We start from the raw sequence: 102,500 nt of genomic DNA, 5'->3' as shown, positions 1-102,500 counted from the left end.
AGATTGTTTTATGTAGATTTCTGTACACAAAATTGAGATTTGATCCATCTAATAATTTGAAGGTTTATCTAAAAGTACTATTTTACATTCTCCCTTGTAGCCAAGTCGCACACATATGCAGACACACATATCAAACTCACAAACACACACACAAACACACACACACACACACACACACAAACACACACACACACACACACACACACACACCCACACACACACACACACACACACACACACACACAGTAATCTAGTTGTCATGTTAAAATATTGGAATGAATGTTCATCTTTTCAAGGAAGTCCTCTGTCTAGAAGAACACTATAGAGTATTGTATTCAGAGTGTACTGTATAGAATTCCATTAGTAGAGGCCACGAAGGAAACTCATTTCCATTGTCTTTGATATCCTCATGCAGTGGCATTTTAAATGGGCTACTTTTGTAGAAGACGGGTTAGGCAAGCAGTGAGACAAAGGAGCCCACCATCAAACACACATAATTAAAAAGTTCAAGTTTTAACTGGCAAGGTCAGTGGAATGACTACAGCGATGTCAAAGTTGTCATTTATTATATAAGGACATTACCGAGTCAGAAGTAACACTTTATATACAGATTTAGTCATACCTCAGCATATCCATGTCTGGAACCACATGTTTGAATCAAACAAATAATGCCTTTATAATTTTTATTTTTGTAAGCTTTTAGTAAGTAGGCTATCTTTCCATATCCGACCAGTATTTAAAGATTTTTAAAGTATTTAAACAGCTTGAAGTCCAAGTTCTGTACATGAAAATATGGCACATAACTATACATAGCTTCTGGACCAAAATAAATTGCTGTCCATGGTTCTGAAAGGTTCCGAAACAATGTCAGGAAACCTCAGAAAAGTCATCACATGTAAAATGTCTGTATTTATCTGTTAGAGATTATAACGACATGCTTTTGTGGAAGGGATATGTGTGATATGGGTCGTTCTTAGTGATATTTATAACCTATTCCGTTGCTAAGGTTGGATATCACGTTGCCTAATGCAAACAAGACAATGCAGGCATAAATTAACCCGAACATTTAAATAATTGACAATGAATAATACATTATGGTAGGAATAGTACAAGCGGGTTAGATAGAGGGTCCAATTGGCACTGCCTAGTGTCGTGGGACTCAGAGGGGGTGGAAGGCTGTGTGATATTCTGCCCCTGAATCCTCCATGCTTAAGATGGGCGGAGGATAAAAGCTTTGCATGTTAATTTTTATTTTCGCCGCTTCTCTTCGCTAATGCGTTTCGCAGCAGCATCTGATAACAGTCGTGCTAGAATCAGCCGTGGGACCGAACAACGTATGGGATTGTCGAGGATCAGCATATGAGTCATGTTCCGGTCACTGCGGCGTAATTAAAACATTATCTCGTTCTCGCGCCCACTCTCAAAAATGACAGCACCCGATCATGTTCGCTATCAAGATCTGCCCTGTGTCTAGCTTTTACCGGCCGGATATGAGTCTTATCAATTTGGAAACTAATTATGTAGCTCCATATGAGATTTCTCTGAACATTCTTTTAGATTTGAAGGTTATAGTCTGTCAGATTAATCAGGTTAGGTAGGTCAACAGGTCAGTTGTTCAGGTCACACCAACCATTGCAACATAGCCTCCACTAAAGCATTGTTTCTCCCCTAAGCTTTAATGATGAAATGTATCAGGGACTGGGTATGACAAAGGCCAAAACAAAGTAGGCCTATTGGGAATCTTTGTTGCTAAGAATCCATTATTTATTCAGAAAGTTGCCAAAATGGCTAATCATGATGGAGAGAATAATAATAAACTAACAATAATAGAGAATAATTAACTCAATCAAAAAGAATGTGTGTGTGTTGGGCAACTATACAAATTAAATGGATTAAAAGCTAATGATGGCTGAAATAGAAGAATGGCTTGGTTTTAGTAGCAGGTATTCTATTAGATATTACATATCTATGATATTATTAGACTGCAGCAAAATAAAATCCCCAACTCCTAAAATAAACCATTGTGTCTTCCAGTGTGCCAGGACAAATCCGATCATTGATTTTCTTCCATCAAATAGAATAATACAATAAAATAAGATAATGAATAACACTACTGAACCATGAATGTTGTGAGCTGAGATTGAGTTGCTTATTAGACACCTGTGGTGGAAATAAAGCAATACTTATGCAAGATACTGAGATAATATACTAACATAATGAGATTTTGACTTACCTACTTACTATAAAAGGGCAAGTGTTTTTATTAGTTCTTTCTAGAAGTGTACCAAATGCATCATATAATACCCCGGAAAATCACGATGTTCTACATTTATCAGGACCTGCAGATAAGTCATAACATTAGCTGAAAGTGTAAAATATCATCTGGTAATTGGTTAGGTAATCATTCAAATTATTAATGTTGCCACATTCCATTTATATTTCACGCATATATCTGTGAAATGCAATTTCCTAAGAATGTTTATTGTAAACACACTAAACCTGTTTACTCATGAATCAACCACAGCAGTGAATTAAGCGCACCTTATAACGTCGGAATTAACAACTTTCAGCTTTTTGCAAAGAGAAAGGCAAAGTAAGACAAAGGAAGGAAACTCAACAGCCAACTAATGAGACCCCACCAGAATTGGATTTGAATATCAACGAAAGGCCCATCACTTTGGCTGACATTGATTGCCACCTATTAGATTAGCTCTCGCCGCTGCCTGCGTTTCACAATAATCACAGCCATTTAGAGATTCGAGCGTAAAGAGGGGACATGATGCACAATGCAATGTGCTCTTCAGCAGGAATATCGTAGAAAAGATGCTGACGATGACTTTTGAGTGGGTTTGAGTCTAAAAATATCAGATTTTCCCGGACAATAGACAAATTATTATAAAACATATATTATAAATGTATATATGTGGTGTGTGCATGGTCGTTTTAGAAAAGATGGGATGAGAGACGCACACACACTGGTATAGATTGCAAAGAACCAGGGCTGGTAATGCGAATACACTGTCAGGTTCAATTTTTTTCATTCCATGATCACCGTAAACAAAACGATTGTCTCCATCTGTCTTTTTTAGTCACCCAAACACACACTTTGCCTCTAATTCCTATTCCCCTGCCCTCTGTATGAGCAAATGATTCAATAGAGCCCTGGCGAGTGTAATCTTCTTTTAATTAAGACCTGCTGCTGGCAGCGGCCTCACACTGATGGTGACATTATACCCCCTTCCTCTCCTCCCCGCCAACTCCTCTCCATCATCCCTCTACGCTTCGTGCCGCCTCCATCCAGCTCCTCCCCACCCTTTTCTCATCAGTTATTCCCCCGGTCGGCTTAGCTCAGGAGGTAGAGCAGTTGCCTTGTAACTGAAAGGTTGCTGGTTCGACCCCCAGCTCCTCCTAGCTGAGTGTCGATGTGTCCCTGAGCAAGACACTTAACCCTAATTGCTCCTGACGAGCTGGCTGTCGCCTTGCATGGTTGACTCCTTGCATGGTTGACCCTATTAACCGATGTAAATCGCTTTGGATAAAAGCGTCTTGTAATTGTAATTGTAATTATTTTACCCATTTCTAAATCTCCTCCCCAACCCCCCCCCCCATTGATCACCTCTAGCCCACTGTTGTTGTCTCTATTTTATTGCTGTTTTGTTCCAATACTCAATGTCTGATTCACATTTAGAATGAATTTAGAAATTAGAATTTAGTTATTATAAATATTACTTATCTTATTATATTTAATTCACCAATTTATTTTACACTTTTGTCAGAGACAAACGAAATTTCAGTTCTTCTCATTGTCTTGTACATTCTTTGTAATTGACAATAAACCTGACTTTGACTTTGACACTGATATGATCCTCATTCGCTGTGCTTCATGTGAAGACCCAGCACCACGAGGAGGAGAACAGGGTGCTGAGTCGCGAGGTCCTCGTCCTGAACAACCACCTCATGGAGGCCAAGATCACTCTGGAGAAGCTCCGAAAGGACAACGTGAGTCACTCGTGCAACAAGTACAAGCCGTTTTGAAAGTCTGCCTCTTCTGACATCACTAGTGGGCGTGTCCACCTAGATGTGTGACGCATACATTTGTAACGTTGGCTACAGTCCCCTGGGTAGGCTGTTAGACTGATCCATCCAGCGCACATCTAGGTGGACACGTCCCACCCTTCGTGATGTCAGAACGAGGCCGATTTCAACAGTCCTTGCTAACGGCGTAACTCACACTCACACCTGGTGGTCATAATATGTCACCTTTAGGGTTGAAATTGACTTTGTGACATTACGTAGCCTCCATGGGTCTCTGCGCTGCTGCTGCTTGCATTTATGGTTCTTCGTAACAATGTGTACCTACCTCTGCCTCTCAGGACTTGTACAGAAAGGACTGCAACCTGGCGGCTCAGCTGCTGCAGTGCTCCACGTCCCACCACAGAGCTCACAAGATGTCTGAGGTAGGACCTTAACAAATCCTTAATCTATTACACACATAGACCCCCAACATGATGGCGGAGATAGTCGCTCACAAGTCATTCATCAATAACATACGACACATAGACCTCACAAGGATGTGTGTGGACGGTCCTCCACTGAATCCACAATCAATGGCACACATAGACCCGCAAACTATGTGGGAGAGAGAAGCTCACAAGTCATCAATCGGTAACATACGACACACATACCCCATTGGGAATCTTTGTATGCTAAGAACCCATTATTTATTCACAAAGTTGCCAAAAATGGCTAATCATGATGGAGCGCAAAGACTAACAATAATAGAGAATAATAAACTAACTCAAAAATAATGTGTGTGTTGCTGGGCAACTATACAAATTAAATGGATAAAAAGCTACTAACTATTTTTGCTGCAACAGAAGAATGGCTTGGTTTTAGTGGCAGCTTATTTTATCTTTCATTTCTTTGATTTTATTAGACTTACATTATTAGAAGAAAAACTCCCCTGACAGAGTCGACACTTAAAGAAACCACTGTGTCTTCCAGTGTGCCAGGACCAATCTGATCTTTAATTTTCTTCCAGCAAATATCATGATATAATAAACTAAGATAATACATAACAATGCTGAACCATGAACGCAGTGAGCTGAGATTGAGTTGCTTATTAGACACCTGTGGTGGAAATAAAGCAAAACTTATGCAAGATACTGAGATAATATACTAACATAATGAGATTTAATCATACTGTAAAACGATCGATTTAGACTTTGCTACTTACGATAAAAAGGGCACGTGTTTTTATTAGAGATAGAAGCTGACAAGTCATCAATCGATAACATACGACACACAGAACCCAGAAGGATGTCTGTAGTAGGTCCTCACAAGTAATTGATCAATAGCATACAACACAATAGACCTCAAAAAATATCGGAGGTGGGTTCACGCAAGTCATCAGCCAATAAATCAATCGATGTCTGAGGTTTGTCCTTACAAGAGAGTCACTGTCATGACTCAAATTGAAAAAAAAATATATATAATAACTGAAAATGGGGGAATTCATTCATTCATACTCAGCCAAGCATTTGTCTCCAGTAATAAACAAAGGGATTATCACATGGATTGTGGCTGCAGTCTGTGTAACCTTTAATTAAGATTAATTTTGGATAACAGTAAGGTACTGAGCTACCTAATAAGGACCACAGTTAGCCCAGCACGTTAGCCCTGTAGCCTTACCTACTTTTAAATTCAGAGAGAGAACCTCTCCGGGAGAGAGGACGCGGGTGCTAAAAATAGATCAGACTTCAAACATGCTGGTGATGTTATTCGGCGGCGCGCCTCCAATTCATAACACAGCCAAGTCTGTATTTTATCTTCCCCTTTCAATTCCCTGCTGGAGACCGTCCGGGAGCGGTGGTTTAATGTGAGTCTAAATCCCGGTGGGCGCCATGTGTGTTTGATGGTGGTGTACAGGTAGAGAACGATGCGGTTAGAGAGATGAAGAGGAAAGGTGTGCAGAGTAAAGACAAGTGAAAGACAAATGAAGGCATACTGGTCACAGAAAAAAATAAAGCAGGTTGGAGGATTCAATTATTAGGGGAAAAGATCATGTAGAATAATATATAATATAAATAAATAAATAGGATTTTCCTTCCGGACCCTCTACTGCCATTAATAGACAAGGATATCAAGTATTTCGTTGACAGGTCTTTCTTTCAGACATTTTTGTCTAGAGATGGCGTAAAATGAGGAACTGCTTTCTTTCCATCAACCTGAAGCAATCTGCCACTAAAATGCAAGACAGGACAGAAGAAAAAGGAGTTACAGGAAATATAATTATTGTTCGCTGTAAATGACAAGTTCATTGCTGGCTAGTAAAAGACCCTCAAGGTCACGGGCTGAAAGAGGATTTCTAAACGACAACGGATGACATCGGAACAGCAGCACGAACATTGCAACCAGAGCAGAAGGCGGCAGAGTGAAACGGCTGATGCCGAAGAGATACAAACAAAGGGGTTTTACTGACAAAAACCTGGAAATAAATTCCAACCCAGCAACTCCATTCTTGTTCCACCTCTGGCAATTTCCGTCTGTATTCTCTGATTGACACAAAGCCATTCTTCCATCTGTTAAAAACGGTTGAAAATTTCTTGATACAATCTTCTTGTCCCCTCTTTGTGTGTCTTTTCCTACTTCCTTTCCCATCAGCTGCCCTTGGAATTCCAAGAACGCATCGGCTCCCACTTTGAGGAGCTGGGCCGTGGTGGGGGAGCGCCTGCCGGCATGTGTCAGTCTCCGTATTCCGACTCCGTCCCCACCTCGGTGATCGCGAAAATCCTGGAAAAGCCCGAACCGGGCAGCAGCTGCCCGGCGACTCGCTCCCCCAGCCCCCAAATTCCGGACGGCGACTTCCTGTCGGGAACGGGCAGCAGCGACCGACTAGACCGCCGCCTCTCGTACAAGACCTCGGACCTGTACTGCAGCGACACGGCCCTGTACTGCCCCGAGCGCTGGCCGGACGCCGAGAGACGCCAGAGCGTGGACCTCAACGGCACCCGGTTGTTCCAGCTCCACGCCCAGACCTCGGCCGACAGCAACCCCGACGAAGAGGCCTTCCACTCGGGCAGCTTCTCCCCGGAGGAGACCCCGTCCCCGGCCTTCCGTCCCCGCGACAAGTTCGGCACAGGCTCCCTGCCCGCCTCCAGCTCCTACTCCAGCTTCAGCCTCGCGTCGGACGACAAGGGAGCCGTCGTCGGGGTGGAAGGGGGCTGCGGGCGCGCGGGCAGCGGCACGCTGTCCGCCTCCCACCAGGTCCTCTACGTGGACTGGCGGGACGGCGGCGGCGGCGGCGGGGAGTACGAGCACGTGAAGGGCCTGTCCTCCCGCAAGAAGGACTCTGCTAGCTTTCACAAGTCCCAGAGCATCCAGCACATGGCGCCGCCGAGGAGCCCGCGGCAGGGCGTCTCCCCGGCGTACACGCGGACGGCGTCCTGCTTCAGCGAGCCGTACCACTCCAGCAGCCCACGGCTGACCTCCTCCCACAGCATGGGGTCCGCCTTGGCGTTGGCTCACGCCTGCGGCGGCGGCGGCGGCGGCGGAGGTCGTGGAGGCGGGGCAGATCGCGCGGCCGACGTTCACGTCTTGGAGGACGAGCTGAGCAGCCGCTGGCGGCAGATGAGCGTGGACGACGTGAACGCCTTCTCGTCCTCCTATCACGACCTCACGGGGGGGCGCGCCTCCCCGTACAGCTTCTCCGAGCGCCACTTCGCCGTGGGCCCGTCCGGTAAGTCCCAAAGTGGGGCCGCTCTACAGCAGCTTCCGGGAAGGGGACGACGTCTTCCACAGCCTCCTGCTGGACCAGTGCTTCGACGAGGGCTCCCCGTCGCCCGGCCGAGGCGCGGCCAGCGGGTCGAAGCGGCCGCTCTCGGAGCACCGCAAGCAGGAGAAGAGCTCCGTGCTGAGGACACAGGAGAGCCAGGACTCCGAGTGCAGTCTCTTCCTGAGCTCAGGGAGCGCCAAAGAGAAGGAGAACGGCGGGAGAGCGGGAGCGGCAGCCGTCGGCAAAAGCAGGGATTACGTCAACCTGAGTGCGCACAGCTCGCCCGAGTCCCTGCGTCTGAGCTCCCTGGAGGCGTCGAGCCTCCAACACTTCCCCTGCCCCAGGCCCAGCTCCCGGCCCCGGCCCAGCTCCAGCTCGGCCCTCAGCATCGGCCCCAAGCTCCCAAAGAAAACCTCTCCCAGGTACCAGAAGTTTGGTAGCACGGGACTGATGAGGAAGGACAGTCTCACCAAGGCACAGCTGTATGGTACATTACTGAATTAAGTCGGAGGGAACGACCCCACGACCCCGACCACCAAAAAAAAATGTCCCTGTTTTCTGCATGACATTGATTATGATCCGTAGTGTGCTGTATTGTATGTTTCCCTGTGGGAAAGACACAACGCTGTGAGGAAATGTGTGGTAAGAAGTCGATCTATGTTTCTCAAGCCAAGGCACGTTTAATTCAGTGTGTGGTGCGTGTGTGTGTGTGTGTGTGTGTGTGTGTGTGGTGGTGTGTGTGTTGCAACAGAAGTGTTATTTTTTAAATGGAGATATTTATGTTATGATAGTGTAAGGTATCAAAAAGACCAGCCTGTTCTATGTTCTTTGTATTGCGATGATTTTGACTTTGTACTCCAGCCAAGTGTAACTGGAAGCAAAGAAATCCACATTGTGCGAAAGAAGGACGGCAATGATGGGAATTATAGATCCAAAAATACAGTATGCTATCGTTTTCTTCCTTTTCTGGGTTTTGTCAGTTAAACCTGCAACAGTAACTGTATTACTACTCTGATATATACAATAGAGATAAGGGCGATGTATAATTGCAAGCAGGTTCCTTTGCTGCCTCCCTCACTAAGAGCTAATTAACACGATGTTTGGAGAAAGGGGGAGGTTATCTATTATGCATAGAGTACCCTGCAGACTAGAATTTCCATTCCTTAGTTTTTCCTCAAACTAAATGCATGCTGCGTAATGCATATATGAATAAACTGGAGAAAGTATATTTCTCGCAAAGATGTTTCACAAGGGACCATGAACATAACGGGTAGGTAGAATTTGTGACCGCTGATTAGCATAGAACAACTTCCACAATGATTAATCAAAAATAATCATTTTTTTCTTTTCATAGAATCAGTGAACTACTGAGAGATTACATAAAGAGCCAAGGGTTGAAGACTTCTTTCATCTGTCAATTTAAACATAAGTTACATTACACTTTGCATTTATTTTCACTGCAATCTACTGTACTTTTGATTCTCTTGGTGAGTACATATGTTTTGAAGAGTTCATTTGATTGATTGGTCCTGATCTTAATCGTTGGATGATTTTAAACCGTTATTATGGTGGCAAAGGTTTGTAACACGTTTGCTCCTCGTGGATATTCTGTTTAAAATCAACTCTATGTTATTTTACACTCTTGCATTTGTGTCACAATGTAATCAATATATTGTGCTTATTGATCAGATAGGCACAGTGTTTATTGATCAAAGAAATTGACATTGGTAGAACATTTTTCACACCACTGAAAAAGAAGCTGGCTTCTCATTTTCAGCTAAGAGAAGGGGAGGACAATTTGTAAAGTCTAAGAGTAAATGGAAGGCCATTCACTAATCAGACTATCTGTCTTATACCGTAGTATTCTTTCATACCATAATGACAAAAATTCATGTCGGACTCCTTTTCTACACACAAAAATCAGTACAGAGCATGAAACCTATGTCTGTATTTTACGATATACTGTAATAGTTAACTTTATACCAGTAAACTCTGCCTTATTGCGGTTTAGTGAATGGAATGTTTATCCACTCACACAAGGGTGTACATGCTGTATAGACAAAAGTGTCTGTCTGTGTGTTAGTAAGATGTATGTTAAGTGCTGTTCCTTCTTTTTTTCTTGTCTGAGGATTTTATCACAAACCAAATATTCAACCTGATATAAACTGTATAACGTTGGCACTAGCTAGCCACCAGGCTGTGACAACAGAAAAACAAATCTGTTTCATTAGACATTGAAGTGGGCAACGGTTGAGAAGCAATCTGTCAATACTCAAATTTAATCACATTAGTGTGAGCACAAGGTCACAACTTGGATATGAGTAGGGGCGATTTGATGAAAAAGCATGCGAATCCTTACTCCTTTTTAATATCATGGAATCAAATTCATTACCAGACTGTGATGAATAGCCTAGCAAACTGACTCCTGCCCTGTCATACGATCAATGCTCAAAACCTGTCCTGCTGAATGAATAAAACACTCTTCTTTCTCACGAGGTGGCCTACTGGTCTCTCCCTCCTGTTAGGTGAACGTAGTGCTAGCACAAGTGTTTCGGTTTGGACCGTCTTGAGATAGCCTGGAGTATCTGCTGCTGTTGTTGCTGTTGCTGCTGTTGTTGTTGCTGCTAGAGCACAGCAGTGGATGACATTGGGGGCATTGCGCTTCTACTTTAAGTATAGTGTTATAGCTTAGTCACTGCACAGAGGTATAGCTCTGACTGTAGGTCCTAGGAGATTGTGGATATGGGAATTGGAATATAAAGTAGCAACACTTTTCCCCCCTACATTTTATTTTGGTTAATATTTCATGCTTCTACTTTTCGTATTGACATCCCTTTCACTGGAAAGAGTAAAGTGGGACAGAATCAAAATAGGTAGCGACGTTCAGCGATCTTTTGCGCTGCCAGTCGTTACTATGGTACGACATCCCAACTGCGTACCCAACATATGGGTGCAACCACCATGGATTAACCATTCCACACACAGTTGAGTTGTTAGCGCTGTAACACCCCACGATTCATCCATACGTACAGTACACGGAAATTGAATCATTAGGGAAAATATGACAATATCTAAATGGACAAAGAAGAGGCTGTGTATACCTGCATGGTCCCAGGGTGTGAACGGGTAGTTTAATACCAGGTCACGTGGATGGGATATCAACACCGTACTTTGTTGAAACAAACTCATAACCTATGTTTGCTCTACTGCTCACCATGCCAAACACGCCAATGGTTCACTTTGGCAACAATCATATTGAAAGGCGCTCTAAGCGAGGTCATCTTTTTGGCTAACTTGGGTCTTGCATGACTCCCGTGTCTTTCTCCTGGCAGCCCTCTTTTCGTGTATCTTTCCTTCAGTGAAAGATGTATGGAAATATTTATATTTTTTTAGTGTGGGAAGTTTTTCAAGTGTAATACTTCTATCCTGCTATTGATATTTATATATAAGCATGGAATCAAAGCCGCCAGAGTTTGTCTCTGTTACTTTTGGAGGTCGTTTTTTTTTATAAAGAATTGTATCTCTTCATTCAATGCTATGTTTATGAAAGTGATGTGGCCATACTAATTACATTTTTTCAATTTTCATGTGCAGGGGATTAAGCATAGCTGGAATTCAAAACTCTAATTTATGAACAACATTTATAGAATAGTGTCACAGAAAAACACTTAGCTTTATTACTAGCAACATACATGTAATATAACATGTTTCGACAAAGTGAGTATTGACAAACATGGATATGGAAGTATGGTTGCGGAGGCAATATAATTTGTATAGACTTCCATCGTTATAACATTTGACATGACATCTTTTCTGTTTTCTGTAGCGTTTATATTGGTTGTTTTATGTTGTTAGTTCAAGTGACTAAGGTTAAGGAAGTGACTGAGCAAAGCAGAACCGTGTTCGATTCTCTCTTGTTCTACCTCCAAAATGGTTCAACAAGCCACAGGGCCCAGCCATTGTCTATCCTCTGCTCTCTGTCCACAAGCGTGTCAGTCTGATATGCATGAGTATATTAATTTGTTGCTGTATGTTGATTGTTGATTTTACTTAATAAAAAAGTACAAGGCATGAGGCGACACATCTTGGATGTGAAATTTTTTCCTTTCTTATTATAACTTTTTTGTAATGTGTTGCCATATGTTCAATAATATATTTTTACCTTACGTGAGCATCGTGGCAATCCTCTCCACCCGTCATCCTGAGAGATACTAGGTGATAGCCTACGTTTAAATTGGAGAGAACGTAGGCTATCACCTAGAGAACGTGTCACTCCTGCTTTATTTATATTAGCCGTAGTCTGAGTCATATCTAGATAACATGTATATGGCCGGCCCTTCATAATGAAAATGCTGCAGAAAGAAATCACGACAAATCCCGTCAAGAGGGGTGGTGAATTTCCGTGCGTTTCCGAATTGGATAGCAGTTAGGTCAGACAGTGTGGCGGAAAAGACTTGGATGCCTTCAGCCCATTACTTTAAAAAGCACAACAACACTAACATTGCTCTCTTTGAAATGTTAATTAGGAGGAAACATTCTTTTGATCCCCGAAAACGAAGCGCCGGGACTCAACCGACCCGGATTATGGGATGTCAAAACAATGCAAGCAGAAGATAAAGAAAATGTAGGCGACACACTTTAGAGAATAAAGTTAAGCAATAGACTTTATAATCCACGCCTGAAGCCACTGGCCATGAAAAGCCATGTCTAGAATGAAATGATACTGTGGGCGGCTTTCAGTTAAAGTAGATGTTCTAAAGTTTGAATTTTTCCATTTTTCATTTTAGCAGATGCTTTGAGGAAACTTATAGTCCATTATTTTGGGATACATGTTATTAAGGAGGAGGCCAATGCGAGAAGGGTGATAGTCGCCGACAAGTTTTGGAGTTTTTAAGAAACAAAATGAGATATTTGGTGGTCCGTTGAAGCTTTTTTATCTTTTTATGGGGCCGTGTCACGCTATCTAACCTGCACCCCAATCTGAATCGCATAGTATGACGCGCTAGTGACGTGCCTTTGACCCGAAGTAATGTCAAAAGGACTGCTGGTAGAATACGGAAGACTAACGTACTCACCTGGGAAAATAATTCTGCTCTGTTTTTCCGAATTGGCGAGTTCTCAATCTCAGAAAGCAGAGAAAGAGAAGTTTTGCCATGAAAACTGTTTTTTCTGTTAATGCAGAAAAAACAGCTGAATTTAATTCTCAATTGAAAATTATACCACTTCTCTAGCAATAAAACATGCTAAGTAAGCGCCATGTTTATTTTATTGCATTTTCTTTTTAATTATAATTTTTTGTGGCTGTACAATTATTAGGAGTAACACTCGAGTAAATAACCCTCAACTCCAGACCATCCAGCCCGAAGAATCATCAAGCGGACTCACAAAAACCAGCCAAAACTTGTTTAAAATTTTCCTCTGCATTTATTCATGTACGAAAACAAGCCGCAATCAAATCCAGTGCAAAATAAATCATTCCTATCCACTTCCTGGTCCTTGCCGCTCGGTTGAAACCCATTGAGCCAATCGGCCGTGGCGGCGTGTTCTCAGTGCCACACCTTGACCTCGCCGCCCCAGTCGCAGGTGGCGGCGGTGGACGGCAGCACAGGGTGCTGGGCCACCCGCAGGCAGGGCTGTCTGTGGGCGCACAGCGTGTGCACCATGCGGGTGCTCTGGTAGTCGTAGAAGTGGGCGGAGCCTGAGGAGCTGCCGGTGGCGAGGACGGTTCCGTCCGCAGAGAGCTCGCACTGCACGGCGTAGCCCTCTACCTGGGGGGGGGGTCCGAGGCGGACAGAGTGAGGGGGGGGTGCATTCTACCTACTGTGATGATTCACCACCATGTGACCAATCACGTGGTAGGAATCCACACAATACACTGAAAGTGTTCGTACAATATTTGTCGCATAGAACTTTATTTTATTTATTTTTACTTATATTTATATTTTTTTCGGTTGCTGTTCAATTTGAGAAGTCGAAACGCAGCGAATCACACGCACGCACGCACACACACACACACACACACACACGCACACGCTGGTTACCTTGTGTCCTTCATAGCGCCGCCTCTTGTTCATCCTATAGGGCCTCTGGGAGGAGAAAACGGCCATGTAATTCCCATTGGTCTGGGCCAAGAAGCAGTCCCCTGTAGGATGGAGAGCCAGGCCTGGGCAGGTGTACCTCTCCTGAGAACCAGATGGCCACCGGGACCCAGGGAGGAACCGAGAAAGACAGGCGCTTCAATTTCACTTGTAATTCACATTGACAGCGGGAGATATTGAGTGTGTTTACCCAGCAGCATGGTAGCAGTGTGAACCTTCTGACACGACCACAGCATAATGGCCCTCTGTTCATATTAATGAGGGAAACGCCCAAACACCGATCATGAATTTCCCCTTCGGATCAATAAAGTATACCTCTCTCTCTCTCTCTCTCTCTCTCTCTCTCTCTCTCTCTCTCTCTCTCTCTCTCTCTCTCTCTCTCTCTCTCTCTCTCTCTCTCTCTCTCTCTCTCTCTCTCTCTCTCCTCCTCTCCTCTCTCTCTCTCTCTCTCTCTCTCTCTCTCTCTCAGTTTGAATCTAATTTAATTTAATTTTAATACGTTCTTGTTGGAAAATGTTGAAAACAGTAACCTTTAACCTTTCCAAAGTTGTGTGCGTTATTTGATTGGGTTGTTCTACATGGAGTAGTGCTTCCTGGCTCTTTCTCTGCTGCAATATCACAGTTGGCCGCCAGGCCTACGTGGAAGTCAGCCTGGAGGCCTGGGCCCTGGCCCACAGAGCTTCCCAGAGGCACACAGAGCCATCTACTTACGTGGAAGATTTGGTTGGACAGCCGGGCCGTCGTCTGGTAGTCCCAGGCGATCAGGGTGCGCTCAGCCGAGTCCCGGCTCACAGAGTCCGTGCTGGTGATGAACTCGCGCCCGCCCTTCAGGAACAAGATGGCCAAGGTCTGCTGGATGCTCGCACTGTACAACTTCACCGCCTGAACCACAATGGAAAAGAACGGACTGGCTTTTACGAAAGATACACAGTTAGTCACATAGAATACATTATGGGAAATGGGTTTTATATGATACATTTTCCACAACGATATGCCGCCCACCAAAATAACCAAATTCATATGTAAAGACACATACATTACATTTTATTTTAATTTAACATTATTTTATATATATTTATGTTTTGCACACATTGTTGAATCAATGAATATAAGTAAATAATAAAGAGTTAAAAATGGAGAGTTTAGATTGTTAGAAACCTGGACACCATTTACAAAACTTTCGGCATACTCTATTCAAAACAACCTCAGCCATTGAACCGGGGTCAGCTTAAATGATAAATCCGCCTGCACTTAATTTCCATAAAACACGATTTTGGCTGAAATGGTCTTCTTGCTAATGTTCTCTGTCGCTAATGTACGAACTAACTCTAACACATACGCTTAAAGGGCCAACACGCTAAGGTCAACACCGATTACTACTAAATGTGTGGGTTAGCCTCCGCCTAAAGAACCCTCTACCACAGCAAGTCGAGCCCAGTACAGCAGAGCAGTGAGGAGGGGGTAAAGAGCGTGACCTTGGACACGCGAGCGTCCCAGGCCTTGACGACGGGACTGTAGCCTCCACACAGGAACACGTGCTCATCGCTGGGCTGGAGCGCCACACACATCACCTTGAACTGGTTGTCCACCTTCACCAGCTGCTGCCCTGCAGGGGTCGCCACGGAAACAACGACACGTCGGTCAACAGAGAGAAAGATCGTCGGAATGGTCGCTCAGTCATCACCAATTCACTTTCGGCTTTATTTGAATTGGACGATGTGCAATTAAAACAGAAATGTGACCATTTGATGCATCGCACCAGAGTTAGCTTTAGGCTCATTTGCATCTGCAGTCCCTAGGTACAAGTAGATACAACATATATAATACATCAAACATCATAAAAAGATCAAACATCGAAAGCACAAAAAAATGCCTAATTTTGCATGGATGGTAAAACCTGAATCCTAAATACTTCAACATTAACCCTTTCGCTTAGAATAAAAGTTTATGTTTCTGCGTTCATCACAAGAGTGGGATTTATATGAATGACCGTGTCGTATGTCTAGGAAGTGGACGACAGGTGTGCGATCTAAAAGAAGCAGCCAAAGTCACGAAAGTCAAGAAACTATTGTTTTTTAAGTATAAGGTTGTTCAAAAAGAACAGTGAGATTAACGGTAGATTATCCTTGGACTGCAGCCGTGTCATCAAAACATCACAGAAGAAACGTTTTGGCGGGACCCTCTGAAGAAACAACTTCCCCTCGCGATGAGAAAGATAATGCGAGCTGACAAGAGGGTAATGAACTAGAGAAAAGTGGAAGAAGACGAAGAAAAAATAAATCAGCAGAACCAATGTTATGGCTCAGGGCTGTATACCCTTCATCTGAACGACTTAAAAAGCATGGAGCGCCTCATCACACAGAAAAAATGAAATATGAAAAGAGAAGAGGAGGGTACATGCATGGCCTGTCGGGAACCAAGCCAGAATGGGAGCCAGGGACTTGTATAGAAAATGTATAGAAAATAACCCCTGGGTTCAGTGGCTGCTTGCCATTTAGACTTGCAAACAACACAGTCCTCCATCCAGGCCAACTTGGTTTACACACATTTCAAGTTCATGGCTGTGTTAAATAAATCCCTTCACAGAAGACAACTTTGGATAGTCCCGCGGCTGATGAACAGAAACTAAAAAACTGGAAATTCTTTCAACAGAAGGGCTGAGCAAGTGTGGTGCCCTGTTTGTTCCCCATCGATCCAAAGTTGAAAAAACATCTATGACGTTATCCTTGTGTTGGCCCGGCACGGAATCACCATCTTAATTGGCTTAATCCTTAGCCAAGTCGAGGGAAACAACACACTGTTATCTAGCTGTTCGAGATTGAGGGGGATTTAAGGAAGATAGCAAATCAACGTCGCTCGCCTTAATAAACAGACAGCCAGTGTCATGTTTTAATTAGCAAAGTACTGTTAGCGTCGCTAGCGAAACATAGATAAGGGTTTTAGAGGAACTGGTCGTCAAGCTTCCCCTACGGGCAGACGTGCTTTTTCGGCCGACGACACAGCTATCTTTTTCTTTTCGTGGCCGACTGGCCGTATGCAGACAGAGTGGAGCAAATGTGCTGCACACGCTCAACCCTAACCCACCCAAAAATACACGCCCTTGCGACAGATGCAGCCATAATGGCCCAACTGGATGAGATATTTGCTGCACAAACTTCAGGCCATTAGTGCGGTTAAAATAAACAGGTGTGCGCGCAGGAAACATTGAGGTGGGCCTTTCTAGGCCAAAATGCCAGGGCCCCATTTTTTATGCAGTCCAGCCCTGACAGCTACTATAGACCAACAAATGTGTTGTTTGGGGAGGACTACGTCATCTAGAGACAATGTGGGGAGGAGAAAATGGATCGGCTTTAATCAGGGTAGGGTATTGGTGACCAGATCGGATATAAAAATCAGCCTCAAAAGACACAATCAGATTATATCACTCTAAACCTTTTTTTGCGTCAGTTCACGAAGATAACAATGAGTGGGTGATTACTCTTTGCTCGTGGGAAATCTTCATGAACGCTAGTCGACACTTTGCAGTTAATACATTAGCAGTCTAGGGGTCATTTTTTGATGAAACCTGAACCTTTACAATACTCTCAGCACAATCAGTTTCCCGAATAATATTGTAGGAAATCTACAAGTGTTTTTTCTGATTTGCATTTATCCATCACATAATAAATAAATGATTGGATCCCGAATGCAAAATGTTTGTTGGAAACGGTAATGTGACACACGCATGCACCCACACACACACACCCACACCCACACCCACACACACACACACGTTATGTCAGCGTGTCAATCAAGTCTGCTTGACTTGATTGACAGTGGTCAATCAAGGTAAGGTAAGCTTTGAAAGAAACCTGGTTGGAGAAGGAACTTTCCTAAATTCCAATTCGACAAGTATATTTAGTTCATTAAAGCACTCTCTCTCCCCCTCCTCCATCCCTTCCTCTCTTCTTCCCTTTGTGCCCCATGTGTTATGAGTCTCTGGGCCCTATTTTAACGGTCTGAAACGCAAGTGAGAAGCGCGGGACGTAAGTAGCTTTGTGGGCGGAACTCTGGCGCTGTTGGTATTATACCAGCGGATAATTGACTCTTGCGCCCGACGCAAATCTAATATGGGTTGGTCTGAATACCCGTAGGTGTGTTTTGGGCGTAACATGCATTAAACCAATGAGAGCGCCATCTCCCATGAGCGCATTGGAACCTGACGGGTTGATATTTTGACAGCGCGTTTTCACTCTCTGCTGAGACAGATGCATATACTTCAAATGGCTCAGTTTACGGCCAAATTATACAGCCTAACTCAAAAATGGAATAGCGTTTTCTTCTACAACTTCAGGAAAACTGAGTCGTCAAGTAAATTCTGGCAAAGAGAACTTAACACATATATGATACGCAGTCCTGTGGCCGCAACTGTGGCTTTATTTAATGATATGCTGCAATACATTAACAAACATAATTTCTTACAAGTATTGTATACATTATTGTTATCGACTTGTGTTCATAATATGCATGTGTCCCCCCCTTAAATGTACATTGCCATGGACTGTATCATGGGTTACATGTTTAGTTTACGTGTGTTTGAACAGATGAGTGCACACACACACGCGCCCGCATTCATTCATTCTTTTAAACACTCACTCGCAGTAAAACAATGTTTCTCATCAATCCTAAAAGTTATGGGCTTGTACACGACGTCGGTGTCAGAAAATATGTGTTTGCTGTACGGTGTTTGCAGATGCAATCAAAAGTTTTCAAAGTACAACTTACTGTTGCATCAGCTGTTCTTTCCCAAATAATTTAACCAACGTTATAACTTACCCTAAAACAAGATTTTGTTTTGTTTTGGAAGGCTGGGATATAACCTACTTTGCTCGAGTTTATTATTGTTATTATTATTTTAACGCATGGCATAGCCTACTACAGTGTTCATTCATGCAGCCCCTATAGAAAAAAAAAAGAATCCACAATGCACATCATCATCATCATAATATTTCAATTAGGCTAATCGTTTTAATATTTGTGAAGTGTATAGCCTACGTGTGTGTAACTATCTGTTGCTATTACGAACTGCCATGGTACGTCAAAATAGCAAGCAACACGGACTGCGCTATCCGCTATTGCACTTTTTCGGTCAGTTGCGCAACTGCTTTATTGATCTGAAAGATAGCACCATGTATCATTTGCGCCAGAACACGCCTCTGCTTTTCGCCGACACGCCTCTCAGGGCGCAAGTTTAGTGGCACGAGTTTGCTGTGGGGGGAAATCAGCTTTGTGCCTGTTGCAAACTAGCAACAATACATGCGTCGGTGTAGAAAGTTAATTGCGCTAGGTGCAAGATAGGGCCCTCTGATTGTATTCTTCCTCTTTTCAGAATCCCTCCCTTGCAGTCTTCTCCCATCCCTCCCTCCGTCTATCACCCATTCTCTGCATTAACCGTTGTCAACCTGAGTCTATCACTCTGTTTTCTTTGGGACACGCTGATGATTGCTATTCAACAGTGACAGTCTGCTCGAGGGCCGATGGATGGGTATAGCATTCCAAGAATTAGGATGACAGGCAGATGGAGAAAACCCTTAAGATGGCCAGGGAAAAAATGGCCACACCATAGGCATTCATAGCATTTCCCTATAGAAGACGGTTCATTCCTGCATCCATGCCACCCCCCTCCCACCGAAACAATAGAGCGTGCACAATGATGCAATGATAGCAGTTGTGCTCATGTGACAAGAGAGGTCAGAGGTCATGAGTTGAGGATCTTTTCCTCAGCATTTATACTGATCTGCTTTGGGAACCTTGCAAGGTAGAATGTTGCTGGCTCAATCACCCGATATAAAAAAAAAAGCATTTATACGTTTATGTTCCTAGTGCAGGACGTGCCAACATAAGGTCATGCAGCTTCATCCCGTGGTGACAGATTTATTATTGATGCCCTTTCTGTAGCCGCTTCTCTGTATTTGTATGTGTTTGTGGGTCAGTGGTCCATGTGTGTGTGTGTGTGTGTGTGTGTGTGTGTGTGTGTGTGTGTGTGTGTGTGTGTGTGTGTGTGTGTGTGTGTGTGTGTGTGTGTGTGTGTGTGTGTGTGTGTGTGTGTGTAATCGGCTGCCGAAGTCATTAGCTGTAGGCCTAATTGGCAAAATCGACAGGCCCGCTGAGAGGGAAGTGACAACTGAAGAAGGGCATCATGGGAATTATGGTGACCTCAGAGTGGGAAATGATGTGGGTTTCAAAAGAAAGTGGCTATTGATTAGAATAACATTATGTGAAAAGCGAGTTTAACTTCGTGTAATTCCAGTTGAAATTCCAATAAGAGTACGCATTCACTGAAGCCCTCCTTAGTCAAGCATTCGGAGAATGTACAGCAATCACATTCTCCCGGATATCCCACCGTTGCTCATCATTACCTGTCACAGCAGAGCTCCGTTTAGTATCAGTTAATCTCGTTCCCGACGGTACTATTCCAGAGGGATCGAGATTTCCGTCATTAAGTTGCAATAAATGGACACAAAACGGGCTGGCATCACCTTGAAAATGTGTTGTTGTTTAAAAACAGCAATCACATTCGTGTGACAGTAGCTCAGGAGATAGCTATGCCTAACTGAGTGAGGCACCTAACCTAACCCTTACTGCTCCCGACGAGCTGGCTGTCGCCTTGCATGGCCGACACTGCCGTCGGTGTGTGTGTATGTGTGCACGAATGGGTGAATGTTAATCAATATTGTAATGCGCTTTGGATAAAAGCGCTATATATATGCAGTCCATTTACCATTCCATTTACATTTTGTGCGACTATAAACCGTAAAATAAGCTGCTGAAACAATAAGGAGAGTAACGGGTAGGCCTACCACTCACCTGTCTCCACATCCGTGATGGCCGCCTTGTTGTCGAAGGAGCCCGAGAGGAAGCGGCGCCCGCAGGGGGTCCAGCAAGCGTCCCGCACCGCCTCGGCGTGGCACGGATACACCCCAAGACACTGGCCGCTCTCCACTGCATCCCAAACCTGCCAGGAAGAGAGCCCCGGATGACTCCATACATTACAGCCAGCACACTCATTCGAACCTCGAGGTGTTCAGAAGAGCTCCTGTCGTCTGCTAGACGTTTCAGCGTAGTAGCGCTGTAGTGGTGGTCCAGGTGTTTGACTCCCACTCAAAGGCTGACTGACAAAGGGATGAAAGTTCAAAAGTCTCTGTAATCACTTTCACCGTGAATGGTAACACACAGTTCCTAATTATATAGTCACTCACCCTTCGCTAATAGTTATTTAGCATTATCCGAGATTACGCTAAACCACAGTGTAAAAACACACACACACACAAACATATGTGTGTGTGTCTGTTATATGTCAACTAAATGACTAGGTCAGGCTGCTCTGCTCCCAGACAGGCTAAGTAATTTACAAATCTATGCAGTTATCTGTGAATATCTAGCACTACACCAATATTAAATTTGAAAGCCTGAGAGAGAAAGAGAGAGAGAGAGAGAGAGAGAGAAAGATAAAGAGAGTGACGGATAGAGAGAGAGAGTGAGAGAGAGAGAGTGACGGATAGAGAGAGAGAGTGACGGATAGAGAGAGAGTGAGAGTGAGAGTGAGAGAGAGAATAACAACCCATTATTCAGCAAATGTGGCACTTTTGCTGACAGAAAATGTTTTTTCTTTCGTCATATTTCATATTTTTTTTATTAAGAAATGGCTTCTGAACTCTGAAACTCAGATACTGTGTGGTCAGGCCAGGTGCCTAGTCAGGTAAACTTTTAAAAGATTAAAAATATATTTGGTTGCGTCCAACTCAGCAACACCAGGTATAGCACCAGAAACTGACAATAAGGAGAAAAATGTCGATTTCATCATTATCTTTTCACAAATAAACTGCTCCACACAGCATGAAAATGCATCGAGAAGCACCTTAGAGAAGTACCGTAACTTCTCCGACACATTGTATAGCGCCACGGTGCATGCCGCTTTGCATGTACAACATCTTATTATAACGCTCCTACACAGAGACACTACTAAAAAGTAATCACAAATGGGTGTAAGTTATGGCGATAAAACGGCCTCCTCCTTCCTACATATCTTAGCCCAAAAACATGTTTTTCCAACACTCTTTCTAGAGCTTTTTTGGAGTTCTTTGGTTCTGGGCTACTGTAGAAACACTGCGGTGCAACATGGCGGACTAGGTGGAGGAGGATCCACTCCCTATGTAGATATTAAGTGCTCATTCTAAATCAATGACACTTATTTTCATGCCATTATACAAAACAAACAAAGATATTATATTTCTGCCAAGTCCCTTTCGCACTTGCCACTTAATTCAACACTAATCAGTCAATATAAATCCATGCATAAAATGAATATGATTCAATGTATATTGTTACAATTCTAAGTATATTGTATACACCAAGACAAACTCCATCCTAGTTTTCTAAGTGTTTAGGGTAGAGAAACACTGCCCTCTCAAGGAATAAGGAAATTGTGTTAATCATTTCAGCAAAAAGGCCAGCATAGCTGTGTTTATTCTAGAAAAAAAAGGTGTCAAGGTGTGATAAATCCAACACAACCAACTAGTGCTTTCACCTAATGCCTAATTTGAATGATAGCATTAATGAAATTAATCTTAATAGAAATCCTCGTAAAACGGATTGAATTCAATTCAACTGGCTATTTACTACAGGCAGTAGTGACTACCAGCGTAATCCTCCTCCTAAATGATTGTCTTTAATAAAAGATTAATTGTAATTCGTGTTACCACCTTCAAAGAAACCTCACTACCTGCTTTAGCCATGGTTACATAGCTGCAAAACTACTTGGAATTATACTCTGACAACGCCTTAGGAACTGGCATACAGAACGAGGGAGCATAAATACTGGAGCGAGAGAAAGTTAATTTAGAAAGACCGCCTCGCCCAAAGAAATGCATAATTCTTGCTTTTCATTAAAGAGTGCATGTCTTTTATATGGGCACGTTGACATGCAGTGCAGGCCATGAAGAGCTAGCATTGCACAGAAGGGACCAGAGTAGAATAGAATCCTATAGAAGAGACCTCATCATGATTACTGGTTACTGATGTCAATATCTGTATTTAGTTCTGAGGGGGTATTCTGGACATTAAAAAGGTTTTCGGGCTAAATAAAATTACTAATTCAAAAATATGTTTAATAATCAAGTCTGAGGTTATCCTATTTAGTTTCAGTGAGAAAAAAAAAAATGTCTGTCTCCTCATAAGGGAAGAGAAAATAACTTGCGCACTCCTTCTCCACTTCTCCCATAATTAACTCTGTAGCCTACGCTCTCGGTCGCTCCTCCAAGAGCCAATGGATGTTGCAGGGCTATCGTTGGCCCTTGTCTGATTATGCAAAACCATTCCGGAATCCTTCAATATTGATTATCCTAGTCCTCCTTGACTGAACTCATCCAGTGAATCACTGTAGCACTGAGGAGAAAGTGGTTGAAATCAGGGCTGAAGGTTTTGGGGAAATAATTGAATTGCGATTATTTCAACCAATTTTATGATTGCTATTCGGTACGCGATTTTTCTTTTTAAAGTTCCTTATGTTCTGTACTATTCACTAAAGCAATATATCCTCTATAGAATCACCAACACAACATTGTAATCAGTCAATATATAAACAGCTCTTTCCTTTAGGCCAGGCCTATGTGTTGAGATGAATTGATGCACTATTGAATTGTAAAATAAAAATAAATACAAATCTTACCGATCTCCAGTCAGTAACTAACAGTCAGCAAATCCTAATAAAAAATTAAGATGACATTGCGTTCTATTACATCGCGATGTCGGTTTGAATGAGATTAATAGTTCAGCCATAGCAATCTCTTTAAGTTGGATCACGGCGGTCCTATTCAGCCATTGCTTGCCACCTGCATGGCTAGACCTTCACAGCGATGAGAATGAGGGATTGTCTACTTAGTTTGTGGAGGGAAAATAAGAGGCCAAATCGTGTTAGAGTGCAAGAGGGAACACGTGTGTGTGTGTGTGTGTGTGTGTGTGTGTGTGTGTGTGTGTGTGTGTGTGTGTGTGTGTGTGTGTCGGAGCGAAGCCCCAAGGGCCATGACACACATTCGACTGACAGTGACAGATTGGGTCTCGGAGCATGTGTTGGTGGCATGGTACATATATAGAGAATGTAAGGGTGCAGGGCAGATAGATTCTCGGTGACAATTACAGACACTAGCACTGCACTCAGCCAGCAGGTTGGTCACTTGGTTACCTGGTGGAGAGTGGAGGGTGATGGGGGACTGCACAGGTTTCTCAAATGTGTGTATTTTTAAACATCGTATATAGGGCTCTCACCTGTTTGGGGCATGACAAAAATGCATCAAAATGTAAAAACAACAACTAGAAGTGATTGAAATATATACAAAGTATACAGTTTATAAGACGATGCTTTCTTTTCTGTTTCTTTTGTTTTTGTAGTCAAGCTTTTCCATTGGTGTGTAAGCTAAGAAAGGCTACTTTTCTAAGCTGTCATTACCTTCACTTTCTTGTCCATGGAGGCAGACAGGAGCAGGTGACTGAGCTGGGCCACTGGACACCAGTGGACTGTGTTCACCGGGCCCTCGTGACCCTCCAGACCCCTCAGGAGCCTCCTTGGGATGCCCGCAGCTCCCGGCTTTTCAAGAAGGTACGGTTTGACCCTCTCACACACCTCTGAAAGCCTCAGGACACATCTGGTCTGTTTCGTGGAGGCCTCCTCGACAGACTGCTTTGAGGACATATCCCCGGATGCAGAGGTAGGCCCAAGTCTCTGTCGCTTTGAGATGTAGGGCCGGATCCCAGAGGACACATGCTGGGGTCTTTTAACAGTGTCTGAGGATTTGTGTCTGATGATTTGGGATGGCCCAGAGGAGGTTTGTTGTGAGGTCGTCTTTTCAAGGGGATCTGGCGAAGCAATGGCTACTCTAGAAGAAATGTTCAGTAATGGTTTATCCGTGTAAGAAGGGGTATATTGTCTATCCCAGCCAATGTCGCCCTCAGGCAGTGCAGGTAGGCCTTCTGTAGAGATGTGACTTTTAACTAGGGCTGAACCCAAATCCGTCTGTACTGAGGGAATTCTGCCATGTCTTGATGTCCAATGAATATTCTCAGGGTGTGATTCGGTGGGTTTAAGCCCAAGGGGACGCGAAACCGTCATGTCCTGATTTTCTTTCAATTGTCTGCTACAGCCCAGTGTGATAGAAGACTCGCAATCCGAGTCGGAATCCTCATAATCCACCAGTGACTCCATTTCCCAAAGAAAATCAGTTTGGAAAATGCTTTGAATAGTACGCCTGAACTAATCCTGCTCCTATTGGGTACTTTGTTTTGAAACTAGAGAGCGACGCCCGCTGTTCGCTTTGAGTATTGCATTGCAGTAATATTTTACTGGACCTTGCTACTTCGTTTATATTATACATCCATGGTAGTTTGCAGCTTTAGACTGAACTGTGGGTTATCTACCACCTACACCCATGGTATATTACGAGTGATAGCATTAGGTATTCTATCTATTACCTTGGATATGAAACGACAACCAACCTTTACCCATTGTAGGAAGTGGATTTTTACGATGGGTTGTAATCTATTAATTTAATATCCATTAATATCCAATAGAAGGACGAACATATGCCTGCAACCATAAATGCATGTTATCGATCTAGGGTGACAAATTATTGCAGAGAAGTTTGGATTCCACAAACCAATATAGATCCCACTCCGCCATGTCTGACTAGTAACTTCTCAACGAGGAGCCGAAATGAAAGATACAATAAGCAAAGATACGCAGAGAAAGACAGTGCACCTAAAAAACACTGCGTCGTTGTTATAAATGTAACACGCAAGACCGATGCGCAAAGATAACCCTCTCCACATGTGATAGATTGTTTTCAAAGTAAAGGTTATCCCCAGTTATCATTATGGAACGTACTACGTCTGCAAAATGAACTTTTATTTTGACAGTTGAAATATAATGGCTTCCGCTTTTCCATTCTTTGTGCATTAAATTACAACAATGTGTAATTCGTGTATATAATTGTACTGAGCTTAATGCATATACTCAAGGATCAATACACACACTTGACTAGAAATGTCAAAAGAGCTTATATTTAAAATGCGAATGCAGGGCGGAACCATAAAACTCACATGTTTGCGGGGAAACAGTTTGAAGTGAACAACCCACTGGACTTGCTGATGAAACCTATTTCGATTATACTGAGCTGATGCAGGTTGAATGAGCTGACAGCTGTTTAAATACATACGATCGGTAGGCTCTCTTCGTTTAACAGTAAACTTCATACAACGTTCACATTGTATGTTAAACGATATATATGTATACGGATGCCCTAATCATATTGTAGAAGCCGAGCCTCATGTAATATCGTATTGCCTGCTTACTTAGTAGCTAAACTTAGCCATGTCTATAATATGTACCTTATTGCATATAGTTAATGACCGAAATGTTATACACTTTCTTGATGTTGCAGTGCACTTCTTTTCTAATTATGATTGCATGGAAGTAGTCCTAGGCATTTTTCAATCAAATCTTACTATTTGTAACGTTTGCTGTGCTATTTGACTTTTGTTTTATGGGGCAGAAGGGGACACATTTTAAAGGAGAAGGTGTTGGGGGCGCGACCACGATGGAGCTCTATGAACAACTAACGGCCCAAGGGGACAAAGTCAGATCCTTGAAAACCGCTAAGGCTGACAAAGTAAGCATTATGATTCCTCCATATTGACAATAGGTTGTGTAAATAAACATCAAATGTTTGAATGCCATTTCAATGTAATACCTTCGCCCGTATCTTCATGTAAAGGCAGATGTTGACGCAGCCATCCAGCTGTTACTGAAGTTGAAAGTGGACTACAAAGAGGTAACCGGTCAGGACTACAAAGCAGGGTGTCCGCCCTCAGGAGCGGCTGTTAGTAACGACAGGCAATCAGAAAATGGTGGTGAGGAGGATACTGTGGATCCCTGGAACGTCGCCACCAATAGTGCCAAAGGAGTGGACTACGATAAACTCATAGGTAATTGGCATCTTTACATTCACGTAAAAAATATCTAACACAATTGACGTGGTTCTAAAACGTTATCCTTCTCATTTGGTGTGGTTTCTATCAGTGAGATTTGGCAGCAGTAAGATTGACCAGGAACTGGTGGACAGAATCGAGAAGGTGTCGGGACAGAAACCCCACCGCTTCCTACGAAGGGGGATCTTCTTTTCCCACAGGTTCGTAGAAGTAGCCACCTTCTCACGACCCTATAACTCGTGTTTGATACTGTCCTAATTTCTTAATGTCCTCAGTGATTCACTAGTCTCCATCACGTGATGTCAAAATATTTTAATCATGTAAAATTGATAAATACTGAATGACAATCAAGTGTAATGGTTGTGTTTTGTGTTGTTGTGGGTATTCCATCTGGCAGAGATATGAATCTGGTCCTGGACGCCTACGAGAAGCAGAAGTCCTTCTACCTGTACACCGGTAGAGGCCCCTCGTCACAGGCCATGCATGTAGGACACCTGATTCCCTTCGTTTTCACCAAGTGAGAATCCTAAATATACCAGTACCTTTGAAATATTCAAGCAGAGACTGTTATTGTTATTACATAATATCATTACATTATACTAGGAGAGTATTACATTATACAAAGGCTGATATTCCAATAAACAACTATATTGATGGGGCAGAAGTTAGGGTGATTGGATCTCAGCTGAAAGGTTCTGGGTTTCGAACCCCGAGTTCTGCAGTCTACCGGTAGGCATACGGGGCAAGACAAACTAACCCCTACTACTTGTTAATTATCTCAAATAAATCACTGCAAATTACTTTGGAGTGTCTGCTAAACCTCTCAAGAGTAACGCCCTATCATGGTAATCATGTTTTTAAAACATTTTTGATTTTTCTCCTACTCCAAGATGGCTACAGGATGTGTTCGACATCCCTCTGGTGATCCAGTTAACGGACGATGAGAAGTACCTGTGGAAGGATCTCTCGCTAGAGGACTGCCACCGCTTCGCCGAGGAGAATGCCAAGGACATCATCGCGTGCGGCTTCGACGTGAACAAGACCTTCATCTTCTCCGACCTCGACTACATGGGGTAACTTGAACCCTAGTGGCTATATGCACCTGAGTGCCCGATTTGTTTTGACAGATTTCTGATATTATAATGATTGTCTCTCCTCCCCAGTTCATCCCCAGAGTTTTATAGAAATGTGGTTAAGGTTCAGAAGCATGTTACCTTCAATCAAGTCAAAGGCATCTTTGGATTTTCTGACAGTGACTGCATCGGTAAGAAGAATCTTATACCAGAGCAAAACTTCCATCTATCTAAATGGAAAGGAGTCCCTAATGGGTTCCATTGTCTTTTTTTAAAGGGAAAATCAGCTTCCCAGCCATCCAGGCCGCACCGGCCTTCAGTAGTTCTTTCCCACAAATCTTCAAAGGACGGAAGGATGTTCAATGTCTCATCCCGTGTGCCATTGACCAGGTGAGAACCATCACAGATGCTTACCACCACAACGCTCAACAGTACCAGATGGCCCATTAAAGGGCCCATGACATGCCACCAGGTGTGGTGTGATTAGCCATTACGACATCACAGGTGGGCGTGACCACCTAGATGTGTGCTGGATAGATCAGTCTACCAGCCTACTCATTGGACTGTAGCAAACGTTGCTCATCTATCCGGCACACATCTAGGTGGACACGCCCACATGTGATGTCATGAGGGGCAGATTTCCAAAACGGCTTGGAACGGCTAATCACACTCACACCTGGTGGCATGTCATGGGACCTTTAACACTCACATGACTGAACCTGTCTCTTCTCTCACTACCAGGACCCCTACTTCAGGATGACCCGTGACGTGGCCCCCCGGATTGGCTATCCTAAACCCGCCCTATTGCATTCCACTTTCTTCCCCGCCCTGCAAGGGGCCCAGACCAAGATGAGCGCCAGTGACGCCAACTCCTCCATCTTCCTCACAGACACCCCAAAGCAGATCAAAAATAAGGTAGTGCCATGATCACAGGGGACCCAACACCGTAACACATGATTGTTGGAAATGATAACAATTATATACCTATACCTTCACTATGTACGTTTTCCATTTAGCAATGTCTAGTGGCTTGCGTCGATACAGTTATAGCCATGTCCTTTTCTCATCTTCAGATCTTGTAGTTTAAAAAACAACTATAGCACCAGAAACGGCAAGTGAACTATTATTGTCTAACCTGGCCTTTTGGTTCCTGTTGCTAGGTAAACAAGCACGCATTCTCTGGAGGAAAAGACACAATCGAGGAACACAGGGAGCAAGGTGGTAACCCAGACATTGATGTCGCCTTCATGTACCTCACCTTCTTCATGGAGGATGACGAACAGCTGGAGAAGATCAGACAGGTAGATCGACAGATTCCTCTTTTAAAGAAAATATTTAGAAGTCAATGTTTCTATTATTGTAATCATTTTCCTAAATCTTAAAGGTGCAGTGTGTAGAATTTAGTCGCATCTCGCAGATTGGACTTGGCATGAATAGAATATAGTATTCATGAGTGTTTTTACTAGTGTATGAAGAGTCGGAGCAATTCATATAACGCTCTGTAGCCTTAAAGTTAGCGTACACATGACGGAATGTATTTAAGACCACATAAAAAAAACAAAATGTGCATTGTACCTTCTTACCTTTTAAAGGAAAAAAAAACGTGTGTAATAGGCTTTTTATATTATATATATATTTATCAAATAATTTAATCTATGCCTTCCCTCTCTCTCTTTCTACAGGACTACACCAGTGGTACTTTGTTGACAGGAGAGTTGAAGAAGATGTTGATTGAGACGCTCCAGCCAATGATCACAGCCCATCAAGAGAACCGCAAAAATGTCACGGACGAAATGGTCAAACAATTTATGACCCCCAGACCGTTAAATTTTAACTTTTAGCCCCGAGAACACTATTCCCTGCTGTTGAAGGTAGCATGGCATTGCAAACGCTTACGATCTAGCAACCACGACGTGTCACCTCAATGTTTGTATGGCTGTGATCAGTGTACGACGAAGGTAGGAGTGTTACCCTGTCTTAAGTAAAGTGATATCCCTCACACTGAGTATGTCTTTACTATTGGTAAACACTCAAATTTGCAGAAGACAGTACCTTTGAAATCGTTTTCCAAATGTCAGTCTGGGACTAATACACCTTACACTGAAAGATCACCAAGGGTCAACCCAGGATGAAATATGACGCCTCAAATAAGACCATTATGATAGACAATACACGAAACAGCCTAATTTCCATTCAAACATGAAGGGACAAGAACAGTTAAAATTGATTAATTGGTTATGGATAACAAACGTTTTGATGTCAAAGCTGTGTAGTTAAACATCCCAACACAATTGTGTTTCATTTTTCTTGCATAGCTTATCAGTCATTACAGAAAAGGATCATTCTTAACACTGTCAATATTTATTGACATCATTTGTAGCCTTGAGAAGCGTCATGGTTTCCCTTGTTGACTCCTTCCTACATTCTTTTCATGCCAGTCAGTTTTGGTTGCTGTGTTATCTCCCTCCAGACATGTAGGCTACATATTATCTTTCAGGAGAACTGGAGGATTAGAATTGGACTGCATTCAAAAAACCAAATCAAATGTACAGTACACTGAGCACATATTACATCCTTTATTAATAATTACTGAACAGATGTCATTTCACTGTCTAAAAATATGTTAAAATTTTTTTAAAGACCACAGTATTTTAAACAAATCTGTTATCATCCATGAATAAATTAGTGTAGTAGTATTAACGATGTTTAAATATAGCTCTATACTTAAATATGATGTACACATTGAATAGAGGTAGATTGCAGTGTTTTCTACAACTTCAAGCCACAACAATTGTGTCATCAGCTGCCTTACAAACACATACATAATCGCAGCTTGTGAAAATGATATTAATGAAGATATTTAATACAATTCAAGTCATAGTTAATGGCCTAATGATGGGCTGGAGGTTGGAATATTGTCACGCGCAAACAGTTTCAAGTATGGCTACAATTAGAGCTACGTGAATATGTTACTGAATTCCCAGACAGCTATTCTATTGGATTTCACAGCAAAATGTGCATATGTTTAGAGTATGCATGTACATGGGCCAAAAGAGCTCATGGGAAATGTGGTTTTGTGTCCAGAACTCCTCATAGAGGCATTCATATTTGAGCAACAATTATGTTTGGCATCAGAAAATTGAAATGGCGATGTGTATGAAGTACCATCTCTTAAGATCTAAACATTAAAAGCTAATTCAATAAAAATTGTAAGTATTAAAGAAATATGCAAGAATGTTAATATTTTACTTACATTTAAAATGCCCTTTTTTAAGTTTTGAGAAAAACTTGATTATGATACGTAGGCCTACATCAGAAAAAAAATAATACATACAGACCAAGAAAATGATCCCATCCTAATATACATACATATGTATGTAAAGATAAAAATAAGCCAATTCCCAAAGCGTGATCAATTTAGGCCGAATCCCATTTCTACCCCTTACCCCTTCAAAACAAGGGGGAGGGGTAAGGGGTAGAAATGGGACTGGCCCTTACAGTCATGGGAAACCGAGGTAGAACTGAACAGCTCTGGAACCGCTAGGTTGAGGGTCTGAGCAGGCGGATCACTACTTCATACATGGCAAACACCGACATGTTGACCGGAAAGGCCCGCACGCAGTTGATCGCCAGCCCCTTGTAGAGCACACCCGGCCCCTCTGTGCGTACGCTGTCCGTGATGCAGTGGAAGAAGCCCTTGTACTTCCTCTCCCCCATCCAGTCCATCTGGAGACGGGCCTTGATCACGTCCATGGGAGTGCCGACAAACCAGCCACATGTGCCCGATAGACCCCCGGCCAGCAGGACCACCTTCCACTCTGTAGAGAGGAAAGCGTTGTTGGAGGTATCGGTGCAATACAAGGTATACTTTGAACTATGAAATCAAAGCCATCTTGCAATGCGCTACTTATTCACTAGCTGGGTGAGCTTTGGTGAGAGGTTAGCCATCTCTGACACATACATGTCACTCGTTCCTCATGTTATCTTCATTTCTCACGTATTCTAAAAGGGATAACGTAATTCTTTCATAATTTATGTACCAACAGAAGCCTATAAGATTCCCAAAACCAAGAAGAGAGTTTTTCTTAAAAAGGTTCCCTATTCTTTTGAACAACAAATTGACGTAATCTAAATTCCTTTTAGATTAAGGCTCTGACTTAAACTGTTACATATAACGTAATGCATACAACATAAAAAGGAAAAAGCAAATGGGGACAAAGTGCAGCAGTCTGAATACGTTCAGAATGCAGTGCACAGTACATATAGGGGTATACAGGATACAAACATAACCAGTGCTTAAGGCCCAATCCCATTCCTACCCCTTACCCCTCCCCCTTACCCCTTCAAAATAAGGGTAAGGGGCAAGGGGCAGAAATGGGATTGGGCCTAAGGCCCAATCCCATTTCTACCCCTTACCCCTTCTCCTTACCCCTTCAAAACAAGGGGGAAGAAATGGGATTGGGCCTAAGGCCCAATCCCATTTCTACCCCTTACCCCTTCTCCTTACCCCTTCAAAACAAGGGGGAGGGGTAAGGGGTAGAAATGGGATTGGGCCTTATTGTACCTGGCCTGGTCTGCCCCGGGGGGGACAGCTTCTCACAGATGACATTGTAGGTGGTGAAGTAGGTGGCGAAGGCAGGGCCATCTCTCAGAGCGAGTGCCTGGGCCCCCTTGTACAGCCCCAGAACCCCCTCCTCCCGGGCGATGGTCAGCAGGCAGTGCACTGGTCCCCGGTACTTGGGCCTCGGCGACCCGGCAGCGTGCCCCTGCATGGGAACCCCCTGACATTGCAGACGCACCTTCACAATGTCCGCCGGGGACATCACAGACACCTGAGGAGTTAAAAGGCATAGAGTACAGACGGTGAAGGATGTACGTAATATCAACCGACTAAGGTCAGTAGTGTAAAAGTGCAGCCGTCATTCATTCTTATTCTCTAATTAAACATTAATTAAACATATGCAAATGAATTCGTGATTTTGTTTTAGAATAGTTATTCTACTAATTATTAGTCATTTTAGAAGAACTGTTCTCCTTAATTATAATGTTCCCAACACAGCTATTGAAATTGGTTATTTAGCAATGCCTGTGCCATCTGGTGTTGTGGGTTTAAATGCTAAAAGGGTTCATATATATATATGTAAACAGCTTACAGCCGACTGGCACCTGCTGCATCAAGTCAAATTAGGGCCAACCGAATCTGGTTCCATACCTGCGCAACCCCTCCAGCAAGCCCAGAGAGGAAGATATCCAGCTTGGCCGGCCGAGCATCCACACTCCTATGTCGTAGCTGACCCAGGATTTGGAGGATATTCCTGTAGGTCCCAAACACCACAGAAGAGCTCAGGGAAACGGTGGTGACTGGCATGGACATGCCTTTGTAGAAACCCTTCGCCTAAGGTTCAAAAGGGGAACCCAATGGGCAGAGCATTTAGATAATTAGAAAGTGTCATATTGATTTTAAATGGAAAGACAGGATCAGAGATGTGCTCCAAAAAGATGGCCAAGAGTTGCATAACTGACCCCTTCATTCTTGCATGTAGAGCGAATACAATGCCAAACTCCCGTGTACTGGTGTTGCGTTTGAATCCTCACCTATATCATCAAAGGAACAGAGGTTTGGCTCAATATTGCCTTCATGTGTTTCTCATATACTTCTACTGCTTATAGGGGGGGTTCAAATATACCTTGACTGTATCTAAAGGGTACCCAACTGCAACACCAAAGGCCCCTGTTAAGACAACGTTCAAGGTTATTTTAACTCGCGATATTAATGTGAATCCAACTCACAATGAAGACAAATCTCTGCCATGGTCGTTAGAGGTGAAGATCGACGCTGAAAAGTAGGCATTAAACTGCTGTGCTCCCCATAGAAAATGATATAACTTACCTCCAACAGAACCAGCGAGAAAGTCGGCGCAATGCATTGTCTTCCTATTCTTTATAAAACAGAAAGATGAACAAGGCTCGGTTGGAAGCTAGCCTAAGCTAGCGATCAGGCAAACTAGCAAAAGTGATTTGACCGTTCATTTTTTAAACGTAGAAACGTTACGTTGGCCATTATGATTCAAGACAACCTCAAGCGGGATGCGTTTGTGGTTTTACACTGAAATCGGCAACGAATACTGTCCTAAGAGGCTGAATGGATCATGAGAACATGACTCGGCTGATCTGCGGCGTAGTGCCTCTCACTCTGACGTCAGCTGTCAAACATTACAAACGTGGAATGTGAAAGCCAATGTATGGCAATCCATCTAGGACAACTTGGACCACTTCAAAAATGAACGCGTTTAAAAAAGTATTTTTGCTAGACCTGATACAAATTGCAGATAACTGTAATTGAATGATTCCTTGTCAAACACACCTACATACAAAAGAGAGTATATAAAGAGCGTACTCAAAAATGTCCTTTTAAAAATGTAATTCTGTATTGTACCCGTCCAGTATGTGGGCGCCCAGGAACCAAACATCTGTTGTTAGGGATTTGCAGATTGGATTGTATGAAACATGTATCACCATCTATCATGTAGTTCCCTGTAGTTCCTCAGAGGACGCTTATTGGTCCAAATCAATGCGGTCAGCCACAAGCGCTGTAGCTAAGTCAAACAAACCCTGCGTTCCAATACCCATTTCTACCATACTATTTAGTATGCCAGAATTGTTTAGTATATGTCCAAATACATGATTTTTAAAACGCAGTAGCCTATGCCGAAAACACCAGGATGTTGCACTACATTCGGTCGAACTTGTATGCAAGCCAGCATGCTTTTTGGGCTATTCTGCCCCACAATCCCATACGTCATCTCGACTGAGCCCGCGAACATCGATGGGTGGCACAGCTTTGCTCATCAGTTAAATCCCCTGTTGTATGTAACAATTGTATGCATACTGTGTTCAGCTGTTGCACACAGTATGCAGTGCACCCAATTGGTACTAGTACGTACTTTGTAACAGTAGCTGCAGTTCAAATTACAAGTTAGGAATGGAAGTCATTTAAGTTAGTGGCTGGCTAAATATTACACTTTTAACATTTCTATCATGATCCATGAGATTCATAACTGTATAGTTTTGCATTGCTATTGTCATTGCAGAACGACTAAAGAATGATTGTGTATTATTCATCCTATTTAAAATGACATAAAAAGTCACGATGCTCTAGAAAAAATGATTGTTATTAATTGTTTTACTGTCTGCGTAAGGAGCCAGATCCAATAACCTTCAGCTTTCCCCGAGTCCTGTTTCTTCTGGTTTAGCTCATAGCAAGTGTGCAGTGTCCTGAATGCAGTAATTCATTCACATTGCAATACGTACAAAGCTACCATGACAGGCAATGCCTTTGTAAACATGAACCTTCTCCGACATACGCATCCCCAAAATCAACAAATAGACTCTATGTTGTGTATCTAGATTTTCGATTGATAGTATTTAGTCAACCAAATTAACCACGCACATGGAAGATAATCACACTTACTGCGATTAACCCATTACTTTTCTAACGTTTCCGTCCTAATACAGTCTAGATACAATTGAACAGGCCTTTGGATGTCTTTATCACAATGACATGCATATTTTTTTTTTAATCTAAGATGTTATTTAAAGAGAAGCATGCAAATTGCTGATTTCCTATAGCGCTGCATTTAAAAAGTGAAAATAGAGAAAATAAATCATTGTTCTAGGCTTGGCCACCATCCACATGTTTAGCCCGTGGTAATATATCAATGTTTTGAGTTTTGTCACCAGACGTTAATGTCACCAGATCAATATAAGAATATATTGCGGGGTTAAAGCGTCCAGAGACACGTCGGGACAGCGGTATGTGCAGCAGCCAATGACTGAGAGGGGTGGACAGGACCAGCTGGGGGAGTTGTCCAGTCCAGAGGGATGCGATTGGGCTTCCTCAAAAAGGACAGGCACACGTTTTGACTCTGTATTCCCCCCGCCTCCTCCCACCACAGAAATAGAAAGGCCGTGTCTGTGGAAGTTGAGTTAAGTAGCCGGACCATCTACAGCCGACAGGAAGGGGAGAGTAGTTTTTTATATTAACAGAAGGTTTTTAATCTGCCCCCGTTTAAATCCATCCGCGATTATACCCAGAATACCGTGTGGCCCAAATCAGAGCGTGCAAGGAAGAGAAGTTTGGAGGGTTTTTTCATCAACAAACTTTGAAAACCCCAATCACATGCTGGTTGGATTATCAGGGGCTAGTTTACTTATTCCCAAATTGGGATTTTAAATTGTATTAAGCAAAACACCTCCATACACAACCTTATAAGTAAATAGTAAGGAGTTGTGGGTCATTCATTTTCTGCTTCGCTAGTTAGCTTGACCAATATAAAGCTGCTAACGTTCAGAGAGGGATATGGACTTCGCCGCGGGTTGCTTTGGAGGTAAGTATTCTTTGCAACCAATGCATCCTACATTTATAACTCATACATACTTCACCACCATGATCAGATGCAGAGGACGAGAGCTCCATTCAGTTAGCTTCATGCAGGTAGCATTTTGAAAGGAAGAAGTTAGCACTGCTGCGTTTAAGTGTGTGCCAACGTGCTTTCAGTTTTATGAGTATGCATCAGGTCGATGCCACGTTATTGAAGAAAAAAGACCCCTCATCTGGGGGTGTACACACAACGTTCCTTACTTGAGTTCAGACTAGGGGGGGGGGACGACGCTGTTGTACCGGGTTTGTGGACTACAATTGGGTAATGGTGTCTGCAATGCATAAATTGAGGTGGTATGTGGCATTAGCAGTCCATCACTACAGTTACAGTTGCGACCATAGCGTTAGTGTGTGACTCGGGGAATGGGTCAGTTAATCTGTCAAAGGGAGATTGAATGATAATGGTATTGTAACCTCCAGCGCCACGATATTCTTTGTGATTAATAATTAAATTTTTCTAACAAATAACACTGGTATCTACTCGTTTGCATCATACACAACTGATGAATGAAACAAAATTGACTATTGTAATTTGTCTGTGGAGATTGTTAATGTAGGCAAGCCTTTAAGCATTATGTCTGTGTTAAACATGCATAGTAATATTACTTATAATAAATGAAGTTGTAGTCTGCAAAATGTTACACTCAATAGTCCTTAATAGAGTCTCTAAGCACACATCAATACGATTTGAAGCAGGTTTTTATCATGCTCCATCCTGTGAAGAGTGCTGTACTTTGGTAAATGTCTATGTTTATGTGGGGACTGATTGTTAAATCTTTGTGTTCTATTATCTCCCAGGCGCTGCTGGTGTTTTGGTTGGACATCCTTTTGATACAGTAAAGGTGGGTCACTGTTATGTCACCGTACTCTTTGATCTTGTATAGCAAACGAAGAAGGCTCTAGTGCCCTTGTAAAATAAAAAAAAAGTGTGTTGGCTCTCTGTTTTTAAAGCCATGCTATCCAGGAAACCATTGCATAAGTTTTTTTTTGTTAACGATTTACACCCAAGTATAGGGCATTTACTTATTTAGTCAAATATAATATAGTGATTAAATGGATTGAAAAATCCAAATCCAAAGTTGCACTGGGTAATTTAACTAGGCTTCTCAGCACAGACAGATGGGAAAAGGACGGTGTCATGCACAAACGTGAAACTTAAGTGCATCGTCTGTGTGGAATGCATCAGAAAATACAGTAGTTGATTTACCAGTGGGGGGGCCATAGGTTATTGTTATTTACTTTGATGACAGAACTCAAAGATAGAATAGAATGACAAGATCCAATGAGTCATAACGAATTGACATGAATACAAAGCAAGGGTACTACCACCGGCAAATGTTGCATGTCTTTTGTCATTATCCCTAAAAATGATTCCTACAGTTAAAATGCTGCTCATATCTCCCCATGGCCATGACCTAATAATTTGAATCAATCACAGTAGTTTAAACTAATACGAGGGACACATTTGTGAAACGGTCTCCAGGAAATTACACTTGTTTTTGGGTTTGTTGGGTGGTAATCAACGTGTGCACTAAAGATAGATTGATGTTCTGAATGCCTATGAGTTTGTGTGTGTGTGTGTGTGTTGTGGGACGGAGGGTGGCTGTCTTTAACAACAACGGTGTTACTGTGTTGTAAATGATGAAGAGACGGACAGCCTTTCCAAGGAAATGTAACCTCGTATGTCCAAGGCCTTCTTGTTTTCTCAAACCAAGTTCCCTCTTGAGTTATCAGTGGTAGAGGAAAAAACGGAGGCAGAGACGTTGTTCCGTCTATTGGAAAGTACTGATATGTGACGATTTTCTTTAAAGCAGTATTTCCTGATGAGTGTTACAATTAGCCGTCGCATGAAGATCCTATGTAGCGTTTGATGTGCAGCGTGCCCCTGGTCTTTTATACTCTGCCCTTTACGCGTTGGCCTTGCGTAACAGGTGAGGCTCCAAATTCAGAGTGTGGATAAACCCCTCTACAGGGGGACCTATCACTGCTTCCAGTCCATCATACGCCAGGAGTCGGTGAGTAAACTCAACATCTGGTTCTACTGTACAACCAGAACTGTGTTCTCTTCTTTTCTGTATACAATGACACTTTACATTGTTAAAGGTGACACATTATACCACCAGGTGTGTGTATGATTAGCCGTAACAAGCCGTTTTGAAATTCTGCTTTTCTGACGTCACAAGTGGGCGTGTAACGGCTTATCACACTCACACCTGGTGGTATAATATGTCACTTATAAAAATTATGGTCAGGACAATAATGTAGGATATATAATGTACTCTGCTTATACCCTGAAAGGAGCAGCTGTCCACAGCTGGCTATTGTCTTTCATAGTCACCCGCTCTTGCTAGTCTACAAACCCACAAGTAGGGATGCAGTGATTAACCGATTTCACTATTAACCGCTTTTAAAATGTCACAGTTTGGTGACCCTACAGAGTTTCGGGTCTCAGAAATATTATTTCTCTGTCCCTTCACTTGCAGTAGTTGTTTAAATGTGAAACCGATTTTTCCTTCAACCATAATAACATATATATAGGCTTCCACGAAAGAGAGAACGAAGAGCTAGATCCTTCTTAGAAAGAAGAGGTATCTCCCAGCAAGCCAAGTGGGGGATCCATTACTGGCCCAGACATTTTATTTACTAACCTCCTCTGTGATTCCTATAGCTAGGAATCTTTTTTTTCTATGAACCTTTTATGCTTTGATTGATATCAGAAGGTGTAAAATTGAATTCAATGGCCTAATCGGACGACATGATGGTGGGTGTCGGGTTACAGCTCTAGTTATTATGCACCGCTGCCTCTATTGGCAACATCCACCCAGAGCATGGATCTTATCGCCAGTGGGGAAGTCAAAGAGCATATCAGCTAGCTGTGGTCAGCCAGGGCCTTATTTCTGTAAAGGCTAAATTAAGCCTTTGTACACGTTGGCATCGGAGGCCTGGGGGAGTGTGTCTGTATGGTCTATCAGCGTATGGTTTACTTCTGGGATTTCAGCGTAAGACAGAGACAGCATGGTTGTGGTCGCAGATTTTAACACTAACATTAATATATATGCAAATAGATACATTTTGTAGTAAGCAACATTTTCAACAGTTATATTTTAAAGAAGTGCAGAAACCCTAACGTCATGATCAACATGAAGCGTATAAGATAATATCATACTTTATTGATCCCAGGCGGGAAATTCCGGTGTTAACATATTTAGCGATAGAGCTTTTTTTCCTCCTCATTGACAGCCATAGAGAAGGTGTAGATGAAAGTGTAATCATCTACTCTGTTTGTCCCATTCATCTGACTAAAACACGCTCACACCCTCATCTTCCGCAGATGCTGGGCCTGTACAAGGGCATCGGCTCTCCCATGATGGGGCTGACATTCATCAACGCCATCGTGTTCGGCGTCCAGGGCAACGCCATGCGCTACCTGGGCCGTGACACGCCGGCCAACCAGTTCCTGGCGGGCGCGTCGGCGGGCCTCATCCAGTGCGTCATCTGCTGTCCCATGGAGCTGGCCAAGACGCGCATGCAGATGCAGGGCACGGGCGAGAAGAAGAAGTCCTCGCGGAAGCTGTACAAGAACTCCCTGGACTGCCTGGTGCGGATCTACCGCCGGGAGGGCATCCGGGGCATCAACCGCGGCATGGTCACCACCGTCATCCGCGAGACGCCGGGCTTCGGCATCTACTTCCTGGCGTACGACGTGCTGACGCGGCGCCTGGGCTGCGAGCCCGACGACCCCTACATGATCCCCAAGCTGCTGTTCGCCGGCGGCATGTCGGGCATCGCCTCCTGGCTCTCCACCTACCCCGTGGACGTGATCAAGTCGCGCCTCCAGGCGGACGGGATGGGCGGGGTCCACCAGTACAACGGCATCGCCGACTGCGTGCGGCAGAGCCTGAAGAAGGAGGGCTGGCGGGTGTTCACGCGCGGCCTCACGTCCACGCTGCTGCGCGCCTTCCCAGTCAACGCCACCACCTTCGCCAGCGTGACGCTCTTCCTGATGTACATGCGCCAGGGCGATGGCTCCGCCCTCCAGGACTGTGAGACACAGGCTGTTTCGGTGGAGCCCACCAGCATGTAACTCCAAGCCCTCCCTGACCCACCAGGGACGGGGGGGGGGGGGGGGGGGGGGGGGGGGTAGTGTGCTGGTCCAGAGCTGAAGCATACCCACGCATCAGCACAGTTTGCATCTTTCTTTGCTTCTCAGGGCCTTCGACCATCGACCATCGTCGGGAGACACAGCAGGGAAACCGCAGCTTGGAGAGGATCTGTGGAACCGGGTTGGTTTGTTGCCACAGTGTTGGAACGTTTTTTCTGAACAGATTTTTTTCTAGAGAAGCATCTATTCCAAGGGAACTTGACTCCTTGGAGCACCTTGACAAGTGACCACTTCTTGTGTATTTTAAGATTACAACTGTACTTGTAAATACGAACATCCTTGGTTTTTAGTAAAGAGTCGATTGTTTTAATATTCGTTATTTAGGTGACTTTATGTAGCCTCGTGAGGCCATCCAGATATCGCAGTTTGCGTTTCGCAAGGAATATCAGTGTGGCCTTGGCTGGGTAGATCCGTATTGACCCGAATATGAGGCTAGTTTTTTTTGACTGAAACATTGGGGTCGTCTTATATACGGGGTCTAGACTTTTAAATCACAATATACATTCACAACTTCCTGGTAATTATACCATTCATTTTACTAACTCCCTTCTGGTTCTATGCTCCTTTCACCATAAAAACTGGGTGTTTCGGAGAATGACAAAACCCGCGCCAACCCCTCCACGTCTCTCCTCTGGAATTTTATGGACAGTAGAGCGTCCTGGGTGTTCTTATCCTTACGGGATTGTGTTTTAATCATGATTTTCAAATAAAATTATTCTTTTAAATAAAACTGATTTCATCTGAAAAAAAAAAGAGGGGGTGGATGTTACATCTACATTTAAGGCATTTAGCAGACGCTTTTATCCAAAGCGACTTACAATAAGTACATTTGTCATAAGAAGTGCAACAATATATCGCTGTCGGTACAGAAAGTATGTTCATAGAACCAAGTGTACAACAAGTACAACAATCGCTAGGCTAACCAATTCCCCGTGTTACAGCAATGATAGCAGCTACTGCAATTGCTACACAGTTAAGTACTAAGATACAATACAATACAATGTACAATGGCGGCCAGAAGGGGGAGGGATGTCTTGCATTCTCCAGTGAATAAGAGTGAGAAAAACCTTCCTTGCAGATTTGTTAATATTTTAGCATTGTCATTCAGTCTATTTAATCATGAACTGTAACTCTTTCCCCCTCTAGATGAACGATCCTATTAATGTTCAATTGTAAATCCCCAGACTTAACTGCAGAGAGTAACTAAATGAACTCACCAGACCAGGATGGCCTCTCAAGATGCTTGACTTTATGGGTTACATTGCCACTTAACATAGCAGTGTGTTACATGTGGTGAGTTTAATGTGGACAACATAGGAAATTGTTTAGGTCAAAGCAACACTTGTTTTTTTCATTTCGTCTTCTGCGAGTATTCATTCAGTACTCTGGTTGAAATGCATCTGAATGAAAAGTAATTTTGTTCCAAATGGTTATTTTAAAAAGAAGAGTGATTACTTTGCCTTTTTGCAAAACTACTACATGATGCTAAAAAGCTTTTGGATTCATACACTGATTGTTAAACTCTCCTTGTTTTTAGTTAATTCATTTCATGTTAAATTTGAGGCTCAACCAAGAGTACAATTTTGAAATTGGTCAAATAAAGCAAGAATGGAATTGGGACACAAGACATGGCCTTTTCAGTTTACAATTGACCAGCAGACCACGTCCAAATCCTGTTACACATTAAAAGGTAGCCATACATGTACACTACATACTTTTGGATACTATATTTATATGTATTTAAGGATCTTTATACAGTTCCAGAAGATCCAAACTTTCCTATGAAAAGTCATGTTACTGTAGAGTCTGTGGGACTTTGTCAAGTGGAAGATTCTATGCTGATTATATGGATGGGAATCTGAGCAATACGTTTGTTTCAATCCAGTGGACAATATTAATTCATTTTAAATGTTCCTCTTGGTTTTCTTTGGCAACGGTTTGGAAATACACCAACAAAGATCATTTTAGCCGAAAGAGAAGCTCTTATTTGAAATAAACTATCTTTGTTAACTCTAAACTACGATCTTTTCAGATTGAATGAAGCCAAACTAGTTAATCAGATTAAGTTATTTTCTACTGTACCTCCATTTTGTTTTGAGAAACTGCTGTATCATAAATATGAGGTGTATATGGGGTTAAAAAAACAATCGCACAATGACAAGGGGATTATCTGTGAGTTTGGTTCTGCAATGTGTAGACCATTTTTCAGTATTCTAGTACTTTATATATTTTTAGCTGTTCCATGTTACATTAAAATCGTCCAATCCTGGGCCATGCCATTTGACTGATGAATGTGATCGCTGGCCTTGTAAAATGTTCACCACTGTTGCCTGTGTTATGTACATCTGTGAATGTTGAATCTGCCATTTGTCATTTTTTTTAATGAATGACTGAATAAACCAGTTACAACATTTATTTTATAGTCTTAGTGGTAAGAGGTAGACATTGCAGAGCAGTTGACATAATTTATAACAGGTAAATGTAATACTTAAATTATACTTTATTGAATCACAAAGAGGATCGACCCATTTTATCTTACGTCACCTGAAAAGGAACATCCAAGTGAACCAATTATTTATATAAATTAATACTTGCACACAAATACAAGTGGCACAACAAAATACCATATTTAATCTAGGGCATCCACATTTTTATGAAAAACTCCTGAGTACAACCAAGATTTCTACACTATGCGAGCAGCAATAAATAATGATAAACTTAAGGTCCAATATGGTCCGGTACAAAATAATAGGTACAAATTATTGCATTGTATTGCAAAGGAAAATGTGACATGATTAGAGTGCAAAGGATGAGAAAAAAACAAAATTGAGCGGTAGTGATTTAGTGGTTTGTAGCTTTAGCCTGCTACCTTTTCTTCTTGGCTGAGGAGGTATTTAGCAGGAAGGAGTCGCAGGAGTAACGTATGCAGCGGTAGGTGTCCTCGGCTCGGCTACGGCTCATCCCCCCTCCCTTCTGGATGGCCTCTACGGAGCTGTTAGGGCAGGCAGACCACGGTGGTAGGGAAGATTAAAGGGTGCATCCCAAAGCTATTTCCTGCATTCTCTTTCCAATTACTCCTTCACTCTATGCTTGTGGAAATGAGCAGCAGCAGTTTGGGGATCTGGCAGGCACCAGAGAAGGGAGCGTTCAATTAATTATAAAAGATATAAGTTCAATTCAATTCGATTTGTATAGCCCTTATCACTGGTACAGTCTCAAAGGGCTTAACAGGCCATATATTTATGACGTGTCCATTTAGGACACACACAAAGCCAACGTAAAGTAGAGACGACCTTCGCATTGTTTTTTGGAAGCTTATAGACCATAGAGAAAACAGTTTCTCGTCATAAAAATGACGACACTGTAATGTTTGACACTGGATCTGATTCTCAGACACTGTCCGGTTTTTTTCAACAAGAGATGAAACACACATGTCCTCACCTGGTGATGAACTGGGCCACGGAGACGAAGTTGTGGACCATGTGGAGCGCGTGCACGTAGCCGACGCCCGGCAGCGCCAGGTAGAACTGCAGGGCCTGCTGCCGGTGCTGACCTCTGACCTCCAGGGGCACGCTGATGGCCTGGCCCTTCCTCTGCTCCAGCTGCGCCAGGTCGGCCAGCAGGCGGGCGCTGTCCCGCACGCCGTCGCTCCACAGCAGACGCACGCCGGCCTGCACCAGCGACGCCAGCGTGCCCTCGAAGAAGAGCGTCCGCTGGAACGAACGCCCCACCTCGCCTGAGGTAGACGGACGGACACAGAGAGAGAGAGAGAGACCGAGAGAGAGAGGGACAGACAGACAGACAGACAGACAGACAGACAGACAGACAGACAGACAGACAGACAGACAGACAGACAGACAGACAGACAGACAGACAGACAGACAGACAGACAGACAGACAGACAGACAGAGAGACAGACAGACAGACAGACAGACAGACAGACAGACAGACAGACAGACAGACAGACAGACAGACACAGACAGACAGAGAGACAGACAGACAGACAGACAGACAGACAGAGAGACAGAGAAAGAGAGAGAGGGACAGACAGACAGACGGACAGAGAGAGAGAGAAAGAGTGAGAGACAGAGAGACAGACAGAGAAAGAGAGAGAGGGACAGACAGACGGACAAAGAGAGAGAGAGAGACACACAGAGACAGAAAGAGACCGACAGAGACAGAGACAGAGACAGAGACAGACAGACAGACAGACAGACAGACAGACAGACAGGCAGGCAGGCAGGCAGGCAGGCAGGCAGGCAGGCAGGCAGGCAGGCAGGCAGACAGACAGACAGACAGACAGACAGACAGGCAGGCAGGCAGACAGACAGACAGACAGACAGACAGACAGACAGACAGACAGACAGACAGACAGACAGACAGACGAAAGTAAGCCAAAGGAAAAGTATAGCGTAATGGTTCTCCATTATATCCTCTCCATGATGATATTGACTCAAATCCCTGTTGACCGTAGAGGCCACACCGCCCACCTGGCTTGGTGGGGTCCTTCTCCACGATGAAGCAGGCGCGCTCGAACAGGCCCTGCAGGCCGTTCACCCTCGTGACCAGCCGTTTCCGGTTCTGAACGCCGGCCAGCTCCGACAGGGTGTGTCGCTCCGCCGCCATGCGGTTGCTGAGCACAAAGTAGTTGCTGTCCAGCGAGCACACGTGCACGTTGACCGAGTGGTGCTGCCGCAGGCCGCTCACCAGGTCCGCACTGCTGCTGATGCAGCGGCTGTCCACCAGGATGCAGACGGTGGCAGGGGTGGTGGTAGTGTTGGTGGGGGTGGTGGTAGTGTTGGTGGGGGTGGTGATGGTTGTGGCAGGGGAAAGCAAGGAGGGCTTGTCCGTCGATAAAGCATGACCGAAAGGCTTGTAGGGCTGGGGATTCGACGACAGGGTGGATGTGGTCGTCTGGGGAAGGAAACATCATATCACATCATATGGATCAGTTTGTTTTGTGGTACATCGAAGGAGCTGTTCGTAACACCACGTCCATTATCGACTTGATCTAATGAAGAAACATGCGTTATGTCATATAACGTACACATTCACATACTAACGTAAGGCTTGCTGTTTCATGCAGGTTTAAATGGAAACGGAAAAACAACTAAACCCTGGTTTAACCATTTTAACCGAGCCAGTAAAACAAGTCAGCCGTGATATGCCCATTCTCATTTACATAAAACCAATCAGCTCGTAACTGAAATTCAGCAACTGGTGAAATAGACACACAGCTATCCAAAATACACCATTCTTGTTTTTCTTTAGGGAGTTATTGGTTGACTCTCCAGACTGGTGAGGCTACCTTTGGTGGTTTCCGCGGGGCTAACATGGACTCAGACTCCTCAAAGTCGAGCTCCTCAGACAACCGGGCCTGGTTTTCTAACCTCTGGCGACACCTGCTGGTAGAAGTAAAGCATGTCAGTCTGCATAAGTCCATTAGTCTGCTACCGTAAAGGATGGCTAGAAAAAGAAGGACAGAATACCTTTCTCTCAACAAGTCCGTACTGGAAGGTTGGGGCGTCTTCCTGCTTAGGGAGGAGATCTTCGATGCTATACTGGAGGAGGAGGAGGAGGAGGAGGAGGAGGAGGAGGAGGAGGAAGAGAAGGAGGAAGCATTTTGTCGTTGTGGAGGTTTGTCCAGGGTCGCATCATTTAGTACTGCAGATGGCTTGAAGAGGGTGGCGGCGTTGGAGTTAACAACAGCGACCGCCTCTCCCTCCTTCTCCTCCTCCTCCTCCTCTTCACTGGAGTCCTGAATCTTCACGATGCGTGACCGCTTGCCGGTCTCATCCGGCTTCGGCGGGACGCCCGTGTGCCCCGCCCCACGGCGGCCGGAAGAACCCGCCTTGGACCTCATGTGGTGCAGCAGCACCTGGCGCCTGGTGGTGTACTGCTTCCTCCCGTCCACGTACGAGACCTCTGGGAGAGCCACCACCTCATCCTCAGTGCCTCCCTCCTCCTCCTCCTCCACCACCTCCTCCTCCTCCTCCTCCTGACTGCCCACCACAAAGCTGTCCTCTGCATAGGTCTCGTCCATCTCGGGAACCTGGGGAGAGTGAGAGGAGAAGAGAGGGGATTCAGGAAAGGCGGGCGTTGCAGGATAGTCGAGTGGTCAGGTTGGGTTCCGGGTTCAAACCCCAATGATTGCAGTACAGCTGTAGGCTGAGGAAGACGAATAACCCCCGCCTTCTCTTTAAGGACATGCCTCTATAAATGAAAGTCACTAGGTTGGCTCGGATAAAAGCATCTGTAAATTGAATCGTTCGCTAATTATCAACGCATTGTTCTGGCTTTGTCTTTGTACTTAAACGGCCCCTATTTTACCTCCAGGTGTGACTGCCCATAGTGATGTCACCAGTGGGAGTGTCCACCTAGATGTATGATGCATTAATAAGCCTTCAAGCCTCCAATGGTAGGCTTACTCATCCACCATGCATCCGTGTAAAATAGATGACATCGCAAAGGAGGATATATGTAGGTTCCGAAAGTTAGTAGCCGGCCATGTTTCCGAGTCCCCTTTTTAAGGTTGGAGTGTGGTTCAGCACCTGAGAGAAGATGTCCATGTTGTGGGAGGGTTTGTAGACCATCTTGAACCTGTGCCCGGCGGCCACTGGGCTTCTCAGGGACTTCAGATACATCCCGTGCATCTCAGATTCTAGAAGAGACAAAAGGTGTTATGCATACGTTATGCATTGTTTACTGCTTGTTTACCTATTGGTACTTTTTTACACTCCACGCATTGAATGTGATTGAGTGGAGATGTGTCAGTCACACAACATAACATTAGTGAATCCGTGAAATAAGGGGTTCTTAATCATTGCTCATAGAATTAAATAACATTCGACAAATTCAAATCAATCAGTAATATGTAAGCACTTCACATAATACTGTTACTTTGACCATTAACAGGGTCTAGTTAAGCTAATCAGCTAACCGTTGAGCCCCTGGGAAAGGTTTGAGTTGTCCACGACGAAGCCTTCCAGAGACCGGTTGAGGTGGTAACCGTCCTCTTCGTCAGAAGATACCCCCTCCCCCTCCTCCTCTGAGAGCGCCGCCTCCTCGTCCAGAAAGAGACGGCCCCCCCGTTGTCGCTTGGTCTTCTGATAAAGGGAACCATGGGAACCAAGACACACAAAACAATAAGGTCATGTTTCATGGAAGCAGCGACTGACAAAGTGAATAACAAATTAAGAGGTTTAAAAAATATTTTCCTCATCAATCATCGACTAGACTATCCAGATGTTGTTTTGGTCGGTTTTTTATAGTGACAGTTGAAATTATAGGCAGACTAACAACAACGAACATGCCCACCAAGCCAGAGCCATGACGACGCGCATAACTCCAACATGCTTGATGTTATGATGGGAGTCGATGTCTCGAGTGAAGTACGAGCAAAGTGTCTGATAGGCTGCTGTTTATTCAATAGACAGACCTGAGTTTTTCCCTGCTGTTGGATTGGCCCGGTGGGTCTTGAGGGGCGGGGCTTGTGCGAGAACGTCGAGTCGTTCTGGAAGTCATCGTCGGACATGGCTCCCTCTGGCGCCTCCTCGGACTGAACACACAGGAGAAGTTCAACACTGACTGAAACTAATAAAACTAAAGGTGCATCATATAGATAAGAGAGTACAGATATAACATATTCATTATATTAAATGATTTGACCATAAGGTATAGAATAAAGCTGTAGTATAATGCAAAAAACTTACATAACACTAAGGCAAAGGAAGTCTAACTTTATTCAGCAATGCAGCATTTTTCTTTATCACGATAACAGGATTTTCCCCAAATCACTAAATATATTAGACTAGAAGGAGCACACAGCGACACAAGATACATGGTCAATTTTTACTATTTTGATCAGTATTATTTACATCAGCACAGACAAACCATATTCATCAAATTTTATTCAGTGATTTGAATAAATGTTTTAATCAAATTGAATGTTAAACAAATAAATACCAATACAATATAACATCAAATCTTACTATGTTCAGAGGTGCAGCCTTCTTCCTCTTCACCATAACGGGGGAATCCACGTGGCTAAACATCTTGGACTGCAGCAGCAGCATACAGAGACACAAGATACAAACGTAAACACACGCATAACATTTTACCCTTTTGTTTTCTTTCTCGAACATCCAATGTCCATCTGAAAGGAGGACCTAATTGTTTTGTGTTGTAACACTGGTATCGGCTGGCCAGATAAGACCCTCGGCTCCTGTTGCCAAGCCAAGTGTACTTTCTGGCACCTAGATACAGGATATGGAAGTGAATTGAAAAGCCCAAGTAGTCATCAGATAGCCACAGTTGTTATATAATTGTCTATCACTTAAAACCTATTCTGTAATGGATGGATTGACCACCTGGTTGACAGCCATACCGGGTTTCTAAATGGGGGAGTACCGTTGTGTTTCTGTGTCCGTTGAATGCATTGACCAGGAGTGGTTTGGTAACATCATAAAGGCAAATGTGACCTATATATATAAGCATCAGGCCATGCCAGCTTCAACACTGCTCCATACATTCACAGTGACTTTCCTGTCGATAATAGCGTCCGTCGGGAATGGGCGATTGATTTGTCCTATCGATTCAGTATCATAGCAGGACATTCGACTCTGGTCTACTGTGTTTGACTCACATCCAAAAGTCTACCTGTAAGTATCATTTAGCAAGATGCCTATACCCCTTTCTGAAATCCACAGTGCGTTGCTTTGAGTAAAACGGTCTGCTACATTCATCCACAGCAAATCACTTGTTTGATCCTAAACGTGTCGACATAGATATTAGAAGTGTGCGACAGCACACTGAACAAATGTATGTAACAAACCAATTGCATGTCGGTGAATGTTAGCAGATTGTGCGTTTGTTTACAAGTCAAGCATGTGTACTTTATCTGACAGTGCTAGTGTGCATCAAAAGCAATGGCCCACCTCATTTGGTGAGGACAGCGGGTTAGCCCTGGCCTGCGGTCTTCTCCTGTTGATCTGGACCTCCTCCTCGCTGTCGGACAGACCTGGACAGAACAGGGCAGCACAATAGTGGTCTTTACCGCCTGGTCTCAAAGGGATGTGTCAAAATATCTGTGAATTGCCATTTTCCTGTCTTACCCAGATCACAGCACCGAAAATGGTGTTGAATAGCTTCTGTGTTTGTAGACAAACGACAATCTTGTTGTGTTGTAACAGGCACCGATTTTTCCGAACATATTGGGAAATCTTTGGAAAGTGTAATTGCCCTTACATGAACAGGAGCTATGCTACTGTAACCCTTAAGGTCAATGAAAGTGGCTGACGGAAAATCAAATGCTCACCCAGCGAACTACCGTTTTAGATGCACAATGGTGAATTTAGAACCAAACAACTCTGGATCTGGGTAAAACAGGCAAAAGGCAATTGACAGATATCTTGCAAGATCCTTTAAACAAGGTAAACTACATTGTGCTCCAACATTCATCCATTTTAAACAAAGTGCTCTCAAAAAAACGTTTTCCACCAAGCACTTTGTATTCTATACAGAGCATAATAAAAAGTTTTTCCAGACACAAGAACTCTTAACGAATCTTCATGAAACTCAAAGGCTACACTGGGTATCCAAGAGACTGACCCACTCGCACACATCAGATCACATCAAACATGAGAGGAAGCAAGAACTATTTGCAAGGGTAAACCCACCTGGATCAGCAGGCTGGCTGGGCAAAGGCTTGGCTCCCCTGCTGTCCTCCATGCCGAATGCTCCCGCCCGGCTTGTGTTGGGCCTCTTGGCCTCGCTGCTGGGGCCCTCCCCCTCCTCCTGCTGCTGTTTCCTCTTTAGACCGCCCGGCGGGCAGAGCGAAGGACCAGGGAGGAGAGTCCGCCTCAGTGTCCCCCATGCGCTGGGGGACGCGAGAGGCCCGCCCTGAGAGGACAACGGTGTGGCCAGGATGTGACTGATTGCCCCCTCTCGGCGGGGGGCCGAATGAGATATGGGGGTTGGTAGTCCGCGCCCAAAGGACCCCGGTCCGATTGGTCTGCGGTGGCCGTGGAGAGGGGTGGAAGAGCCGGGGATGGGTGGCAGGGCCACCGCTGGACACACCTCACCTAGTTCCTGCTCCTTCCAGTGGGGTGAGGCCTTCATGACAGATGCAATAACCACACCCTCATCCTCCTCCTGCACAGCTTCCTCCTCCGAGTCATCCAGAGAATATCCAAGGTCAAAGTTCACCGGGAACAAATTACAGGAGCCGTCTAACGAATCCACGTTCGGTTGTTCTGTGGTAGAAGCATCGTCGATGCAACCTAGCCCGGCATGTGAAATAAGCGCTTCTGCTCCGTGGCCACTTGATGCCGCGTTGTGTGAGTCTGGAGACGTTTCCGACGCGGTAGGCGGTGTCTTGTCGTGACCGCGTCGTGGTGTTTTTACGACTCTGTGTGTGGGTGGCAGGCTGTGGGTCGCTGGGGTCGCCATGGGCTTCGTACCAGAGAAAGATGACATCTCCGAGCAGTTTGCCCGTCGTCTACGCACACTTTCGGTTAAGTCTATAGTGTCACATGCACTCACCACCGCAAAATGCGAGATGTTTGGTTCGGTGTGTTTCACGGCATCAGCGAGGTGTTTGGGATGCGGCGATGCGTCTGCCGCGAAGCTTTCCTCCGGTGTGGATAACTCCGGGATAGTCATTCGCAGGAATGCCTCGTCATCGCTAAACAGATCCATGCTCTCGTCCAAGACGGTTGCATAACTCGGCCCGGCCACTCGACACAGGGCTTGCTGCTCAACGAGCAACGGTCCTGCTGTCATTTTCCCAGTGTTCACATCCCCATCCCGGCGTCTGACCGCTTCTTCAGTCCTTCTCCCCGTACACTTTGCTGCTTTGCCACGATCATCCACCTGCTGATTGAAATCCTGGTTGCCCAGTTCATCATCAACAAAAACCTCATCTCTTGGTCCATTGTGGTCCAGTTCATAACCAAACACCTCGTCCCAGCTCGGGCTGTCGGCTACACTTTCAATTTCAGGTTCCAGAGGATTAAGGATAGGCTTGGAGGTACCGGGAACATCACACACATCGTCGGCAGAAGGGTCGTCATTCTTCATCATGACATCCCCACAATCGATGACATCATCGTCATCATCATCATCATCATCATCATCTAAATCGAGGTCAAAGTTGACCTGGATGAGGGGCTGATGTTGCTCTTCCTGTTCGCTCAGCACCTGTTCAGGGGAAGGAGGTAGTGAGGTAGGGATTGGGGGGTCAGGTGACCCAATCTCCAACATGTCCTCCTCTATGACAAAGTCTAAGGGTAACGGTGGGGGAGACCTGGACAGCAGCTCCGCCACGTTGGCCAATAACACCCTCAGACGCTCCGATTTCTGTTCCTCTGGGAGGGATTTGAGAGAGGAAGAAACCACGGGAACTCCTCTGGGTAGGTAAAACGTGGCCTGGAATTCAATGTTTTCCTCGAGCCCTGGGTCATTGTCGTGGTCGCCGATGCTGGGAGGTGGTTCACCCACAAGATCCCAGCGGGACGAAAGATTATTATTCTCGGAAATGTTGTCGTCCTCGGGTTCAACGATGCAGTCATGCCGCGTCTCTGGAATCCTTCCGGGGTCGTGGTTTGACCGTTCTTCATCTCTGAAACCCATGAAATCTGGGTCGTCTTCCATCAGAGGCTTACCCCGGACGGTGGTCGATGGCGAGAATGACCTGATCCCTCTGCCGTGATCCCTGTCCTCCTCCTCCTCCTCCTCCTCCTCACCGATACCCTCCAGTTCGCTGGCAGACCGGCTGGAGCTCTTGCTTTTGCTCTTGGTGCTGCAGGCCTTGGGGTTCATCTTGGTTGGTCTCTTGGAGGGTTTCTCTGCCTGTCCATCCTGGAGGAGGCCGATGACATCCCCCTTGTGGAGGTGAGGGAGAAGCTCCTTTGCATAACTGCATCCTCCCTGAGCAAGACACATTCGATGCATAGTTCATTTCATTTTATGTCAAACCTTTATTTACACTCATAGGGCATTGAGGTTTCCCTCATTTACAATGACAAATAAACAAAATAAATAAAATAAATATAAATAAAAAAAACTAAATTATAGATTGATTGATTATAGATTTTGTTGGTACGATTAGTCGGCGGGATGCCATGGTTTGACAGTTTCACGATTAACACTATGGATGTAGAAAATAACAGCTTCTTTGCAAAGTGGCCTAACCTGAAACTTGCATAAAAAAGTAATTTTAAGCTGCTTTCGATAAAAATACTGCTAAATGACTAAGTAAGCAGCTATGTCATTGTTTTATAATATAGCATTGTGTGTGTGTGTGTGTGTGTGTCTGTGATTTTATTGTGTATTGCATCAGACAACTCTCTTGTCCATGCTCCAAAAATCGCTGCCTTCACATGCCACTCAGCTGACTCCTTCGAGACTTCTCTTTCACTGTTCATTCTTAGTTTTTTCATTGAAAGATTAATGTAAAAAGTTGAATAGTTTAGACAGTGAGCGCTAAGTCTTAAGCTCCTGGTTGTTTGATCTTAAGCCAGTGAAGGCCAGAATGCTTCTCAAAGAACATCTATTTAAATGATTTCTGAACAATGAGTTTGTCACCGCTGCTGTCGTGGTCCTCACCTCAGGGCTCTCTTCTCGCAGGCGGTCTATGAGCTCCATCACCTGGATGAAGTGACGACAGCGGGAGGAGTGGTCCACCGAGTAGGTGGGCAGGGCGCGGTTCTGCCAGTGCCTCCACTCCCATAAGGACAACTCTCTGGCCCCAGGGCCCCTCCCAGGGGAGTCTGTCGCCCTGGGGGTCTTCAGATAACAAGAGGGGGAGGAAGGAGGCCATTTTAAAAGACACTACAGTACACCATTATATGATTCTTTAGGATGAAATATTCAGACAGGGGAATGGAAGGAAGAACGAAAGAAAGAACGAAAGAACGAAAGAACGAAAGAACGAAAGAACGAAAGAAAGAAAGAAAGAAAGAAAGAAAGAAAGAAAGAAAGAAAGAAAGAAAGAAAGAAAGAAAGAAAGAAAGAAAGAAAGAAAGAAAGAAAGAAAGAAAGAAAGAAAGAACGAAAGAAAGAGAGAGAGAGAGAGAGAGAAAGAAAGAAAGAAAGAACCAACGATTAAAGAAAGAACCAACGATTAAAGAAAGAACCAACGATTAAAGAAAGAAAAATAAAGAAACTAAAGTGAGGAATAGAGAATGGAAGACAGCTCACAGTGGGTGTGTGAGTGCACGGCAGGGACAGGAAATGCGATGTCCTCAGGGTCGGCTGAGCCTCGTCCTCCTTCAGCCTCATGGTGGAGGCCCACAGGGAATACTCTGCCGGGCTCAGGAACCCATCCGACCTCACGCTGCTCTGACACACCGCTACAACGCACACACATCATGTATCAGAGCACGCATCAAAGAACACGCACGCACACACACGTACACACACACACACAGACACAAATACACACACACACAAACCAAAATATAACGAAACATACACATGTCCAGGAAACATCCAGGGAAAGTGAAAAATATGTTTCTGTGTTATGCCTTAAAGTGCATCAATAGTGCATTCTCAAGTGTGCACGGGAAACCAGAAAAAATGTCCACTCTGCAAACTTGGTCCCCAATTCAGTTGAAGCACACAGAAAACCCAATGATGACAGGTGTCTCCCTTCAGAAGCGAGGGAAGTGGATGTGAGAGGGGTCGGTCACACCGACCTAGGTTCTGGGGGTGGATCAGGGGGGTCTGGCCCTCTGAGCGGGCTCTCCGCCCTCCCGAGTCCCGCCTGCCACCACCGCCGCCGCTGCTGTCGCCGTGGTCGAACTGGCCGCAGGTGATGTGCATCTTATGCAGCGTCGGCGTCACTCCCTCGGGCAGCATGCGGGGGTTGTGGGGGTACATGTGGAAGCTGTTCTGGTTGCCCACGATGGACCTGTCCACGCTGTTCTTGTTGATTTGGCTCTGGTTGAAGGTCTGTTGAGGAAAATATTCAGAATAGACTGTTTCACTTTTTTGAGCTCAATGTCATTGAAAATGTAAAAAAATAAAATGACCATGATTTGCGACAAAGGTTATTCAAGAAAGTCGATATTAAATAAATAAATGACATGCGTGACACAGACATGATAGCTTGCCTATTCAAATATAGAACATTTGTGATCGCTGGCTTTATTGAAAAGGCGTGGGCAAAGAGGAATACGTTCATCCGGTGCCGGATGTGTTGTATATTGTATTGTATAGTGTATGTATTTTGATTGAGTATGTACTACATAAAAATATGTACTACACTCTTTGTGCAGTTATAGCGGTGTCTTGTAATCCTGTGTGGGACGGTCCCCTTGTGTGGTATGACACGGAAATAACCATCATAACTTCCACATTATTCTTTTGGGAGGGAAGAAAACGTTTGGTCCTCGTCGTCAGCCTCTCACGACGCAGACGCTCACCCTCTCCTCGCGCCCCTCGGCCAGGATGGCCACGATTCGGCCCTGCCGCTTGCGCCCCGTGCGGCCCATGCGCTGCACCAGGCGGATGGGGCTCTTTTGGGCGTCGAAGCACACGATGAGGTCCACCTCGCCGATGTCCAGCCCCTCCTCCCCGACGCACGTCGACACCAGCGTGTTGAAGCCCCCCTGGCGGAAACCACGCACCACCTAGGAGATTGAGGGAGCGGTGTCTGAATGAAAGGTGTGAGGGATGTCTGTTGGTTAATCTTTTTTTAAACTGTTACAGATTTGTTGTTCTATATAGGGCTGTTTGTTTTAATTGTGATTTTATTTCTTATTTTTATTCTATTGGTCACCTTATTTTAATATTTTGAATGCTGCACAATCTCTGCAGGCACTGCCACTTTTGATTTCACGGCATATCTTGTATATGTATGTGACCAATACAATTCTTGAGTCTTGAAGCCTTGCTACTATTGCAATGGATTTGAAAACGGCAAAAAATACTAAATCAAATTAACTGAAACCATTTTCTAAATGAGGTGTAAAGGTGTGAGGTAGAAGGAGATTGGACTCAAAGCTAACTTTTTACGTTGTATGTGGGATGGTAAATTTGCCAGCATGTGAAACATCGGTAAGAAAGAAAGGTTTCCTACAGTTAATATCAAGGAATATGGCAATATATACAAGAATAAATAATTAATAAATCTGTGATAGCAGACCTGCAGTGAGCCAGGAGATTTTTAAAATACACATATTTAGCAATCCCAATACTAGGGTGGGACACGAGTACAAGGATACCAGATAAATCCCACATCCAGAGTTACAGCAGAGAATGAGGTGTGGATTTGTATTTTCATGCTGTCTATTAAAAATGCCCCGTTGGAAGTCTGCCATGTTTTGGTCAAAACACTGAGCAATAAGAACAAGATGAACACGCGGAATGTGAAGAGATTGAGGATAGCAAGGCCCTCATATTGACACACAAGCTCCTTCTTTGTGAGCTACATCAACAGTCAAACCCTGGGGCCACTCCAAGGAAGAAACAACCCTTTCTACAAATGGTTTTCATTTACTTAGTAAATTCAAGTTTGACATTTGTGTTAGGAAAATAAACTTTAATAAAGTCCTTGTTGGAAAGTATCGGAATAGGATAGCCATTAAACCTGCAGAGTCACCTTGTAGGCTTCACTCATCTTCTTCTTCCAAAAGTAAATTAACTGAAACATTAAAACGTTTACATTACATTTAGGTGATTTTGCTGACGTTTTTCATTCACACATTCACACACCGACGGCGGAGTCAACCACACGGCGAGACAGCCAGCTAGTCAGGAGCAGTTAGGGTTAGGTGTCTTGCTCAGGGACACCTCGACACTCGCTAGTAGGAGCCGGGGTTCAAACTAGCAACCTTCAGGTTACCAGTCAACCCGCTCTACTTCCTGAGCTACGGTCGCCCCGACAGTAGCTAAAACCCATCCATACATGTCCTAATCATCTAAGGAAATATTTTCCCTCTCAAATTTGCCATTTGTTTGGTGGAGAATAAGGGCCAGATAAACTCTGGTTCACAACGGTGATGGATTCAGTGAGAAATGCACACAGTGCAGCACAGGCCAGCAACAGGCTTTGAAAAACGGGCTTTGCTTTCCTCCATACCTCCAACTGCTCCTTCTGGGTGAATCCTTTGACCCCCTTACCCGCCGAGGCCTGGCCCATAAAGGTCATGACCCTGATCAGCGGTGCGTGCTGGTTCAACATGGAAGCAATCTCCTGCACACTCTCGCGGAAAGACGAGAAGATCATGACACGGGTGCTCACTCCTCCTTCTGCAGAACCCGACGTGGTCTCTGGAGAGACACACACAGAGAGATAGCGAGACAGACAAAAGGAGAAACAGAGAGAGAGAGAGAGAGAGAGAGAGAGAGAGAGAGAGAGAGAGAGAGAGAGAGAGAGAGAGAGAGAGAGAGAGAGAGAGAAATAAGGCTTGACTTTGGATTTCGATTCAACAGCTACAAGTATCAGCTCAAATCTAAATGTGAACCCCCTAAAATATATATTGTTTTAACTGAAACAATGTTGTACTACTGTCGTAGGTCCTCATAAAACTGGTGCCACAGAAGATTCACCAGTCTTGTTGGCGGAGTTCTCTGCCCATAGTCTGAAGTGCTGCAGGACAACCTCCTCCAGCTTCTTCAGTTTGGGATGACTGTAAATGAACGGCTGGCCAGGATCTACAAGTCATATCAAAAAGGTATGTGCGGAGCAGATATATGTAACAGGTTGAATGTTTAAACATGAGATACAAAAAAGAAATGAGTCTTGCAGCACGTCATGCAATCCACAATGCGTAGACACGTCATCAAAAAAGGTCAGTTGATATTCTATAAGAGTGTTCTCATTTGAAGGCCACCGATTAGGGGCAAAACACTTACCAGCAGGAGACTTCATAAACATAGCTTCCATCTCCTTGTAAAGGTCCATGAAGACTGGAGTTCTCTGCAACTCATTTCGTGCCCTCGCCATCTCTAGCAACACACGCACGCACGCACGCACGCACGCACGCACGCACGCACGCACACGCACACGCACACGCACACGCACACACACACACACACACACACACACACACACACACACACACACGTTATACAGCAGATGTGAGTGAGGCATTGCCAAGCCTAGCAAGACAAGAAGGATAGTAAGCATCATTAAGGATTTGTTTTTGTTTGACATGCGGGAGACCTACCTTTGGAGCCGTCCATGATGCCCTGGACGAAGAAGAAGAGGGAGCGGAGGCCCATCTGCATCAGCAGCTCGTAGCCATGGCAGAGGCTGATGGTCAGGGCGAAGTCCCCCTCCATCGCACCCTGCTGGGGTTCCTGAGGACGGCCGAGAGACGGAGAGAGCAGAGCAGCCTTCAGCACCAGCAGAAAGGAAATGGAGAAGAACTGGATCCTCGTGAAGGGAACAGAACTCGGACAGTGTTTTTGGAGCTGCTGTTTCGGCGTTTTATGATATTAGCAAGGCCAACTACTACTGAATGAATGATGATGTATACTGAGGCGCCAGTATTTAGCGTTTGTTATTGATCGTTGATTTCAATAAGGGGTTATATTGGTCATGTACGAGTATAATACAACTGCAAATGCATACATGGAGCTGCATTTTTTTGAAGATAGAGAACTAGTTCTCCTGATACTACAAAATATGGAACGCAAAGGTGATTGCTCACGAAAAACCATAAAAAAAAAAGAAAGCAAAACACATCTTTAAATCTTAAAATCCATTTGAGATTGAAATGCACAACACCAAAGGCTAAATACAATAACAGAATATGATGGAATTACCTTAATATGTGGCGGGGGGTTCTTCCTGAACTGCTCCCTGGCCAGGATGATCTGGTACTTGGTGAGAGAGTGCAGTTGCTTGTGGCTCATCACTTGGTTCTGGGTCAGGCGGGCGGTAAACTTCTCCAACACCTAGGTGCCCCACACACAAAACCCACCATATCGTATTCAAAAACCATATAAAAAGTATTTACAAATCCATATTGATATCCAAATGCTGTAAGTCTCTTAGTAAATAAAAATAAATAAAAACAAAATGGGTCACAACTTTTGTTACAAGCCAGATTCTTGCCGATAAGTGCATCAGAGCAGAATGGGAACACAGGGGATGGTTGTTTTTTGTCAAAGAAAAGTTTTAAGAGAAAATAATTCTCCATTTTGACTTTCAAATGTGAACAATAATATTTTATACTTTTAGACAAAGTGAACAAGGCTGTGTATTAGCATGTGTTCTGGGACTTGGTCGTTCCTACTGAACATCTCTGAAGTATGAAATAATGATTAAAATAGAGTATAAATTCAGTCTACAATATGTATTGCATGGATTAAACCAAAGACAAGATGTATGTGTTGCCTTCCAATTTACCAATTCACAGATACACTATGCTTTTATTTGACATTTAATTGCCCATTAAAACAAATACTTTGGAATAGCCAGTAGGGCTTCCGGCCACCATTCTCCATCCCTGCTTGTTAGCTGGCAATCCGCCAGTGAAAGAGATTGCCTACAGCAGGAGATCCTCCAAGAGTCAAAAGAACAGGGTTAGATTTCCGCTTTTAATTTGGCGGACCTTTCTGAAAGCATCAACAGAGCTATGCCACCGATGCCTTAAGTGGTGTCACAACAATGTAGGTAGGATAGTATTGTGGCTTCTTCACCATCTGCCTTGGATTGACTGGTGTCATTAGGCCTTCTGTGTCGGAGACACAGATCTATGGTGACTGTGATAAGCAGAAAGTTGTCCTGATCAACAAGACCTTGTTTTTAAACTTCAAAATTGTAATTGTGATTCAGTGTACTCTCTTAGATGGAGTAATTGGGTTATTCTCATTGTTTTACACACATTTCTATTGTAGTATATATGTTATTTCCTTTTATTATTTCCTTTAGGCAATGTAAATTGCTGATTGTGTGCCGAGTCCTCTAAAGCATGTTCCAAATAATGCCAGAATATAATTTGTTTCTTCAAATTTACTTTGATTATCACCAGGAATTATATAAGATTTGTTTATGCCTGACAGAAAACGAGTAGGACAAAATTACTATTTACAAATTATGAATACATTATGTTTCTTTATTGAAACTACAAGATTTGTCCCTTTTAGACACCATGTGCTAACCTAAACCCTTGGCCTAAATCCAAAAACAGAAAGCCAAACTATGGAAAGCAAATGTCAGGATAATTAACCATTTAGCTGACTGTTAAATATAAAATGACATTTAATATCTGAAACTCTGAATTAAACATCTATTAAATAACACATAATACCATTAGAACTGCAACTTAAAGCCGAAGCACAATATAAATGAACAAAGTTCAAATGAGATGCCAATGCCATTTATACAGTGCACCACAGAAAACTGCTGGCGAAAGATCACATGACCAAAGCTGTCTCTGTTAATTGAGGCTTGGACACCCCACATGGAGTGTCCTGCCCCCTATGGTCAATCATGTGATAACTGGGATTACCATGGGACACATTAGTGAGACAAATGAGATGTGAAAAGAGATTAACATCCTCTTAGGCTTTTGAACTCAATTTATTTGAAAATAAATTGTTAAGATAGTGAAATGATACAAGAATAAAAAAAATAGGAGGAAAATCCTATGTTTTTTGCCAGTCTCTGTCAACCAGTTTGTGAGCATTCTACCCTGCTCTGAACGCAGATGGCTATCTTTTCATGACATCAAAGTGCCTTTCAGTATACTCTTCAGCGAAATGACAAAATCACACTGGGGCCGTGGTGGGGTTGTACGGAGCTCCATCTGGGCGGCGGTTGAGTTTGATGTCCACGTCCCGTTGGGTTTAGCTTCTCGGATGCTCACAGTATAAAGCCACGATGTGAGACACATTTCATATCTACATCACTCATTATAACGCTCTTACACAAAAACAGTAATAAAGAAGTATAACAAAGTTGGCGTGGGTCGTAACCATGGGATAACCCAATTCATATTACAAATGATTAGTATTCAAATTTTGCGCGGAAACAGGGGGATCCCTTTCTCTTAAGGGTGTCCCATGGCAACACATTATTGATTAGGGTTTAACTGAAGATGCTCAGAAGAACCAGACACCTAGTTGGTTAAGATGTTTATCTACAGTGACAGGGGACTTTAATATGAGAAGTGGGGTGTGTGTGTGTGTGTGTGTGTGTGTGTGTGTGTGTGTGTGTGTGTGTGTGTGTGTGTGTGTGTGTGTGTGCGAGAGAGCTTAATAGGGGTATTTATTTTTGCAATAAAGCTTTAACACAGACTGTATATAGTATTTATATAATTGTTCTGGCTGAAGGAAGAAAGCAACATGGTGCCAAGCCCTGAATGCAGTAGCCTAACTATTTGAGGACACATTATTTTGAACACAACTATATATATAGATATATATTACATACATTCATCGATCATAAACCGAATCATACCGTAGTAGTAAGTAACACACACACACAAATGGAGAAAGTTCATACCAATACTTTGCATCATACAGTGAGTTCTTAAAACTACAACACACACACACACACACACACACACACTTTAGAGTGGATTTGACACATTTTATTCAATTTAAATAGGACTGGAACTGAGTGTTGTTAGAATTTTTTTTCGAAATTAACGACTTTGCGGTCATCAGATTCGTCGAAATCACGGTTCAAATTATGAGGTTCGGCGGCTGAACTAGCTGACAGAGGGCGGGGTCAGCTGCAGAAAGGAGTCACGTGGTTCGCCTTCGTCTCCTATAAACATCCAACGCTTCCTTGCCACGGAAAGTGTCACACACTGCTCGTAAAGAGATTAGTTTATTATTCTCTGCTTTGATTCTTGCAAGAATATAGAGGAAGATAGAGCTAATTCTATTCAAAATAATGATGGCTAAATGCGCGAGGATAATCCACGTACTGCCTTGTTTTCTGTCATGTAGTTGACCTATTCCGACGCTGAAAGGTTTACAAATAGATGTTTTATTAATTACAAAATTGTATCAGTGCAGAGACCATTACAATTTCGTTGGAAATAAAACGTTTATCCTGCAGCATTTTTTTTTTCCTAGTCGAGGACTCGTCTGGAAACAATAATGGACCGAGGCGGCTGCCAGTTAAATGGCGGTGGCGGTGGGCCCGAGTCCGAATCTGGGAATGGGATGATCACGTTGGAAGACCTCGAGTCGTTTTCGGAAGACCCGCTGTCAGGTACGGGCAGTCTGGATGAAAACACGGAGACCATGGAGGAGGGAGAAGACCGACTGCTGCACTATTGGCAGGACGTCGCAAGGGGTCACCAAGTGGAGGTCCCTCAAGGTATAACCACTGAGTAAAAAATAGACCTGACAAAATAGTTGTTAAGCCGAATAGTTGTCTGCACAACACACTGTGTTGCATGCACTGTATGCAAACACGCTGTATTTGACGCTTCGCAGTGGTCTGAACTGTACGCACAGTGAAAAACAACATGACGCATGGCATCTCTTCGCCTATTTATTTCCTATTGCTGTAGTGTGCACGCTGACCTACTTTTGGAGTTTAAACTAGACCGCATATCCAGAGCTATGTTCCAAACAAAACTTGGGGTTATGATCAACCCCAGTTGAAAATACCGTATGGAAACGCGCGGCATTATTAGCCGTCGAAAGTACTGCGTTTCAGCTATCAAATTAAACAAACGACACATTGAACCATCAGTATCGAGACGCGATACTGATTTAAACGTCTATACATGCGAATAACATTTCATAAAATGTACAGTAAATCTGGTGCAGTTTGAATAACTATTTTAGAGACGAAGGTGCAGATTTATATTTAATGACATGTAAATCTGGGTCTGAGCCTTGCAGGAAGCCAGAATGGACTCTGATACTGTAGGCTACAATGCAACAGTAGGTTAATGACTCATGGGTTCACTTCACAGGCACGGACAGACTCGTTTTTTGGCCGCAAGGTCACATCATCTTTGTATTACGAATGATTTATTTTCGATATTCAGTTAACGGGTTTATATCCCATGTTACTCATAGTACTGCAACAGTGTGGAATCACAAAACGCTTTCTGTCTGAACAGGATTAGCTAGCATGTTTACTGTACCAGGCTTCTGACCCCAATTCCTGTCGTAAGCGCTGCAGCTCAAGTTAACTGTAATTGGAGTGGAACAAAAGCCACCCATAAGTTAGTTGATAATGTTGTTGATGTTTGGAAGTAAAATACTGCCTTGTCAACAATCATTACATTTCCTAGCGCCTCATTCAAATTCATTGATAGCTCCTAACAAAGATATCATTGTTCTTCTCTCTTAGGTGTATTTAGTGGCTTTAAATACATAGAGGGGGGAGCGAGAGAACAGTCAGCTGATCTGGATGTGTACTAGGGTTAGTCAATCAATACAAACAGCCTGATAGGCTCAGGCGACTAGTGGGTAGTGAGAGAGAGGCCATGCTGTACAGCCCCTGTCTGTCCCTCCACCCCCCCCCCTCCATATTGACATTCGAATAAGCTAAACAAAGAACAAGCACTAAAGCATTACCTTGATCCATTCATCTTTCACTTTCCCCTTTGACACAGTTTTGAGCACACTTACGTTCTTAATTAGACTGAGGGATTAGTTGCTGTAAACAAGACTCCTATTACCATATTGTATTACCGGCTTCCTTAAAATCTCAGGGGGTAGTGAGTGATGCTGTTCTCCAGTCAGTTTTGATGCAACGTACAGCAACCCAACATGCAGTGTCCTCACCCAAACACCACAAATGTAAATTGACCTGACCTATATTGACAAGGGTTGGGGGGAAAAAAAGCTGGAATCCTAGTTTCTGCAATACTTTTGTAGGTTTGAAGTGTTAATAGTACCGTCCAACAGAAGTTCAGTTCAGTTCAGCCACATTCATATAAATTTAAATTATCAATGTGTCCCTGACCTAGGCACCCAACACTAACTGCTCCTGGCAAGCTGGCTGTCGCCTTGCATGGTTGACTCTGCCGTCGGTGTGTGTATGAACGGCTGCAAGTAGCTTTGGACCAAAACGTCTGCAAAATGCCCTACTTTTTTTTTTTAATCAATGGGGGACGCGGACACCGAACGTTTTAGAATAAACCTCCAAATAGAAATGAATGAAAAAAATCGTAATAGCGTATCACAACACACATACATGATTGCAATATTTACAGCATCGCCATAGATATCCTATCACCCCTAAAATGACAGATTTTCATCCGTAATAATGACACCCTATCCAATTATGGGCTAGACTACTTGAGAAAAATGTTGTAGCTTGCTGAAGGTGATGTCGATCATATCAGATCAAAGGATCAGTTTCCGAATGAAGTTAGCTCAAGTAAAATGAGAGGATACATTTTCTGTTCCTCTGTTAATCTCCCACCATTTCTAAGTAATTTACCGCACTTAACCACTCAGTTATTAGAAGGCTGCAAGTATAAAACGAAATGCCTTGAGTTCTAATCCATGTTAAAACCAGTCTACAGTCTGAACAACTTTGAGCCTCTTATTCTTCTTTCCGCCTCTATAAAACTCTCACACTCCTGGCCCAGCGCGCTGCCTTTCTGCCAGGCCAGCTGACAACCAGTCCTTCTCACGAACTGCCTGCAATTAAACAGCCTTTTACAAATGAGTTGTGTTCAGTCATTATTACGTTTATGGTTTGGGAAATCAATGCAAACATCTAGTTATAGCAGGGAGAATATGTGCGTTAAGCAAGAGTCATGCATCTCAAAAGTTCCAGAGGCCAGGATTTGACCTCTGCATTGACTGTTTGCAGTTTGATACCAGACTAGCCCAGAGGGTGGAACACAACAAACTGCTAATTTGTCGCCGCGTGTGAAAGCAGCCTTTGACCGTGTCCAGAAACAAAAACTATTATCTCTTACTTATTGGACCAATACTGTGATAAATGAATGACATATTTGTTCACAGACATGGCAGAACCAATCCAACAGCTGACGAGTAACGACGAGGGACGCAGTAACCGAGAGTGCGTCCCATTCAACCGTCTCACACGCAAGGAGAAGGTACATCAAGTTTACAGACCCCAGAACAACAGAGCAATATTTATTCCCAAAAAAGTAATCTACAGAAAAAAAAATTGACTTTGTATGTCCCTGTATTTTCTGTTCACTAAACTTCTGTATGTGCAGAGTTGAATAACATTAAGTTATGAATGTGCACAATATCAAATTGTATAACTCATGATGGCACATTAGGGGATATTATCAGACATTAGGTTAGCAGCATCTTTTCCCCTGACAACTTCCTCCTGGGAAAAGCCTGGATCTACCCTTTGGGCAATATGCAAGCTACTAAACTACGAACCAATCTTATACAGTAACTCAACAAAAATGCATGACTGCACAATGACGAAGGCTATGAGATATCTTGATAAGAAGTTTAAGCAGTCCATCCCGGCCAATCGTCGACTATAGTCATACATATTTTTTTACTTTCATATTTTCATATTAAAGAAATGTGTGGTGTTAAATCTGAACCAGAATAATGGCCAAATTATTGCGACCGCCCAATGGCTCCCCTTGAAAGCCCTGACTCCTTATTTGGATTAACACCCCCTGGGATAATCCCTCATTTTAAAATAAGACAGCCATTCTTTTCACACAGAGAACAATGACCTCTTACAATGGCCTGCCAGCCACCTTCTCCAAGAAGGTATATGCAACTGCTAGGTGCATATACCTGAGTTGTAATTCATTTAGGTGATCAGAGGGATGTCTTGTTGGCATCTCTCACCTTTGCACTAGTTCTGGATCCTCTCTCGCCCAGTGAGGTTGTGTTCCACGCACAGGAGACCCAGTTTCTCCTCAGGGATCATTTAAATATAAAGGCTTAATTGGTTTAACGTGGTTTGTTGTCCGTTATTAACAACAGAGCATTTCAGGTTTTACAAAAAGAAAACGCCTTTCCGTTATACGTTCTTTTAAAAGTTGCTTATGCTTGACAAGTCAATAAACCACATCATATCATTGATTTATTCTAAAAATAAAACATGCTGGCCAACTGGTACCTCCCTTAGTTTCCAAGAATCTTTCTATCAACACTCCCATAACTCCTCCTATCCACATCAGACACATAGCAGTTTGTGTCAAACTGTTATACAGTGTAGGGATGCAATTACTGATTTTCCCTTTCAAAAGTGCTTTAAAACGTTGCGATTTTAAAGTTGAACATTGTTTGCATCCTTTTTTAAATGTGGACCTTCAATCGGATAGAGTGGGCACATCAGCTCTTTGAACCTCTTTGTTCTCCGATTAATTAATCCACAGTGCAACGAGTTGCTTTACGAGAAGCGCAGCTATGAGAAGGCGCACTGGGCATGCATCACTGTGCGCGAGGAAACCTACGAGCAGAGCATCTGCTACGGCTTCATGAGGCTGATGAGGTACATCTGCAAGCAGAACTCCACCGGTGAGTCCACCGCAGACTGGCACAAATCATTGCAGCCTGATGAATTTCTGGTCTCAGAGGAAGTTGGGTGGAAACATACATTTATCACTCTTGTTTCCAAAGCATCAACCAAAGCAAGTGACCACAATTAAAACATCAATGATAACGAAAAAAGATTTGAAGTTATTCAAAACAAAAAGCAATAGTAGCTTAAGGAATCTGAGTTAAAAAACATACGAGTTTCATGTATGTATTGTTACATTTTTTTATAGAATTCTGCTAAAAAAAAACATCAAATAAATGATTAGCCCGGTTCTTTTTCGATCAAACTCTCAGGTGATTACCTGGGAATGAGCCTGCCCATCGTGACAATCATCCACACCGACGAGAAGCAGTCTTTGATTTCCCGCGATGTCACCGTTGCCTACTACCTGCCAGCCGCCCACCAGTCCCAGCCTCCGCAGCCCACAGACAACGACATATTAATAGAGATCTGGCCTGCCGCTGTGGTGTACACAAGGTAGGGCTTTGACTTTTGCCCAAAAATCATATTCAAAGGTTTGTTTGTTTATTAATATTCAAATATTTATTAATAATATTTTGACCATTAAATGCCTTCAGTAAGACCTGGATTGGGCTTCGCAAGGTTTGTTTACCGGCGTTGCTATGGTTACCGGTATTTCGTGTTCCAACGGTTTATTAGGTTTCTAATAAATCGCTGCCTAATGTGGTCATTACAATATTATGAATTGACTGCGTCGGGTTCTCCGACGTCTCTCCCTCTTGGCTTGCCCATAACAGGTTTGAGTATTAAGGGCTGCCTAATATTCGTTCGAATTTTTGATTTATTTTTTAATATTCAAATTATATTCGAATAACGAAGTTCGGAGTCAAAGCCCTAACACAAGGTGAGTGGATCACATGGGTTTTCATGCCATATTAAAACCCTTTGCCAGTTGGATTGTAAACCTAGAACCCTACACCCTAAACAGAGACTAATTAAAAGTAATTTAGGTGGAAGACAGACATTTGAATAGGGCTGAATTTGAATTCCACCTTTTGGTCCCGCCGTTACCTTTTAGGCGTTTCACCGGACCCACCAACGAAGTGACCATCATCAATCAGATCCACGCTTTGGCCGAGGCACTGGACTCCCCAGGTGAGTGCGTCAACGATTCATTCATCGTGGCGGGCTACACCAACCCTGCTCACGTCAACCGCCAGAACGAGATCTGGTTCATGGAGCGGCGCTGAGGCCAAGAAGAGGAGCAACCAGAGAGGTGATCCACCTCGTCCCCCCACAGACATCGTCCGTCACAAACCTGTCGACTGCACTTAACCAAACCCTGCCCTGACCAAGCTCCATGCGGCCGTGTGGCTAGGAAGGGCAGACACACTTTGCTATAGATTCACTTTGTCAACACTCTCCAATGCAGTTGGGGATTTACATCTGTGATAAGAGTATGCCCTTACCTGGTACAGTGTTCCCATACCTCTTCTCTGTGTAATCCTTACTTGTAAAACCACATCACGACTCCTGACCCGACAATAACTGGGCCAATTTACACCTGTAGATGCAGTTTCAAACCCTGCATGTTACTATCTCTTGGCCCTCTGTTGGCCTTATTCCCTTACTTTTCTCTCTGCAACATGAGGTACAATGTTTCCTTGTAATTGAGGAGTAAGCACACGAACAAGAACTTAACAACTTTGTTTTAGCGTCTTGTGGTTTTTACCTGTAACGTTATCCTCCTGATGTACTATATTTTCAATCACACACGGTTTACACGGTTTATCATCTACAATAGTGGGGTTATATCTGTTGTACGTCGGCCAAGAAAACCGGTCTTTCCCTGGCAAACATGGATCTGCAACATAATTGATAATAAAGAAAAACGGGTTGAATAATTTTATAAAATCGACCGAAAAGAAAGTCGTCAGTATGAATTTACATATGAATAACGGAGATGGTGAATATAAACACAACTCGAACATTACTACAAACCAAAAGCAGTTAAATTCAGTCCTTTTTAATTGCAGTACGACAATCAAAACATGCTGTATTTAATGGGTTTAGTTTATTTTCAAAAGTCAATGCATTCCTTTATTTGCACATACCCTTTACCTCTTTCTATTCACAACTTGTGTCAATGTGTCATTATGTATGCACTACTGTGTACCTACTTTAATAGAACTGCCACTAGAGTAGAAACTACTTAAAAAAAGAATGATTAAGCAAAAGCAATTGCTGCCAAGATATTTTTTCAGTCCAAGAAAAAGGCATAACTCAAAGAGTGGCAGTTATGAAGATATGTATTATTTTTATCTACAGATTGTATAGTCTAACAAACCAATGTAAACGATAAAAATCGAACTATATTTTACATAAACTATATGGAGGATATTACAGAATGACTACCGTTTGAATTTGCGGTCATGGTTAACAAAGCCATACAAGAATGTCACTAAAATCAATGCAACCATCGGATGAACTCAAATCTCCACTGTGTGAAGACTTATGAATAATGTAACATAATATGTAACAGCAACCAGCAATTCCAAGCCATATATCCATTTATTCTGTAGATATGCACCCAATATTGTTGAAAAGAAAATGTGTCTCAGCTCATCAAAAAACCCGTTCCCATTTCCATGCCTATCCTGTGAATGAAATGTTGATCGGGAGCTGGTCTTAATGCAAGTTAGAAGAGACAGGAACGTGTAGGAAGTATATTTCACCAGTGCAGGTTGGATTCAAAAGATATAATCTGATATTCCTCTACTGGTAGTACTAGTGCATTTTAAATGTAGGCTGTTCGAATCCTAAGACCCCTCTTTTTAATTGGCATATTCTACCTATGTTCTGTAGACAAGTGAATGAATGGATGGTTTGTTTTTTGCTTTTAGTGTCTATAAGCTTATTTGTATGTGATTGGCAATAGTGGGCTATACAGTAAATTCAGCGGCAAGAAAACAATGTGGCTTTCTTTGTTGTGTTCAAATGAAAGAAAATGCTTGTTTTCTTTGGGCAAATATATTGATATTGTATTGTTTTTGCCTCGTCATTGTTATGAATTCTTGGTGCATCACCACTATTTAAAAAAGTTCAATAAAATAAAATTGCACAACTATCTGGCACCACTAGATAGTGCATGCTTTTCCAGGTTTACTGCAGCATACCCTTCATGCTCATCTAAAGGTTCTACTCAAGACAATTGTTCAGAGGATATATACCTGGCTAAATCTGAATAATCTAGCAACAACTTGGGAAATGACCCATGCACACTCTGATTTCAGAGTGCCCATTACACAGCACCCTGGCGGAGACAATCTGGGAAGTAGGGTTGGACCTTGACTAGAATTAGGATCAACAACTAAAAACCACCAAATCCACTACTCTATTCTTTGGACACATGATATAGCATTGTCTCTTCCCGAAGTGACACGAGTAGGACTCGGGTTACTAGTGTGACCGTAACAGGATTGAAGGACACAATGTACAGTGTCTATCCTCTTCACTGTAAAATATGGTGACTGTACGAGAGACGGGGTCCAAAATGGTCTTTCAGAATTGTGTCCATTTACCCACTGGAGTTAAGAAATGTACTAGTAAAGCGATTGTTTAAAGATTAAACAACAACAATTAAGATTTTTTCACCTGTCAAATGTATCCACCTTTAGCTGCTGGCAGGTGTTATTTTTGGACCCTGCCCAGAGGAACATTACACAATAAGATAATACCACCTTTCCAAACTCTATCTGAACGGAATAAATAGTTTAGAGTATGACCAAATGCTTCAAAAACGAATGTGTATAAATTAAAATATGCCCGTGAAATTAATGGCGTAACTAATTGTTGTTTGAATGGAATATCATCTACAGTACAGTATATCATTAAATATATAAACAATACATGATCCTGCAACTTGGCACTTAGACTGAATGTCAGGTGTCATAGAGTTGTTGTTTGTATGCACACCCTAAACCCTGGGCGTCTCTCTAGGACCACCCAAAACCTATTCTGCTGTGATGCCATCAAACTAGGAAAACAAGTAATCTATCCATTACAGATCCGTGTCAAGGCCATTATAATTAACGTAACCTTCTGACAACATACTAGTATCCCCCAATGTGCGATGTTTACTTTCCCTTCTGTTTTTGAAAAAATAACTGCAATGTTTTATATGACATAGTAATAAACAGAGAAGACAAACAGACAAACAGAGAAACGAACCAACACAGAATATGTGTACTACTAGTACTACTAGAACAAACTATGAACTTGTGTTTCGGATAGGTAACAACTAGTCCCACAACTTCATTACAATCCTACCATCCAGATAAAACGGATAACTGCTAGTGGCCAGTTCCAACTCACACTTGGGTACAAATACAGGACACAGGTTCCCTTAATGATGTACCAATTCGCACCACAGAGTTGGTTTCTCTAATGATCACTCGGACCAATCGAGTCTCGTTGACGACCATGGGAACTGACAACCAAATGGCACCCAGCATTTGGGGAGCCCCTTCGGGACGTGATCATTTTCTAGCATCATTACAGGTTATTACATCCGCAGTTACGTTCATTTGCCACAGGGGAGATTCAAAGCACCAACAGAAAGGGGTGTTTTACACTACGAACGAAGAAGAAGCCCCTACCTGCAGGTAGCGTGCCTGCTGAGCTGCGAGGGCCTCCCCCAGGGGGACCACCACCTTCTCCAGGGTGCGCTGGTGGGTGTGAGCCTTGATGTCGGGACTGGCCTCCGAGCGCAGCTCGATGTGGGAGATCAGCAGGTTGGAGATCACCTGCTGCACAGCCTGCAGGGGGGAGGAGTGGAGGTACATGTGTAGAACAGATGTACATTATTAATAGGAGAAACGTGTAGAATAGACGTACATTATTAAAGAGTCTAGAATAGATGTACAATTTTAAGAGGGGGAGAAATAGTGTCGAATAGATGTACATTATTAAGGATTGTACAATAGATATATATTATTACGAGGCAGAGAAACGTGTAGAACAGATGTGCATTATTGAGGAGGAGTGTAGAATAGATGTACATTAGGAGGAGGAGGAGGTAGAGGACCGAAGATCTGACAGACTTAGAGAGAGTGACACTAATGATCAAACAGACAGACAGACAGACAGGCATCTTGGGGTCTACATACTTTAGAGTCTCCCCCAGGTGTGGCACTCAGAGCAAGGATCCGAAACTGCTGCGTCTGGGAGCACAGCTGCCGGACAACCTGAGAATGTATGGGGAACCAAAACGAGGGCCACGTGAAATCCATTCTCAGCTAACCAAGTACACGTTATTCTCCCAGTGGTCTTGCAGCAATGACACATACCTGACAGTAAGATTGGTTGCCCAGTGCCTTGTGCGCCTCATCGATGACCACACACTTGACCTGCAGTGCGGGACAGGTTTCTCTCGACAGGTCATTGACCATGACCTGGGGCGTGAGGAAGAACACCCGCCGAGACTTCCACAGCTCCCGCCTTTGGCCCGCCTTAGTGCTCCCTGGGAAATGGAGTTTCACCATACTTACTTCTCGAAAGTAACAGAGATTGCACGACAATAGGGACACCGGAATCAGAAGTCCTCATACCTGTCAGCTCAGCCATGTGGTTCTGTGGGATTCCCATCACTTTATAACAGGCCTCAATTTGTTGAGCTACAAGGGGCTTGGTTGGGGCCATGAACACAATCTTCCCTGACGGGTACCAGCGATAGAAATTGTACATGACAACAGCGGCTATAAACGTCTTTCCCAAACCGGTGGGAAGACATACCAGGGTGTTTTGGAACAAGGCAGCCTCCGATATTTTCAGCTGGTATTCTCTGATGGGGAGGTTAGTAGGATAGATCCAAACTGTAGCCGATGAGCTATCAAAACCAGGAAAATCTTGATTGTAACGTCCACTTGAACAAAGTGGAGAGGGTTCAATCTCTTCAGTTGCATGATTTTTATCATCTTGGGCAGCAGTGGCATCCGTTTGCAAAGTCTGCTCAGCTTCGTACACAGCAACTAACAATAGCTCATCGTCGTCAAGTTCCTGAACGTCCTCCATCCTTGCTGCTGTGTGTACTGGCCCCGAAACCTGACCGATCTCACCCCAAAGCGAACGGCGAGGAGGTAAAGCTTGTCCATTCATCCGTTGTTGCTGTTGTGTCTTTGCTGTTTCCACAGTGTGTGTGTCTGTTTTGTTCCTTTGAAGAGGCCGTTTAACAGTTTTTCTGGCATTGTGTTTGGTTGGAATAGGATTTTTCTGAGGAACAGATCCACCCCAAGCCTGGAACAACGTTTTTTGATTGTTCCCACCACTCATTTTGGCTTGATACTACAGAATAAAACTTCATGAGATATCATGTGTGAGGAGACCGCGGTAAATGACAATACGAAACATAGCTGAGGATGTACTTCCGTCTACGTCACTGCAGCCGTTCTTCCGGAAACACTGTATGTCGGTTGACATGGATAATCAAGAGTTATTTGTTATAATTGTTAGGGTGAATATAGTAAATTGACTTTTTATTTAACACAAGTTTAGTGTATGTATTTTAGACAGCCTACTGTTTATTTGCTGTCCATCTTAACACCGGAAGAGATCCATTCTACTCCCGTAATGCTAACGTGTTACCATAGTAATGGAGAGGAAAGAGGCAGAGAAGATATTTACCCTTTTTCAGGTAATTCCTTTAAAAAAAAAATTGTAGTAACAGTTAACTATTACCAGGTTGTCCATATGACATTGGTACTGCATGATATTTCGTTTTTTTTTGCTCTCGTTTTATGGGGTTCATACATGAACAGTTAACTACACAACTATGTAAATTTAGCAAAGTCCAGAATAAAAAGCATTCGTTTCGCTCATATAATAATACGACGTTTAACTGTTTGGTCAATTGTGAGCTTAAAAAGCGACCTCGGAACGACTTTATTACTTTGTTTTCCCACTGTCTTCCACAGGCCCGCGCGCGCGGCTACCTGTTGAGGAGAGAGGTCAGGAATGCACGCGAAGATTTTGAAGACATTGTGACAGAAATCGACGGGAGGCTAAACCATTTACAGTGGAGAGATGCATTCCTTTCAAGCCCCCGCTTCACATACACTGTATGTTTTAGATGAGATCCCTGCATTATTCCGACACATTTCAACCTGCTGAATATTTCAAACGTTCTCGTTTTGACTCCACAGGATGGTCCCTTGCCAAGAAAAACTTCTAGCAAGTCAGCGCCTACACCTAAACTACACTGTCAGGAGGAGAAGCATCCCCCTGAACGACTATTGGACAAAACTGAGGGAGAACCACGTCAACAACTATTTACAGAGAAAATCGAGGCGGAGAGAGATGGTTTGCACTTCCAGAAACAGCCCGCTTCGCCCAGGGAGTGTTCTCCAGCTCTCCCTGATGACGTCGGCCACTCACACCGCGACGGTCGGGGAAGCATAGGAGACTCCACCACCTCAACAATGTGGAGAAGTGAAGAGCTGGACACAGGCTTCGCTCCAACTCAAAGAGGTGAGATGCTAACGACCATTGGTGGGTCTATCCTTGGCTGTGAATGGTACCCTGAACTGTCGATTCATTGTTCAATGATGTAGGGGAGAAATATACAATGCAATACAAACAACTTTATTAATCCCACTAGGGGCAATTTGTTCGAGCAGCCTGTTGTACACACGGTAACATACAAACCACAAATACACACTATTAGTTTGGTAGTTGCCATGGTGTTATTACCCTTCCAGCAGAACACAACTTGAATTTGAACACCTCTCTAGCTACCTGGAGATCACCATCTCCTAAATTACTAATTGGTCAAAATGTAAGAAGTAGATGGGCATAGTGGTACTAATTAGATTTAGGTGTAGATGACTAAATTACATAGTATAACCAAGTATTGTAAGGCTGAAAATGCTACAAACATTTCACGTCAAGATGAAGACATCCCGTAGGCGGGTGTTGGTGTAGGAGGTAAATGGACCCAATAGTCTCTGACCACTTGTCTTAACAGTATTAGCGACACATCGCTCACTGATGTCTGTGTCACGGTTCTTCCAGGTCCTCCGCAGCACCACACGGCCCAAGATGTTCCGCTAACACAAGAAGCCCTGCGTCTCCATAGAAACACCTTGTCTATGGAGTTGCTGTGGCTCCAACAGGCCATCGGCAGCAGGAAAAAGGTCAAATAAACGATAATAATGATTCATGTAGTGTGTGAGCAGTGGCAGCTCGGGGAAAATAAACTAGATTGATGTAATTTATACATTCATACATTTGTCATCTCAAATTGACATCCTTATATTCGATGTATCGTAACAAGGCGATATTTTTTTCTAAAAATCCATGATGTTTTGATGTTTTGATGTTGTCAAGAGGCCTGCAGTCACAAATCGTGTTGAGTCATACGCAACAGCCATTCATTCCTATTATTGTTGTGACATTGTATTGTACTGTCACTCTCCCTAAACCAGTTCCAAGCCATGTATCAAAGCATGGCATGGACTGAGGTAGCCTGTAAAGTAAAACCCTGTCCAACACGTGCAAGCAAGCGTACCGTCATGGTCCCCCTCTATCAAGCATTCCATCATGGTTCCTATCCTCTATGGGGTAGTATTTCTTCAGGAGAATTTCAGGGTCCAAATGTCAGGATATGTTGTTCAGACATACGGCCCATCAGGAGAATATCAACTGAAAGCAGCTTATCAAGCGTCCAGACGTCTTCTCACAACACTGACACCCATGTTAATAACATGTTCGAGCTGATATCAGTTGTTGACGTGTCAGCGTATCAACTCACTGGCTGAACTCTAACTATCCTTTTGAATACGTAGGATATGAAGTGGCAGTGAAGCACTTGGGTTTGTTTTAATGATTTGCTCGCCCTCTCTCCCCACCACTCACCTACCACCTCTTCTTCCCCTCTGCAGTACTTGTCACTGAAACAGTGGCTGTCTGCTACCTGACACAAGATGGAACAAAGTCACCGGAACTACACATCATCCTTTCCGAATCATGTGTGTGTGTATTGTGTGTGTATGTGTGTGTTGATTGAACAATAAAGACGCTGTTTTATAAATGCCGAATCTGAAATATTTTTTGCACAAATGCTTCTGTTTCATAAGGAATTTAACATAACCTCTGTATCTCATGTTGCTATGCAACAAAATCATATTATCAGTGTAGCATATAACACGTTGAGTTAGTAATACTAATAATTCAAAGTCTTGTATGTGCATTGTAAACCCATATAGTTTAGTTTATTTATGAATTAAACCCATAATTCTAAGGTGAGTTTTATCCATGCACATATAGAACACCACAGTCATCCAGACTTACTTTTTTAACTTAAAAAAAAAAGCCCAAGGATGTGTGATAGGTTTGTTATCTTTTTTCCTCTCTCCCACACACACACTCTCAATCTCTCATTCTCTTGTTCTCTCTCTCCCTCTGGCTTTTGTTGTGGTTGCGGCCGCTGATGGTTTGGCCCACAAAGCCAGTCTTTGCTGGCCCTGCTGCCATGGCAACCAGGAAATACTCAACAGTCGTCAGTGGAGTGGTGTGTGCCCGTGTCTATGTATATGTGTGTGTGTGTATTCGTGGGAGAAAGAGAGACTCCGAGAGATAGGAGCCTGGCGTGTCCAGACAGACTACAATAGGTAAAGAAAACGGAACCAGTTTGACCTTTATAGGTTTAAATTTGGATTTTATGGTTGATCTTTTGCCAGGTTGTGCGGTGTATGGCGGCTTGAAGCTGGTGTGCCTTTACAGTTGTTGTGTATAGGATATAGTGGTAACATGCTTTAGAATGTGTGTGTGTGTGTGTGTGTGTGTAATGGTGGATAAATGTGTATCCTGTGTGTGTCTACAGTGTGTGCATGTGTCTCTGTGTGTGTGTCTGTGGAGACTCGTTGGAGATGACCAGGGAACTATACAAGTGCCTTTCCAGACTGTGGGCTGCCCACGTTTACAGAAGTCTCTTTTCCCCCCTGCCCCCCCCCCCCCCCCAAGATGGCAGAAGCTAACAGTGGAGGGACATCCCTCCTCCCCCCAGTGAAGAGCGTGGTGGTCTACAGGAACGGAGACCCCTTCTACTGCGGGCGAAGGTTTGTGGTCAACCAGCGACAGGTGGCCACCATGGAAGCCTTCTTAAACGAGGTGACCCAGAACATAGGGGCTCCCCTGGCCATCCGGAACCTGTACACCCCCCGGCAGGGTCACCGGGTGGGACACTTCCAGGACCTCCACACCGGAGGGCACTATGTCGCTGCTGGCTTTGAGCGCTTCAAGAAATTAGAGTGAGTAGCAGGAGAAAATATTGTACATATGTTGGAAACTATTTTATGGTTTCTTGTTGTATACAATTTTTACGTAAGAATTGTATATGTTTAGGTTTTCGTCCAACATACACTATCTTCTCTATTCAATTATTGCTCGATAAAGCTGGGGGTTTTAAGCAAGTGTATTGTTGTCAGATTCCTTACAGAGTCTGACGCTTTTTGTGCTGTCTTTTAACAATTTTAACACAGATGGAGTCTTTGTTGGGATTTCACTGCATAAAAACCAGCATACTCGTCATTGCTCCTAAAATAATGAATAATATAATTGTTTTGCTTGCTTATACAGTTACCTGAATACAGGATTGAAAAAAACTTTTGTTGCCCGTGAAGGAACTCAGGTAAGGTGTGATTTCCCATGTAGGCTTTCAAGTGTTTATTTTAAACTTGAACGGAACAGTCCATAACTGATTCACCTCAGTCCAACCAGGAAGTACATATCTGTAAATTGCTGGAATGTGGCGCGTCACTTTTTTTATTGAATGGCTTTAACAAGCCACATATGACTATAAACTCTTTTGATCTGCTGTAAACAAATTTGTTTTGATGCATATTAATACCATTAGGAATAGAATGTTTGTTATTTTTTGTTTTCATGGTTTAACTGTATGGTGTGTGTGACTGTATGCGACTCAGCATGCATTTACAATGTTCATATGCATTATAACCTGACTCTTAACGAGATATTAGTAAGCTATTACAAAAAATAAACTTTGTAGCAACTTGAAACCATTCAAGCAATCTAAGGCATCTGTGGTTCCATGACACAGGGCATTGGTTCTGAGTAAGTAAAGTAATCAATGAATCGAATCAATCACTTAAATCTCAGTTGATGATTAAATATTTTTTTAAGTAGTAAAGTAATGAGGTATTACTATGCCAATAGGGCCGCAGTGTGAAACACGAATACGAATCCTGTTTATTATTTCATACAAAACCTTCCTGTATACAAAGAATTCTAAGAAAACAGAAACATTCATAAACCAGGTTCTACAGAAGATTACAGGCTTTGAATTCATACATTTCTGAGAAAGAGAGAGAGAGAGAGAGAGAGAGAGACAGAGACGGACAGAGAGACAGAGACAGAGACAGAGACATGGAGATTTTCATTTGTTAAAAGCTGATTCATTGTGTAGTGTTACTCCATGTCGTTTACGTGGAAAAATGAAGGCATGGGTGTGTTGGTAGCCGTGCCCAAACTCATTAGAGCAGACTACTTATCCTGCAATGTGAAACAATGCGTCTGCTCCCCATGCACTAGTATTATATTCTGGGTGTACATGCCTGGGCAGGCACCTTTGCATCGACGGCCACCACTGCCGTCCTCTCTGCTGTGATGTAATGACATTACCCAGAATGTGTTGCCTCCCTCCTAGGGCAAACCTGACGACTATGAGTGTTTCTGTTTGGTGGTGGATGGTTCCACCGCAGAGCTCTGCTTTGCTCAGACCTTCTAAGGGCGGTCTAGTGTCGACCTCCTGCCGTCATGGGATTTCATTTGTATTTAAAGACCAGCCATGCTACGGAGTACGGCTCTCCGATCAGACTCATTGTAGGAGCTCATTGGAATGAGATCGGTGTGATGTGATGTTGCCATAGATACAGTTCTGGAATCCACCATGAGAGGAATACTCAAAAGCTAATCTTCGCCAAATGAATAGCGAAATCTGAAAAGTCTAACGACAATACAGTTAAGATTTTTTTTTTTTTTAAGATTGTTTGACTGTACAGGTTCATTCTGATGTTGTCCTCAATATTATAACATTGTCACTTGTACGATAATGTGCATAACGTCCACTACAGGCAAGAGTAAACCAGAGGCCCAACGTCTCAGCCAAATGGAGAAAGTTCATACCAATACCTTGCATCATACAGTGAGTTCTTAAAACGACAACACTAACACACACACGCACACACACACACACAAACCAAGCACACACCTTGCAGTCACACCTGAAGCGAGCAGATGAAGAGGAGGTTGTCTGTCTTCTGCAGTGTTTTCCGTAATGGTGACCTGCTGTGTCCGCCGTTCCGGTTCATCATCCCCCGCAGCATGCAGCATGACCTGGAGCAGGTCCTCCGCATGGTCACTGAGAAGGCCAGCCTACGGACCGGGGCGGTACGCAGGTCAGCAGTCCACAATCACATGCACACACACACATTCCACAATTGAGTTAGACACACAGGGGGATACACGAGGGAATAGAGGCATAGGGCTGCCGTTTGCGTTATTAATATCCACATTTTGTTCTCCATGTTCCCTTTCTTTATTGTTCACTCTTATCGGTGTATGTATTTTTCCGTTTATAATTCAGTCTTATATATTACTTTGTGACTGATTTATTACCTACTATAACACTCATGTCATATAAAAAAGAAACATCTTTCTAAAACATGCTGCTGTTTGTGGCACAGGTTGTGTTCTATGGATGGAGCCACCGTGACCATGGGGGAAAAGCTGGAGACGGGCCAGTGCTACGTCGCCGTGGGAACCGAGAGGTTCCGGAAGCTTCCGTACGTCGAGTTGTGGCTTTCAAAAGTGCAGAGGTAAAAATAAAACGCCATGGTGTGTTTCAACAAAATCATAGTCTGTGTGAACCAAGGCCTAGGAAGATAAAATGCCAATCTTATTTTTTGAAACATTTCTTTGAGAAAGGCAGCTGTAACTTTCATACATCATTTTTTTTTTTAATATTGTTTTGTAGAAATAAACGGATGGAAAAAAGAGCTGAGGTAATGGTTGGTTTTACATTCTTCACTCAACGCAACCCAATGTTACAATCTATGTTAAAACTGTATTTGACTAAACAAATATTAATGATGGTACATCTTAATTGCGGTGCCTTCAGATGATGAAGCCAGCAACTGGTCCTGTGGACAGGTTCAGTGACTTCGCTCTTCTGGATTCCCCGCTGGTACAAAACCATCACTCACTATTTATTTATTTCCCCTTCTTTTTGTGTTGGCATTTCCAATCAAATCAAACCAAACACATATTCATGAGGCTCATTATATGCTTTAAATGACTAAGACTCCATCTTTTCATGTGTGTTTCTGCACCCTCCTTGACGCGACAGGCCGACGGTCGCAGGGTGAAGTCGTCGGGGGACGAGGCCACGGAGGCCGGAATTCCCCCAGCGAATCAGGGCAGGGTGATTGCTGAGGATCCCGTCAGGATCCATAGGGACCGGGGACAACCCAGGGTACCGGTCCGCAACAGACCAGGTAAGGACGCCCGGGAAAACTCAAACTTGTGGGTACACACTTACACACGTGTCTTCACCCTTGCACACTTGCTAGCACAAACAAGTACGCTACACACTGAATATCCGTCGGCCGGCTGACTTCTGCCTCCTTGGTCCAGAGCAGACCTACGGCTTGCACTACAAGGCAGGCAGGAGGCGCAGGGAGGAGGTGCGAGGAGCCCAGGAGGTGCCGGAGGATGAGAACACGCACACAGAGCTTCCTGTGGACCAGGTAACACCCCTGAGTCAGAATGTGTTTCCCATTCAAATGCAATTAGCTTGGTATGCTAGTGCAAGGAGAAGCACACGTATAACTTAAATGAGAAGATTAACGTTTCAAAATATAGTAGTATGAGTGTAAAAATGTTTGTAATATGAAGGTAAAATAATTATACAATTAAAAATATATAGATATACAAATGGAAATCCCTTAACTCCACGTAACTCCATCTTTGTCACCAGAGAATAGCAGAAGTGGTGGAGGATGAAGAGAAAAGCCATGATGCTGATGTTCAGCCTCAGAACAACGAGAAGGTGAGCAAGTCAGGTCAAGCGAAGCCAAGGCATAATTCCGGGCTTGTGTTGTATTGAACATCCCACAATTATATGGTCTATGTGGTTCTATCCTGGCAATGAATTAAAAAAAACATGATCACATTGACAGTTCGAGTACAATTGTTTTCATCATTGCATCCTGGACAGAACCTTGGGCTATTGTTGGAATGCATATAGAATTATAATTCTTAAATGTAATCTTGAATCCATCTGATAACTGCATTATGGCTATTACATCTCAGCTAATAAATGGAAAGATGATGACAACAGATGGCTCACCAGAGCACCTCAGATCAAGCACGCCCCCGCAAAGAGATTCCAGCATACAGTTTCAAAATGAAACTCAACTATACCAGGTATTTGCATGGATGCGAACACGCACACAGAGCTTCCTGTGGACCATGTAACACCCCTGAATCAGAATGGGTTTCCCATTCAAATGCAATTAGCTTGGTATGCTAGTGCAAGGAGAAGCACACGTATAACTTAAATAAGAAGATTAACGTTTCAAAATATAGTAGTATGAGTGTAAAAATGTTTGTAATATGAAGGTAAAAATAATTATACAATTAAAAATATATAGATATACAAAATGTAAATCCCTTAACTCCACGTAACTCCATCTTTGTCACCAGAGAGTAGCAGAAGTGGTGGAGGATGAAGAGAAAAGCCATGATGCTGATGTTCAGCCTCAGAACAACGAGAAGGTGAGCAAGTCAGGTCAAGCCAAGCCAAGGCATAATTCCGGGCTTGTGTTGTACTGAACATCCCACAATTATATGGTCTATGTGGTTCTATCCTGGCAATGAATTAAAAAAACATGATCACATTGACAGTTCGATTACAATTGATTTCATCATTGCATCCTGGACAATACCTTGGGTTAGTGTTGGAATACATATAGAATTATAATTCTTAAATGTATTCTTGAATCCATCTGATAACTGCATTATGGCTATTACATCTCAGCTAATAAATGGAAAGATGATGACAACAGATGGCTCACCAGAGCCCCTCAGATCAAGCACGCCCCCGCAAAGAGATTCCAGCATACAGTTTCAAAATGAAACTCAACTATACCAGGTATTTGCACCGTTAATGCAAGGCTGTGTGTCTTCACTAAAAGGGAGGACAAAAAAAAAGATGCATCAATAATTTGGATGCATTGTCTTTGTGTAGAAGCACCCAGAGCTCAGGGTGACCAACATGAACAAAGTGCAAGAAGTTGAGCCGCACAAAGGCTCCCAGGTAAGTGTGACAGCTTTTTTGTTGTTGTAAAACTTGCCTATTTGATCATGATTGTCCTAAAAACTGTCATTTTAAGTAAAGTCCACAAGGTTCTTGCATTCTGTTGAGTGAGTGGATGGTCCCTTTTACAGTTGCTATTCTGCTTAGCATAAAAGATTGATTAGATCGGACACTTTCCCTCTGCCGTCAGGCTGATCTCGGGCAAGAACAAACGGCTGCCATCCCAAGGGTGTCTTCCTCCACATCCCTGGCCTCAAGAAGTGGACAGGTCGAAGAGGAAAACAGGGCAGTGGAAGGATACGGATCAAGTCCACAATCCCCAAACTCAAAGGTTTTACAAAACAAAAGTCACTGTATTGTAACTTCAACTACATTTCCAGTAGCAGTTATTTTTTAGCTTTTGTCATTGGCCTGTTTTTATTGTCCCAACAGGAGTCTTTACCAAAGTCCCAAGCAGACATAATGGAAACATCCGATGCACCAGTGACCAAAAACGGAGGTCCTTTCAACCATATAACTACCTAAAATGTACTGTGTGAATAACGATGACCACTGAGTGCAAAGTATGAGCCGTATACCTACACAGCCTACACTGGTTAACGAATATTCATGTCTGTGTGAAGTATATCTAAAACCCAATACTGTGTGAGACCGATGACTTTATGTTACAACTGTGAAATAGAGACAGCTATTAGACAGCTATTGACTGGGAAATAGAGAGTTGCTGAATATTCATTTATTACATTATACATTCATATATATTAAACAAAATGCATACAGAATGCCCAAATAACCTTTTTTATGGAAATAAACAACTATTCAGCAGGGCCCACCACATAGCAAAAGCAAAAAATATATATAAAAAATATACCTATGTTATGTAAATTGTTCATTTCACCATGCTTGCGTTTGCACACTAACGGCCACAGATCACAGCGGACACGGCGGCAGTAAGACAGCCCCCGTGAAAAGGCAATGACAGTTTGTTTGTTCGCGTTCAACCATCACCTTTTTTGTATGTGGTTTCTATAGTGTCTGTATAGATGCCAGTAAAGGCGTTTAGTGCCGTAAAGTACAAGTTAACGAGCAGGAAATTCTATTCAGGGGCTGTAAATCTGCTTTAGCACTGAAGTGCACCCTATGTGAACCCAGGGCTCAGCCTATTTAACAGGAGGAGTGGGCCAGGGCTTATACCCTAGTCTTTGATTCTTTTTTTGCATTTCATCCTAATACTTTGCGAAAAAACGATCAATTCCATGATCCTTGTTACCTGACGGGGGCACCTCCTCACTGGAGGATAAACACATGTGAATCATTATAAAGCGTGATGATTGATGATGAAAAGGGAAGAGTTCCTTATTGAAGAGTGGCATCTGCCTGGTTCTGTTCACTGCTGAGGATGGGCGTGTCCCCGATGGAGCTTACGATGCACAGAGTGATGCCTACCATGGTAAGGACCATTCCCCCGACAGCTCCTGAAGAGAGGAGGAGCATATAGTAGTAAAATTAGAGGAGGAGAGCTAAGCGTAAACGTGCAAATTTGGATTCCAATGTGTCACTGTTTGTTTTGTGTTTAAAATATAAAGAACCTAGACTACAATGAAATAACATAATCTAGTAATATATAGAAAGTACTAATTAAAATGTTTGTTCCTACATGTGGTTGCAAAATTTGTTTTTAGTCTTACTCGAACCCAGTAAATAAAGGAAGCTAAAAACGTACGTACGTTTGCCTCCAAACTCTTCGCCAAGAATCTTGCCAGTAAGCACAGTTAAAAGGAAAGTGAGGGAGTTGGTCACAGGAACAGCTAGGGATAAATCTGGAAGCACAAAGGCAACGTTGGAATCGTTTACCTTACAATGACACAGTTGTATCTTGCAAGGCCAATAAAAAGTCATACCAATAATAATCAATAACACAATAACATTGCATCGAGTTGGCCTATCTTAGCCTACCTGTTGTGGCCAGGGTGAAATAGTAAACCAACGACCCCAGCTGGTTCAGAAGGAATGGGACCAAATACTGCATAAAAAAACATGCAATTAAAAAAGTGCAATTAAATTTACTTTAATCGACCAGGATTTTTTTCAATTTCCCTGGTCGAGGTGTGTTTACCTGGAGATTAAGGAATAGGAACTTGACTTCCGCCAGAACTTGTAAAACCTTGTTGGTTCTTTTCACATGCTCTATTCCTTCCGTGCCCCTTTTCAGGAAGGGGTTGGTGCAGCCCCATAATATCGCCACCAGCAAGAGGCACAGGACCTCCACTAAAACACAGTCGTAATAACACGCGTTAACCAATGCCCATTTCAAAAACAGCGTCCCGTGATTTTAAGCAAGAGACGAATGGCGCTCCTAAACCTTCGACGTTAAACATTATTGGGTTTTCTATTGCTACAAAGAAACATGGAAACATTTAAGAGATATTATACACTCACCGACGGATACCATTGTGATGTAAACACGGATATAGTTGCGTTCAAGTCGCACAGTTGAGTTAATCAATTGTGAATTCGCAGAACATACAGAAATCTTCTAGTTGCACGAATTGCTTATACGTTTACCTTAATATTAACAAAACGTGAGTGTAAACTAAAGCAAATGGTCAATTAGCTATTGCGTGTTAAGTCATATCAATGACTAGAACGTAAGATGATAATAGCGTCATCTTGACTCGAATGCAGCATTTCGATGTTAATACGTTGTAGAATTCAACAATACCAGCAGGTGGCGCCAGAGCTGCAATACAGTACCCCACCTGTTGCAATTCCTTGGTTTACATTTATAAGATTCTTTCTCGAGTTTCATGAACCTAAATATTGCACCAAACATTTGAACTTAAACGCTTTATTTTTAATTATTTTATTTGGATAAATAATTCAGAACAAGATAAATACTTACTTCGAGGTATTCAGCAAAACAGTTTTTCCATGAATGCTCTTGTCTTGAGTCTAGCCTTATCCACATTTGACGGAAATAGCGGTGATGGTTTGAGATGCTCAAAGTCAAGATTCCTTAAAGAATAAAGTTTGCAGTGTTTCATCATACAAAAGTTCCAAAAAACTATAATTGATTTGTATTTATGTTTAATATATACAGGCATGGTACGGCCATTAACCTTCTGCTAACATTATATATTTCTTCCATCTGCCATTTTAGGGTCACGCTAGAGAATAACCCTGGGACATGAAACCTGTCAGGACACACCTAGGATGATATTGCACAACACATACACCCAAGTCACCTTTTTTTGTGAAAGAAAGCGGTTAATAAATCCCCCTTGGTACACGACTGTATACGTCCTTTCATATTTCTCTACACTGACTTCAGTCTCTATCAACTTATAAAAATAACATTTTTAATCCTTCAACCAAAAAGTTCTGCTTTAATTATCTGACTTCATGTACAGTAGGCCTATATTTATATGTATGATTTGTGTATTTGTTTCCATATTGTTTTGTATTTTGCAATGTGTTCCTTAATAGACTCTACCTCATAATCTGTGTCTAGTCAGCGGCTCAATTGATAAATATTCCTTCACACAAGACATTTCATTCGGTGCCTTCATTTTTCACACAGTATTCAGTCGGCCCCTGTACAGTATGTTTCACGAGAAAAACAGGTAGCGCTCGAACATGCACCCACACACACACACACACACACACACACACACACACACACACACACACACACACACACACACACACACACACACACACACACACACACACACACAAATTCGGTCAATTGATCCTTGAGTATATTTACATGGACTTCCTTCTGTTGCACCAAAACGGATTCAAAGTCACTGTCCTGGCACCTCCTTCTATGTGTTCTCCAGCGACATCGGGTCGTGTATCGTGACCACGGTGGAGCCGCTGTGCGTGCTGAACATCTCTATGTCGTTGAGCTGCGTGTCGCTCAGCTCCGCGGCATGGAAGCCGTTCTCCAACGTCGAGCCGTAGCGGTGGACGACGCTACCCGACACGGAGGAGATCTCTGGGTTCCCCGCGGCCGTGTAGGTCGGCTGGGTGACCGCTGTGGACGCAGAGGACAGCTTCTGCCGTGATTTGGAGGTGCCCAGCATTCTAGACACGTGGGTGTGCCTGTGGAAGACGGAGGAACAGTGGATCTCTTTAGATGAGTAGCCTCGTAGGACTTACCTCTTTCGCAAGAGGACATTCATGTGCGTGATTAATGTAAAAGGTGTGCTAGGATCGCAGTGCTAAGCAGCAATCAAGTTTATGATGCGATCGTGTTTTAATAGGATTACACTGAAGTCGCACTGATACAATTGTATTATCGTTATTATTATTGTTATTATTATTATTGGATGAAATATGTTTATTCTATTTTCTCATACCTGCATTACATATAGCTAGTGGGACGCTAATAGAAGTCTATATTGTTTATGTATACACATATTACTAATGAACAAGTGCAACAGTAGGTCGGGTCGTTCATAGTGTGCAATTACAATGTAATCATAAATATGCCTTTATGGAATGAAGAATGGTGCCTGACTTGTTGTAGGTCTTTAGGATGATGAGCAGAATTGCCAGAATAATGATAACGCCTAATACGATGACTGCTACCATCGCTCCGGAGCCTGAGAGGAGAAGGTTAGAGACAAAGAGCGATGGAGATAGAGAGAGAGAGAGACAGAGACAGAGACAGAGAGAGAGAGAGAGAGAGAGAGAGAGAGAGAGAGAGAGAGAGAGAGAGAGAGAGAGGGAGAGTGAGCGAGAGAGAGAGAGAGAGAGAGAGAGAGAGAGAGAGAGAGAGAGAGAGAGAGAGAGAGAGAGACAAAGAGTGATGGAGATAGAGAGAGAGAGACAGAGAGAGAGAGAGAGAGAGAGAGAGAGAGAGAGAGACAGAGAGCGAGAGAGAGGGACAGAGTTAGAGAGGGAGAGAAAGGGAGACCATTAACGATGTTAGCAAGATATTCTACATGTTCTACATTTCTCAGTTTAGTTCTGGCAAATCTCCCCATACATAATATGTGTGAGTGATAATTGCAATTATGGAATTCCTCTGATAAAGGCCTCCAGGATTTACACACCCAACACTTAAAATCTCTACACACCTGCTTTAACTTACTTAGAATGAAAGCCTTAATGTAGCTTCCAACATTGTAACATGCAAAATATTGTTATTTAGGAAATAGACCCCCCACACACACACACACACACACACACACACACACACACACACACACACACACACACACACACACACACACACACACACACACACACACACACACACACACACACACACAGAAACATTATCAAACAGACATAACCAACATGGTGTTGGTCATACAACCAATCAAGCAGAAACACACTCCCACACGCAAACCAACACACGGGAGCACGCACGCACACACGCGCACGCACGCACGCACGCACGCACGCACGCACGCACGCACGCACGCACGCACGCACGCACACACACACACACACACACACACACACACACACACACACACACACACACACACACACACACACACACACACACACACACACACACACACACGCCTTACTCTGAATAAGAATCTGTTCCTGGGACTTGGTTACGTTGGCCTTGTCAGTGGTGAAGCTGCTCCCAGGTACGGTGGTTGGAGCTTGCATTTTCCAGCAAATACCTGGAGATTGAAGAAAAAAAAAACATTTAAGATGTTGGTTAAAGCAGTGTTTAACCATTAAAGGTCGTATTTATGCAGCACAAACATCCTTTTAGGAATATAACAATGCAGTGTATTCCATTTTGCTCTTCTAAGTGCTACTGGAACCATAAACTACAGGTGTCCTGCCTTATCTTGTAAAAAGAACACTCCTCAGATGGTGGTCTTTAAAAGATCACATTGTGTCAGCCTGTAAGCATAGGTATGCACAGGCATACAATTAACATTGATTGTGTGCCATGTGGTCTTCTATTGCTGTTTGTGCAGCACCTACGTCACAACAAACAATTATTTATCTGTCTGAATAAATTTGACCTTGAACATGAAGGCAATTCAGGCTGATTGAGGTGTCATACTTTTGACAATACAACGGTAACTCACAGGGTGTTGACCAAGTTAACATATGAACCAAATACACATGCTGCATTGTGACTTACAGGTTAATACAAGCACAGCTTAGCTCACAAATAATTACTTTTCCACCATACAGGTATGAAGGGAGGCACCAAAACTGTGGATCTTGGTTAAGCGGCAAGATGGAAGTTAAATGTGTTAGCAGCACACTTGAGACTGTGTGTTCAGGTTTAGCTCAATTTTTTCAGTGCAAAGATCTCACAGCTAATGGTCTGTCAGTCAGTCTCTGTCCCTGTCTCACGCTCTGTCCCTGTCACACACACAGAAACACACACTGTTACATTAATATCTAATGATGACAAATGTGTATGTGAAAACATGATTGTCTGTTAACTGAGCAAAGAATGTATGCTTGATTGCAAAGTAAATAATCTGGAGGAATTAAGACAAACACAATAGGGTTTTCTCCAAGAAAAAACGAATTAAGGCTACATTAATAGAACCGTCGACCAGTAACTGAAAACAGCGCTACAGGTATGCGGGGTACACATATTGCTACAGACTAAAAAAATAAAAATCAACAAAAATGATTTTGTTTGGTCTGACATCTCATGTCTACTCTGTATGTGAACGCATTGTCCCTCATTGTCTCCCCCTCAAAATGAAAAAGAATGACGAATGACAGACGACAATGACGACGATGATGAATAAATTAAAAATATGAGAGCTAACGACATCCAATTAAACCGTAAAATTGGGATAAATTGTTGGGTAAGTATTCCTCCTCGTAATTGCAGGTTCTTTCACAATGAGCGTTATTGGGCAGAAACTCTGTCCTTCTGGGGTTCTAATTGATTTCTGGCAGGTACCCCGACAAACATGATGTTTGCTGTCAAATCTTGTCACAAAGTATTACCAATTTTGATTACAGTTAATAAAGGGCAAATTTATGGATTTGGGACAAAGCCTTATTATTAACCAATTTTAGACAAAACATGGGTGTGTTTGGTTAGGAGAATTGTGGTGAAATTGATCAGTCAATCTGATATTGAATTCCAGGGGTGGAAGATATAACGAGTTTAACTTGAGATCTTCTTGCGTATAGAATACACATCATGGAACAGGTCAGGAGACAGGGCTAAGGTTGTCTGAGTCATATAAAACATGACTCAGAAGAGCTCTGTACTTTCTGAATCAGACAGAGTTTCCTCAAACAACGGGAAATCTCCAGTTCAGATCTGTATAGTTTCAACAGGTCGTCACACCCAAAATGATTATGAAATTGTGTTACCTTTTCATATATGATACCCCTGAAGTTGGTTTGTTTCAAAGACAGTGTCTACTTTACAACAAGCAGATCCCTTATTACAGTTCCCAAGCCAGCTGGTGAAACGGAAAGGGTAAAGGACACCACAGTTATATTAGGCACTTCATAAAATATCACAATTTGCATTTTCTATTGTTTGAAGTACAAGGAAGAGCAGGTCTGGTATAGTTGCAGCTTACTGTGTGAGACAAACACACACACACACACACACACACACACACACACACACGTGAATACACTCCCGCTGTTGCTGTATAATTGAGATTTGTTTATCACTGTTAATTTAAAAAATGTGTCAACACTTTCTCTGTTGTTGTCTGATGTGAGCTGGGATATGTTTCCCTTCTATTCAAGCCATTCAGAGCTCTGCTCTGGTGAGAGAGATCTACTACTTCCATGTCCAACGCGACTTGGCTGACACACAAACAACAAAAGACTTGAGCAATGTATTGGCCCTGACCTATGCCTGTGTTGTTTTTCACACACTTTCTAAAACGAGATTACACTATTGACAACGAAGCCTGAGAATAGTATCAGGACAAATGGACGGATGTTTGATTTAAACTTTTTCTTGGGGGCAGTAAATTCAATGTATGTTCAACCTATTTGTTTTTAATGTGCCATAAATCAAACTGAGTTGAAATTGAGATTATAGCTGGATTTATAGCCCCCCGCCCCGTCACAACCAATTTGGATTTAACGAATAAATGGAGACAACAATTTGCTCTCTTTTGCTTGCCGAACGAGTGGAGGGGGGAGATTGTATTGGCCGTTTCATCATCATCAGTGATCTAATTGTCCTGTATATTGTGCTGTATTACCCTCTTCCGTGACAAATATTGCGCAATCACTCGTCCCTGATGTTGACTCGCTATTCGCCAGGCTATTTGCTGAAGACACGGCTTTGATTAGTCGGTAAGAGATTACGTCTCGAATGGGGCTGTTTGCCCAGACAATAAGGAACTATGGATTTTTTCTGGAGTGAAAGGGTTACCAACCACATGTGGGGAAGTAAAAGTCAACTTTGAAACCTATTGTGGTTTGCATATCATTCCACAAAGGCCGGCTATTCAGTTACACTGCAGATTCAACGTCCTCTTTTTATCAGCAAACACGCATTGTTTTCATTGGTATGACCAGGGACACATACATTCGATACGCGACTCTAACCCTCACCGAGCATTTCCTCTTTATATGTGAAAGAAAAAAACTAAACTGATAACTAGCCAGACGTTATTTAACAAACAAACATGCACATATGCACGAACACACACGCACGCATTAAAACCTCAGTGGGTTTAATCCTCGACACATTCAAAGCAGGACCTTCCTCAAAAATAAAGTTGGTAAATATAGAAGTAGCCAATCAGATACCAGGGCCTGGTATAAGCAGGGTGCAGGAGGCAGGAGGTGACTGCTTGCGTCTGATGGCACTGCATCACACAGCAGCGTCATGTCAGAGAGCAGAGGACGAGGAGAAGGAAGAGGAGAATAAGGTCAACAGTGATGAAAGCCTTCACTGTCATCAGGTGTGTCCATCTAGGACTTATTCACTAATTTACTGTTGCAGTTCACTATTTGAACCGGTGGAGAGTGTATACTGTGGTAAAACAGTTTAATCCATATCCCATTCTCAGCAGCCCTGCATTTGACTTGGTCTGACTATAAGGTAAACTAGACAGACCGGTGCCCAGTGAGCTCGGTATTCTGAGCACCTCTTTTTTGACCTTTTGAGCCCTATCTAATATCTTAACTAATTCGGTAATTATTATGAAGACAGGACATTATCATGCCATGGAAGAATAAATAATACATAAAGGGCGCGGGGGGGGGCATACCTACATCTTTATGCCATGTGTGATCATTTATGTTACAATTACAATGTATCACATCATTATTCATGTGCATAACAAATAGGTTTAGATATGTATACAAATATCTTAAACGCATGAAGAATACAAAAAAAACCGAATAGCCTACGGTTGGTATTCTGTACAACCCCTCTGATAAATGAACAAAAGTGTCATCATTGTGTTGTCTTTGCTTTATTCATCCGCACCGTTTCACCCGAGACTCACCTTTTGTTTTCCAAAAGATCCCCTCTTTACACACACACACACACACACACACACACACACACACACACACACACACACACACACACACACACACACACACACACACACACACACACACACACACACACACACACACACAAGATGAACAAAAGACAAAGTAGGCTACCCATCGTCGGCCTAGGAGGCTATACTCGGGTTATAACCAGCAGCACATTGAAAGCATGTGTCCGTGGATAACAAACAAACCAGCACTATGCTCTAATAGCTACGTATCTACACAAAGTTTACTACACAGTAACAATATCTATTTTAAAAGTTGTAACCGTACCAAGATGTCTGGCGTCGTAGCTTTGATTTGGTCCTCAGTGTGCAGGTGGGAGCCAAATAGAGCAGCACCTAGCCCCCTCTCCCTCAGCCGACCGAGGGGGGCATAGTCCGCCGTGCTCGGGTCTGATGTGAGAGGGCTGTCGACGCTTCGGCAGCAACGAACAAATTAATCAGTGCTCCAGTGCCGCTGAAGAGCTGACACCTGCCGCGTTCACGCAAGGTATCTTCGGTATGCAGAGGTGAAAATCCTCGAGAAAAAAAAGTTGCCACGAGAAGAGTTTAAGGTAGCGTAAGTAAACCAATAAAACACCTAAACTTCCAAAAACAACAGCAACGACAAGTGAAAAGTGAACACTAGTGTGAATCTAAGCGTACAAAGAAGAGGATAGACTCCATGTCTCCTGGTTACTCTCTGACTGCGGCTCGCGGAGCGTCATGATTTCAGCCAGCTGGTTTTTCAGGTCCCTCCGCGTGACCCCTAGGCGTGCCGTTCTCTCGGATCAAAAGCCGAGCTCTCACTCCATGCTCTGCTTTCTCTATAATGGGTCGCCCTCTCTCTGCTACATTTACACCCTGTACTGGGTGTACTGGGTGTGGCTGTGTCTGGCTGTGTGTGTGTGTGTGTGTGTGTGTGTGTGTGTGTGTGTGTGTGTGTGTGTGTGTGTGTGTGTGTGTGTGTGTGTGTGTGTGTGTGTGTGTGTGTGTGTGTGTGCCTCTGTTCATGTGCACTTTTTTGTATCTCTGGACAAATGTATGGCTTTCAGACATTGCATTACTACTTTACAAGGGAAGCCAGCTTGTGTACATAGTTGGCAAATAACTGTACATTTCTTCCATGCCTTCAAGGTAAATTGGTTTGGGTCATGCTCTGTAGATTTTTTTGGGGGGGGATCTGTTACAACAAATAATTGCTATCAAGCGAAAGTGTTCATCATTTAAAAAACTGTTTCCTCTGTCTCTGTCTTTATTTCTCATCCCCTCTCGAGACGTGGCATACGTGTTTATGAATTAGACACTATATTTAATTGCATCATGGCATGCAGGACAGACATGCTCTTGCAAGCATCTCTCTCTCCCTCCCTCTCTCTCTCTCTCTCTCTCTCTCTCTCTCTCTCTCTCTCTCTCTCTCTCTCTCTCTCTCTCTCTCTCTCTCTCTCTCTCTCTCTCTCTTCACCATGTCCAAAGTCACTTCGGCCCCTCCCTCCCTCCTCTTCCCCTTCTTTCACTCTCCCTCTCCCGTTCCCAGGCTCCTATCACACCTGTAACAGTGGGCATAATGGTGTTTCCCCGGCCAGCGCCAAACCAGCCGCCAGGCTAGCGGCTCCTGTTACCTAGGGGGGGGCTGGGTGTTGCCTGTAAGTGCAGCACCGGCCCCCTTTTGTCAGAGCATGTCATTGAACTTGCCCACGTTGTCATCGCTGTTTGTGTGGGGTGGTAGGCTATACGTCTTCTTGCCTTTTGACTTAAGCGTACTTCTAAAGCCCGCAGGATCACATTTCTCAAACACTTGATTGATTATTATCTTCTTTTTTTCTTCTCTCCCAACGTGGAATCTGAAATGTTGTTGGTAAACAGCACACCTATGGGGGAGTTTATGATAAGATCATTGGACATGTTTCACACAAGGCATTACTCAGACTTAAAGCATTCATATGTGTACACCGGTTTTAGACTGACACTCTGTTTGCATGATAATCTCTCCTCATGTCTATAGTACACTGATTTATAACCAGATGTTGTGTCCACAGCTCTTTGCAGTCATTTAAACTTACCTTATCTATTAGTGATTACAGCCACCCAACAATAACATACAAACCTGTTGACCATTCCTCCACTATTTACTTGAGTTCCTCCATTACAATCTAACAAAATCGAAAGAAAAATTGAGGTTTTTCAATTGTGAGGTGAAAGAACGATCTTCCCTAATGCCTCTGCCACCTAACAACTATCTATATTTAAGGAAAACGATCACTAACTGTGTAGATCCTTCCCTCCAACTAGGTGTGCATATATAGTGAGGTAACATTGGAGCTCACTTCCTCCTCCCTGACACAGTAAGGCTCATTGTAAAGAGGAATTCCCCCATTCTCCGCAGCCATGAAAGAGGGCTTTCTGTGGCCACGGGAACTCGCATACAAAAATGTACCTTCCTTATGGATCTGTCAGTGAATCGCTGTAAAATAAACAATTAATTGAAAATGTACTTTTATTTGGTGTAAGCCGACCTTTGTTCAGCAAACCACGCCCAAAATTCAGTAATTCATTTATTTTTAAATCAACCATATTCCTATTAAACAATAATACTTTTGTGATGGCGAGTCCCAAAGGTTGGACATAACACAACAACCGATGATAACACATTTAATCGATCTGTACAACGTAGGCAAACTACAGTCTAACCAAATCCTGCATGATCAAATCACATAAGTTCAATGCTTGTTTAACCTTTTCAGTAATGGTGAGTTATCTACCCTGCATCAATAGGTCGCTTGTGCTGTGAGTAATTGATTTCTGAGTTTGCTGTTAGAGGTAAATAGTGGGAGATAGAGGTAGCAGACAGGAAAAAACACTGTCCTCAATGCAGAGAAGGGGAGAACAAAATGATCAGGAATAGATCCCCTGCATGAAGAAAAACAACACCAAGCCTTACATCCTCCTCCTATATCCACTTTTACTGTACTTTCTTTTAAACATAACATATCTTCCATAAGGCCCTGAATGTCTGTGACAATACTGTGACAGTCACTCACACAGGTGTGTCATTGTCGCCACTCGCCATTGTTTCATTTGTGTTTTTTTGCCCTTGTCTTCAACCCACCGTAACACAAGGAGGAGGTTGAATTAGAAAGGAGGACGGTGATGAAAGAAAAATATCATTGCTCAATTGACTGTCGACAAAACCATCAGTCATTCTTTCAAAATCACAATTGTTGGCCTGCAAGGCAGAAAACAGGCCCTTAGTCATTGCCACGTAGAGATTCCACTTCAAGTGATTGCAGTTTATTACAGTAATAGTTACAGTAAAGTGTGTGCGTATACCTGTACATACAATATACAAACAGTATCAGCAGGGAGAATGGTTTAAAGAGTAGAAGAAAGTGTTTGTTTGGTATAACCCCCTAAGGGGAATGGTCCTTATATACCTATAGCAGGCCATTTGCAAACTCGTTCATAAAATCTATCTGTGTGTGGATGTGTGTATTTGTATGTGTATGTTTCTTGGAAAAACATGGATGTTCTTTAACCAGAGTAAAAAGCATACTGCTATAATGAATGACACTAAGCATGTTTTTAACAATACCTCTTTATATTATTAATGTTGGTGAAACAAAGGACAAGTATACTACACAAGTAGAAGCTGATATACCGTAAGAGATAGAGTCCATCTCTCAGAAATAAGTACAGAACATGAAAACACAGACTGTATCGAGAACTGGAAATTATTGCTTGTTTTGCTACTTTGTTTTCTGAACTCATACGATACAAGACACCATATTTATATTTGAACAAAAACAATACAACAGTGACAAAACAGTTTTATTGACCTTTAAGTAGACTTTCCTCGAGACGAATAAAATACGAGTCCATGTTCAACACAACACAATGAAAGATGGGTTTAGATCGAGCATTGTCAGGACTTCATTTTATTATTTTGTATCTTTGTAACATAAAGAGAAGCCATAAAACTGCACACTGGGACTGGCCTCGCAACAAATACACTTGGCATATGTACATAAATATACATTTTCCTTCCAATCATAATCATTATTCAACAATCTTCAAATAACCATTAACCACAGACAGTAAAAAAACAACAACAATTTCAAATAAGTTTCTCTCTCCTGCAAATCTGCTTCTTCTTCCATAAAACATGTTCCCCATTTTTCCGCAGCCAGTTCAACAGACACATACTGTTAAAATGACACTATGTTAATGTGGGCCATTTAAATAAGAGGACTGCATTCATTCGCCATGAAATGTGCCCCTGAAAGAACACACTAATATGGACCAACAGAAGATCAAAATCAGCTCTACAGTGTCAACCGTCACATATCACTGTCGCGTTTGTAAAAATCTTCCCATCCATTTCGACTCATTCATTATTTGTTTTAAAGTACAGTTGCACTGACCGCGAAGGTACACACTAGAATAAGGAAATATAAATTGAGAAACGTGTGTTTCACTCACTGGCAATATGCTGGTGAGAAGGCTACCCAGGTGTTCAGCTTGAGCGAAGGAAAGAAAATAAGAAAGCACAAAAGAAAGCAAAAAATATATGTACAGTGTGTATTCTACATTTCCATTGTAGCATGAATCATTTACACAGTGTGGAGAAAATGTAACAAAATACTGACAATAAAGTGCTTGCATGCAGAGACTCGTCTTTTGCTAGCTAATATCGAAATAGCAAAATAAAGTATTTTTTTCTGTAGATTTCATGCTCCCTAATACAAATATGGTTTAGACTCCCCAATGACCCTCCTGTACTAATCAGTTGTTCGATTAACTTCTCTATAACATCACTAAAGTATGACTGGACGAGATCGAATCAGTTGATGGGATTCTAAAAAGAATGTAAAAATAAAATGCTGTATCGATCTTGGTTAGTTTAAACTCGTATGAAAGCAGCATGAAGATCTTTCCCAGAATCCCAGTCAATTCAAATTCCCAAACTAATTAACTGAAATAAAACATTATTTAACAGGAAAATTAATAAAAAATTAAGCAATCGAACAAAAATCAATGTGATTTTAACGTGTAGTAGATGCTGGAGAGAGTCAGTGAGTCAGTGATTGCTTTGGTTGATTTCTCATGAGGCTACTTTTCTTTTTTTTCTACTAACCTTTCTCTGCAAAAACAAAAATGCTTCTTGTAGTAAGATAGTAGATCCAAATAAATGGTTTGTTTTTTCACCGCACTACTCAGCTTTTGACCTTAGGGATCAGGGTGGATGACCGTCGATGGGAACGGGGCGTGGTCCCGCAGTGTCGCTCAGAGATATCAAGAGGTACTCTGCGCAAAAACAAGCACTAGAAGGTTCCGGAAGGAAAACCCTGACCCATACAAAGAGGCCTCATAGAAAAGTAATAAGAGTTTGAGATGTAAGACGCACCAATTTAAACACATGCAAAATATGTTTAATAACGAATAATAAAATAGGTTCCTAGACGGGAATTAAGAATTGTCAATCGAAGGTGTCTTGAGCAATCTGACTCTGATGTTTGAGTACCGACAAAAGGACGCAATTAGAGGCCGGTTTGTCATCAAGTTGAAAGGAGGAACCACCGAACTGCCAAATTGAGTTTCTCCATAAAATCCAGGCTTTTTTTCGTCCGTCTCGTATATAGCATAGATATGCGTTCACTTCAAAGACAATGATTCCGTTTTGCCGTCACCACTCGTAAACAGTAGAAAAGAAAAACGCTGCAGCTCTTTGACTACAGAAATAACTTGCATGCAAAAAAACTATTTGTGTATCAAATACATATTTAGGAGTACACACATCTAGTAGTATCAGAAAAAATAAAAACACAACACATCTTTAAAATGAACAAGTCAAAGAGTGAGAAAAGAACGTCCACTACAACTTTTTTTGATCAGTTACACATGGCGCTCCATGCTGTGTGTGTGTGTGTGTGTGTGTGTGTGTGTGTGTGTGTGTGTGTGTGTGTGTGTGTGTGTGTGTGTGTGTGTGTGTGTCTGTGTGTGTGTGTGTGTCTCTGTTTGTGTGTGTGCGTGTGTGTGTGTGTGTGTGCGTGTGTGTGTGTCTCTGTTTGTGTGTGTGCGTGTGCGCGTGTGCGTGTGCGTGTGTGTGTGTGTGTGTCTGTGTGTGTGTCTCTGTTTGTGTGCGTGTGCGTGTGTGTGTGTGTGTGTGTGTGTCTGTGTGTGTGTGTCTGTCTTTGTTTGTGTGTGTGTGCGCGTGTGTGTGTGTGTGTGTGTGTGTGTGTGTGTGCATTGAAACGTTAAATACGATCCTTTTTTCTTTAGATATGTTGAGCATTCTGTGTTTCTGTTTTGTAATACAGTATATATATGTATATATATATATACTCATGCAGTCAAGAGCAGGAACATGGCGCAGTCAGTCCTGATGCCACATAGGCCTACACTGAAGAGGGAACGTGAAAATGGAGGATGGAAAAAACCCAAGAAAGAGACATACAGTACAGAACCGGAGGAGCAAAAGGCAAAATAAAACATTTGAAGAAAAAAATAAGAAAGGTTAGCCGTGTGCCTCAGTCAAATAGCAACAAATATCCAAACATACCCAGACGAAAAAAAGGAGAGTCGAGACTTTCGCAAAAGGCAAACATCTAACATCACCGAGCACTAGCAATAGATAGAAAGCGTGTATGAAAGTGTGAATATGGGATTTCCGTCGTTTTTTGTTCTTATCCCCCCCCCCTGCCTGGGAACCGTCTGCGGCTGAGGGGCCAGGGGTCGGGGTGGGGCGCGTCGAGAGGTGGGGAGTCCCCACGGGGTCCACTGCATGTAAATGATGAGTGTGTGTGTGTGTGTGTGTGTGTGTGTGTGTGTGTGTGTGTGTGTGGTTCTCATCCATCCACTCCCACCCCCTTCCTCCCCCCTCCCCTCCTTACCTTCCACTCAGGCCACCTCGTTCCATCGACACGCATCCCCCCCCCTACAAACACGGTCGTCGATGTTTGTCGCTTTCGATTCGCTAAGTAGTTGAACTGAAATGAGGGGGGCGTCGCCACTCGTCTCTGCACGGGCCGATCAAGACGAGACAGAGAGAGAAATTGAGACAGCCAGGTGTGTTCATGGATATAAGGGGTGGGGGTCTGGGAGGGGGGGGGGGGGGGGGTTGGGGGGGGGGGCGACCGCAGTGCCACCGGCGCACAGATAGCGAGAGAGCGTGTAAGAGAGAGAGAGAGAGAGAGAGAGAGAGAGAGAGAGAGAAGGTCATTGGTGGTGGGTGAAAGGAGTGTCTTCCGTCTTTTAGTTCAAGACATTGGGAGCGCCTTCGGGACGTCGGGTCTGGACGATCTTCTGCTTTGGCCGGGCCTCCGCCTCCTCCTCTGCCTCGCTCTCGCACACGTGCACGACCACGCTGGGGGTGGACTCGGTGCCCGCGTGCAGCTCGTACTTCTCCCCTCCTGGGGGGCGAGGGAGGGAGGGGGAGGGAGGGGGGGAGAGGAGGAGAAGGACAATGAACACGGAGCTCCTGCACGTACTCTTTCGAAAGGGTGTAATTGCCGGGTTGCGCCGCGGCAGACGACAACATTTCATTAGGCCGAGTATAAAACACGGGGATGTTGTTATGCAACAACGTGCTGCTTCCTATCGTAATTTGTGGCACACAGAGGAGAGGAGAGGAGACACGTCTTGAGGCCCTGCCTTTTCATCACAACGCTGATCACGCTCTTGATTGGAGACATACACAGGCTAGATTGTATCACGGTTGCCATGGCGATGCGAGAAGTTGGCAGGCAGCGGTGAGCGAGTCCAGTGAGGGGAGGGGGGGGGGGGGGGGGGCTCGGCTGTGGGGGCCTGTTGCTGACACATGCTCTTGGCTGAGGGAGTCTGTGTGTTGCAACGCACTTATCAGGTGTGGAATGACACCAGCAGAGTAGGAGACATGAGAAATACACCAACATATTCCCTGATGCCGGACTATGGGGAGGTTTTTCATTGCTTCATGCGTACTTTGGTGTGTGTGTTTACGTATGAATAATCTGAGTGTGTAGTAAGTGTGTGTGTTTGAGTGTGTGTGAATGTCGTTCCATAAAAAGTGAATGATGTGTTTGAGATAATAATGCTGTTTTCTATGTCAATACACTTCCATGTGAGGCTTTGACAGTGGTTAGTACATCTCTCTCGTACAACCATTCCAAATGGTTGTACGTTCCAAGACTCAAAATGCTCGTGTAAAGGCATGTCTTATGATGTGATACTGATCATTTTCGGTTGAGTCTTGGTTTATCGAGTGCTGAGTAAATGTGCTTTAGGGATCACAACACAACACATTGCCATTGAACTCAAAGACAAGTTTGAAGTTAAAAGCCCAAAAGTTGAAGAGCTTAACATTTAAAAAGCTGATCCTCTTACCCTTAAAATATGTATAATTTAGCAGCAGTCCTTTAAAGAGCAATGCTAACAAGATCCAGGGACACCAGGTTAAAAGGTTAATTTACAAATGTTCTAGTCGGCGTCTGTATGTAATACCCCTTGGGGTTTAAAGCCTCATATAGCTTGGAGCACACAGGTTTTTTAATGAGTGAGCTCCACATTAGTTGACTACCAGGTTAATTATCCTCAATAAAATAAAACATAGCTCTCTGTTTTCCATTTGACTGTTTTGGTGTTAGGAAGATGGAAGCTGTTGTCCATTATCATTATTTAAGAGCTAGAAGTTGTAGTAAAATTGTATTAGAGAACAGATTGGTATTTTATTCATCTCCAAGGGAAAATTTAGGAAAAGTAAGAACAATTATTGTTTTTGAATTTTTGGTATTATTTAAATGAGCTGTTTGTGTTATTCTTAGCTTAATCATATTATAGTAATAAAAAGTTATGGATTTGTGCAACAAAATAAATCCTGTGACCAAGATTGTGTTTTCGTAGTCCATTCTTACTTAACTCCTCTTAATCCCTAATCGCACATCAGGCTACAATTCTATCCCCTGCACACAAGTCATATTCCACATCATGTCTTTTTCATCACTTCTAATCAACAAATTCAACAACCACCACCACCACAACAACAAGAACATCAACCAGTACAAAAACCAACGAAACCACCACCACAACAAAAATCAAAACAACAACCACCCACCACAACCACAACAACAACCACTACAAAAACCACAACAACCTGCGCCACAACAACAACATGTACAACAACCACCACCACAAAAACCAGAACAACAACAACCACAACAACCACCACAGCAACAACCACAACAACCAACGCCACAACCAAAACCAGATCAACAACCACAACAACCACCCCCACTACCCCAGGTACCCACCGGGTCCCAGCTTGGCCACCGCACACAGCAGGTCGTAGTTGATGGTGGGCGTGGCGTCTTCGCTCTGGCTCCACCCCCCGGGGGGGGAGGCGGGGGGGGAGATCAGGAACTGCTTAACGGGCTGGGGGGGCGCCAGGTACGCCTTGTCCACGTCCTCGCCTCCATTTTGGACCTGGATCACATAGAGTGGAGGGTAGGGTCTTTGTTAAGTCATGTAGCTGTAGACACTTGTTGTTAAAGCTAATAAGTGTTTAATTTTTTTGATAAAGGTAATTTAAGTGGAGGTAGGAGTGAGGGAGTCTAGCTCAGGGATGCCTGGAGGTAGGCTGTGGACAATGGGGTTCAAACCCAGAACCTTCCAGGTTGGAGTCAAACCCACTAGACTATTCTGGCCTGCTGAGGGTATGGTTGAACAACTGGTAGGGTGTAAATAAAATATCTTGAATCGTAACGAACCTAGAGCAATTTAATCCGAAGCAATTAAGTGTAAAGAAATCGTATCTATTGTTACATAATCTAATATAATCTCTAGCAATTTAATTCAAGAAATCGAATAGATCAAACCTGATCTCAAGTGATCTAATATAAACGATGCAACCTGTTCACCTCCACCACTCGCTCTTTGGGTGACTTCTGACCTGAGCAAAGAAGAGCTCGAGTTGCTGGCCGTTGAACTCTGTCTCATGCAGTTCGCTGCGTGCACGCGCGGCCGCCTCCGGGGTCCCGAAGGTGATGCGAACTCTCCGGAAACTCTTGAACATCTGGAAGGTGGTCTGCTCGTCGTAGCTCCTGAACAAGGCCTCGAAACGTTCCTGTAAGCAAAGAAGTAGGGTGGCTTTATCGTTGTTATTAATATTACGATTATTGAAACAATTCGAAAACATCATGTATTTGTTCCGCATTTTCTCTCCAAAAAAACAACTTGGAACTAAGATATACAAAAAATAATAATTTAACTCGATATTAGTTCGGAGATCGTTTGACCCAAAAATCGAAATCACGATCAAAAATTGTATTACGTTTAGTTACCATGTCAACGGTGGCCCGCTCCTGAATGACACATAATGTCTACTGAGACACATCACATGCACAGTCTCCCTCTCTTACCGTTGGAAAACAAATATCAATGTAATGGTCAATACTGAATGGGAACGTTGACAGGCAAAAGACACAAAATTTTGTGGGAATTCACACACAGTCAAAGTTAAGTCAAAGTCTCCCGGGAAAGAGTCGAGAATAAAGATAGTCACAAAACATCCACATGATGCCACAGAGACTGAGAAATCCGATGTTAAAATACTACTTAAAAGCATTACATGATCTAGACTCCTTTACACAGATTTCAGCGTTTAAAATGAGAGCAATTAATTTAATAATGAGTGGGAAAAGTCACCTCCTTCATATGTAGCCCCATCACCAAATTGCTATACCACTATCAAAAAAGGTTTAGTCTTTCAAATGTTGCCCAGGTGTTTTACCGTACTTCAGGTGGGTATCTATAATAGATACCATCAGATAGAAAATACTTATAAACTCCCATAACATCACCCTTTTGTCTCTGATACTCACTGATACTTGTCTCCGATACTGATACATTTGTTCAGATTTATGAATATTACGTTGACTCACTGAAAGAAAACCAAATGAGTAATAATTAAAGTTATGATTCTAAGGGCGACATCATTAAGGTAATCATACAAGGATGATTGGGTGTGTGTGTTTGATGTAGCTTAGCGATTCGGTATCTATTTATTAAAGGCAGGTCGTGAGGAGACATTGACTAATTATGTCATGGGTTACCAACACACAGCATTAATTAGAAATGGGTCACTCCTCTACATAGGTGTGTGTTTAAATGTGCCATCAAACCATGTCACTGAAAGTAATCATGATTACTTATCTCTGACCACAATCAGCACATCAAACAGAGCAGCAATTAGCCAATCACGCAACAAAATAAACCTTTTTGAATCCTATAGGAAGGGTTTCACATGTTATCATGCACATTCCATCTTGGTGCATTTTCAACCATTTTAATAAGATATAATTAGTACTGTTTGCTTTGTTATTAGCAGATTTTGGGTCAAGAATGCGGATCACATGATTAGGAAACCCTGCTATAGCTACACTGCATCGTTTTTTTTTATAAACAGGTAGTGCAGTACTTTTCTGTAAACATTTGATTGGATACAACTTAGTGGGGAGAAGACCTCGGGGAAGACCCAGGACTAGGTGGAGAGATTATATCTCAACACTGGCCTGGGAACGCCTCGGGATCCCCCCGTCAGAGCTGGTCAATGTGGCCCGGGAAAGGGAAGTCTGGGGCCCCCTGCTTGAGCTGCTCCCTCCGCGACCCGACCCCGGATAAGCGGATGACGATGAC

General features: G+C 43.2%; 12 protein-coding genes across 18 annotated transcripts in view; 6 read left to right on the top strand and 6 right to left on the bottom strand.

Moving 5' to 3' along the window:
* LOC130383102 (brain-enriched guanylate kinase-associated protein) overlaps window positions 1-8,278 on the top strand; it is a 14,315-nt gene extending 6,037 nt beyond the window's left edge. The window contains 4 exon segments of the mRNA XM_056591154.1: window positions 3,892-3,999; window positions 4,374-4,457; window positions 6,664-7,758; window positions 7,760-8,278. Of these exon segments, the coding sequence (XP_056447129.1) occupies window positions 3,892-3,999; window positions 4,374-4,457; window positions 6,664-7,758; window positions 7,760-8,278 (1,806 nt within the window).
* Window positions 8,279-13,132: 4,854 nt separating this feature from the next.
* On the bottom strand, window positions 13,133-25,773 carry wdr25 (WD repeat domain 25). Its single transcript, XM_056590358.1, has 6 exons — window positions 24,356-25,773; window positions 20,719-20,866; window positions 15,348-15,478; window positions 14,584-14,754; window positions 13,816-13,956; window positions 13,133-13,542 (listed from the first exon to the last, which is right to left on the bottom strand). The coding sequence occupies exons 1-6, from the start codon at window positions 25,106-25,108 to the stop codon at window positions 13,321-13,323; spliced, it is 1,566 nt and encodes a 521-aa protein (XP_056446333.1). The 5' UTR covers window positions 25,109-25,773; the 3' UTR covers window positions 13,133-13,320.
* Window positions 25,774-25,887: 114 nt separating this feature from the next.
* Window positions 25,888-31,156, top strand: LOC130382545 (tryptophan--tRNA ligase, cytoplasmic-like). Its single transcript, XM_056590357.1, has 11 exons — window positions 25,888-26,122; window positions 26,454-26,570; window positions 26,676-26,886; window positions 26,981-27,089; window positions 27,287-27,406; window positions 27,780-27,962; window positions 28,053-28,153; window positions 28,240-28,352; window positions 28,704-28,877; window positions 29,123-29,263; window positions 29,645-31,156. Exons 2-11 carry the CDS (start codon window positions 26,499-26,501, stop codon window positions 29,801-29,803), a joined length of 1,383 nt encoding a protein of 460 aa, XP_056446332.1. The 5' UTR covers window positions 25,888-26,122; window positions 26,454-26,498; the 3' UTR covers window positions 29,804-31,156.
* Window positions 29,803-34,261, bottom strand: slc25a47b (solute carrier family 25 member 47b). 2 transcript variants are annotated; one of them, XM_056590359.1, is made up of 6 exons: window positions 33,853-34,261; window positions 33,650-33,693; window positions 33,486-33,557; window positions 33,175-33,357; window positions 32,527-32,794; window positions 29,803-31,780 (listed from the first exon to the last, which is right to left on the bottom strand). In XM_056590359.1, the coding sequence occupies exons 1-6, from the start codon at window positions 33,887-33,889 to the stop codon at window positions 31,503-31,505; spliced, it is 882 nt and encodes a 293-aa protein (XP_056446334.1). In that variant the 5' UTR covers window positions 33,890-34,261; the 3' UTR covers window positions 29,803-31,502. The 2 variants fall into 2 exon arrangements, with proteins under 2 accessions (XP_056446334.1, XP_056446335.1); XM_056590360.1 differs by lacking the exon at window positions 33,853-34,261 and having other exon boundaries at window positions 33,175-33,277; window positions 33,650-33,665.
* A 1,584-nt stretch (window positions 34,262-35,845) lies between these two features.
* LOC130382238 (mitochondrial basic amino acids transporter) lies at window positions 35,846-43,256 on the top strand. 2 transcript variants are annotated; one of them, XM_056589868.1, is made up of 4 exons: window positions 35,846-36,349; window positions 37,201-37,244; window positions 38,334-38,417; window positions 39,734-43,256. In XM_056589868.1, exons 1-4 carry the CDS (start codon window positions 36,322-36,324, stop codon window positions 40,484-40,486), a joined length of 909 nt encoding a protein of 302 aa, XP_056445843.1. In that variant the 5' UTR covers window positions 35,846-36,321; the 3' UTR covers window positions 40,487-43,256. The 2 variants fall into 2 exon arrangements, with proteins under 2 accessions (XP_056445843.1, XP_056445844.1); XM_056589869.1 differs by having other exon boundaries at window positions 36,310-36,349; window positions 38,375-38,417; window positions 39,734-40,524.
* On the bottom strand, window positions 41,324-72,423 carry fancm (FA complementation group M). 3 transcript variants are annotated; one of them, XM_056589866.1, is made up of 24 exons: window positions 71,567-72,423; window positions 71,306-71,478; window positions 71,126-71,203; window positions 70,616-70,774; window positions 58,340-58,471; window positions 57,739-57,871; window positions 57,425-57,517; window positions 57,119-57,223; window positions 56,649-56,839; window positions 54,991-55,197; window positions 54,262-54,517; window positions 53,765-53,916; window positions 53,171-53,350; window positions 50,242-52,492; window positions 49,501-49,583; window positions 48,556-48,624; window positions 48,003-48,122; window positions 47,505-47,670; window positions 47,116-47,225; window positions 46,054-46,616; window positions 45,873-45,969; window positions 45,055-45,478; window positions 44,006-44,300; window positions 41,324-43,556 (listed from the first exon to the last, which is right to left on the bottom strand). In XM_056589866.1, exons 1-24 carry the CDS (start codon window positions 72,285-72,287, stop codon window positions 43,430-43,432), a joined length of 6,885 nt encoding a protein of 2,294 aa, XP_056445841.1. In that variant the 5' UTR covers window positions 72,288-72,423; the 3' UTR covers window positions 41,324-43,429. The 3 variants fall into 3 exon arrangements, with proteins under 3 accessions (XP_056445841.1, XP_056445842.1, XP_056445840.1); XM_056589867.1 differs by having other exon boundaries at window positions 45,873-45,966; XM_056589865.1 differs by having other exon boundaries at window positions 45,873-46,616.
* Window positions 61,290-71,002, top strand: soul3 (heme-binding protein soul3). The gene is made up of 6 exons (XM_056589871.1): window positions 61,290-61,500; window positions 61,607-61,853; window positions 64,475-64,569; window positions 65,833-65,974; window positions 66,290-66,473; window positions 67,036-71,002. The coding sequence occupies exons 2-6, from the start codon at window positions 61,631-61,633 to the stop codon at window positions 67,205-67,207; spliced, it is 816 nt and encodes a 271-aa protein (XP_056445846.1). The 5' UTR covers window positions 61,290-61,500; window positions 61,607-61,630; the 3' UTR covers window positions 67,208-71,002.
* iqcc (IQ motif containing C) lies at window positions 72,375-75,052 on the top strand. 2 transcript variants are annotated; one of them, XM_056589872.1, is made up of 5 exons: window positions 72,375-72,648; window positions 72,929-73,072; window positions 73,157-73,481; window positions 74,025-74,146; window positions 74,894-75,052. In XM_056589872.1, exons 1-5 carry the CDS (start codon window positions 72,607-72,609, stop codon window positions 74,927-74,929), a joined length of 669 nt encoding a protein of 222 aa, XP_056445847.1. In that variant the 5' UTR covers window positions 72,375-72,606; the 3' UTR covers window positions 74,930-75,052. The 2 variants fall into 2 exon arrangements, with proteins under 2 accessions (XP_056445847.1, XP_056445848.1); XM_056589873.1 differs by lacking the exon at window positions 74,894-75,052 and having other exon boundaries at window positions 74,025-74,155.
* Window positions 75,053-75,520: 468 nt separating this feature from the next.
* Window positions 75,521-83,149, top strand: dcdc2b (doublecortin domain containing 2B). 2 transcript variants are annotated; one of them, XM_056590956.1, is made up of 17 exons: window positions 75,521-75,622; window positions 75,975-76,261; window positions 76,590-76,641; window positions 78,104-78,174; window positions 78,296-78,427; window positions 78,716-78,847; window positions 79,006-79,033; window positions 79,150-79,215; window positions 79,378-79,525; window positions 79,665-79,777; window positions 80,008-80,079; window positions 80,343-80,456; window positions 80,736-80,807; window positions 81,070-81,183; window positions 81,280-81,348; window positions 81,539-81,679; window positions 81,781-83,149. In XM_056590956.1, the coding sequence occupies exons 2-17, from the start codon at window positions 75,975-75,977 to the stop codon at window positions 81,871-81,873; spliced, it is 1,704 nt and encodes a 567-aa protein (XP_056446931.1). In that variant the 5' UTR covers window positions 75,521-75,622; the 3' UTR covers window positions 81,874-83,149. The 2 variants fall into 2 exon arrangements, with proteins under 2 accessions (XP_056446931.1, XP_056446932.1); XM_056590957.1 differs by lacking the exons at window positions 80,008-80,079; window positions 80,343-80,456.
* Window positions 81,403-83,897, bottom strand: tmem234 (transmembrane protein 234). The gene is made up of 5 exons (XM_056590959.1): window positions 83,788-83,897; window positions 83,465-83,616; window positions 83,305-83,371; window positions 83,076-83,168; window positions 81,403-82,823 (listed from the first exon to the last, which is right to left on the bottom strand). The coding sequence occupies exons 1-5, from the start codon at window positions 83,798-83,800 to the stop codon at window positions 82,705-82,707; spliced, it is 444 nt and encodes a 147-aa protein (XP_056446934.1). The 5' UTR covers window positions 83,801-83,897; the 3' UTR covers window positions 81,403-82,704.
* A 168-nt stretch (window positions 83,898-84,065) lies between these two features.
* Window positions 84,066-91,648, bottom strand: ncmap (non-compact myelin associated protein). Its single transcript, XM_056590958.1, has 4 exons — window positions 91,126-91,648; window positions 86,898-86,999; window positions 85,874-85,958; window positions 84,066-85,455 (listed from the first exon to the last, which is right to left on the bottom strand). The coding sequence occupies exons 2-4, from the start codon at window positions 86,983-86,985 to the stop codon at window positions 85,176-85,178; spliced, it is 453 nt and encodes a 150-aa protein (XP_056446933.1). The 5' UTR covers window positions 86,986-86,999; window positions 91,126-91,648; the 3' UTR covers window positions 84,066-85,175.
* A 6,436-nt stretch (window positions 91,649-98,084) lies between these two features.
* The window catches only part of rcan3 (regulator of calcineurin 3), a 17,921-nt gene continuing 13,505 nt past the window's right edge, over window positions 98,085-102,500 (bottom strand). The window contains exons 2-4 of the mRNA XM_056590771.1: window positions 100,756-100,929; window positions 100,118-100,289; window positions 98,085-98,242 (exon numbers count right to left, since the gene is read on the bottom strand). Coding sequence (XP_056446746.1) covers window positions 98,085-98,242; window positions 100,118-100,289; window positions 100,756-100,929 — 504 coding nt within the window. The remainder of the gene's footprint in view (window positions 98,243-100,117; window positions 100,290-100,755; window positions 100,930-102,500) is intronic.

Source organism: Gadus chalcogrammus, chromosome 5 (genome assembly GCF_026213295.1).
Source record: "Gadus chalcogrammus isolate NIFS_2021 chromosome 5, NIFS_Gcha_1.0, whole genome shotgun sequence".
Taxonomy (NCBI): domain Eukaryota; kingdom Metazoa; phylum Chordata; class Actinopteri; order Gadiformes; family Gadidae; genus Gadus; species Gadus chalcogrammus.
Note: the sequence above shows the minus strand (reverse complement) of the source record. Positions and strands in the feature narration are given on the sequence as shown.

Excerpts from the sequence above, each read along its gene's own strand:
- wdr25 (XM_056590358.1), bottom strand. The coding sequence starts at position 25,108 with ATGGAGTCACTGGTGGATTATGAGGATTCCGACTCGGATTGCGAGTCT. Across the intron at positions 13,957-14,583 it reads TGTCCAACCAAATCTTCCAC|GAGAGGTACACCTGCCCAGG; the intron begins GTAAGTAGATGG and ends TCTGGTTCTCAG. Across the intron at positions 13,543-13,815 it reads GGCGCTATGAAGGACACAAG|GTAGAGGGCTACGCCGTGCA; the intron begins GTAACCAGCGTG and ends CCCCCCCCCCAG.
- LOC130382545 (XM_056590357.1), top strand. The coding sequence starts at position 26,499 with ATGGAGCTCTATGAACAACTAACGGCCCAAGGGGACAAAGTCAGATCC. Across the intron at positions 27,963-28,052 it reads TCCGACCTCGACTACATGGG|TTCATCCCCAGAGTTTTATA; the intron begins GTAACTTGAACC and ends TCTCCTCCCCAG. Across the intron at positions 29,264-29,644 it reads AGCTGGAGAAGATCAGACAG|GACTACACCAGTGGTACTTT; the intron begins GTAGATCGACAG and ends CTCTTTCTACAG.
- slc25a47b (XM_056590359.1), bottom strand. The coding sequence starts at position 33,889 with ATGCATTGCGCCGACTTTCTCGCTGGTTCTGTTGGAG. Across the intron at positions 32,795-33,174 it reads TTGCTGGAGGGGTTGCGCAG|GTGTCTGTGATGTCCCCGGC; the intron begins GTATGGAACCAG and ends TTAACTCCTCAG. Across the intron at positions 31,781-32,526 it reads CCCGGGGCAGACCAGGCCAG|AGTGGAAGGTGGTCCTGCTG; the intron begins GTACAATAAGGC and ends TCCTCTCTACAG.
- LOC130382238 (XM_056589868.1), top strand. The coding sequence starts at position 36,322 with ATGGACTTCGCCGCGGGTTGCTTTGGAG. Across the intron at positions 36,350-37,200 it reads CGCCGCGGGTTGCTTTGGAG|GCGCTGCTGGTGTTTTGGTT; the intron begins GTAAGTATTCTT and ends ATTATCTCCCAG. Across the intron at positions 37,245-38,333 it reads ATCCTTTTGATACAGTAAAG|GTGAGGCTCCAAATTCAGAG; the intron begins GTGGGTCACTGT and ends CTTGCGTAACAG.
- soul3 (XM_056589871.1), top strand. The coding sequence starts at position 61,631 with ATGGACCGAGGCGGCTGCCAGTTAAATGGCGGTGGCGGTGGGCCCGAG. Across the intron at positions 61,854-64,474 it reads CCAAGTGGAGGTCCCTCAAG|ACATGGCAGAACCAATCCAA; the intron begins GTATAACCACTG and ends ATTTGTTCACAG. Across the intron at positions 66,474-67,035 it reads GCCGCTGTGGTGTACACAAG|GCGTTTCACCGGACCCACCA; the intron begins GTAGGGCTTTGA and ends GTTACCTTTTAG.
- fancm (XM_056589865.1), bottom strand. The coding sequence starts at position 72,287 with ATGAGTGGTGGGAACAATCAAAAAACGTTGTTCCAGGCTTGGGGTGGA. Across the intron at positions 49,584-50,241 it reads CAGCCAGCCTGCTGATCCAG|GTCTGTCCGACAGCGAGGAG; the intron begins GTGGGTTTACCC and ends TGTTCTGTCCAG. Across the intron at positions 47,226-47,504 it reads CCTTTCCCAGGGGCTCAACG|AATCTGAGATGCACGGGATG; the intron begins GTTAGCTGATTA and ends TGTCTCTTCTAG.
- iqcc (XM_056589872.1), top strand. The coding sequence starts at position 72,607 with ATGGAGAGGAAAGAGGCAGAGAAGATATTTACCCTTTTTCAG. Across the intron at positions 73,482-74,024 it reads CTTCGCTCCAACTCAAAGAG|GTCCTCCGCAGCACCACACG; the intron begins GTGAGATGCTAA and ends CGGTTCTTCCAG. Across the intron at positions 74,147-74,893 it reads CCATCGGCAGCAGGAAAAAG|TACTTGTCACTGAAACAGTG; the intron begins GTCAAATAAACG and ends TCCCCTCTGCAG.
- dcdc2b (XM_056590956.1), top strand. The coding sequence starts at position 75,975 with ATGGCAGAAGCTAACAGTGGAGGGACATCCCTCCTCCCCCCAGTGAAG. Across the intron at positions 79,526-79,664 it reads ACCGGTCCGCAACAGACCAG|AGCAGACCTACGGCTTGCAC; the intron begins GTAAGGACGCCC and ends TCCTTGGTCCAG. Across the intron at positions 81,184-81,279 it reads ATGAAACTCAACTATACCAG|AAGCACCCAGAGCTCAGGGT; the intron begins GTATTTGCACCG and ends GTCTTTGTGTAG.
- tmem234 (XM_056590959.1), bottom strand. Across the intron at positions 83,372-83,464 it reads TCCTATTCCTTAATCTCCAG|TATTTGGTCCCATTCCTTCT; the intron begins GTAAACACACCT and ends TTTTTTATGCAG. Across the intron at positions 83,169-83,304 it reads TTTCACCCTGGCCACAACAG|ATTTATCCCTAGCTGTTCCT; the intron begins GTAGGCTAAGAT and ends TTGTGCTTCCAG.
- ncmap (XM_056590958.1), bottom strand. The coding sequence starts at position 86,985 with ATGCAAGCTCCAACCACCGTACCTGGGAGCAGCTTCACCACTGACAAG. Across the intron at positions 85,959-86,897 it reads GGAACAGATTCTTATTCAGA|GCTCCGGAGCGATGGTAGCA; the intron begins GTAAGGCGTGTG and ends TTCTCCTCTCAG. Across the intron at positions 85,456-85,873 it reads ATCCTAAAGACCTACAACAA|GCACACCCACGTGTCTAGAA; the intron begins GTCAGGCACCAT and ends CGTCTTCCACAG.